At 44.9% G+C, this 144,179-nt stretch overlaps 1 protein-coding gene across 1 annotated transcript; it reads left to right on the forward strand.

The window, feature by feature from the left end:
- The first annotated feature begins 24,392 nt into the window (after positions 1 to 24,392).
- WNT4 (Wnt family member 4) lies at positions 24,393 to 102,970 on the forward strand. Its single transcript, XM_073656809.1, has 5 exons — positions 24,393 to 24,896; positions 60,416 to 60,651; positions 94,830 to 94,961; positions 100,468 to 100,610; positions 101,919 to 102,970. The coding sequence occupies exons 1-5, from the start codon at positions 24,820 to 24,822 to the stop codon at positions 102,384 to 102,386; spliced, it is 1,056 nt and encodes a 351-aa protein (XP_073512910.1). The 5' UTR covers positions 24,393 to 24,819; the 3' UTR covers positions 102,387 to 102,970.
- Positions 102,971 to 144,179: the final 41,209 nt, after the last annotated feature.

A 144,179-nucleotide genomic window follows, 5' to 3' on the forward strand; every position in this document is an offset into this window, starting at 1 on the left:
CCCCCTCCAACCCAGTGAACGACTGGTCCTCGAATTCCCTGCGGAAGATTCTGGCAGGCCTGAAGAAGAGGGGGCGTAAGGGGGGAGGTACTGTAACATACCTGGCGGCGTCCTTGCATGGTGGTCCATCTCCCACTGTGCAAGAGCGCGCACTTGATCTCCTGTCCAGAATGTCTCTCTGGCTTCCCTCCATGCTGTCTGTTTGTGTCTGTTTCTGCTGCTTAAGGGCGGCGCCCGATCACTTCCTGCTTTTTGTACCTGCTGTGGGTCACACCCCTTGTGCGTCCTCAGCCTATTGCTGTCTGTCACTTGGTATATAGCTCAGCAGCTCCCTTCTATCCCTGCCTGAGCATAGTGTTTCCTTCAGTGTGTGCTTGCACTCTGAAGGTGCCAGGTCCCGTTCTTTGTTTCCTTGTCTGCCTTTCCTGGAGGCTGTATTTCCAGGCCTGTCTGAACTGAGTCCTGTATGTCTTCTGCTTTGCGGTATCAGCTCCCGTGTCTGAACTGAGTCCTTTCTGTGTTCTCTTGTCTGTCCTGTCTGAACACGCTCCTAGCCTGTTCCTCCTGCCTTCTAGGGGCCGATTACCTAGACCCGTTCCTGTATCTTGTCTGACCTGTCTGAACACGCTCCTAGCCTGTTCCTCTCGCCTTCTAGTGGCCGATTTCCTAGACCCGTTCCTGTGTCTGGTCTGTCCTGTCTGAACACGCTCCTTGCCTGTTCGCTCCGCCTTCTAGTGGCCGATTTCCTAGACCCGCTCCTGTGTCTGGTCTGTCCTGTCTGAACACGCTCCTTGCCTGTTCGTTCCGTCTCTCTGGGGGCCGTATTCCCAGACCCGCTCCTGTATCCCTCTGCAGTGTCGGTCTCCTCCGTACACTCAGTTCCAGTCTGAACTCTCTCCTGTCCTTTACCTGTTTTGCCTCTATGTCCGTTCCCTTCCTTTTTCTGCAGAGTCTGAACTCGTACCTAACTCCTGCTTGTTGTCTCTGCAAGTACTGTGTGAGTATCTGGCTCTGTCTTTCCCTTCCTGTCTGTTCCGTGTGAACAGAGCCCTGTCCTCCCTGCTCAGCCTTGTCTGCACTCTAGCTGTGCTTGCCTGTAACCCTCTGCCTGTATTGTTCCTGAGTCCCGGTGTGTACTGGGTCCTATCCCGCCTGTGTTCCTACCTGCTAGTGCCTCCCTGTTTGCACTCTAGCTGTGCTTGCCTTTACCCCCCTGCCTGCATACCCGCCTGCCTGCATACCAGTCGTGCCTGCCTATACCCTCCAGTCTGTGTGCCAGCCTACCAGCCTGTTCCTGTATTCCCCTGTGTGGGTCAACAGCCGTGTCCGGGGTCTGTCCTGGAGTAGCACCTGGTCCCTCTGCTCGGTTCCTCCTTGGTGCACTGGCGTCGTATGCCGTCGTGCGACCCTGGTCGGATCGGGTGAATACTTAGTCACGCCCCTCCAGGCATTCACTCTCCGGCACGGTCCAGTGGAATCACTACCAATCACACGCACACGCCGCTTAGCCCGGGCGTGTGCATAACACAGCCGCAGCTGTGTCTGTGACTGCAATACACTCCAATGGATTTAATAGGTCTCTGTACACATTCTGGGGGAGATATAACGTCCCTCGTATACGATCCCGGTCACTGCCTCACTATATATATATATATATATATATATATGTGACACCCCAGGGGTCTGGTTGCCACAGTGATAGAGATATTACGTCTGAGAGCAGGTGGGGGGTCTCTTGGTCAGGAATCCTATGCATGCCACACCTCCTGCCCAGTCCTGGGAGGGGAAGAACTTCCCCTATATAAACCTGGGGCTGAGGCAGGGTTAGGGAGTTCAGAGGGAGAGTTCAGCCAGGAGGGCTGACAGGGAGCTGTGGCTCCGGCTGGGCCCAGCTCCTGGGCCATGCCAGAAGTAGAGACAGAGAAGAGAAGCAACTATGGGAAGAAACAACAGGAGCTCTGTGGGAGCAGTGTTACAAGGAGTCAGGGGCTGGCAGCTGCAGAGCTCGCCCTGACTGAGAAGATTTCTTACCGGACCCGGAGTCCGAGGCTGTGGGGACTAACTCCTACCCAGCAGCAGAATCCGTCAGGCAGGGGATTTCAGGTCCTCTGGCCAAGAAACCCGAAGGCACTGTCACACGCATGGGACCAGCACCGCCGTCGTGGAGCGGAAGCTACTAGAAGGCCCCGAGTCACCGGCCATACGGGTGAGCACCACACGGTACACTCAGGGACGTGGGCTACTTATACCCGCCTCTAGCAAGGTAGCCAGAAGAGTACAGTCAGTTTGGGAGGCCTACAACTCCGCCTGGCCAGGGGAGATCCCATCTGCTCAAGGACTGACCAGGCCCCGATCGCTAGCCAGTACTCCGGGAGGGTCTATCTTTATCACCAGTAAAGACCCTGAATTACACCGCATCGTCTCTGAGTGATTCCTGCTACCCCCATCATCCACTTCGGCTGCCCTGAGGCCATACCCCTCCCGTTGGGGGTTATACCATCCCCGCTGCACCATCCTTCCACCGGCCTCAGCGGTCTGCCCTGCAGCGGCAGCTCCAAAGCTGCATTCAACGGGTGGCGTAGTCATCCAACATCTACTGCTAATAGACTCGCCACTTAGTTTGACTCTCTGGGCACGGACCGGGTCACCGCCACGAGACTACTACCCCTATCTGATCCGGCTCCGGGTAAGCCCCCGTGCACGCGATGCCGCACGACACAGAAGGCCCAGGGGCGCATCATATATATTATATATATATATATATATATATATATATATATATATACTGCTCAAAAAAATAAAGGGAACACTCAAATAACACATCCTAGATCTGAATGAATGATATATTCTCATTGAATACTTTGTTCTTTACAAAGTTGAATGTGCTAACAACAAAATCACACAAAAATCATCAATGGAAATCAAACTTATTAACCAATGGAGGCCTGGATTTGGAGTCACCCCCAAAATTAAAGTGGAAAACACACTACAGGCTGATCCAACTTTGATGTAATGTCCTTGTGACTTGTTTTAATGAGGCTCAGTATTGTGTGTGGCCTCCACGTGCCTGTATGACCTCCCTACAATGCCTGGGCATGCTCCTGATGAGGTTGCGGATGGTCTCCTGTGGGATCTCCTTCCAGACCTGGACTAAAGCATCCGCCAACTCCTGGACAGTCTGTGGTGCAATGTGACGTTGGTGGATGGAGCGAGACATGATGTCCCAGATGTGCTCAATTGGATTCAGGTCTGGGGAAAGGGAGGGCCAGTCCATAGCTTCAATACCTTCATCTTGCAGGAACTGCTGACACACTCCAGCCACATGAGGTCTGGCATTGTCCTGCATTAGGAGGAACCCAGGGCCAACCGCACCTGCATATGGTCTCACAAGGGGTCTGAGGATCTCATCTCGGTACCTAATGGCAGTCAGGCTACCTCTGGCAAGCACATGGAGGGCTGTGCGGCCCTCCAAAGAAATGCCACCCCACACCATTACTGACCCACTGCCAAACCGGTCATGCTGAAGGATGTTGCAGGCAGCAGATCGCTATCCATGGCATCTCCAGACTCTGTCACGTCTGTCACATGTGCTCAGTGTGAACCTGCTTTCATCTGTGAAGAGCACAGGGCGCCAGTGGCGACTTTGCTAATCCTGGTGTTCTGTGGCAAATGCCAAGCGTCCTGCACGGTGTTGGGCTGTGAGCACAACCCCCATCTGTGGACGTCGGGCGCTCATACCACCCTCATGGAGTCGGTTTCTAACCGTTTGTGCAGACACATGCACATTTGTGGCCTGCTGGAGGTCATTTTGCAGGGCTCTGGCAGTGCTTCTCCTGTTCCTCCTTGAACAAAGGCAGAGGTAGCGGTCCTGCTGCTGGATTGTTGCCCTCCTACGGCCCCCTCCACGTCTCCTGGTGTACTGGCCTGTCTCCTGGTAGCGCCTCCAGCCCCTGGACACTACTCTGACAGACACAGCAAACATTCTTGCCACAGCTCGCATTGATGTGCCATCTTGGAGGAGATCCCACAGGAGACCATCCGCAACCTCATCAGGAGCATGCCTAGGTGTTGTAGGGAGGTCATACAGGCACGTGGAGGCCACACACAATACTGAGCCTCATTTTGACTTGTTTTAAGGACATTACATCAAAGTTGGATCAGCCTGTAGTGTGTTTTTCCACTTTAATTTTGGGGGTGACTCCAAATCCAGGTTCTCCATTGGTTAATAAATTTGATTTCCATTGATGATTTTTGTGTGATTTTGTTGTCAGCACATTCAACTTTGTACAGAACAAAGTATTCCATGAGAATATTTAATTCATTTAGATCTAGGATGTGTTATTTGAGTGTTCCCTTTATTTTTTTGAGCAATGTATATGACGCGCCCCCTGGGCCGTGGGAGTACTCGGCAGCCGGGCCTCTGCGTATGCCGGTGGGGGATATCACGGTGGCTGGCCCGGTCCGTGACCCAGCGCGGTCAGTAAAAAGGGGAATTTATAGGGGATTTGGAAAGTTCGTGATGCCACCTGTGGAATGCGGCAAAAGGGGTGCCGCCACTGCGGAGCAGTCCTCTGGAGCGGGTGTTACGGCAGCAGGGATGGTGTGGCTCTCCACAGGTAGAGCTAGCTCCAGGGCAGCGTGGGGTGTAATGGACGATGCTGGGGAGAGACGGCAGGATGGTCCCGGAGGAAAGGCGGACACTCACATGGGGGTAAGCTTCAGTACTTTTACTGGTGATGGTGCAGGCACGGTCCAGGGTACTCTGGGTGAAGGGTGCACTTTTGGACTCTCCCCAGTGAGCGGGTATAGGGCCTCCTGATCGGTGGCTTTTCTCGCTAAGCTTCTGGCCTGCCTGGAACTAGGCCTAGCTTGGTTACTGTCTCTCTCTCCCTTGCACCTGCTGACTTGGTGGTAGGGCCTTCTCTTTGGAGATCACTCTCCCTGGACACTGGGGCCTCCGTGACTCCTAGCCCTGGTACTGTAGTCAGCGTTTGGCAAACCTGGGACCTGTAGTTCTCCAGGGGTTCCGGTAGTCCCTACTGGGTGTAAAGAGTCCCTGTAGGCGCGGACGCGGTGTCCGGTATATATCTCGGGGTGAGCCTGGTATGCTCCTCTGCCCCCCTTGTTACTTCTTCCTTCTCTTCTCGCCTTCGGCCACACTTAAGGCCCTCACTAGACTTAACCTCGTGCTGTAGGCTTTGGCTCGCCTCTTCACTGCTCTCTGAGCATCAGCATGCTCTCAGCTCACTCTGAGCTCTGTTCCTCTCTGAACACTAAACTGAAACTAACTGAGCTGCCTGGCTCCACCCTCCCTATATATATCCCTAACGGGCTCCCTCTGCTGGTCTGAGGTGGTAGGGTGGAGGTGTGTGAATGTGTGAGGGCCTCTTGTGGAGAAGTCCATCCACGCACCCTTCTGGGTTCTGTGGCACCAGTGCGTAGCAGGGCGCCACATTCCCCCCTAGTAAAACTCAGTACTCCTGGATTGAAGCATTTTTCTCAAAACAGGTTAAACAATAACATCTTTTCTTCCCTTTATGGGAGGCACTTTGCTTGAACGTTACAGGTAACAACAATAACAAGTATAATAATTATAATAACATTAAAGTTACAGCAAGTCCCATAACCTGGTGTCCATTTCACCGATGAAGGAACATGAGGGACCCACCTGAAAACCCTCAACCTAGGCCCTGGGCGTGGCTACAGGGCATAGGTGATCCAGGTGCTGGACCACGTCTTCTGCCACGCCAAATGGGTTTTTGTTCCGTGGTCACTTAAGGGGCACTCCAGGGAGTGCAACTATGTACATGAACAGTTTTTGGGCTGCTCACAGTCCTCAGCCACCGAGTCCTTTATATATACCCTTACGGGTTGCTAAATAAACACATATATTTCAGTTTATGCAATAAACATTATGCAATACCCTACTGGGTAACTATTTATACTGCAGGTATTTTTTTTTTAACTTACTCGTTATACCTGACAGGGGTCTGGCCTTTCGTGCTACTCGATGACCTACGCAGTACAGGGATGCATGTAGTGTGGATGCTTGCGCTATTTTCCGCTCTATGTGTTGGTGGACTGCAAGACTGCCTTAACCTCTCTACGGGATTGGCAAGTACACTGGTTACTGGGCCTACTGGCTCTGCTTCTACCGGTGATCCTTCTTCCGGGGATTCTTCATGAGCAGGCTCTTCCGGGGCACTTTCAGGTCTTACTTGCAGTGGAGAGTCTTCTGGCTGTTGGTAGAACTGTAGCACAGGTATTATTACCGCTCCATCCAGTTGAGACCAATCTACCGGGAAATCTCCTAAGTCAGTATGGAGTACTTCTTTAGGCTCCTCCGGTACGGTGAGAGGCACTTCCTCCTGGGGCTTAAGCGGACTTGGGCACAACTTCAGATGGTCTCTTGATACCGTTGCAGTTGTTCTTCCTCCGCCTTTGCTAATTAGACAGGTTTTCCTATTATCAAATCTGGAATTCAACACAGTGTAAGGTTCTCTTTCCCACTGGTCGTCAAGTTTATGGCTTCTTCTCTTTCATTTCAGCACAACTTCTCCAGGTGTCAAGGGTTCGGCTGGTGCACTCTTGTTGTACTGTGCTTCCTGCTTATCTCTCACCCTACTTAGACTGTCTTCGACACAGGCCTGTACTTTCTTGTACTGCTCCTGTCGAGTCGTATCCCAGTCTTCAGTGGACATATCTGCTTCTGGCTCTACCACTCCAAGCTCCAGGTCCATGGGCAACTTTCCGGGTCTTGCTCTCATGAGGTACTCTGGAGTACAATTGGTGGAACTCACAGGTATGTGATTGTACAGATCTACCAGGTCAGGTAGTTTGTCTGGCCACTGGTTTCTTCCTTCTAGAGGTAAGGTCTTCAACAGGTCGATGACTATGTTATTCATCTTTTCACATAACCCATTGGTTTGGGGGTGGTACCTTGTAGTCCGGATCTTCTTACACCCGTACAGATGGCAAAACTCCTTGAACAGCTCGGCTTCAAAGGCAGGGTCTTGATCCGTCAGCACCTCTTCCGGGTATCCATGGGGCCTGCAGAAGTACGCTTGAAACGTCTTTGCTACAGTTTCTGCCATCAGATCCTTGACGGGGGCTACCACCAGGAACCGGGAGTAGTGATCCACCATGGTCAGGGCATACAAGTAGCCTGACCTGCTGGGTGACAGCTTGATGTGATCCAGAGCGACGATCTCCAGGGGCTGGGTTGTCTTGATGGACTGCAGGGGTGCCTTCTGGATGCTGTAGTCTTTTCTTCTGAGGCTACAGGGTCCACAATCCCGGCACCACCTCTCTATGGAACTCCGCATTCCAACACAATAAAACCGATTCTTCAGGAGGGTTTCCAGCTTCTTCCAGCCAAAGTGCCCTGCTTGATCATGGTAGGCCTCCAACACCATCTGGATGTCTGTCCTTGGCACTACGATCTGCCATACCATCTCATGGGTCTTAGGGTTGACATACCTTCCGCACAGCTTCTCTCTATAGATGAACAGCCGGCTTCTCTCATTCCATAGTTGCTTGGCTTGGGGAGGAGCGTCCTTCTCAAGGGAGGAACCTTCCTGGGTTATCAGTTCTTTGATACGGCTGATAACTGGGTCGCTGTCCTGGGTCTCCTTCCAACTGTGATGAGGTAAAGGGTTTAGCGTCTTACCACGATACCTCCGGGAGGTGCGCTGCTCGTGGACCATCCCATTTCTGTGGAAGGCAGGTAGCTCAATCTCCTCCAGGTCATTCACTTCTTCTTCAGTAGCCGACTGGTGCGGCATTCTGGATAGGGCATCGACGTTGGCGTTCTAGTGGCCTGCCCAGTACTTGATGGTGAACTGATAGTTTGACAGCCGGGCCATCCAACGCTGTTCAATGGCTCCCAACTTGGCTGTCTCTAGATGTGTCAAGGGGTTGTTGTCAGTGTAAGCCGTGAACTTACTGGAGGCCAAGTAGTGCTTGAATCGTTCAGTGATGGCCCAGACCAAGGCCAGGAACTCCAACTTGAAGGAGTTATAGTTTTCCGGATTCCTCTCGGTCGGACGAAGCTTCCTGCTAGCATAGGCAATCACCTTCTCCTTGCCATTCTGCTTCTGACTCAACACAGCTCCTAGTCCCTCATTGCTGGCATCAGTGTACAGCAGGAAAGGTTGGCTGTAGTCAGGGTAGGCCAGGATTTCTTTGCCAGTCAGGATCTCTTTCATCACTGCAAAGGACTCAGCCTGCTCTTTACCCCACTGGAAGGGGGGGGGGTTGCCTCTGTTGGACTGTCCTACCAGGAGATCTTGCAAAGGCTCTGCCTTCTTGGTGTAGTCCTTTACAAATCTCGGGTAATACCCGACCAGTCCCAAGAACTGACGTACCTCCTTGAGATCCTTCGGTTTCTTCCATTTCTGGATGGCAGTGACCTTCTCCGGGTCTGGTGCTACTCCTTCTGGATTAACGATGTGCCACAGGTACTGAACCTTCTGTTTGAGCAGGTGGCACTTGGAAGGCTTCAACTTCATCCCATACCGGGACAACGACTCAAATACCTCCGCTAGGTGCTTCAAATGGTCCTCATACGTCTTGGAGTACACTATCACGTCATCCAGGTATAGCAGCACGGTCTCGAAGTTACGGTGTCCCAAACAGCACTCTATCAATCTCTGGAACGTTCCAGGGGCGTTGCAGAGTCCGAACGGCATACTGTTGAACTCGCAGAGTCCCATCGGGGTAGTGAAGGCCGTCTTCTCCCAGTCCTCCTCAGCAACTGCTACTTGCCAGTACCCACTAGTGAGGTCAAGGGTAGAGAAGTAATTTGCGACTTTAGTGCAGCCAGGGATTCCTCGATACGGGGCAAAGGGTATGCATCTTTATGTGTTATGCGATTAATCTGTCTGTAATCTACACACTTCCTCATGCTTCCATCCTTTTTCCTGACCAGGACCAGGGGAGCTGCCCAGGTGCTACAGCTATCTCTTATTACCCCTGCCTTCCTCATGTTATGCAGCATTTCCTTCGCTTTCTGGTAGTGTGCTAGTGGTATGGGCCTGTAACGTTCTTTGATGGGTGGATGGTCACCTGTGGGTATATGGTGTTGTACCCCTTTAATCCTCCCGAAATCAAGTGGGTGTTTGCTGAATACCTGTTCGTATTCCTGAACCACCCTGTATACACCTTGTTTCTGATGGACAGGAGTGGCGTCAGTCCCAACATAAAGCTGTTGGCAAACCTGGGACCTGTAGTTCTCCAGGGGTTTCGGTAGTCCCTACTGGGTGTAAAGAGTCCCTGTAGGCGCGGACCCGGTGTCCGGTATATATCTCGGGGTGAGCCTGGTATGCTCCTCTGCCCCCCTTGCTACTTCTTCCTTCTCCTCTCACCTTCGGCCACACTTAAGGCCCTCACTAGACTTAACCTCGTGCTGTAGGCCTTGGCTCGCCTAAGTACCGCAGCCAGTGTGCTGCCTCTTCGCTGCTCTCTGAGCATCAGCACGCTCTCAGCTCACTCTGAGCTCTGTTCCTCTCTGAACACTAAACTGAAACTAACTGAGCTGCCTGGCTCCACCCTCTCTATATATATCCCTAACGGGCTCCCTCTGCTGGTCTGAGGTGGTAGGGTGGAGGTGTGTGAGTGTGTGAGGGCCTCTTGTGGAGAAGTCCATCCATGCACCCTTCTGGGTTCTGTGGCACCAGTGCGTAGCAGGGCGCCACATATATATATATATATATATATACACACGTGGTCAAAATTGTTGGTACCCCTCGTTTAATGAAAGAAAAACCCACAATGATCACAGAAATAACTCGAATCTGACAAAAGTAATAACAAATTAAAAATCTATGAAAATGATCAAATGAAAATCAGACATTGATTTTCAACCCTGCTTCCACAGAATTTTTTAAAAAAAGTGAAACTCATGAAATAGGCCTGGACAGAAATGATGGTACCCCTGAAAATAATGTGACAAAAGGGACATGTTAAATCAAGTTGTGTCCACTAATTAGCATCACAGGTGTCTACAATCTTGTAGTCAGTCAGTGGGCCTGTATATAGGGCTACAGATACTCACTGTGCTGTTTGGTGACATGGTGTGTACCACACTCAACATGGACCAGAGGAAGCAAAGGAAAGAGTTGTCTCAGGAGATTAGAAAGAAAATTATAGACAAGCATGGTAAAAGTAAAGGTTATAAGACTATCTCCAAGCAGCTTGATGTTCCTGTGATACAGTTGCACATATTATTCAGAAATTCAAGATCCATTGGACTGTAGCCAACCTCCCTGGACGTGGCCGCAGGAGGAAAATTTATGACAAATCAAAGAGACGGATGATACGAATGGTAACAAAAGAGCCCAGGATAACTTCTAAAGAGATTAAAGGTGAACTTCAAGCTCAAGGAACATCAGTGTCAGATCGCACCATCCGTCGTTGTTTGATCCAAAGTGGACTTCATGGGAGACGACCAAGGAGAACACCATTGTTGAAAAAAAATCATAAAAAAGCCAGACTGGAATTTGCCAAACTACATGTTGACAAGCCACAAAGCTTCTGGGAGAATGTCCCATGGACAGATGAGACAAGAATGGAAGTTTTTGGCAAGGCACATCAGCTCTATGTTCACAGACGGAAAAATGAAGCATATCAAAAAAAGAACACTGTCCCTACTGTGAAACATGGAGGAGGCTCTGTTATGTTCTGGGGCTGCTTTGCTGCATCTGGCACAGGGTGTCTTGAATCTGTGCAGGGTACAATGAAATCTCAAGACTATCAAGGGATTCTAGAGAGAAATGTGCTGCCCAGTGTCAGAAAGCTTCTTCTCAGTCGCAGATCATGGGTCTTGCAACAGGATAATGACCCAAAACACACAGCTAAAAACACCCAAGAGTGGCTAAGACGAAAACATTGGACTATTCTGAAGTGGCCTTCTATGAGCCCTGACCTAAATCCTATTGAGCATCTTTGGAAAGAGCTGAAACATGCCATCTGGAAAAGGCAACCTTCAAACACGAGACAACTGGAGCAGTTTGCCCATGAGGATTTGGCCAAAATACCTATCGAGAGGTGCAGAAGTCTTATTGACAGTTACAGGAATCGTTTGATTGCAGTGATAGCCTCAAAAGGTTGTTCAACAAAATATTAAGTTAAGGGTACCATCAATTCTGTCCAGGCCTATTTCATGAGTTTAATTTTCTTTTTAATTCTGTGGAAGCAGGGTTGAAAATCAATGTTTGACTTTCATTTCTTCATTTTCGTAGATTTTTAATTTGTTTTACTTTTGTCAGATTCAAGTTATTTCTGTGACCATGGTGAGTTTTTCTTTCATTAAACGAGGGGTACCAATAATTTTGACCATGTGTATATATATATATATATATATATATATATATATATATATATGTTCTTTCAGTTGGTAGGAATGTCTTGCAGTGAAAATACTTCTATGGGGTTTTCCAGCATCAATCTGAAAGGTGAAACAAGATATAACATGATAAAAAATACCAGTGAAAGTGTTTTACACAGCAGACACCTGGGCTGGGATCTTCTAAACTGGTGCTTTAAAATGAGTGTTATTCCAACACAATGTTATGGAATATAAGATTTTAGGCTCATTGACTTTACAGAGAGCCTATTTTGTTAGCATTTTTTAGCACTGTATGTTGGCATTATTTGGGAAATGAAGGACAGTGTTTTTTGGGGTGCTGCATAGTATTTTAGTTTTGTATCGCCATGTTTTAGTGTACTACAAACGAGTACCATTCACATAACTCATAATGGTCATCCATCCTGTAATCCAGCATGGTAAAAAAAATAGTCTCATCCTAAATTATTTGGAAAATAGACTGAAAGATTGCCACTAGTTTATATGGCACTGGAAGTTATAAGTCTTCAGACATCAATTTTTAGAATCTAAAACCTACTTTTCCTAGTCCTGGGGTCTGCACTGTTAAGACGCATACACATTAGATAGTAGTCGGCTGGACTCATGGCGGGATTGGCTGACTATCTAATGTATAAGGTGGCCTCCAAACTCTCCCGAAAGATGATCTTGGGAAAGAAAATGATCCATCCATTAGACCTTTAATTTCTGATACTTTGGATCATGCGGAGTTAGGCCACTGCTAGAGGAGTCTGAGCCAAGAGTCCTATGTACGTAGGATCGGGAGTGGTGGGCGTCGGGAGGGAATCATTCTAGTAATTGAAAACTCGAAGGATAGTGGTTTGAGATGTTTATATTCTAATAATCTATCACCAATATATGTGAAATTCGCCATAGAGATCTACTTGGTGTCATAAAAATCGACTATATCTGTTTTGATATTGTCCCAAAAAATTAAAAACAAGCAAAGCTCCATATTATATCTTCCAGCAGTCACGATCCCATAGATTAGTATCCAGGGAGAGCATCAAGAGGTTCTGCTTGATTAACAAAAAGTATATCATTTCTTCCATAAATTGTGTCACTATAGACCAAGGGTGGGCAATTAACTTTCCCGAGGAGTCACATGAGAGCCTGTGAATGTTGTGCAGGGCTGAACCAATAGGCTGAAAATAATTCTGCTTAATATTAACGCATTAGCGATCTTGCGATTTTACATTTTTTCATTTTGATTTTTTGTTCCTCTTCTTCCCAGAGCCATAACTTTTTATTTTTGCGTAAATAAGGCCGTGTGGGGCTTGTTTTTTACAGGACGAGTTGTACTTTTGAACTACACCATTGATTTTAAAATATAATGTACTGGAAAGTGGGAAAAAAATTCCAAGTGAGGTGAAATTGCAAAAAAAAGTGCACTTCCACAATTGTTTTTTTGAGTTTTATATTTAACATGCTCACTAAATGCTAAAACTGACCTGCCATTATGATTCTCCAGGTCATTATGAGTTCGCAGATACCAAACATGTATAGGTTCTTTTTTATTTGGGTTGAAAAAAAAATCCAAAGTATGTAAGAAAAAAATGGCACCATTTTCCAAGACCCGTAGCATCTTCATTTTTCGGGATCTGGGGTTGGATGTGGATTTATTTTTTTGCGCTCTGAGTTGACATTTTTATTGATACCATTTTGGGGTAGATACGATGCTTGCCTGTTATTGCATTTTATTAAAAGCGTAATTCTGGTGTTTTGATTTTTTTTCTCATTATGCCGTTTACCGATTGGATTTATATTTTGATAGATCGGGTGATTCTAAAAGCAAAGATACCAAATGTGTGTATTTTTTTTATTTTATTTAATTGTTTTATTTTGAATGGGGTAAAAGGGGGTGACTTGAATTTTAATATTTTTTAAAACTTTTATTTTTACTTTTTACTGGCTTCAATAGTCTCAACAGTCTTCAATAGTTGAAGCTGCGATCTTCCGATCACTTGTGCTACACATAGCAGGTCTTCAGCCCTGCTATGTGTAGCAGAAATCATCATCTCCTATGAACGCCAGCTGGGTCTTCATTGATCTACAATGACAGGCACGGGGGTCTTCTGTCATGACAACCCATCGGCTCCCTGCGATTATGTGATGCCGATGGGCGTGTCTTGTGACGCGCTTCCGCTGGGTGCGAGTTAAATGCTGCTGCCAGAGATTGACTGCGGCATTTAACATGTTAACAGCCATGAGTGGATCGCGATTCCACCTGTGGCTGTTAGAAGCACTTGACAGCTGATCAGATCAGCTGTCACGTGCCGGGAAAGTTGCGGGCTCAGCGCTGAACCCCGCATCAAACAGGGGGAGGTGACCTATGATGATCCTATACGTCATATGTCGTGAAGGGGTTAATATTAACATAATATAAATGTTATTGCTTAATACTGAACATGATTAAATATGGTGACTAGCTGCAAATGCTAATCTAATTCATATCAATTGCAGCTAATGAAAATAATATCATTTACTGATTTTTATAAAGTTTAGAAATCAAACTCCTTTTATTTATCATTTGTACCATGATCAACAGTTCCCCCCCACGCAGGATGATGTCCCCAGAGCACTTCGCACAGTATTATGTCCCCACAACCCCCACACAGTATGATGTCACCACAGCCCTCCACACATTGTGATGTCCCCACAGTCCCCCACCCCCACATAGTGTGATGCCCTCACAGCCCCCCACACAGTATGATGGTCTCACCGTTCCCACACAGTTTGATGTCCATGCAGCCCCATATACACAGGATGATGTCCCCACAGCCCCCACGCACAGTATGATGTCCCAACAGCACCCCTCAGTTTGATGTCTCCACAGCATCCCCACACACTATGATAGTCCAACAGCTCCCCACACAGTATGATATCCTCATAGCCCCCCACACACTATGATGACTTAATACCTCACCACACAGTATGATGTCCCCATAGCCCCCCAACACAATATGATGTCCACACAGTCCCCCAAACACTAAAATGTCCCACACAGCGTCATGTCCCTACAGTCCATCAAACAGTATAATGTCCCCACAGCCCCTTAAGACAGTATCATTTTCCCACATCCCCCCAAACTGTATTATCCCCCACAGCACCCTAAACAGTAGGACCACACCCACTCCATATGTGGCACCCTAGGGGTCTGGTTTCCACAGTAACAGCAATGTTATGTCTAAGAGCAGGTGGGAGGTCTCTTGGTCAGGAATCCTATGCATGCCACACCTCCTGCCCAGTCCTGGGAGGGGAAGGACTTCCCCTATATAAACCTAGGGCTGAGGCAGGGTTAGTGAGTAGAGAAGAAGTAGAGACAGAGAAGAGAAGCAGATATAGGAAAAGAACATCAGGAGCTCTGTGGGAGCAGTGCTATAAGGAGTCAGGGGCTGACAGCTGCAGAGCTCGCCCTGACTGAGAAGCTATCACCGGACCCGGAGTCCGAGGCTGTGGGGACTAATCTTTACCCAGCAGCAGAAACCGCCCGGCAGGGGATTTCAGGTCCTCTGGCCAAGGAACCCGAAGGCACGGTCACACGCGTGGGACCAGCACCGCCGTCGTGGAGCGGACGCCACTAGAAGGCCCCGAGTCACCGGCCATACGGGTGAGCACCACACGGTACACTCAGGGACGTGGGCTACTTATACTCGCCTCTAGCAAAGTAGCCAGAAGAGTACAGTCAGTTTGGGAGGCCTACAACTCCGCCTGGCCAGGGGAGATCCCATCTGCTCAAGGACTGACCAGGCCCCGATCGCTAGCCAGTACTCCGGGAGGGTCTATCTTTATCACCAGTAAAGACCCTGAATTACACCGCATCGTCTCTGAGTGATTCCTGCTACCCCATCATCCACGTCGGCTGCCCTGAGGCCATACCCCTCCCGTTGGGGGTGATACTATCACGCTGCACAATCCTACCACCGGCCTCAGCGGTCTGCCCTGCAGCGGCAGCTCCTTCGCTGCATTCAACGGGTGGCGTAGTCGTCCAACATCTACCGCTAATACAGCGCCACTTAGTCTGACTCCCTGGGCACGGACCGGGTTACCGCCACGAGACTACAACCCTCAACAGATCCGGCTCCGGGTAAGCTCCCGCGTGCGCAACGCTGCGCGACACAGGCCCAGGGGTGCGTCAACTTTTGGCATAGTCGGCAGGATCTCGTGCCCGCAACCACCGGGTACTGCGTGCCTGAAAAAGACTGTTCAAACTTACCAGTGGTGAAGATTCCCGCCATCCGGCGCCATCTTCTGTCTTCTTCCCGCCATCCGCGAAGTTTTCCCGCCATCCGGCGCCATCTTCTGCCTTCTTCCCGCCATCCGTGGAGTTTTCCCGCCGTTGGACGCCATCTTGAAGACGCCGCGCGGGAAGAAGAGGGGCGTGGACTCCGAAAGCGCGCGAGAACTGAAGCCCCGCCTCACGTCCAGACGTTGCGTAAGGTCCTGGAAGGAGCCCAGCAGACGCCGACGTCACAGGAGCGCGACGGAAGGTCCTCAACCCTGACGATCCACTGCGGAGCCGCGGCCTACGGAAGAGGATCATCGCAAGGTAGGCCACGGTCCACTAGGGGGGAGAAGGATGTCGGATACGGAGGAGAGCTTCACCGCTTCAACCCCCGCCAGCGCCACCGCTGTTGCGGTCATGCCTTTCACCATGCCCTATATCCCGGGGGCAGCCTGGCTACCCCAGTACTCAGGGGAGTCACATACCCTGCATGACTTTAGAGAAAAGCTGGATAGCCTCTTCCAGGTGTATCCCCTCACAGAGGAGCAAAAAGTGAGCATCCTGGTGGCCCAATTAACCGGGGCAGCCCAAAGGGAGGTAAAGTCCTGGCCACCTGGGAGGAGGACTGTCGCAGAGATACTAACCCGGCTGAGGGACACCTTTGATACCCGCACCTCAGCCGAGATCAAGCTTAGATTCTACGGGTGCAAACAGCGGGCACATGAGAGTATAAGGGACTATGCCCTGAACCTACAAGAGGCCCTGAGAGCCATTAAGCAGACCGACCCTGACGGCGTGGGAGACGAGGACAGGCTGTTGACTGAACAATTTATAGAGGGTTTATATTGCAATGCCCACCGAACCCAGTTGCGGGCAATGGCCTTACAGGACCCTCATCTGGGATTTGCACAGTTCAAGGACAGAGCCATCCGGGTGCTCCGAGAACCGGCACCAGGTGGCGTTGTGACCCACAGACGCCCCACTACCACTTACCACCAGGAGGCGGCACCCTTGTCGGCAGGGCCTGTGGGAGCTGATGCGCAGGCTTTGAACAATGACCCGGCTCCAGACCTGCACCATCAGGTCCAAGAGCTAGCTAAAAGCGTTGTCGCGCTAACTCGAACTGTGCAGTCTTTACAGGTTTCCACTCCAGGGAAGATCCAGCTGGCATCCGGACCGGAGGACATCCCGTGGCGTCGACCAACGAGGACCCCACCGGCCAGAGGAAGACCCAGCGACCGATATAACGAGGACGGACAACCCATCTGCCGCCGCTGCAATCAACCCGGACATATGGCAAGGTACTGTCCTTTAAACTGGCACAACCTGGGGTAGAGGGCCAAACCCCAGGAAAAAGATCATCAGGCCCATCGAACTGGCGCGACAAATATGTGGGAGGACGTCCAGTCTTGCCCGTGGTACTGGATGGCATCCCCATGAGTGCCCTACTGGACACCGGGTCACAGGTTACCACTATCCCGTACGTGCTCTTCAAGCAGTACTGGAATGACTCGGATATCACCCGCTACCCTGACGACGACTTGAGTATCATCGCCAGCAATGGTCAGCCCGTGCCACAGATTGGATTTAAAGAGGTGACCATTAAAATCGGTAGAGTCGAACTGGCAGCACAGGGACTGATCATTGTAGACACTGACAAACACGAGAGTCACCCAAAGATAACTCTAGGAACTAATGTAATTGAAAATTGTCTTGCAGAGGTGATTTTCCTTTTACAACAGGTTGCCAAGAACGCCAGCTCCGGCCAGCAGCGAGTGCTCCAGAAAGAGATCCGGGCACTGATGCGACGGCAACAGATAGAACTCTCCGGTGGTGAGATTGGTAGCGTAAGAATGTGTGACCCTTTCCCTATTGCCATGCCCCCAAAAAGTGAAATGATGATTTGGTGCCGGGCAGCTATTGGTCTGAGAGGTAGAGATTACCAGGCAATGGTAGAACCAGCTTACTCAGACAGTAGACCCACCATTTTGACAGCACGGGGGGTGGTCAATGTACGCCATGGGAGGGTGCCCGTTCGCATAATAAATATCGGGAAGAGGGAAGTGTACCTGCCCCGGTATGCCACGCTAGCCAAATTGTATACCATCAATCAAAATTCCATACAGTCCGTAGAACCCTTGCCTCCATCTTCCCCGGAGGAAGGTAACGGCTCTAAGGAAACAATGGAGGACTGGTGTCAGCAACTACATTTGGGTACTGACTCCACTCCCTCACACCAGAAACAGGGAGTCTATCGGGTGGTTCAAGAGTACGAGAGAGTGTTTAGTAAACACCCGTTAGACTTCGGGCGAGTCAAGGGGGTAGAACACCACATCCCCACGGGAGACCATCTTCCTATAAAAGAGAGGTATCGACTCGTACCCCCTGCACACTACCAACACGCCAAGGGGATGCTTAGGGACATGAAGGAGGCTGGGGTGATCAGGGATAGCTGTAGCCCCTGGGCAGCTCCACTAGTCTTAGTCAAAAAGAAAGACAACACCATGAGGATGTGTGTAGATTACCGGAAAATTAACCGTATCACACACAAGGATGCGTACCCCTTACCAAGGATAGAGGAGTCTTTGGCTGCTTTAAGATCTGCTAACTTCTTCTCTACCTTGGATCTCACTAGCGGGTACTGGCAGGTTCCTGTAGCAGAGGCGGACCGGGAGAAGACCGCATTCACCACCCCGATGGGACTTAGCGAGTTTACCTGTATGCCGTTCGGACTCTGCAACGCACCGGGAACCTTCCAACGATTAATGGAGTGCTGTCTGGGCCACAGAAACTTCGAGACGGTCCTGTTGTACCTGGACGATGTCATCGTATATTCCAAGACTTATGAGGACCACCTGAAACACCTGGCGGAAGTGTTCGAAGCTCTGGCAAGCTACGGCTTAAAGGTAAAACCCTCCAAGTGTCACCTCTTGAAACCAAAGGTGCAGTACCTGGGACACGTGGTGAGCGCTGACGGAGTGGCTCCCGACCCTGATAAGATCACCGCAATTAAGGAATGGCCAAGTCCCTCCAGTGTAAAGGAAGTGCGGCAGTTCCTCGGGTTGGTAGGCTATTACCGCAGATTCATCCCCGGTTTCACCAAAAAGGCAGCTCCTATGCAGGACCTCCTGATAGGCCAGTCCCGGAAGGCCAAGAAACAGAAGCCGCCCTTCAAATGGGAGAAGTTAGAAGAAGAGTCCTTCCGCCAGCTGAAGATGGCCCTCACGGGGGATGAAATCCTGGCGTACCCTGATTACAGCCAGCCCTTTATCCTCTACACCGACGCAAGTAACATCGGGCTAGGAGCCGTACTGTCCCAGATCCAGCAGGGGAAAGAACGAGTAATCGCTTACGCTAGCCGAAAACTGCGATCCACCGAAAGAAACCCTGAGAATTACAGCTCATTTAAGCTAGAGTTCCTGGCAGTGGTGTGGGCAGTCACCGAACGCTTTAAGCACTACCTCGCTTCTTCCCGGTTCACCGTGTACCCGGATAACAACCCGTTGACACACCTGGACACGGCAAGACTCGGTGCCCTAGAGCAGAGATGGATGGCCCGTCTGTCCAACTACGAGTTCACAATCAAATACCGGGCAGGACGCTCCAATACCAACGCGGACGCCCTGTCCAGGATGCCAAACCTACCGGACGTAGGAGAAGATCCAGAGGGACTGGAAGAAGTCGAACTCCCCGCGTTCCACCGTCATGGGACTATCCAGTATTCCCATCGGGTAAGGAGTAAGCAAGCCGCTACGTTTAACCCCTTGCCTCACTACAACTGGGAGGAAACGCAAGACAGTGACCCTGCCATCTGGCTGGTGAAGGAGATGCTGACTCGGCCAGAGGCTCGCCTTGACCCAGACGCTCCGGAGGAAGCCAAGCAACTGTGGGCTGAGAAGAGTCGACTGTTCCTTTACAAGGGGAAGTTGTGCCGCAGAATGGTTAACTCCCGGACGCATGAACTAATCTGGCAAGTAGTGGTGCCACGGAGAGACGCAGCCATGGTGATGGAAGCATACCACGACGGGGCTGGACACTTCGGATGGAAGAAGCTGGAGTTCCTGCTGCGTGGGCGGTTCCACTGGGTAGGCATGAGGGGAACCATCGAGAGGTGGTGCAGAGACTGTGGCCCGTGCAACCTAAGAAGGAAGGACCGTGCCAGCCAGAAGACTCCCCTGCAGTCCATCGTCACCCGGCAGCCGTTGGAACTGGTAGCCTTGGATCATGTAAAACTGACCCCAAGCAGAAGTGGCTACGTCTACGCGTTAACCATTGTGGATCATTACTCCCGGTTCTTGGTTGTCGTCCCCGTTAAGGACTTAACGGCTCAAACAGCAGCTAGAGCCTTCCAGCAGCACTTCTGCCGCCCACACGGGTACCCGGACCAAGTGCTGACGGACCAGGGACCTGCCTTTGAAGCGGAGGTCTTCCAGGAATTCTGCAATCTGTATGGCTGCCGGAAGATAAGGACGACACCCTATCATCCGCAAACTAATGGACTTTGTGAGAAAATGAACCAGGTGGTAATGGATCTCCTGAAAACGTTGCCCCTGGAAGAACGCAGTCTGTGGCCTTAGAAGCTGCCCGATCTGGTGGACCTATACAACCACATCCCGGTAGGTTCCACCAACTGTACCCCGGCTTACCTAATGAGGGCGAGACCTGGTAAGTTACCTGTTGACCTGGAAATGGGAGTCCTGACACCCGAGGACACTTCACCAGAGGCAGACTGGGACACAGAGAGGCAGCAGCAGTACCGGAAAGTACAGGAGAGCGTGGAGCGAAGTCTCTGTCAGGCAAGGGAAAGACAAGGGAAAACTTACAACCAGTATGCTCCCGCTGTTCCCCTGGTACCCGGAGAGCAGGTCTTGAAGAGGAAAAGACGGCTCCACAAGTTGGACGACCAGTGGGAGAAGGACCCGTACACCGTACTGCCCTCAAGGCACGAGAACCCGAAAGTCTGTACCATCAGTAAAGACGGAGGGGAGACCATAGCCATTGTATCCCAGGATCACCTGAAGAAGTGTCCTGAACAGCTACGGAACCCTGAAGAGGAACAAGAAGACCATCGACCCGTAGAGGAAAGGGAAGATATGGTTAGTACTGTGCTCGGAGACTTCCCTCGGTCCTGGACTCAAGTCAATGGTGCAGTTGTGGTACCCGTCTTCACGTTCCTCCAACCAGCATCCCAAGTGCCTACGGAGCAACAGGTAGAGCTGGAAGAGCAGCCGGTCCAGGAGGCAGAAGACTCCACACAAGCAGAACAGGAGGATCAACCCTCTGCTTATAGTGAGCCTGCCGTACCCCTAGTGAGTCAAAGAGCCGGTAGACAGCTGCCCAGTTTACCCTTGACAGCTCCTACACCCTGTAGTTCAGGGCTAGACAGTCAGCTCCGTAGGTCCACTAGGGCCACTAGAGGCCAGTTACCCGCACGTTGGAGGATTTGAAGTGTATAAACTGTTTTATTTGTGGTTACCTGTTTTTCTTGTTGCTTGTGTATAATTATGTGTTTCTAGTTATTTATAGAAGTCCTTGGTGGATTTACCGGGAATCCTTGTACATGGTTGGAGCGTAACCTAGGAATGGACTAAAGACTGTTAAGGACTCGGGGCAGGACAGACCCCTACCTGGTTACGTCTCCCTGTTTTGGTGAAATGGACACCTTGCTTTTCTTCAAAAACTGCACCCGGTTGCGGACACGCCGTGACCATCTTTATATGTTTTTCTTATTGTACTATTATTGTTTATACCTTGTTATGTTTAAAAATATGTTTAGTCCCAGAGTACTAAATTTCACTAGGGGGGAATGTGGCACCCCAGGGGTCTGGTTTCCACAGTAACAGCAATGTTATGTCTGAGAGCAGGTGGGAGGTCTCTTGGTCAGGAATCCTATGCATGCCACACCTCCTGCCCAGTCCTGGGAGGGGAAGGACTTCCCCTATATAAACCTAGGGCTGAGGCAGGGTTAGTGAGTAGAGAAGAAGTAGAGACAGAGAAGAGAAGCAGATATAGGAAAAGAACATCAGGAGCTCTGTGGGAGCAGTGCTATAAGGAGTCAGGGGCTGACAGCTGCAGAGCTCGCCCTGACTGAGAAGCTATCACCGGACCCGGAGTCCGAGGCTGTGGGGACTAATCTTTACCCAGCAGCAGAAACCGCCCGGCAGGGGATTTCAGGTCCTCTGGCCAAGGAACCCGAAGGCACGGTCACACGCGTGGGACCTACCACCGGCCTCAGCGGTCTGCCCTGCAGCGGCAGCTCCTTCGCTGCATTCAACGGGTGGCGTAGTCGTCCAACATCTACCGCTAATACAGCGCCACTTAGTCTGACTCCCTGGGCACGGACCGGGTCACCGCCACGAGACTACAACCCTCAACAGATCCGGCTCTGGGTAAGCTCCCGCGTGCGCAACGCTGCGCGACACAGGCCCAGGGGTGCGTCACATACACAGTATGACGGCTAACACATAGTATGATGCCCCCACATACTCCCCCATAAATGAATAACAATAAAAAAAATGTATCCCAGTTCCAGGAGGGGGGCTGATTACTTCAGAGGGTTATGTTATAATCTACAGGGAATGACAACTGCATTAGGGTATGAGATTGGGATCAGGGGCAGATTCAAATTGTACCATCTTTCCTCAATATAATTAGTAATCAGGTGGAAATTGCTTTCTTATTATTAACAGCTGCATGGTTCCGCAGAAACTGTGCAGCCATTAACTCATAGACCTGTCTAAAATTTGGTTGCCAGCTCCTGTTGGCGCCTCTTCTGGTAACTAGACCTCATGCGACGTTTTCACGTGTGTTACTCCATGACGTCAGAACATTGCGTGAGGCCTGGTCAGCACTGCAGGTGCAGGTAGACCAAAGAGGAGAAGACCAGAGCTAGATGGAGGGAGCAAAGGACCGGGTGGTGTGTTGCAATGCTGGGACAGGTGAGTATAATGTTTGTCTTTTAACTGATTTTTAAAAAAAGTCAAATGAATTGAATTGCAAAAAAAAAAAATAGGATTCTGGTAAATCTGAATTTTTTTTGTGTAATTCCTAGCAAATTTGTTTTTTTTTAATCGATTTGCTACCCATGACTCTCCTAAAGTCGTCAAAAGCAAATGTGTTGCCTAACTGATTCGCCCAATATATCCTGACAAACAGTGATTTGCGATGCAATTTGTGAACTATAGATCATATAAGGTGGAACAGTTGATAATAATAATTTTATTTCTATAGCGCCAAGATAATAAAGACATTACAGAATAACACATAAATCAGATACCAGGAGGAGAGAGAGCCCTGCTCGCAAGCTACAATCTATGAGGAAATAGGGGAGACACGAAAGGTGGATGGTAACAATTGCTTGTGTTGTACGGTCCAACCATCAATGTAATAAAAAGGGCGTTCCAATAACGCTGTATGAACCGGTCGCCAGCTAATATGTACAGTATTAAATGCATGGAGGGTGGGTAAACGGTTGATAGAAGATTCGGAGAAAAATGTTGAAAGGGCAAAATGGAAATAGTTAGATAAGTGAGGTGAGGCGATAGGCCTGTCTAAAGAAATGCGTTCTAGGGCTTAAAGCGAATCTGTCACCAGGTGTGACCAATATGAGATAAGACCACCACCTTTCAGGCCTCATATACAGCATTCTATAATGCTGTCTATCTGTCCCCAACCCAACCTGTAAGAAAAGAAAAAGAGCGTTTATTACACTTACCTGGGGGCGTTCCTGGCGCCTGAGCACTGCAGTACTTTGCTCTGCCCTGTACGCATGCGCAGGAGCGCAATTCCGGGGACCCTTGTGGATGACTTAGGACAGGTCATCCATACGAAGCAAGAAGGAGGACGGCATCGCAAGAAGAAGGGAGGCACCGGACCAAGACAAGCGACGGGCCTCACATCGGACAGCCCCCCCCCCCCCAAGGTGAGTATAATAAAAGCTTTTTTCTTGTCTTGCAGGTCAGGTTGGGGGCAGATATATAGCATTATAGACTGCTGTATATCAAGCCTGCAAGTTGGTGGGCTTATCTGATATCGGTCAAGCCTGGTGACAGGTTCGCTTTAAAACTGTTGAGTATTGAGAAGTGGCCTGGGTAGTGCTTTCCAGAGAAGTGGTGCAGCTCGCGAGAAACCTCGGAGATGGGAACGGGAGGTTCAGATTATTGAGGATGTTAGTCTTAGGTCATTAGGGCGCAGGTAGGGTGGTAGACTGCGACCATTGAAGAGATGTAGGATGGTGCAGAACTGTGGAGAGCTTTATGGGTGAGAGAGATAAAATTGATAAATACTAATATCACCAGAGTGCAAAAAATCTGGCACTAGCTGTAGCTTCCAAAAATTATAGTATAGAGACATATTTGCCTTCATGTTTGGAAAAGAGGCAGTTATTTTTATTATATTAAAATATTATTTATTATTACAATATTTTATATTATTATTTATTATTACAATATTTAATAATATTATTATTTATTATTACAATATTTAATATTATTATTAATATTATTATCAGTGGCTATAAATAGTGAGCAGTGATTTGTGCCTCATCATCTGGCTGCAGCTCCTGCGCCTCCAGTGCGCACCAGCCTGGAAGCGTCTGATCCAGCAGCGCACAGACCATCCTCCTCCTCCTCTCCTGCAGGCTGTCAGTGCAATGAATGAACCCAGCCTGTACAACAAGCTGAACATATCGTCCCATGTCACTCCCCAAGGAGGGTCTGAGCCTTGTAACCCCGCCTGGGTATCACCAGCCGGGACCTGCCCATTTCTCCTCCTCTCCTAGTTGCTCCATCCCGGGACTCCTGCAGCTGAGCTGACAGTCTGCGCCTGACCAAGGCAGAAGGCACTGCTACAGGAGTGTGCCATGCTGTGCTCAGTGCTGTAACAGCCGGCTGCTGTCACCATCTAGAGGTCACTGTGCTGATGCCACCTGCAGTGCCCTCCTAAGGAAGGATCACTCACTCATACCAGGACCACCATACCCAGCTGTCTGCCAGCTTCACCCATCTGGACATTAGAGCTGGCACATAACTTTCCCCTGTCCTGATCTGCTCCTGGATACATTCATTACCAAAGAGGAGACAGTGAAGGAAGTAGGCTGGGTCACTCCAGATCTTCTTGGATATTGAGCTTTGCCCACTGAGGACCTACAACAACCTGCTTTATATTTTATATTTCTACACATTTATATTGGGAACCACCTCAGCTCCTCAGGATGACCCCTGAATACTTCTTGAGGTCCTTGTTGATGATGATTTTAGCAGTTTTTTCTGCAAATGCTAGCAACTGGCTGTAAGTGATGTATTATATATTCTTCTCTTCCTTTAAGATGTTATCTATCATAAGACAACTGTATGGAGTATATAAGGTGCCACAATAGAGGTACAGGTAGCAACCTCTCACCTGCTGAGCCTATCCTCAGAGGAGATTGGGTACTATAGGTCCTGATCATTTACTAGCATGTATCACTCACTTCTGCAGAATAACTTGGCTGAAGAACTTGCAATCGAGTCACACTTTGCAGATCAATGATCAGATATAATTGGCAGCTTTGGATACAGTAGGAATAATTGAGTGGTAGAACATTACTGCACAACTGTCTTGATAGCAGAGCTTGCAATCAACCCTGCTTTGGGTTCAGAAATAATGCAATTTTTAATACATACTCAGCTGTAACCAATTTGGAGTAGAACTTGCTGAGCTGAAGAGCTAGCAATCTACTTAGAGTTCTACAACTGACATCTTTGCTATGCAATTTATTATTTTCATAGCAGCAAAGTAAATAATATCCTGATCCCTGACTATTTCTGCAGATCTTCCAGAGGAGCAGAGCTAGCAATCTGTTCATTTTGATAAAATAAATAATAAATGTAATTGGGTCGCATCAAATCAGCATGTGTGGCACATCCTAGGCTGCAGAGCTAGCAATCAAATTATTTCTTATTATGGCAATTGCATCTCAAGGTTAGAGGTTTCTGCAGATCTTCCTAGCCTGAAGAACATTCATTTAATTCGGAAATGGATACATAGTCTTGAAACAGGCATATGTTTAGTTTGTATCCATTTTACGCATTAGACTGAAGAGCTCGCAATCTCTCATGTGCAGATATCTTACTAATGCATTGTGGATGGCTTTAATGAGCTCTTAGTCAATGAGATATAAAGTAGCAGCCTGGCCTGTTTTGCACGATGTATGGCAGTAGCCTGGTCCTTGCTGGTGGCATTGCTGCCTGCTGCTTCTGCTGGCATTCTTTTAGTTGCAGGGTGCTGGTAACCTCTATTAGGTTGTCCTGAAAGTGGATCCAATGAGGATAGTTCCCCATATCCTAATTTCTTATACATATTAGATTGAGATTGCACTGAGGTTTCTTCACCCCTCTGTCCTTACACCCAGCACTACAACAGGTGCTTTATCAGAAGTGCTCAGCAGGTCCATACTAATATCATCCTACAAGGATCTCGGTGTCAAAAAGGACAATTCCTATTTTCACATAATATAAGCACTGATTGGGAAAGGATAGATACAATTGATTCTGCATAAATTTCCAATATTATTGCAGATTTCTTCCAAGTGCAATAATAAGCAACTAGTAAGTGTAGAAAGTTAATGGAGTTTGGAGAATTAGCAATGGAAAAGTGAACATATAAATGAGTTTGTGCAAATAGCAATAGGCAATAGCAGATTAGATGATAGATAGATAGATAATAGATAGATAATAGATAGAGAGATAGATAATAAATATATAGATAGATAGATTAATAGATAAATAGATAGATAATAGATAGAGAGATAGTGAGATAGATAATAGATGGATGGAGAGATAGATTAATAGATGGATAGATAATAGAATAGATAAGTTATAAGATAGATAGATAAATATGAGATAGATAATAAATAGATGAATAGATAGATAATAGAATAGATAGATAAGTTATAAGATATATAGATAGATGGATAGATAGATAGATAGATAGTAGAGGTAATATGGATTTGTCATTAGATGTAACAGCTCTGAGTTGGTCACATATACAGTAGCATAGCTAAGTTTGCCACTGGCACCACTCCTGGTCATCCTGGTTTTGCTTAGGACTGCAGGTTATCCTAATTATGCATTATGAAACCATAAGTCTGTGCGTTACTGTATTAATCTATTAAGTCTTTTGGTTGTGTTTATAGACTTTTCGGCAAGGATTCTATAGGGAGGATAATATAATTCATGTTAATTGTGGACATCAACTACTTTATTAAATAGGGAAATCTGCATCTGAATCCACATTGAAATCAGCAGAGGATTCCCATTATGTAAAATGTCTCATGGGGTGGATTTCTAGCAAAAATTGCAGTGAAAATCACTTCTTTACATGTAAATGGGGTTGTTTCTGCAGCACCTGGATGGATTTTATTTGCAAATCTTAGATGAATGGGACAATCACAGATATTTTTTGCAACACCCCCCCCCCCTCCACCTCCAATCTCATAGTGACAAGGGTTCATTTAGGAAGTAGAGATATGTGGTGCTTATTGGCATTGGTGCACATGGGGCTAAGATAATAGAACTTGCAATAAAATTAGTCTGCAGAGTAAAGAAGTGAAAGGGGTTTCCAGTAGATGTTTGTATATTAAAAATGTGACCTTGGGAATATTAAAACTAAACAGAACACATACTGAGCCATTCAGTAGTGCTGTAAATTGATGGGGTATGATGTGAGTATGTTATTATTATTATTTCTTTTTTTGGGGGGGGGGCACTTTTTTAATATAAAAAAGTTTTGTACAACTTCTTTGATTGATTTCCTTAACTTTTAAGCACCAGTATTAATGATCAGTTCTACAAGATGAGAACTGTTACAAACAGGGGGAGCTGAGATCACTCTGGTTACATCTGAGCTTTCAAGGGTTAGACTTTAATGTTTCCCAATGAGTGACAAATGACAATTTCAGCTCTGCTACATCTTTACAAAGCATAGACATATACAAAGACTTTTTGCATAGTCACTTTTGCATACTTCTACACAAGTTCTGTAAGTTTTCTTGGTGCTGTTTCAGGACATTCCTCCATAGTAGTTGCTGGAGCTGCTCCTTGGTTTTACTCTTGCAAACTGGATTTGTAACTCCATTCAGGTCTTTTTTTTTTGCAAAGTAAATGCCCAGTAATGACTGAGAGACACATTATCAGGTTAATCCAGATGGGAAAAAGTGAAATCTCTGGTTATTAAGTTGAGTATGAAGAGTGACATGGAAGTAGCTGCTGTCATCATAGATGAGGGAAACAGTGCAGGATCATTGTATGCAATAATTCAGCACTAAATTGTTGTTTGTGGCTCAAGGTAAAGGCTTCCAAATGATCTGGAGGTAAAGTAAATGACCCCTAGTGGTAACAATGGGGAGATGTCCACTATCCATTTATTTTTTTTTTTCTACAGATAAAGCATTAAAATGCCTTTTTTATCTAGCAATATAGCATATTAGTGAGAATCATGAGTTCTAGAATAACTTGTCAGTTAAACGCTTGCAAGGCATGCTTGGATTTTTACTTTCACCCAAGGTGATCTTCCTATGGGCGATTTAGAAACTTTTATTTATGTGAGATGACAATAAAGATCCCTATAGAAATTGTGCGTGAAATGTGCAAATCTGCTGCCATAGATGTAACATAATACAAAAGATATGGGAGACATTTTCTGCAGGGCTTGTTGTGTAGGTCACTTGTCTATCCTCAGGGAGCTTTGCTCAATTGCAAGTGAAGTCTGTCTGTTGTGTATTGCTGATAAAGTAATCTGATCCGAAATATACATTTCATGGAGCTAAACTTGAGATTCACCCATAATACTGGGTCACCGAAAATATTCTTGCTCCAATCTACATTTAGAATTGTTTAGAGCCTGTGGTGACCTCTGAGGTTAGCATGGATATTTTATTAAAATAAAAAAGGGTGACATAAAAATAATTCATTTTTTTTTTTTTCTAGAATAGATTTTATATATTATATATACATTATATAATTTTATTTTTAGATTATTTTTTTTTTTCAAAAATATATTCCTTCCCACTTATTTATACATTTGCATTTCTATATACCAAAAAGATTGCAAAAAATAGTACAAAACCTATATGACAACCACCTATTCAACTAGGTATCTCTTAACCTCCAGAAGGAGAAATATTAAAGGACAAAACATTTAATTACATTTTTATCTTATTTTTGCTTTGTGTGTTTTTTTTTATATACATTTTGTATTTTACATTTAATTTTATTTATATACCTTTTTCTTTAATGTTACACCCTTATATTTATAAATATATATACAAATAAATAAATATATATATATTATATACATATTATTTATATATATACATACAAATAAATATATATATAAATATATATAATATGCATGTCATTTCGGTATATATATATACAAATAAATATATATATAAATATATATAATATACATGTTATTTCTATATATATATACAAATAAATATATATATATTTTTCAAATATACATATTATATATATATACACATATATAATATATATGCATGTAAATATATGTGTATATATATATATATATATATATATATATATATATATATATATATTATAGCTTAACTTTAAGGCTATGTTCCCACAATGAGCTTTTGGTGAGTTTTTTACGCTACATATTTTTTAAAAAAATGCAAGTAACCTATTTTGCTTAATGGGTGCCGAAATGGTGCAGAAAATCTGCAACATCAAAAACTCTCCAAAAGCTCAACGTGGGAACGTAGCCTAAGGCAGTTCAGCATGTAAAAAATAAAAAATAAATAAAAAATCACTAAAATTATTAATTACTTACATCCAGTTATTCTCGCAGTTTGACCTCATTACTAATCTAGAGGTGGTCCTATAAATAATCAAGTCGCTTGCAAATCACCTTTAATTAGTGTTTCTTGGATGAAAGTTTACTCTGCATTGTTCAGTTTAGCAAGAGGTTACTTTTTATTGCAGATAAAAAAAAAAAGTTCTGGACGTCAAATTGTGGTGTCAGCTAAACAGATACTTATTAAATCCCAGTGAAAATGTTGAAAATCTCCATTATTATAAACAGCGTGATTGCAGTAATATCAATGAAGCAAATCGCCTCGGATTAACGCTGCCAAAACTGCCAGTGATTTTCATGTTAGAAGAAAGGTCAATGCTCAGCTGTATATTTTCTGGGCAAAAATAATATATACAGCAAAAAGGCATAGGATAAGATAACTGGGGCCCATGACTTATTGGATAAAAAATAGTTTATGTAGAGCGGCAGGAATTATTTAGAATATATATATTTTTTTTTTAAAGAATATATAATAATAAACTAGAATATATTGTGGCTTATTTTATCCACTATAAATATATTTTCATTTCAATTGTTTAATTTAAAATATAAAAAAAAAACATAAACAGTTGTGCAATTTTACAATTGTAGACATATGTTTAAATGTAATAATTATTTTAGCTAATTGCCACATTAATGTATGTTTTTTATTAGCTTCTTAGAAAATGATATCTTGCAGCTCATTTATGTTATTGGATGTTGTTATACTGTTGAATATAGCAAATTATTGCATAACTTGTCAATTTGGGGTTTTATCATTTCTTAGTTCTAGATATTTTTTTAGTACATTGTTATTAGTATAATTTTTTGAGATGTGTTAACATTTTATCAAGTTGAAGAAACTTGACTTTTGTATATATATATATATATATATATATATATATATATATCATTTTTTTTTTTTTACATATATATATTTATTTATTTTTTTATTTTATTGATTTTTATTCTTTTGGAAATTAGAAATAATGAACTGTCCAAAAAGTTTCAGAAAACTCCCAAAACTTCAGTTAATCTTCATACATGTTGTATGAGATCCCCTGTGAACTTCTGTGATATATTAGGCATCATGTGAATTAAAGATTTTCCTCATATCCAAAAAATCAATTCACGTTTTTTTTTAGAAAACCCCAATCACTTGCATTTACTATATCCAAATCCAAATGTGCATCAATTTAACGTATGAACCCCACTGGAGCATTTCTTAGAAATTTGGGTGGTTTCAGACTTTTGACTCGACGGGGCCCTCTAGCTCCTGCCTCTATGGTATGTGCACCCTTGAGCAAAATTTTTAAGCCTGTGCGAAGTACTTTACATTATTATCCCTGATTATTCAGTCTATTTGGAAGAAGTGTGGTTAAATAATATAAAAAACAAATCATTCAGCAATGTCTTTTTTACTATATATTGAATATGCAGATTATCTCTTCAGAGAGGAAGAGGACTTGGCTTTTAAGTCTCTTCATACTGGCATGCCAGACCTGGCATGTCACTCTAAGTCTCCTCATACTGGCATGCCAGATCTGGCATGTCACTCTAAGTCTTCTCATACTGGCATGCCAGACCTGGCATGTCACTCTAAGTCTCCTCATACTGGCATGCCAGACCTGGCATGTCACTCTAAGACTCCTCCTACTGGCATGCCAGACTTGGCATGTCACTCTAAGTCTACTCATACTGGCATGCCAGACCTAGCATGTCACTCTAACTCTCTGCATACTGGCATGCCAGACCTGGTATGTCACTCTAAGTCTCCTCATACTGGCATGCCAGACCTGGCATGTCACTCTAAGTCTTCTCATACTGGCATGCCAGACCTGGCATGCCACTCTCCGCAAGGAGAAACCTTAATCCTTAGATTACTATACCTTGCTACTATTTAGGTCTTTTTAGTTGCTGATTGGTTGCATTATGGAAAAGGCAGTGTTTGAATGATATTCATTGAGGTTGTAGTCTGGAGTTGTGATATTTGTAAGGCTGACGGAGCATGACAGGCTGCTAATCTATCACATATGTCATGAAAGCTGCTGTCGTCACAATTCCAACAGGACGGAGGTGGTGACTGTCAGCCGAGCCCTGCACAATATTTGTGGTTTCTAACTTTGGGATACTGTGCTTGGTTGTCCTTGCCCCATCTGGAGGTAGCATTATAGACAATGTGATGTATCATTTGGGCTTTAGGTGATGTTATTGGTCACTAATATGTATTATTATTATTATCGTTATTATTATTACTTTATATATTTACAGTACAGACCAAAAGTTTGGACACACCTCATTTAAAGATTTTTCTGTATTTTCATGACTATGAAAATTGTACATTCACACTGAAGGCATCAAAACTATGAATTAACACATGTGGAATTATATACTTAACAAAAAAGTGTGAAACAACTGAAAATATGTCTTATATTCTAGGTTCTTCAAAGTAGCCACCTTTTGCTTTGATGACTGCTTTGCACACTCTTGGCATTCTCTTGATGAGCTTCAAGAGGTAGTCACCGGAAATGGTCTTCCAACAATCTTGAAGGAGTTCTCAGAGATGCTTAGCACTTGTTGGCCCTTTTGCCTTCACTCTGCGGTCCAGCTGAGGCTGAGACCCTGATTCCAGCGATGTGTCACTTACTGGGCTGCTGACTGTAGTTTAGATAGAATCTCTGTTTCCTCTGCTGTAGATGTAGCAGTAGTCAGAATTCTGAGCTGTGTATAACCCCACCCACAACACTTATTGGCTTCTTGTGTACACTGTGCATAAGCTGAAAGCTGCCAATCAGTGGTGGGGCGGAGTCACACAGATTAGCTGGACTAGCTTGCATGTGACACCTATTCCTGCAGTGATAATCTCCTGGTGATAAAACACTGATTGTATTTAAACTACAACACACAGCCTAGTAAGTGACACATCCCTGGAATCAGGATGTATATTATGCTGCTCTCAGCTTAAATGAAAAAAAACTGCTGACAAAGCCCCTTTAACAACTTTTCCCCACACATTTACATACATATATACATACATGCAAACATAGGTACATGCCTGCAAACATATACTTATATACATGCACATGTACAGTGTGAATAGATTTCACACAAATTCACATACATACTATAAGCAGTCAGTAGGGATGACAGCCAGCCCCTACAATGAAGGGGGTCTCTAGGGAGCCAGATAGTGACATCCCCATGGCTCTCCCTATACGTCCCTTTGTAAAAGACCTATAGGCAAACGTATGGGGATTTTTAAATGAACTTAAATAAACTTTAACTTAAACATTTGTAATAAAATTAAATAAAGAATCCTAGATAATGCTGAATTATTTCATTTCATAGACCTCTCCACTGTCAGGACTTACAGTAGCCACCATGTATGTGAGCAATATAACCGCCATAACTTGCATGATATATGATGCACAATGCAAATAGACAGCTCCAATTAGCATTCACCAGGGATAGGAAAAATCCAGTTTTTGCTTGCAGACTTGCAATTTTTTTAACAAACCCATAGACTTACACTGCTGATTCTGATACGACCCTTGGATCAAAATCGGACAGGTTTCTGCAGACTACTCGGTCCATGAAAAATCACAGACGTGAATGGCCCCATAGACTATCACGAGTACAAGTGTTATCCGTGAAAACCATGGATAGGACTCGTACCTGAGAAACGGACGTCTGAATGGGGTCTAAGCTAGGTGTCACACAGGACAATAATGTAGAGTTCTTAAAGGGTATTCCATTCTCATAAAGTGGTGGAATATTACTGTTACTATATATGCTATCTATTTTTTGATTAATGTGACCCAGCGTCTGAGACCCCACTAATAGAACAAAAGAGCTGCAACCCCTTCAAAGTCTATCCCTACACAGTGCAGCTCCCATCCCCTCGCTGTGCAGGGTAACTACAGCTCAGCACCATAAGAGTAGATGGGCAGGGGCGTTAATACAAAAGGTGCTGGGGTTGCAACCGCACCCGGGGTCTGGAGCCTAGGGGGTCCAAAAAGTCCCTTTGGACTATATAAAAAGACCAATACTATTAAATACTTGCAGTAATTGGGGGCCACGTTGGAGCTTTCACATTAGGGCTCATTAGCTTCAAGTTACACCACTGTAGATGGGGTTGACTGCAGTTCCATGCACAACAAATGGATGGGAACTCCGCTCTGCAGGGAAAGACTGAATAGGACAGGTGTACTAAACCAACCCTGCAGCTCTCAAAATAATTGGGACCCCTATCGGTCATAAAGTGATGGCATAACCTAGCAATATACCCTTACTTTCCTAGATGAGAACACCCCTTTAATGGTATCACTATTAGGGATGAGCGGACCTGTGGAAGTTCGGGTTCTGGTACCCAACCCAATCTTTATTCCAAAGTTCGGTTCGGGTACCAAAACTGTACCCGAACTTGAACCAGAACTCGTACCCCATTGAAAACAATGGGGACCTGGACTTTTGAGTCGGAAAATTCATTCTCTCTCTCCCCAGAACTCCGAATATTGCAACAGTCATCCGAGGAACGTCCGTGTCCGGTGTTTAGCACCATACAGTAACTGTCCGGTACAAACGCCAAACTTTTAGGTTTGAGTTCGCTCATCTCTAATCGCTATCATAGCATAATATATGCAACAAGTAAAGACTACACCATATTTTACCACGAAATGACAAACACTGACACCTATGCAAAACAGAAATGGCATGTTCAAGCAACATTACAAATATAATTTGTCGGGGTTTCCTGAAGTCTCTGCTTGCTAACAGTGAATATAAACATTTTTTACATGTAGAAAAACTTGGCACACATAGGCCATGATTCATCAAAGAGTTTTCACCAGTTGTGCAAAAATATTGTGACTTTTGTCGCTTTTACACCAGTTTCTGCCACGAAATCCAAAATCAGCGTGTCGTCACAAATTGTCATGAATTAACAGGGGATGACTGGAGTAAGATTTGTGGCGATGCACATGGAGGCGCACACCACTAGTCAGATGCACTTGATTCATTAAGAGGTGAGTGTCTGTTAATGAATCAGGAACATCTTTTATAAATCCCATCCACTTGGCTAGAACTGTGTTCACACATTGCTTTTTTGCTGCGTTTTTTTCTGCAGGCAAAATCTGCTTTCTTGGCAGTGAAGAAGCTGCTTAAAAAAAAGCTGCGTTTTTCATGCAGATACAGTTTAGTGCCTGTTGTTCCTGAGTTTTCTGTACCAAAAACGCAGCAAAACCTGATACCTGCATTTTTGCTGCTTTTTTGCACTTACTCATTGCTTTCTATGGGTGAAAAAATGCTGCAAAAACTCTGAAAGAAGGGACATGCTGCAGTTTTCAAAAACGCAGCAGTTTTACAATTCACTCAGGAAAAAAAACAATGTGTGTGCATGAGATTTCTGAAATCTCATATCCTTTGCTGTTACTGTAAAACGCAGCTTTTAATTTGCATTAAAAAATGCAGCAAAAATGCAACACGTGAACATCTCCTAAGACGTTGCGTTTTTGATGCAGCCAAAATACGCAGCATCAAAAACTCATCATGGGCACATAGCCATAAAGTCCTCAACTGTGCAAAAAAAATCACAATAACTGCAACAAATACTCAAGTGGAGGAAATTTGTTTAAAAAAAATTGCGACTTTTTAAACTGCCGCAAATGATGAATTGGGCGAAAAACATTTTGAATTGGTTAACCTTGCCAACATTGATGCTCAAAAAATAAACGTAGCAAAGAGCTTAAAAAAGGAACTAAACAGGTAATAAATTAGGCTGGAAAAAACAGCAAAAAAAAATCACTCAAGAAAAAAAGCAGCAAATTCAATGAGGAATCATGCGCTATGTATAACTTTTTATTATATAGATCTGAGTGCGCATTTATTGTCCTGATTCAGGTTGATGTGTCTGTTTTTTTTTAATTAGAACTCAGAATGTAAGTGAACCCCAATCGTCACCATCTGCAGGGTGCCTTGCACCAATGACAGCATATCCCTTCCGCACGTGTGTACGTTCCAGTTATCTCCCACTGTGTATATATAGCACTTTACTCTCTATATCCATGAGAATTTGGAGCTTTTTATAGCACATCATGTCCTGCATGGCTTCAGTCAGTAAGAAGGTAAGGGCTCGCCCTTGTTTGCATTCATCAGGCCTCTTGTGCATATTTAAAGTCCCACTTCTGCAGATTATTGCTTTTATTAACACCATTGCAACGTGGGACCTGATCTGTACGTTACAATGTGCGGCCTGTCTGCTCGTTTATGGTGCATTTGACTATAATAATCACTTAACCTTCACTCTTGTGGTTAATATGTCAGCTGCAGAGCAAGCACATAGCTGGGGGTACTGTAACATTTATATATAAACCATTGTGGTTTACAGCGCTGTTGTATTACGTTAGAGCCTGGAGTAAATATCAGCAGCAGATGTCAGATTTATGGTCAGCTAAGCTTAATTGACTCTGTGTAATGAGAATACTACACACTGGGGGCCTCGGGACTAAAAACTGGTCAAGACTTCTTTATACAAACCAATTGCAGAGCAGCTGTTATATTTCTTCTTTGGATCGGGTAGTTAAAAAAAGATATCCGATTGGTTGGAATATACGATACTGTGCCAGACATAATACTAAATAGTAATGTCAGCGACACTGCATTCAGAAATGGCAGCTACATAATCATAGATGTCAATTTGGGAAAGCCCTTCATCAGGATGTCCTTCATCAGGTTTACCTGGATCCTAGCAAAAATGGCATAGGCAAAAAAAAGTTGCAAAAAAAATAATAGAAGTGTTAATAGTTTATTTTTATCAATTAACAAAATGCAAAGTAAATCTAAATCACATCAATATTTGGTGACCGCACTTTGCGTTCAAAGCGGCATCAATTCTTTTAGGTATACTTGCACAAAGTCAGGGATTTTGAAGAATTAGGGTTTGGAACATGAGTAACCAATTATACAAGACAGCTGATAATGATCATTTTCATATGTAGGTTGAAACACAGTGATTTCCAGAAACAGAAACAGCTGTGTTGGAGTCTTATACTGGGTGAGGAACAGTCAAACTTTGCTACAAAAGTGAGGTTGTTGAAGACAGTTTCAAGTCACAGGTCAAATACCATGGCTGTCTCAGCACAGCAGCAGGACACAAAGCAGTTATACTGCATCAGTAAGGTTTCTCCCAAGCAAAGATTTCAAAGCATACTGGGGTCTCAAGATTGGCTGTTAAAGATCTTTTGAAGAAACTCCAAGAAATGGGCAATGTTGAGGACCGTAGATGCAGTGGTTGGTTAAGGAAACTTAGTGCAGCAGTTGAAAGACACATCATGATTACTCCCTTGCGAAATTGAAAGATGTCCAGCAGTGCCATCAGCTCAGAACTGGAGACAACCAGGTGGACCCAGCTACATCCATCTACTGTTTGGAGAAGTCTGGTCAAAAGTGGCCTTCTTGAAAAAAATTATAGTCTATAACCATACCTTCCACATGTAAGCAAGGCCAAACAAGTGACTCAACTGTGCACAAAAACATAGGAAATGGGGGTGTAGAAAAAGGGCAGCAGGTGCTCTGGACTGATGAGTCAAAATGTGAAATATTTGACTGTAACAGAAGCAAGTTTGTTCTCTGAAGGGCTCGAGAGCGGTACAATAATGAGGGTCTGCAGGAAGAGTGAAGCACAATGGAGGGTCCTTGCAAGTTTGGGGCTGTATTTCAGTATTGGAGTTGGGAATTTGGTCAGAATTAATAGTGTCCGCAATACTGAGCAATATAGGCAGATACTTATCTATAATGCAGTAACATCAGGGAGGCGTCTGATTGGCTCCAAATGTATTCTGCAGCCGGACAACGACCGCAAAAATAAAGCCAATGTCATTAAGAACTATCTTTAGCATAAGGAAGAACAAGGAGGCCGGGAATTGATTATGTGATCACAAGATCATCCAGTCTTTCTGGAATTCCATGAATAATCAGAAGGATGTGAGCCTCATCCACAGAAGATCTGGGGTTAGTTCTCCAAAATGTTTGGAACAACCTCCCTGTTGAGACCCTTTAAAAACTGTGTGCGAGTGACAAGTGTACCTTGTAGAACTGATATATTCATAGGGTGGTCACACTATTGATTTGATTTTGTTCATTCACTTTGCATTTCGTTAATTGATAAACTATTAAAATTTCTATTTTTTTAAAAGCATTTTTACTTTGCAGCATTTTTTCCACACCTGCGTAGAACTTTTGTACCGTACGGTGTATGTGCTCCTTTACCAGACCCCCTAAATATATTTAGGTCTTCTATATTAACCCCTTAGCGCCCTTTTTCCTCCCCTTCGTTCCTAACTTCCTTATTTTTCTGTCTCCTACTACCCTGCATCTGCAGCTCTTCTTTTTATTGGCCGGCCTGGTGTGATGCCACATGTGCATCACCCCGGAACGAAAGTGTGGCACCATAGGAAAAGCCGCAGATGCCAGGAGGTAGGAGGCAGCTCTCAGGGCTCCGGTCCATCAGCCACAGATCACTGACGTGGCCGGTAAACCCGGTCCTATGTCTCTATTCGCCTGTGTACTCTCTTTAAAACCTATAGTATGTATTTATCACCTACATCACTGAAAGAAGCTGGGCCTCATTTATAAAAACTATGTTGCCCATAGCAACCAATTGGAACTCGGCTTTCATCTTTCCTGATCAGTTTAAAAATTAAAAGCTGCGCTGTGATTGGTTGCTAGGGGCAACAAAGACTGTTTTGCTTCCCAGACAGTTTTCATGATTCTCCCCTTGTGTTCCAGTCTTCCCAGTATAATAATAGGATAATGTAGCATTGTACAATGGAGTATAAGTAGCGAGCGCCTGTCACCGCTGCTCCACTCTCACTTCTTACATTGTGTATGTTATGACATTATTATCCAGGTCTCCTTTAATCTGTACAAGTGCAGATTATCCGGCGCTGTCCGTCTCTCATACTTTCCATACGTCACTACATGTTACAACCTGTGCACTAAATATCTGGGAATGGTGACTTCATATTAATGGATCTGTGTGAGGTCAATAGAATTGCACTAATATAAAAAGACAACTGCCTAAATAACAATTCCTCAGTGTCCCGTTATTATTGGCGGTGGCGGTGCCTGTTGCGCGGGGACTGTAGCTTGCAGGGTGTATGCACATCAGCAATTTACTACAGTCTGTCGTCTGAATGTATATTTTCGGCTGCTCTATTTTCGGATTTGTCCTACTATGAATGGGAGCCATTCCATAAATAACATTATATTAGGCAATCGCTACTGCACAGATTGCTCCAGACATACAGGTGCTTCTGACAAAATTAGAATATCATCCAAAAAATAATTTATTTCAGTTCTTCAATACAAAAAGTGAAACTCATATATTATATAGAGTCATTACAAACAGAGGGATCTATTTCACGTGTTTATTTCTGTTAATGTTGATGATTATGGCTTACAGCCAATGAAAACACAAAAGTCATTATCTCAGTAAATTAGAATACTTTATAACAACAGCTTGAAAAATGATTTTAAAATCCGAAATGTTGGCCTACTGAAATGTATGTTCAGTAAATGCCCTCAATACTTGGTCGGGGCTCCTTTTGCATCAATTACTGCATCAATGCGGCAATGTGGCATGGAGGCGATCAGCCTGTATCATTGCTGAGGTGTTATGGAAGCCCAGGTTGCTTTGATAGCAGCCTTCAGCTCGTCTGCATTGTTGGGTCTGGTGCCTCATCTTCCTCTTGACAATACCCTATAGATTCTCTATGGGGTTAAGGTCAGGCGAGTTTGCTGGCCAATCAAGCACAGTGATACTGTTGTGTGTAAACCAGGTATTGGTACTTTTGGCAGCGTGGACAGGTGCCAAGTCCTGCTGGAGAATGACATTTCCATCTCCAAAAATCTTGTCGGCAGAGGGAAGCATGAAGTGCTCTAAAATCTCCTGGTAGACGGCTGCGCTGACTTTGGTCTTGATAAAACACAGTGGACCTACACCAGCAGATGACATGGCTCCCCAAACCATCACTGATTGTGGAAACTTCACACTAGACCTCCAGCAGCTTGGATTGTGGCCTCTCCACTCTTCCTCCAGACTTTGGGACCTTGATTTTCAAATGAAATGCAAAATTTACTTTCATCTGAAAACAACACCTTGGGGTCCAGGTATTTTTCTCCTTGGCCCAGGTAAGACGCTTCTGGCGTTGTCTACTGGTCATGAGTGGCTTGACACAAGGAATGCGACACTTGTAGCCCATGTCCTGGATACGTCTGTGTGTGGTGGCTCTTGAAGCAATGACTCCAGCAGCAGTCCACTCCTTGTGAATCTCCCCCAAATTTTTGAATAGCCTTTTCTTAACAATCCTTTCAAGGCTGCAGTTATCCCGGTTGCTTGTTCATCTTTTCCTACCACACTTTTTCCTTCCACTCAACTTTCCACAGCACTCTGTAAACAGCCAGCTTCTTTAGCAATGACATTTTGTGGCTTACTCTCCTTGTGGAGAGTGTCAATGACTGCCTTGTGGACATCTGTCAAGTCAGCAGTCTTCCCCATGGTTGTGGAGCCTACTGAAACAGACTAAGGGACCTTTTTAAATGCGTAGGAAGCCTTTGCAGGTGTTTTTTGTTAATTATTCTAATTTACTGAGATAATGTTTTCATTGACTGTAAGCCATAATCATCAACATTAACAGAAATAAACACTTGAAATAGATCACTCTGTTTGTAATGACTATATATAATATAATATAATGAGTTTCAATTTTTGTATTGAAGAACTGAAATAAATAAAAGTTTTGATGATATTCTAATTTAGTGAGAAACACCACTATATGCTCTAGTTCCAAGCCCCCTCATAGTGCATAATGGGGCAGATAGGGCAGCACGGTGGCTCAGTGGTTAGCACTGTACTATGCATAGGGCAGCACGGTGGCTCTGTGGTCAGCACTATAATATGTATAGGGCAGCACAGTGGCTAAGTGGATAGCACTGTACTATATATAGGGCAGACAGTGGCTCAGTGGTTAGCACTGTACTATATATAGGGCACACGGTGGCTCAGAGGTCAGTACTGTGCTACGTATAGAGCAGCATGGTGGCTAAGTGGTTAGCACTGTACTATATATAGGGCAGAGGGTGGCACAGTGGTTAGCACTGTTGCTCTGCAGTGTTCGGGTTCTGGGTTCAAATCCCACCAAGGATATCTGCAAGGAGTTTGTATGTTCTCCCTGTGTTTGTGTGGGTTCCCTCCCAAAGACAAACTGATAGGGAATCTAGATTGTGTGCCCCAATGGGGACAGTGCCAATAATGTCTGTAAAGGGCTGTAGAATTAATGGCGCTATGTAAGTGAGTAAAATAAATAAATGAGTCAATATTCACTCAGGGGACAGGTTGGTTCTAATTAATAAGTTATAATAAAGGAGACATCTGTGAATTAAAGCGCCACTCCACTCCAGAGGGTTTTTTTTTTCAGCACTGGAGTGGCGCTTTAGATGTAAGTCCCCTGCCCTCGGTCATACATTCACCTTCTGGCGTCTTTCCCGTTTTTCAGCACCGCTCTGATCCTGTGGCGCCATCTTGTGAGTGCAGCTTCTGACTGCCCGGAAGTCAGAAGTTACATCACAAGTTCTCAATGCAAATCTATTAGAGCCAGAATGAGGTTCTCATGGACTTGTATTGAAAAGTGACCTCTGCGCCGCTCCATGACACACTGGAGCAGCCGGCAGGTCACTTTTCACCGGAGACTGACGGGAGCAGGAGCGGCACTAGAAAACAATGAAGGCAGTGGCAGGTGAGTTTGAGACAAGGGTTAGGGGACTTATATTTAAAGCACCATTCCAACAGTGTAATAGAAAATTCTGGAGTGGTGCTTTAAACATTTCTGAAATTAAAATAATAATAAAAAAGACAATTTACCTCTTTGTCTCCCGCCTCCGCTCATGGCTGGTCCTCGTTATTCCGGGGCATAGTCTATGAATTAGGACTTGTTCACACTACCGTATTTTCGATCCAAGTGATGTCCATTTTTTTCGCCAGTATTATTCAATGGGACAGTGTAGATGAGCGATTTTTTTCACTGACCGGGTCCAATCTTTGCTATGTATAATTTGTAGGGACCCTGAGAGCCATTGTATCCATGTCGTGGGATTTCTAATGCAAATGTTTTGGGACTAAATTTTTAAAGGAGTTCTTTAAAAGTAGAAAAACAGTAACAATGCCATACTTGTGTGCAGTTTGTATTTGGTGCTGTTGAAGATCCCCATTCACTTAGATCAAGCAGAGCTGCAATACCAGACCTAGTCCAAGGTCTTGGGTGGTGCTGTTTTGGGATTAAACAAGCTATGTTTATCTAATCCTGTACAAACCCTTTATGGTTTCACTGCTTTGGGAAGTTAATGACTTGAGACCAGACCTAATATAAAGTACATTTGGGCCCAAGAGCGAATGTCACAGTGGGCCCCAGTGCACCTCACCTATGGGCTTGACAACCAAATAGCATTTGTACCCAGGTCAGAATGTCCCCCTAAGGGCTTGGGCACACAACAGTATTTTTGGCCCGAGTGCTGTCAGTGAAAAAAAACAGACAACACTGGGACAGTGCACATGACCGATTTTTTTCAATGTCCAAAAAAAAACACAAATAAAAAAATGTCAGCATTAATTAGTTTCTTCCATGAATCAGATGAGACCATTTCAGATCTATAGGTGCGCAAAAAAATCGGATGCCGTACGGAGCCACAGTATAGCGTCCGATTTTTACTGATACATTGCAATCCTGGAACATAGGAAACTGTAAATGGTCCTGTAAATGATTAATAGCTGCTGCTGTAAAATACAGATTGCACACGGATGACAAGTGAGAAAAAAATTGTCCCATTTTTTTTAGATGAAATTTTTTTTATACGTTTGTGTGAACCTACCTATAGTGTACTAATATTTTTGGATTAATGAAGTTGGACTTAGGACTTGGTACCTATGTCTTCAGCCCTGTGTCTTCAGACCAACAGATCTTCAGACCCTATAGACTTAAAGAGATTGTCCACTACTTTTACATTGATGGCCTATCCTTAGGATAGGTCATCAATGTCTGAATTGCCGGGGTCCGACACGCGGCACCCCAGCGGATCAGCTGTTATTGGTGTCGGTCGGTCAGAAGTACTCACCGAGATGCTCCATCTACTTGTGGTGGCTACGGCAGGGTACTGCACATCCACCTTCTATTGATTGATCAGCCCCTGATGAAGGTACCCACCGAAACGCGCGTCGGGGTGAGCGCCACACTTTCTTCACGCGCTCTTGTACATAGTTGCTGCGCCTCTTTAAATAATGAAGTGCTGCAACCCCTTAATGTTCTAATCATCCCAAACGTCAGACCTGCACAAATTAGACATTATTTTCAAATCCTTTGGATAAGCCATCATTGGTAAAGTCTCGATGCAACCACTTTTAAGAAAACGTGTCATTTGCATAAATATGTATTATTTTTACCTGGTTCTCCTTAATCCAACATTGTTTATTTTTTCTTTCTGCTCCTCTCCATTCCAGAGATATGGCCAACTTTTCCCGGTATATGAATCTAGTCTTTTCAGCCAAACAGGTGTGGTCCTGAAGAAAACATCCATAGAGAACATTTGAGGACCACACCCACTTGGCAAAAAAGATTCAATTTCTATACAGGAAAAAGGAAGCCATATCTCAGGTATGGAGAGGCGCAGGAACAAAAGAAAAACAGTGCCGGATTCAGGAGAACAGCGGCATTTACACCAGGTATAAAACAAAATATCCATGTTTATGGCAAGTGACAGGTGTCCTTTAAGAACCATAATGTATCAGAGAGGCTCTACCTCTGACGTTTTACATGGCAGCATGTATCTGTAAATGGAGCGTGACGAGGAGCAGCGTCCTGTGCACGGAGGTATTTGGAAGAAATGTGTTTGCTTTATTGCATCAACTGTTAGCACACATGTCATTTCCACTAATGTGAGGATTGTGATCATACACAAAAGCAGCATTGTTATGTAGGACTGATGAAAGACGGCAGCCCAGAGAGGTCGGTATGGTATTTTATCATATTTTAGAACAATAAAGTATTCCTTTCCTGAAAAGATCTCTAGGCCCACGTAGAAGAGTTCATAGACTTGTGAGATGACGATTCTTTATGGATACAGCTGTGTCGGACCTTGTGCTATGATGACTGGGAGTTCTTTTATAAATGGTTGACTTCTTCAATCAGTAAATATGGATCATTGCCAACGACAAATGGATCGAGTCTGATGTTTCCTCTCCAAAATCTTCTTAAAGTGATGACGAAAAGCAATTCCAGTTATGGGTGGCATTAAGTAACCCATTTCTCTTGCTCCTGACGAGCATACTGACGGATTGATATGTGATGCTTGCATTCTGCCTTTGTGACTTTTGCACTTTGTGTCATGCCCAGGTCTGAAACGGAAAATGATTCGATTTGGGCGTCATTATTATTTTTCACTTTAGACCAAGTTAATTCATTATGGGTATGTTGTTTAAATACATTAACATAATTTTCCTTTAACTACCTCCCTTTCTACCTTCTTACCCAGAACTGGACATGAGGCTAAAAATGACTGCTTCCTACAAGCACCAGTTATTAATTTTTTACCTGGTTCTTAGAGGACCACTTGGCATTGAGTTAAAACCTTGTCCCAAGATCTTTAGCTTTTCTGACTGCTTCCTACTAGCACCAGTTATTCATTTTTACCTGGTTCTTGGAGGACAACTTGGCATTGAGTTAATTCCTTGTCCCAAGATCTTTAGCTTTTCTGACTGCTTCCTACAAGCACCAGTTATTATTTTTTTTACCTGGTTCTTGGAGGAGCACTTGGCATTGAGTTAATTCCTTGTCCCAATATCTTTAGCTTTTCTATTGTGTTCCACTGTCAGTTTTGGGGGAAGAGCAGGTGGCCATGTAAAATAGAAGGGAGACACATATTTTGGCCACTAGAGTTAAACACACAGAAAGATGGGGAAGTTAGTGGAGCAGAGGAGCCTATTCTGATATTGCTAAGGACAGGAGCATTACTGCAGGTAGGGCAGCTGGCGCCAATTGCAGGGGTAATAATAATATTTTAATATTAATAAAGAAGCCTACTGTCTTGACTTCAGATTCAGTTTACATGGTGCACTTGTATTGTCAATGGAAGGCAGGTCATTACTTGGATCACTCAACTCCAAATCTGGAAATACTTTGCACTGGAGTGGCACAAAAATCAGTTTTTGCCTAGGATGAAGCAACCTACAGACGTTTCCTTTGTCTTTCAACACCATATTTAATGAGACTAGAGAAAACTCTACCTCAGGAACAGCGCCACTCCTCTCCATTGGCTGTGCATGGTATTGCAGCATTTGTACCAGACACAGCCTGTGAACAGGAGAGCTGCTTTTCCTCTCAAATAAATTGCTAATCTCATAGAAGCACAAGTGTTCAGATAATGGAGACAGAAATATCTGTTTAGGGCTTTATCTTTGTATCTACGGTTGGATTTACTATCACTCAAGTTCTCAGCTATAAAATGTTGAGCAGCTCTGCTTCAGACTAATGGAAGCCAATGCATGATTGATAGCAGCGTGTCTATGTTTCCCCAGTGTCTCCATTTCCTTATTGCTGGAAAAGTGATCTCTCCGTGTTATCATGCTAAGCATTTGTAAAATTATTTGGCACCGCTCAGGTTGCAGAGGAACGCCAGGACATATCCAGCCTCTCACTGACAGTTCTTCAGCTTCAGATTTCTGCAGGGGGGAAATCGACAAGTTTACTCCAGTGAGTGTCTGCTGCTTTCTGCTGCCTGGGATCAGCCATTACTTTATATTCATGGGCAATAAATTAAAGAATTTTATACATTTATAAAAGTGAAGCTTACCTACTAATATACATGCACCTAGTTCTTCACTATTGTTTTTAATCTCTGCTTGCTGTGATTTAATTTGAAACCTTCTCTATAGCTAGAGTCAGTTGGCGTAGTATTGGTTGCCAGTGCGCCCTGGGGCAAAGCAAGTATTGCTCCCCCTAGCTATTAATAAGGGTTATTTCAACCCGAAACGCGTCAGCTTATGGATGCTAATCTTTTTCTAACTTTTAGTGTCTCTTTATCATGTTTTTATCATTCACAGTAAAAGTTATATTTTAATTTTTCTTTTCCTGGTGGTGGAGTTTTGTGCTAATGGACCTCTTTATCCATTTTGACCTGAAAGCCAGTCCGGTGTGTTTTCCATGCTCCCTGCACCACACCCTGACCAAAGGGTTTTTCATGCCAGAATTCCTATGAATCTCCTTTTATCTATGTAATTGTAGGGTGAGCTAAATATATTTCTACTGCTCCCCCAAACACTGTAATAATGACTCTTGAGTACGGCTGAGTGGATCTGTGGAAGTTCAGGTTCTGCTACCTGACCCGAACTTTAGTCCAAAGTTCGGTTTGGGTGCCAGAATTGTACCCGAGCCTGAACAAGAACCTGAACCCCATTGAAAACAATGGAGGCCCGAACTTTGGATCTGGAAAAAATCTCTCTCTCTCTCGTCTTCGGATTCCCCAGGAACGCCGAACATTAAAAAGGACTTCCGGGAGAAGTCCATGTAAGGAGATTAGCACCGGACACTAAATGTCTGGTACAAACCCCAAACTTTTAGCTCATCTCTACTCTTGAGTGCCCCCTTAAAACAAACAATGACCCCTAAATGTCACATTTTTAAAATATTGTTACTCCCCCTTAGTGCCCCTTTAAAAAGTAATATTGCCCCCTCCAAATGTAGTAATGCTACCTTTGTCTCACCTACCACAATAAAATAATGCGGCCAGGCTCTCTTCTCCCCTTCGCCCAGAGCGGGCCGGCACATGTGGTGAGGTCATTACGCCACCTGCATCGAGACCTTGACATCTTGTAGCTCTACAACAGTCTGATGCTTACAGGACGGAGTAGTGGGGCAGGGGGCCTATGATTTCCTCCTGTACCACAAGATCCAATTGCATTCGCATTTTTGCGCTGATAATGGTTAAAATGGTGCTGACTCAGAGATCCAGGGAACCTGGCCAGAAGTGTGGGACATGTGTACTTGACTGGATCTTCAGTGCCAGCTACACCACCTCTACTTTCTTTTTTTTTTTACATTTTGTGCCCATCCTATGCTGCGCCACTAGATATAGCTGAGGATTTATTACAGTGCAGCTATTCTAATAAAATTGTCTCTGAGCTAAACTCAATAGCAGGACAAATGTCTTCCTTTCTGTGTTGATTTGCACCAATGTTTCAGTGGATAGAGTGCAAATTGTCTCTTCAGAGAGGAAGTGGATAGAGTGTAGCAGACCCTCAGCTATGATAGTGCTACAATTGTAGAAAAAGACAAGGACCACACAAATTTTTTTTTTTACAGTGAACTATCCAAACAGTATGTCATAACTTTGGTTATGGGACCTGCATTGATCCCTACAACGGGGTTCTAAAACGCTGCATTGGAACGAAGCTTTGGTCATGCATGCACCACTGCTCCATTTATTCTCCCTGGTACTCTTTGACACCGCAGGCTAATTTTTAAAAATATGGCATATGAAAGATGCAAATTTTTGCACCCCCGCTTCACGTTTGCTAGTCCCATCAGGACTTGCATCCGAACCATCTCCCGCAAAATGGGATTTGGACGTATGCACTGACGGGGCCATAGACTATAATGGTGCCAGAAGAGCAAACGTGCGCTTGGTCATGCATCATTTTTCGGTGTATACACCTACTACAGGCCGACACCCAGATGCAGTCTGCTACGTCTGGGTGTCCATCTCCAGTAGGCGTACATGCAGGAAAATGATGCACGATAGAGCGTACGTTCAATCTGCCGGAACGGTTATAGTCTATGGCCCTGTCGGCACATACGTGCAAATCCTATTTTGTGGGGGAGTCTGGACGCAAGCCCTGATTTGACCAGCAAACGTGAAGACACCCTCAGTCATGTCAACATTTTACGTCTTTTATCTTTTGTGTTTTTATGCCAGTTTTGCCACTTTTCTATAAAGTGTGCAGGATTTAGCGGAAGAAGCGTTGCCACTTGAGGTCTGATATATTGACGCCAGAAAGTACAGTAAGTTATTGCAGAAATTTACTAGATTTGTGAATCTGGTGCATGGCAGCTCCAATGCACCAATGCATCTCCTATTAAATGTGGACTTCTTACTCCAAGACTGACCAAAGAAAAAGGAAAGACTGGCAAAGGAAACAACAGTCTTGATCAGTTGACCCATAAAGGGTTTTACTTTTCTTTTGGCCCATTGAGTCGACGTGGAAGGTGAGCTTTTATAGTCTGTGCACATGGCGCTGTACTGTGTGTTGGACTGACCTCTTTTGCTGTGGTTTTCTGCCTAGAAGGAGATGTGGGGCAGACCCAAGGTCGCTTAGTTTAGAGGGTGCTCCCTCCGCAGGTGCTAAGTTGCAGCAGTCTTCATGCACTACTTTACCCAATATAGTAGTAATTCACTTAAAGGGATTGTTCAGGACAATTTTATTTTTTTATTTTGGGCCTAAGAACTATCAAGCAGGTAGCTGCTAACTACTTGACTGTTCTACTCAGCACATATCTCTGTCAGCACGAAGCAGTCGCAGATCACTCCTGTCGGCTACTCTGGGGTTTCCGGTGGGGCTTCTGCTCTGCTCTGTAGATGGGGTGTGACTGCCTATGCAATGCTGATTGACAGGCAGATCCCCGCTGCCTAACTGCAAAAAGCTGGGTGTTAATAAGCAAAATATTGGTAGTCACGCCCCGTCGAAAAAGTAGCCCGGAAGAGGAAGAGCTGCTCTGTTGATGTGAAGTTCCCAAGAAAAAAAACGGTCGAATAGTGTACGAACTTCCAAATCGATATAATACTCAAAAATAACAATGGAAGCATATGCGACCTCACATAAGTATAATAAATCTTTATTGACAAAATAGTTATTCATAAAATCATTAAAAAAATTATCAAGGAAAAGTGAGAAAAATTGCCACACCACTCCAGAGAGCATAGAAAATAAATATAACAGTCCAATGAAATATACTGTCTACAGAATGGCACATATATGGGATAAAGCCCTTTAGTGGATATAAAGTGTCAAGTGCAAAGTAAACATATACAATACAATCTTAGTAAAGTTTAGAGCGCCAATTCCAAAAAGATCACATGTAGAATCATATAGAAACTGTTAGAGCAACGGTCCAATAGGATGGGAAGGCATTGGAACTGCATATATTAATCATGATGAAAATAAATCAGTAGGTAAAAACCTTTTATATGAATAAAAATGCAGAATTTAAATATACAGTCCAAATGGCAAACAAATCCACCAGTAGTGGTTGCCACAGGAAATAAATAATAATCAGTGATAAGAGACGCCCATGATTATCAACAGGATCATATAATTGGTAATAAATACACTAAATACCCAGTAAATAAAAATGTAATGCAAGAATAATAGTTCAATGCTGGTAAATACAACCTGGTACTGGTGAGGGGAGGTTACCCCAACGCGCGTTCCGTGTTTGCTTCTAGCTTCTTCTACTACCAGGTTGTGTTTACGAGCATTAAACTATTATTCAATATAAAAAATAGAAGTCCGCACCTTGTGTTTTCTACAATTGTTAACTGAGAATTATTACGTCTGTTTAAATGTTTAGTTTCTAAATGTGAACAATAACATTTCCTTTCAGTGATATTCGCTTTTGTAAATATTGTGTATTCACAGTTTATCTAGGGCAGATTGACACCACTTTTCAAACATTATTTCAGGAAAAGTAATAGCTATAACTGAGCACCAAATTAGATCATTGCTTTAGTCTGAGCTACACAGACACTCTGGTCACACAACAGCAATTGTCAGATAAGTCGCGCAACCAAAAACATTTCTGTGATTTGTTGTCAACTTGCTTTTGGGTCACTATTTTACAGCTGTAAAAAAATCACCAAATCGCAAACAAAGTTGCGTGAAAGTTATAAGTTGCACATGATTAACAAAAAACTTTATGAAAGTAAAATCATGAGCAACTTCTGATTCGCGCCCTGAAATTCAGAATGGTTGGATTTTTCTGTGATGGGTGTGTTAAGTTATTGGTAGGTTTTGGATCAGAACGTGACCTTATTGGCAATCATTAGATGAGATGTGGCAGTGATATCATGATTTACATGGCCCCCATAAATATTAACCCCTTCATTACCTTGGTTTTTCCTTTTTTGCGTTTTCGTTTTTTTGCTCCCCCTTCTTACCAGAGCCATAACTTTTTTTATTTTTCGGTCAATATGGCCATGTGAGGGCTTGTTTTTTTGCGGGACAAGTTGTACTTTTGAACGACACCATTGATTTTACCATATTGTGTAGTGGAAAATGGGAAAAAAAATTCAAAGTGCGGTGAAATTTCAAAAAAAAAGTGCAATTCCACAATTGTTTTTTGTTTTTTTACCATGTTCAGTAAATGCTAATACTAACCTGCCATTATGATCCTCCAGGTCATTACAAGTTTGTAGATATCAAACATGTATAGGTTCTTTTTTGTCTAAGTGGTGAAAAAAAAATCCAAAGTTTGCAAAACAAAAGTCTCGATTTTCCGAGACCTGAAGCGTCTCCATTTTTTGGGATCTGGAGCCAGGTGAGGGCTTACTTTTTGCACGCCGAGCTGACGTTTTTATTGATACCATTTTGGGGTAGATACGATCTTTTGATTGTCTATTATTGCATTTTATTGCAATGTTGCAGCGACCAAAAAAATGTAATTCTGGAGTTTTGATTTTTTTTTCTCATTACGTCGTTTACCGATCGGATTAATTTGTTTTATACATTGATAGATCGGGCGATTCCACCCACGGTTGTTAGGGGCAAATGGCAGCTGATCAGATCAACTGTCATGTCCCTGGAAAGATGCGGGGTCATCGCCGGAGCCCGCTCCAAAGAGGGACATGCGACCTTGGACGTACTCATATGTCCAAGGTCGTTAAGGGGTTAAAATAAATTTGGCTGAACCCACCAATATTAACAGGTTGACATGCTGTACATCCTACGGATAGGTCATCAGTATGATAGTCTCAGATGAGCCATCTAACATTTCACCCTCACGTCAGTGTCTCTGTCGGGCATTATGTCTGAAGCCTTGGAAAACAGGGTTTAGCTATATGCACTTACAGGGCCATTGACTGTAATGATGCAGACGGAGTCAGCGTGTGATCTGTCGGACGTCATTTCGGTCGTATCCACCTATTTGAGGTGGGCTCATAGACGCAATCGACCATGTTTTGGAAAGATGAGGGTTTGCAAAAGATTAGGAAAACATGGCTGCTTTCTTCAAGAAACAGCGCCACGCCTGCTAGTGGGTTGTGTCTGGTATTGCAGCTCATCTCCTTTAAAGTAACAAGGTTGAGCTGCAATATCACTAAAACTATCTGTGTGCGGTGCTGTTCCTATAAGAAAGCAACCGTGCTTTTCTAATCCTGTACAATCCTATTAATATATGAAGAATACTTTAAGGGCATGTGCACACAATGGTCTTAAGATGAAGGTGGACCCACCAAAGTTTTCCTAAGCCGCTTCAGAAAAAAAAGCGGTTGTTTTCTTGAAGCTGCTTCACTGGCAGCTTTGCCTTTGTTCTTGCAGCGGTTTCGCCGCCGGCGTCTTTTTTCGATGGTTTATAATGACCATGTGGCTTCTTTTAACATGCTACTTCTTTTATCCGCCTCACGGTTTCTGAACCCAGAAGCAGTTAAAAAAAGTAACAAAAAAACTGAACATGTCCTTTTACATTTCTTTGCATTATGTTCAGTTTTTGCGGCGCTTTGTCAGGAGGAATTTACCTGAAGAAGACGTTGCGCGCTTAGCATTAGTAGGTTTTCTTTAAAGGTACAGTATATGAATTTGGCAGGTGTTTATACTACTCAATCACTAATATGCTGATTACTGACCCCCTGCATTTGGGCTGAATTTAGTAACTGGTAACTTTATCAATAATCTTGTTTTAGCTGGCAGAGAATTTCCTGAGCCATCGCTGTTGGGTCTTGGAGAAGGTAACTTGATCAATAATATGAAGTGGTTGGAGTATCCGTATTAGGGTTTCTCCAGCAGATGGTAAACCCATTCCCTGGTGTCAGTGGCAGGAAACAGGTTGAGCCAAAGTGTTAGAGCAAGGGAATCTCAAAGATATACACAAGATAAATAAGAATTTTGGATCACCTCGGAAAGGAAGTTTCAAATATTTGAGACCTGTAAATCTTTGGGAGGGCAGGACCGAAATATGGAGCTGATATGGAGGGTCTGTAATAAGCACGGTGCTGTAGGCCTCCCGGAGGTTGGTCTGTAAGGCTGGGGAAGGAATTTCAGCAGCTTAACACATAATTTATAGCTCAGCCGTTTCCAGCAAGAAAAATGAATTATGAATCTGTATAGAATCCTACGTTGACACGGTGGGCAGGAAAGCTCCAGGCAATCCTCGTATTATGATCCCAGGGCGGTGAAATAGCAGTGAGACATTGCAGAATTGCCTGTAGGGTCTACCTGCTTATTAATCTGACACTAGGTCATATTTCATGTATTGCAGAGAGCAAAAAACACATGCATAATGGGGGTGAAATAGCTGTCGGCTGAACGTTCATTCGACCGACAGCTATCTCTCCTGACTGCACCATATAGATGAGCGCATTACTCGGCTGCTCGTTCGTGTATTTTCCACATTGAGAGAGGAGAAATCCGCTGCCAGACTCCTCCAGTACTGCCTTATCTCCTCTGAAAAGAAAAGGATCAGCCATTGAAATTTCTACTGCCTGATCTGTGGGGTTCCCATAGACCTTGGATGGTCAACTGGTCCTGTCGAAATCACCGGGTTTATCTAATGTGCATGGAGGTCTTTACTCAAATAGAGGTCCTGGTGTTTAAGAACCAAAGACCCCCTCGGCCACATAGCAAAAGACCAGTATCTGTAGTAATTTTTCTATGCAGCATGACACAGTCTTCATACGTTCTTGGGACAACTTCCCACCAAGTTGTCAACGTATCCACAAGTTAAATGTTTCCAAGGCACCGGAATAGTTGTTTTGTTTCTTTTTTACCAAAAGTGCCATATTGTAACTTTTAAACAAACTAAGGGCCTTTCTCAAGCTAATTACAGAGTGACAATGACATAAACATACAGCCAAGAGACCAGTGTTAGAAATGGTGCATTGTAGGTAAAGTGTTATGTAATTTGCATTAGGGTCCTAGAGCCTGTACTGAGCTACACATTTTCTTGCTGGTCTCAGCATTCATATCTATTTCCTAATTCTTCCTCAAAAGGGAATTTCTAAATGTATGGTAATGCTTGTAGCCCAAGACAATTGGCCAATAGTCCAGAAGTTCATGACCTGAAGTTGTAAACCAGCTACAAGTCCCCTCTGGGAAAGTCCTACTAAAGAATCCCTACTTTAAAAATCACTCTTGAGTCTCTGGTGCTGCCTCTCCTCTGTTAACTTGGCCTCTTTTAATCATCTGCAGTGGTCACATATTGTTGACAGCGCTGCAACCAATCACTGAGCTTAGTGGCTTGTGATGTCTACATTGGCTGAGACACACAGTACCTCTTTAATACCTAAAGTATAGATTTTAGAAAGTTTTCTTTGAAAGTACAGTATATGAATTTTGCAAGTTTTTTTTATAAGTCTTTGATTGACTGCAGCGCTATCAAGGCATCATCCTTACTACAAACCAAATCGGGGTAGTAGTTCGGAGGCAGCAGTGGACTCAAAGAGGATAACCAAAGCTCAGTTTGTTATTTTGCACATCACCAAACCCGTGGACTAAAAAAAAAGATGAAAGGGGACGACCCCCTAATATTATGGTTCTACGACACATGGGTCCATCATTACCTATTTGAAGAGCCAACACCAAGGCTTATTCATGTTGTGTCTTGTAACTAGGTGATATTTCGGTAGTTTCTTGACAACTCATTCAAGAAGGCAAATAAGGTGGACTATCTAGAGAAGATTATTGTCTCCTGGACAGGATGTACAATAGCGTTGTGTTCGTGTGATGGGTAGGGATCTTTTAGAGAGCTTTGGTTCTCTCCAGCCGCCATTCACAACTTGGTTTTCTGTTCTTCTGTTAATTTATTCAAGATATTATTTCACAAAGTCGCAGTAGACGAAGCGTCACGTTCCCATGATATTTAAAAACTGTCAACTAAGTTGTAAGAAATACCATTATCGCGAACAACATCAATATCGAATGACAAAGATACTTAGAACAACAATAACATCAAGAAATGTTATTATTGATAACAACAATATCAAACGATAAGAATATCACAAGACAACAATATCCCTACGTAGATTCCTGGGGCATGGTCAGTAAAGAAAGCACATCAACAAGTGTGTATAAAAAGAAAAGATTTTATATTCCGAATCAAACGAGAAGTATAAAATTGATTAAAAAAATCACGAAATAATCACCAACAACAAAATTATTATGATAATACAGAAAAAATACCTACATTTCTTAAGCTTACGGTCATTCCCATTATGTCATAATTACCAGGAAGAAACCCTTCACCTAGTGCATCCTGATTATGCCACCTTGGTGTGGCCCTCATCTCCTTGGTATGGCCTATTTTTCCTCAGAGACCCATCCATGGATGACAACCTTCCTTTAGTCTCTCAATTTCCTCTATTCCCCCCGCATGTCACACTTGGGTCCTTTATACCCCATTTTGGGAATTCAGCTGTACATCTCCCCACTTACCTTTTGAACAAAGAACTTTTGATCTTCCTGTTCTTTCCCTACAATATTCTTACAAAGGATCACTCACTGTATTTAAGTGACATAGAGACATGTTGGCCAGGTGATATCACCCATTAATGGTGGTAATACAATGGTGGTATTCTTGTGCTCAAGATACTGTAAACAATGACATGAGCATCCTGATTACCACGTCTTAAGACCCTTTTAGAAATTAATCAAAGGCCTAACTTTTAGCTACCTTATATCTGCATATCTTACAAAGTGACCTTGATTTGAGAGAGTAATGCAAAACCCCAATGTCATATACCATTCATCTTTTTCTCTTGGGTTGTTGTGTAGACTTTTAAGTGGGTAGATAGACTGAAATTGGTATAAACTATGGATGGTGTCCAATCTCCCAAACTCTCAAGCAAGTGTGTGTTATCTCTGCTTGTAGAAATACTCAGTAATAGTAATAGTGCTGCTGTTCCTGGCGGTGGCATGACATTCCGAGTGGATGGCCCTGATGGAATATTGATGAGTTGTAGCCAAAGCAGCCACTGATTGGCTGCAGTCTCCATGTTACACAGCCAGCCACTTCGCCTTTGGGAAAAGCGGCGTCAACTTTGCTGGAGGCGTCGCTGCAGGAGGTGAGTCGCCACTGTTTTTATTTTAATTTGGGTATTGAGTTGATTAAACTTGCATTGCCAGTAGTGGACAACCCCTTTAAAAACAATTAAAGCCCTACATACTACAGTGTGATCATTCCCATTGGTTTCAGACTTCAGTAGAGTACTGGACATCCCCCTCATGGAAGTCAAATGAGCTGGTATCGACCAACTAGCAAACCACCGTAAGGGATAACAAACCAACGTATAGGTATAACGAAGCCAGCACAGACTAAAAAAATGTGTCTAAAAGCATGGGCTCCTACCCAAAGTCTGAGAAATAATAATATACTGTAGTACAGGTGGAGGAATTTTGGTCAGATAATCCAGCATCAAGGGCATGTACAATTTTAAGTTGCCAAGGCAGATGAGACTGCACTTTATAAAGAAAGAGTACACCCAATAAAGAGGACAGATGGGAGATCCTCGTGGCAGAATGGCCCCACACGTATCAGCAGAAGCTCAATATTCAGAAATAGGCTATATTTTTCCATAATATCCTCAAAGTACACATAAAACACACAAAAAGCCTCCTATTCCAAGTTGCTTCAGTACTTTAAGAAGCCATCATCTAGTACTGCTCATGTGGTCTTTCTATGACTTGTTTCTTTTCCACTTGGCCTATATTACCATAAGGCTATGTGCACGCTAAGTCTTTTGGCTTAGTTTTTGTAGTGGAAAACTGAGCAGAAACTCCAAGTTTTTGAGGGGTTTTGAGTCTTTCAGGAGGATTTGGAGAGTTTCAGTTCCATTTCTACTTAGAGGGTATGTTTTTACATGGAGTTTTTGGAGTAGATACTTAGAGGAAACTCTTCTAATCCTTATTGGAAATGCAAAACCCAAAAACTTGGGGGTTCTGCTCAGTTTCTTCTAAAAAAAAAGACTAACCTGTTTCTGCTCAAAAACTTCTAATCCTCCTCGGAAATGCAAAACTTTTCAAAAACTTGGGGGTTCTGCTCAGTTTGTTCTAAAAATAATTCAGCAAAAAAGACTAAGCTGTTCCTGCTCAGAAAACTCAATGTGCACATACCCTAAAGGCTGGAATACACCTTAAACTACACTGGGATGGGATTTCACGACAGGTGGTCTTTCAACATGGACTATCTAAAATATGTTCTGAGTATATATTCAACTATACTTTAGGGGGCATAACCCAGAGTGTCTTGAACTCGTTGCATCTTTGGACAAGGGAGGTGAAGGACACATGGGACATGGACTTTACTACTCTGGGTTCTTTGGGCTCAAGACTACTCTACCAATGGCCTTTGCGTAGTTGCCAAAATCGCCCAAATGCATGAACTGTTTTCCTCTACAAATGAGCAACAGGTCTGAAATCACAATTCTGATCGTTTGGTTTGTAATAGATGTGTGAGAGTGATTAGAAAACAGCAGAAGCTGAGAGAGGACGGTATGGCAGCTGGGAGTTGGCACTCACAAGTATTTTCTGCTTATTTTGGCTGGCTCTGAAGACCTCTGGCTTTTCCAAGTACTACTTGGATACAGCAGTAATCAGGATTTCTGACAAGATAGATTCCCAGTTAGGAATGCACATCCCTATAGTATCAGCGAGATAGAGCAGAAAGTTGCAGACTTGTGAGAATGAAGGCGATCACTGTCCAAACTTCCTGCAAGATATGTCAGTAAGAAGACGATTGATCACCGAGCGGGAGACAGATGGGTCTTCAGGCGGCCAAGATTACATTTACAAGATGAGGAAGTTTTTCCTTGTCCGGCCCGATAGAACATTTGGATTGCAAGCTCTACAGGCAAAGTGCCTGCAGCTTCTCACGGCCAGTAAGGTGCTGCACAAATATGTTTGCTTTTTCTTTATTCTTTTCTCGCACATTATCCGCACTCCCTAAATGGAACAAGCAAATAGTTTTAAAAAGGCCGAATGTGCAGATGTAAATAACTTACTCATGTGTTGCCAAAAATGTTCTGCAGATCTACTACAAGAAAGAGAACACGCTGAAACGGTCTGTCATCGCGGCCCCATCGAATATGGCTGCGAGCACACGTGTCCTGAAAAGTGCCATTGGGGATTGAATACTGGGACTTAAAAGGATGTCAAGGATGCCTCTCATAGACTAGTAGCTGGTATTGCAGCTCAGGTCTATTCAACTTGGAGAGCTGCAATACCAGACACAACCAATGGACAAGAGTGGCGCTGTATTAAAGAAAAAAAAAGGCACTTTTCTACTAGAAATCCCAATCTTTTTAATTCAGGTATTTCCAGAGTAGCTATGTTAGGGGCTTCACACTTCATAAGACCTTTCGATCTAAAAGGATGCTTTCACATTGTGTTTTCTCACACATTGATTGCAGTAATGAGCAAGCATGCTCATTACTCGAGATTTACGAGCATGCTCAAGTGTTTTCCGAGTATCTTCAGCGTGCTCGGGTGTTATGTTTTAGTCACCCCATGCACATGATTTGCGACTGCTTGACAGCTTTAATACATGTGAGGAATGCCTATTTCTTAGGCATTCCTCACATGTATTAAAGCTGTCAAACAGTTGCAAATCATGAGCACGGAATGACTAAAACATAACACCCGAGCACACTGAAGATACTCGGCGAGCACCCGAGCATGCTCGCCGAAAGGGTTAACAGAACATACTCGCTCATCACTAAATGTTTGGCCTCATCGGGGCTTACATCCAGATCCCCCCGCAATATGGGATTCGGGCGTATGTGACGATGGGGCCATATACTGTAATGGTGCTGGCAGAGTGAACGTGCGCTCTGATGTGCTTCATTTTCGGGACTGTACGCCTACTGGAGGCTAACACTCAGACATGGTAAACTGCATCTGGGTGTCCATCTCCAGTAGGCATACACTCCCGCCTTTTCACTCTGTCGGCACCATTATAGTCTATGACCCTGTCGGTACATACTCCCAAATCCCGTTTTGCTGGGGGTCTGGATGTATGCCCCGACGAGACAAGCAAACATGTGACAAAACACAATGTGAAAGCATCCTAATATTTAAAAATGTTGTCTCAAGTAATAAATTTATGGCATATCCCAAGTATGTGCCATAAATGTCTAATACAGTTATATGAAAAAGTTTGGGCACCCCTATTAATCATAAGCTTAATGTTTTATAAAAATTGGTGTTTTTGCAACAGCTATTTCAGTTTGATATATGTATTAACTGTTGGACGCAGTAATGTTTCTGCCTTGAAATGAGGTTTATTGTACTAACAGAAAATGTGCAATCTGCATTCAAACAAAATTTGACAGGTGCATAAGTATGGGCACCCTTATCATTTTCTTGTTTTAAATACTCCTACCTACTTTTTACTGACTTACTAAAGCACTTTTTTTGGTTTTGTAACCTCATTGAGCTTTGAACTTCATAGCAGCCAGATGTATGCAATCATGAGAAAAGCTACTTAAAGTGGCCACTTGCAAGTTGTTCTCCTGTTTGAATCTCGTCTGAAGAGTGGCATTGTTCAGGGGAAGGATACAAAAAGATTTAACCTGTCAGTTTCCACTGTGAGGAACATAGTAAGGAAATGGAAGAACACAGGGACAGTTCTTGTTAAGGCCAGAAGTGGCAGGCCAAGATAAACATCAGAAAGGCAGAGAAGAAGAATGGTGAGATCAGTGAAGGACAATTCTCAGACCACCTCCAGAGAGCTGCAGCATCAACTTGCTGCAGATGGTGTCACTGTGCATCGGTCAACTATACAACGCACTTTGCACAAGGAGAAGCTGTATGGGAGAGTGATGCAAAAGAAGCTGTTTCTGCAAGCACGCCACAAACAGAGTCGGCTGAGGTATGCAAAAGCACATTTGGAGAAGCCAATTTCTTTTTGGAAGAAGGTCCTGTGGACTGATGAAACCAAGATTGAGTTGTTTGGTCATACAAAAAGGTATTATGCATGGCGGCAAAAAACCACAGCATTCCAAGAAAAACACTTGCTACCCACAGTAAAATTTGGTGGAGGTTCCATCATGCTTTGGGGCTGTGTGGCCAGTGCCGACACCGTGAATCTTGTTAAAGTTGAGGGACGCATAGATTCCACTCAGTATCAGCAGATTCTTGACAATAATGTTTAAGAATCAGTGATAAAGTTGAAGTTACGCAGGGGATAGATCTTTCAGCAAGACAATGATCCAAAACACCGCTCCAAATCTACTCAGGCATTCATGCAGAGGAACAATTACAATGTTCTGGAATGGCCATCCCAGTCCCCAGACCTGAATATCATTGAACATCTGTGGGATCATTTGAAGAGGGCTGTCCATGCTCGGCGACCATCAAACTTAACTGAACTGGAATTGTTTTGTAAAGAGGAATGGTCAAAAATACCTTCACCCAGGATCCAAGAAATCATTAAAAGCTACAGAAAGCAACAAGAGGCTGTTATTTTTGCAAAAGGAGGATCTACTAAATATTAATGTCACTTTTCTGGTGAGGTGCCCATACTTATGCACCTGTCAAATTTTGTTTGAATGCAGATTGCACATTTTCTGTTAGTACAATAAACCTCATTTCAAGGCAGAAACATTACTGTGCCCAACAGTTATTACATATATCAAACTGAAATAGCTGTTGCAAAAATACCAATTTTTATAAAACATTAAGCTTAAGATTAATAGGGGTGCCCAAACTTTTTCATATAACTGTATATTAAGAATAGGGGTTCCTTGATCCCCATTTAATCTGGTTTCCAAAAGAGGTGACACAAGAGGTGACTGTGCATGCGCGACTCTTTCTATTCCCTGATATAGGAGTTCTGAATACAGCTGAGCGGAATACAAATTCGGGACTTCCATAGTAGAGAATGGAGAGAGCCACCTCTCCTGTCACTACAGTCATAAACCAGTTGGAATGAGGGATAGGTGGATCTCCAGATTGGGGCATGTCCCATAGGTAGGATGTCCATCAATTAGACATTTATGCTATATCCCATGGATATGCCATAAATGCCCGTCATTGGACAACCCCATTATTATTTCCTTTGTTGGCACTGCAGGAAAATGGGACACTTGCTGCCAGATTACAGCTGATCATTGGGAATATCAGTAGGAAGAGAAGCGGCAATCAGTTTATAATCAGTAAATGTTTACCAATTGGCAGTCGTTAGTGCAGCCGGTCAGTCTGTGTAAACTGACCCAGACACAGGTTGACATTGCCAATGAGGTGGAGGTGTATGCCTTACTATTGATGGTCATCCCTTCCTGGATTTGAAGGAACTGACCACGTGGTACATATACCCTTGTGAGGCAATGTTCTTGGCAAGTCCAACTCTGACCATAGGAGAGCAATGGCAAGTCAGAATGCATTTTTAAAACTTTCCTTAATATGTTCCTGCCAAACACTGGATAGCGAAATGGGATATCCATAAAGGACAAAATGGCATTTTGTGATAATATTTTTTTTGCATTTCTATTCTATAGGGTAAGTCCAACGGTCACTACTTTATTTTTCAAGTTTCCAGGTCTTACAACCTTCAAAAAAACTGTCCACACCAGATGACTTTTCTAAGCTTTAGACGTAACGTTCTTCTAAGTTCCACTTTCTACACGTTGCTCTACAAGAATTAAGTTGTCTTCCTCTGTATATCCTACAGGTATCTTGCAAAACTGTCCTCGGTAGGCAGTATTTCAGAGGAGGAAACTTGTGAGAAGCTCAAGGGATTAATTCAACGCCAGGTGCAAATGTGCAAGAGAAATCTGGAAGTCATGGACTCCGTGAGGCGAGGGGCTCAGCTGGCAATTGAAGAATGCCAGTATCAGTTCAGGAATCGACGCTGGAACTGCTCAACACTCGACACATTGCCTGTTTTTGGAAAAGTGGTGACACAGGGTAAGAAACGTAGATTTCGAAGTCATGTAAGCCTTATAGTGCTGTTTACATTCTTAGTAGAGCTCACGTAAAGTCATTCTCCACTTAAAGGGGTTGATGACTTTTAAAGAACATTACTTAGTAGTCATTAGCCAACCTTAAAAATTCCCTCCGATAAATTCAGAAACATCACTCAGGCAGTGGATTACATTGCTGAAGGACACAGTCCATGAAGAGATTTTTACTAAAGAGGCCTGGATCGCTTGTAGTAATGTCCAGGAAGGAGCAAAAACCTGTTTGCTACCGTTAGGGGGGGCCATCAATGCTCTGTGCCATGTGGGTGTAAATGAGAGAATGCCATCACAATGTTGAGAAATAATTTTGGTATATGTCTGATGCAGGACACAAGTGTAACGTGAACATGTTTCATGTGATATAGCGTTGACGTGTTCCTGCAATTGCAGTATTAAGTGCACATGCTGCACCTACAGGTCTGTACAATAGGACTCCATAGAAGGTTACATTGTGACAAAGGACTTCATCTTGGTGCCACATCAATTTGGCTTTATCAACAGGTCTTTTTTCACATTTAAAGGGAACCTGTCAACAGAAAAAAATGCTATTAACCTGCAGATATGAGGTTAATCTGCAGGGTAATAGCGTTACTAACCACCGGCGCCCGCACTTAGCCGAACACTGTGGGGAAAAAATGAACTGTTAGTTTTTCACTCACTGCTTGCTAGAAGAAGCTTGAGAAACCTCCGTCTTTTTTTTGCATATGAGAAAAATGGATGTCGCACTGGCAGAGACAGACAGAAAAGGGTCCCTTTGCAAGAATAGTTCATGGGCCCTTTAAAGTCCTATTGTTCTGTCTATGGAAGAGAATATGGGCCCCCTTATTTCTTGGGCTGCACAGGTTGCTCCAATGATATGTCTGCCCCATGGATGGTAAAAATGAACACATATACAAAAACCTGATGATAACGAGATTCAGCACACTAATGAAAAACAGTCTGTTTTTGCATTAGAGAAAAAAAATTGATGTGTGAATTTAACCTAAAGGATGTACAGTATAAACCCACCGTTCAACAAAATATGGAATCAGGGGGGATTTTTAGTGGCGGTTACACCCCTTCGGTCTATTTAAATAGGGCATACTTGCTCTAATTGAAAACTTCTAGCTGGTGACATATACCTTACTAATTGCAGAGGGTTTGCAGTTGCCCACATGGTGGAGTGCACCTCTACTTGTTTTCTTTTACGTAATACAATCAGGAGGCTAATAATGGTATTAAATGCTAAAATAGAAATGAAAAGAAAAATAAACATAAGCCCGGTCTCAGCACAACATGCACTTTCATATAAGCAGTGTGTTGACATGTGTGTCCCTTTAAACTTGGCAATATTCCCGGCATTCCAAACATAAAAGCTACTGCAGTAGAACGGATGGTGAGGACAGGGAATAGGCGCAGTACAAAACACAGCTGGCTGTACTATATGAAGTTTACAGTTGCAATTAAAATGATTCAACCCTCATTGCAAATTCGATTTATTAGCAAAATTCACAAACTTTCTGCTGTTTTCAATAATCCAATGAAACAAGAACAGCTTAAAAAGCTCAACACAATGAATATAACAAGTGATTTCTCCAAATTCATCACAATAAGCCTCTCTTACTCACTACAGCAGTCTTTCATGACAAGCGTCTTCTTTACTACTTAGTAGAGTCCCTCTGGCTGTTATGACCTGCTACGAACATGATGCATAGCCAGATACCGGCTAATGGCAGCCTTAAGAATCTTAGCCAATTTCTCATGGGCAATGGTCTCTAGGTCACTAATATTCTTGGATTTGCGTGCTGCAACCAACTTTTTCAAATTCCACCAAAGATTTTCTATGGGGTTCATATCAGGAGACTGTGACATTCTCTTCAGAATCTTCCAGGACTTCTTCTGAAACTAAGCCTGTGAGGAAAGCTTTGGATCATTATTCTGTTGGAAGGTCCAATGACTGCAAGGCTTGAGCTTCCTCACACCACTCATGACGTTTCCTGCTAGGATTTTCTTGTACTTGATTAAATCCATCTTGTCCTCCACACACTGCAGGTTTTCAGTGCCAGATGAAGGAAAGCAATCACAGAGCATCACTGCACCACCAACATGCTTCACTGTAGGCATCTTTGAGCCACCACCATGCTTCACTGTAAGCCTCACCGAGCTACCGCAATGCTTCACTATAGGCATCATTGAGCTCCCTCCATGCAACACTGTAGACATTAGCAAGCCACCGTCATGCGTCACTGTAGGCATCACCAAGCCCTCATCATGCGTCACTATAGGCATCACCAACACCCCTGGCCATGCATCACTGTTGGCAATAGCAAGCCACTGCCATGTAAAAGCTGTAAGCATCACCAAGCCCTCACCATGCTTCAATGTAGGCAGATTATTCTTTTCATATGCTTTATTCTTCCTCCTCAAGACATACCGCTGATCCACAAACCAAAAAAGTTCCAGTTTTGTTTCATCCCTCCATAGAACAGAATCCCAATTTTAGTGGCTTATTTATTTATCTACATATATGGCTTCTAGTCTTTGGAGTTCAGGCAAAAAGACATTGTGTTTAGTAGGCACCTTTCTGTGTAAACTGAAGCTTCAGCGTCTGCTGCCACCACATCTTGCAGTAGGTCTTGTGTAGTCACTCGAGTGTTGTTGACCACCTGCTCTTCAGGAATCTGATGGCAGTCGATGACAGCTTCCTTTTTCTGCCACATCCAGGTAGTGCAGCCAGTGTAGCTACACTGAAAACTCTTCTTCCAGCAGTATCTCTAGGAACATTCAATGCCTTTGTATCTTTTTCTATCCTTTTCCATGTTTGAGCAAAGTCATTATCTCTTCTCTAAAGTTTTTGGAGCACTGTCTTGATTTTGCCATATTTCTAACAAGCAATCGGTAAACAACCCCCCAGCCAGTCCAGGTATTGGATGTGTTTTATCTCAAACACATGTGATGTGCCTAATAAAGCTCTTATATCATGTACTTGATACAAATATTTGCTCTTATAATGGAATGGAATCTATTCAGTGGGTGAATAATTCTAAGAGTGCAGTAGTCAGAAAAAGTGGCATTTTGTGCTGAATTTGGAGAAACCACTTGTTATGTTAGTTGTGTTGAGCAATTTAAATTGTTCTCATTTGATTGTTTCATTGCAAAGTTGTAAACTTTGCTTATAAACAATATTCAATGGGGGTTTAATAATTCTGATTGCATCTGAATACACACATATATATATATATATATATATATATATACAGTTGTGCTCAAAAGTTTACATACCCCGACAGAATTTTTCTTGGCCTAGTTTCAGAGAATATGATTGATAACAAAAAACTTTTTCTCCACTCATGGTTATTGGTTGGGTGAAGCCATTTTTTGTCAAACTACTGTGTTTTCTCTTTTTAAATCTTAATGACGACCAAAAACATCCAAATGACCCTGATCAAAAGTTCACATACCCCAGTTCTTAATACCGTGTATTGCCCCCTCTAACATCAATGACAGTTTGAAGTCTTTTGTGGTAGTTGTGGATGAGGTTCTTTATTTTCTCAGATGGTAAAGCTGCCCATTCTTCTTGGCAAAAAGCCTCCAGTTCCTGTAAATTCCTGGGCTGTCTAGCATGAACTGCGCGCTTGAGATCTCCCCAGAGTGGCTCAATGATATTGAGGTCAGGAGACTGAGATGGCCACTCCAGAACCTTCACTTTGTTTTGCTGTAGCCAATGACAGGTTGACTTGGCCTTGTGTTTTGGATCATTGTCATGTTGGAACGTCCAAGTACGTCCCATGTGCAGCTTCCGGGCTGATGAGTTCAAATTTGCCTCCAGTATTTGCTGATAACGTGCTGCATTCATCTTTCCTTCAACTTTTACCAAGTTTCCTGGGCCTTTGTAGTTCACACATCCCCCAAAACATCAGCGATCCACCTCCGTGCTTTACTGTAGGAATGGTGTTCCTTTCATCATTGGCCTTGTTGACCTCTCTCCAACTGTAACGTCTATGGTTGTGGTCAAAAAGTTCAATTTTGGTCTCATCCCTCCAAATTATCTTCTTCCAGAAGTTTTGAGGCTTGTCTCTGTGCTGTTTGACATATTGTAGGTGAGAAACTTTGTGGCATTTGTGCAGTAACGGCTTTCTTCTGGCGACTCGACCATGCAGCCCATTTTTCTAAAAGTGCATTCTTATTGTGCATCTTGAAACAGCCACACTGCTAGTTTTCAGAGAGTCCTGAATTTCAACTGATGTTATTTGTGGGTTTTTCTTTGCATCCCAAACTATTTTCCTAGAAGTTGTGGCCGAAATCTTTGTTGGTCTACCTGAGGCTGTGTGCCCACGATGCGTTTTTTAAGTGTTTCCGCAGCGGCAAAAACGCTGCAGAAACGCTTAAAAATTGCATGGTAGAAGGCCTGCCATGTTCCCCAATGATAATGCGCATGTGCTGTGCACATGCTGCGGAAGTTTCTGCTGCGGGTTATCATTGCGGAAAAAAATGCAGCACTACCAATTATTTTGCGGAAGCGCTGCGTTTTCGCCGCCATTGACTTGCATTGGAATGCATGGAATCCGCATCACTGGATCTGTACATGCGGATTCCACACGTTTCAATGTGCGGATGGTACCCGGGTCTGGAGGAGAGGAGACTCTCCTCCGGACCCGGGTACCATAGAACCTGTGAAAAAAAGAATAAAATAAAAAATAAATATGATACTTAACTTCTAATGGCCGCCGGTCTCCTTGTCTTCGCTTGCCGGCAGATTGCGGTGGACTGAAGGACCTGCGCTGACGTCATAGTCATGTGACGGCAGGTCCTTCAGTGTACCGCGATCTGCCGGCAGCCAGGACGGAGCGAAGAAAGACTCCGGGGCCATCGGAAGGTAAGTATAGATTTATTTTTTTATTTTTTACCATTCTTTCAGTCACACTATATAAATCCATGCCGTTTGCATGGATTTATATAGTGTGACCAAGTTCACAAGCACTTTCCAAGTGATGCTAAAATCGCTTGGAAAGCGCTTGTCAACCCGCATGCGGAAATGCATGTGAAGAACGCTTCACATCCGCTTGTCCCTGGCAGGAAAAACGCATGTACAATCCGCATGTACAATCCGCATGTACAATCCGCATGTACAATCCACATGTACAATCCGCATGTACAATCCGCATGTACAATCCGCATGTACAATCCGCATGTACAATCCACATGTACAATCCACATGTACAATCCGCATGTACAATCCGCATGTACAATCCGCATGCTTTTTTTCTGCCAGGGTAGATGCAGAAACGCTCAGGAAAAAATCCGGAGCATTTCTGCATCGTGGGCACATAGCCTAACAGTGGTTTAGTTTTTACAGAGCCCCTGATTTTCCATTGTTAATCACAGTTTGAACGCTGCTGACTGGCATTATCAATTCCTTGGATATCTTTTTGTATCACTTTCCTGTGTTATACAGTTCAACTACCTTTTCCCATAGATCCGTTGCTTTCCCCATGACTCGCAATCCAGAAATGTCAGTGGCTGGATGAAAGATGAGACAGTGTGTCTGGATCCCAGAAACTCACTCAACTTTCATGTACACACACTGATTACAAGCAAACAGCTCACAGGTGAAGATGTTACCTTTAGTAGCCATTCAAACCCATTTGTGTCAAATTCTGTGCATGTTATCAGGCCACAATCACCAGGGTATGTGAACTTTTGATCATTTGGATGTTTTTGGTTGCCTTTAAGATTTAAAAAGAGAAAACACAGTAGTTTGACAATAAATGGCTTCACCCAACCAATAACCATGAGTGGAGAAAAAGTTTTTTGTTATCATGCATATTCCCTGAAACAAGGCCAAGAAAGCAAAAATTTTGCCAGGGTATGTAAACTTTTGAGCACAACTGCATATTATATAATACTTCCCATTACCTATAAACAGCAGAGTGTTACATTGCACTGGTTCACACCAGGTCTGTAGATTTGCCCTTAATACAAGTGCACTCTTTACTTTGTTAATGGAACCTTGAGAGTTCATCGCCAAAAGGTACGATTCCAGATTATCATTCTGTACCATGATCGGTCTGAGATTCCTTGGACTTCACAAAGAGCAGGTCCACATATCATTGCAAGGCAATCTTATTTGCTATCATTGTACACTCAGAAGATCTAATAATTTATTTGTCAATAATCTCAGAAGAAACAGAGCATAGTGACAAGTGACTGGCTCTGTCAGCTCAAAATGGGGTTGTCTTGTGCTGGATCTTCGAGGCTCATTATTGTATCAGAGCCTGTGCCCAATGTCGTGTACTCACTTACTGACCAGTCTGACCATGCCTGGGTAACAATAGGAATAACTATTGATTTTTCCCAGACACCGAAATTAATAAATAACAGGACAGATAAAAAAAAAACACCTCTAGCGCTTGTATTAATGAGAACCTGTTAATTCCAAAAATAAATATATTTTTTTACTTTATGTAAACGCCGCTGTTCTCCTGAATCCGGTGATGTTTTTCTTTTGTTCCTGCTCCTCTCCGTTCCTGAGATATGGCCCTGTCTTCCCTGAATATAAATCTAGTCTTTTTTTTGCCAAATGGGTGTGAGCCTCAAGAAGGCAGCCAAAGACAGGATTTGAAGACCACGCCCACTTGGCTAAAAAATATTAGATTTATATACGGGGAAAAGAGGGCCATATCTCTGGAACGGAGAGGCGCAGGAACAAAAGAAAAACATCGTCGGATTCAGGAGAACAGCGGCATTTACATCAAGTAAGGAAAATACATATTTGTGGAAGTGATAGGTTCTTATTAATAAGAGCGCTAGATATTTTTTTTAATCGGCCTAGCTTGTTATTAATTTCGGTGTCTGGGAAAGATCAAGAGACGAGCAGGAACAAAAGAATAACAATGCCGGATTACGAAAAACAACCAAATTCATACCATTCTTTGATTGTAGGTTGGTATTTTCTATCATGTCTTTTCCGGTGAGAAAATTTTTGAAGTGTAAATTTTTTTTTTTATGTTAACATAATAACTGTATATGTTATACATGGAAACACTTAGATGAAAGAGAAGTTATCTATTTTTATAAATCTGGGATTATTTGTCAGTTTTCTCCTTGAAGTACACTTGTTTATAATGAAACCTAATCCTCACATCATTATTCTATAACTGTGATGCACAACATATGGGGAAAGGCCCTGAGAATGGCCCTACGTTCTCTTTTCTACAAACCTAACCATTGAGAACAAGTGCATATAATCAAGCAGACATCTCCATAGACAAACATTGGCAGCAGCTTGATTTCTGCTCTGGAGCTCATTGACATTAAATGCGGCACTGTTACTGGATGCCACGTTTGCCATTAACCAGTTTGTGAAATTTTTTTATCTTTTAGGTCTTCTACAGTCTGCTCACATTGTGAAGTAGAAGCATCTAGTAGTGTAACAGCCTAGCTAGATAGTGAGGCAAACTCAGCGAGGATTCCTAGTGCTATAACATATCATTTTAAAACCCAATTTTTGTACTGATTTTTTTTTTTTACAAAAATGAAAGTTCAGTCTCTATAACAAAGCACCAAATCCCTGCATAGAGTTATAAAAATAATATCCTTCATCCACCAGTAGAGGGAGCATACTTAATGCAGTTTTATTATTGGGTTTAATATATATATGTATACAGTTATCTCCTTAGCTCCCTCTAGTGGTGGATGCATGCAGCCAGAATTATATATATTATTTAGCGCTATGGCTACACAATTCTATAAAGAATATATAAAAAAATGAAATTACCGTAGAATGATCAACCTAAAATTAACATGGTGCTTCTTTTGCACTGATTGATTTCCTTTCCTAATTCTATTTTTAAAATTTTTAAAGGGAACCTGTCAGTCCATTCTTGCTGCCCAAACCCCGGACAGCATGAATCACAGTCCGGCTGCACCATAGCTGGGTATGGATTTCCCTTAAAGGGTTTGTTTGGTCCAAAGCGATAAGTTTGCAGTCACTCTGTGTGACTGCAGACTTATGATTCCTTCCAGTCCACACACTGTGCGCTGCAGGGATTCGCTGGTTTCTGAGCCAGGACCGGAGGGTATGTATGTGTTATACACACTCCCGGCCAGTGGGCAAGGCTTCACTTCATACAATTGTATAGAGCGAGGCCTCAGGTTGGCCACGCCCACTGGATGGCCACATCACTAGACGGGGTGCGGCCTTGCTCAATACAAGTGTATGGAGCAAGGCTACACCTACTGGTCAGAAGTATGTATAACTCCTACATACCCTCCGGTCCCTGCTCAGAAACCGGTGAATCCCCGCAGTGTGTGCGCTGGGAGGATTCATAAGTCTACATTCACACAGCTTAGACAAATCTTTAAACTATGTTGTCTCTGAGACGCCGGAGCATTTCAGAGAAAAACATACCTGGCTGCTAGAGTTAGGCGGAACAATTCGCGGGACTGGTCAGCAGTTGCTGGATGGAAGACTCACAGATCTATTACCTTCCAAAATTCCCGGCATGATTTTTCATTATCGGGACTTTATGGCACAAATGACAGCTAATCAACAGCCACACCAGGGATCCCATAAGGCAACAGATTTGTGAGCCTTACATCCAGGATCCAGAGACTACTGACCAGGCCGATGGGCCGGAGTCCTGTGAATCCATCTGCCCAACTCTAGCATCCAGGTTCGAAGAGTTCCCATTCATGGGTCACCGGGCATTGATCTGGCTGATGGACAGGAGTCCTATGAATCATTCTCTCCAACTCTACTTAATGGTGCAGCCAGGCTCTGATTGGTGCTGCCCGTGGTTTGAGCAGCATGAATCGACTGAATCGACCCTTTTCTCAGTGTTGTTGGTGACTTCATATGCTACATCCTACCAAAAGCCCACAAAAATCTTGCCCGCCCGGAACGTAGGGAATGGGTGTGCTGCGAAGTCACACAACTGTCCGACTTACTAAGTACAGTTAACCAAACGGAAAACAAAACATCCAGAAATTCTCTTTCCGTCATAAGTGATGCTTTCCTCCACTGAGATACAATTATCATCCCACTCCGATTTAAATGCTCTCAAAGGAACCACATATTGATTTTAATGTCTTACAGCTGAACTAGCAAAACGTTCAGCTCCACATAAATACATTCAGTAAGTCTGAACATAACAGCGTCCCTACTTCCATGATCCAAGGGGCAGATTTTCTCAAACTATCGTAAAATTAAACTTAAGGCCACGATTTATCATTAGCGTTTTATAAAGTCACTTTTTTTGTCTTGTCTTTACATTTTTGCGGGTGTTTATTGCACCGAATTCATTAAAGTGAAGCAAATCTTTGATGAATTTGGAGTAAATGAAAAAATATATATTTTGCTTTATTCGTGTTTTTTGGGGGTAAAACGTTGGACGACTTTTTCAATAAACTTTAAAATGTTGCATGTAAGACTTAAACATTTAGATACATTTTGTGTAGAACAATAGTGTTAAAAAATTTCCCTACATTTCAAAAAGTCTCAAACTATGATTTAGCCGAAAATAGTTGGGTAATGAAAACCACTGCCACAAAAAAAAAAGTGGCAAGGGCTGGAAAAAACTAACATACAAATAGCTCACAGTCACCCATAATAAATTATATATAAAAACATGTAAAACCTAAACTTGTGCAAAAAGAATCATGAAGCCAAAGATCAATGTTTAGTGCAGTGGCTCATGCTGGATGTTAAAATATTGCCTAACCTCACTTTACACAACCTCCTGTCTTACTTAAAGGGGTTGTCCAGGCTTGGGGTACAAGTTTGCTGTCACTCTGTGTGACTGCAGACTTGTGAATCCTCACACTGTGCATTATGCACACTGTTAGGATTGTCCGATTTGCATGCATGTGGTCACACGTCGACTAGTCGTGCGTGGCCTCCCTCTATACAAGTAAATTGAGCGAGGTTGGAAATGTCTAGTTGGAATGTGGCTGGAAGTATGCAAATTGTGAACTTGCAGTCACATGACCACTCGCTCCATGTGCCAGCACCAGAGAATCCTGACAGCGTGCACTCTGCACACTGTGAGGTTTCACAATTATATAAACTTGAGCCCCAAGCCTGGACAACCTCTCTAAGACCAATTTCTTCTTGCATTAAATTTTTGGCAGAATTTGACACATCTTAAACCATGCCCTTTCTCTGCCAAGCCATGCCCCTTGCAGGGTGAACCTAAAGAAGTATCTAAAACAGTCAAAGAATGTGGTGCATGGTATGTGGACAATAACTATGGCTTAATTTAAGCCAGAATTCTAGTGCATTTTCAGCTGAGCTCTAAAAGAATTACGGAGGGAATTTATTAAAGGGAATCTGTGACCAGGTTTTGCTATGTAATCTGACAGCAGCATGATGTAGGGGCAGAGACCTTGATTCCAGCGATGTGTCACTTATTGGGCTGTTTTGGTATTTCAATAAAATCTGTGTTTTATCAGCAGGAGATTATCACTACAGGACTAGCTGCCTCCTACCTCCTAGTTCTGCCATGCCTCCACCATTGATTAGCATCTTTCTGTTAAAATACAATGTATATAGAAAGCTGCAGTCTTGTGGGCGGGGTTATATGGGGCTCAGCATTCTGAGCTCTGCTAAATCTGCAGCAGAGAAAACTGTGATTCTATCACAACTGCTGCACCCAGTAAACTAAGTGACACATCGCCGGAATCAGGGTCTTTGCCCCTACATCATGCTGCTCTCAAATCACATAGCAAAAATCTTCTGACAGATTCCCTTTAAGGTTGGCTTTAGAGGGAATAATAAATCCCCCCCTAAGGCCACGTTCACACGTTCAGTATTTGGTCAGTATTTTACATCAGAAAATACAGAAGTGGTGATGTGTTTCTATTATACTTTTCCTCTGATTGTTCCACTCCTGGTTTTGGCTTACAAATACTGATGTGAAATACTGACCAAATACTGAACGTGTGAACGTGGCCTAAGACTCCAGCTCTGAATGGCACCAAGCTGCAGTAACAGGCACCGCCACAACTGTATGTGTGGCGCTATGCTCGGTAAACACTGAAGCAAGTGTTGTGGCCCCTAATGTGGCACATGAACGGGTGCCAGAAGTAGGATCCCCAGCAATCAGCTATCCTAAGAAAAGGCCATTAATAGTACAGTCGTTGAAACCCCTTAAGGGTCAATCTTCATCTCCAAATATGTCCTTTTTCCCCACTCCCAAACATTTGTATCTCGTTATAGAAACATATGCGCTGTTATGAATATTAGAAAAATTTCTGACCGCTGTTTCTGTAACAAATGGGATTTTAAGTAAAGAATCTTTTTCCAATTTATCAAACACATCCTTACATTCTGAGAAAGAAAATGGGCGCCAGACTCAATAAGGAAAGGTAAAAATGTCAGCTATTTACAAGTTAGAAGTGTATTGGCCAAGGGTCAATAATGTAAATATTCAAGGTTTTTTAGCGATACGCGGACCCCAGAGAATCCAGGCAGAATACCAATAGTTTTTTTTCTTCTTCTCATCCACATTGAAATGATCAAGTGTTTTATTTTCAGACACGCAAAAGCTGGTTTGTGTTACACAACTGATAGTTAAAACGTTATATCCTGATCATCATCATCACTGTGAATATAAGGTAGTGGATACAGTCCTCCCTACAAATCAGGATAACACCTATTGCAGGTTCTTCAGTCTGCCATGTTGTAACTAGTCCAACTAGCGGATTTTGCATTTAGAACTGTAGGAAAGTTGTGTGACGATATTTGGCTTTTATGGCAAGTCCTGGTTTGCTGCAATGTTATCAGTATTATTAAAATGTCTCAGTCCTGGTTTAGTTCACATATAAAACTAGTATAGGTCTTAAAGAGAATCCGTCAGCAGCTTTTTGCTATGAAATCTGAGAGCAGCATAATGTAGGGACAGAGACCCTGATTCCAGTGATGTGTCACTTACTGGGCTGTGTGTTGTTGTTTTAATAAAATCAGTGTTTTATCAGCAGGAGATTATCACTACAGGACTAGATGTCTCATGCAACCTTGTCCTGCTGTTCTGTGCAATCCCGCCCTCACCACTGATTGGCAGCTGTCAGTATATAGTGCACACAGAAAGCTGCCAATCAGTGTTGTGGGCGGGGTTATACAGGGCTCAGCAGGTAGAGAACTGCTAGATCTGCAGCGGAGATAACAGGGATTTTTATCACAGATGCAGCACCCAATAAACTAAGTGATACATTACTGGAATCAGGGTCTCTGTCCCTACATAATGCTGATGTCAGATTACATAGCAAAAAAAACTGCTGACAGATTTCCTTTAAAGTTCATGTTGTTTCATAATAAAAAATGGGTACATTTGCAAAATGGTTGTCAAAAACAAGCAACTTTGCAATGTACCTCTTCTGAAAAAATCCTCTCTGTTCTCAAGAATAAAGAGATTTTTAATTCTACTGTTTAGTTTATAATTGACTGATCGTTGCATATGTGACGCCTCTTACTCGTAAAGCCCATGTTTTACCCTGGGTGATGGGGGACTCGGTGTCGGGTCCTATGATGGAGAGATGGGGTGCAGCCGTGGCCCGGACCCGACCCGTGCTCAGGGCCGTCACAGTTAAAAGAGATGGTGTGGGCTCATCTGGGTTGAGTGGCTGGTTAACGACTACGCCACCCGTGGTGCCTGGTGAAGGGCCACCAGCGCCGCCGCAGTCCGCTGAGGCCTGGTGTTAGGGCGGCCATGGTTGTTACTACTCCCCACAGACGGAGCAGGGCCTCAGGGCAGAGGGACAGGATGGAGGGGGTAGTAGTAGAGGAGAACGGATGCCGCGTCGCGCGGTGTGACTCAGGAATAACAGTCCGGAGGCCATAGGGGTGAACTTCCAAGGCTTTACTCACATAGATGGCAAAGGAAGGGGACTCCCTGCTCCCCGCGGAGTCCTGCGCTCACCAGGGACAGGGGTCCGACAACCTCCAAGTAAGTCCAGCATTCAGTCGGGACCCCACACCAGAGTGTTCCTAAACTACAGACCGAGTGCTTTCCTGTCCGTGTGTGTGCAAATAGGCCGGGTCTCCCTCTGAGCTCCTCTCAGAACAAGAGCACGGGGGCAGCTCCGCTCCGTCCGATACCCGATGGGATCCTCTGGGCCTACCGGGCTTTCCTGACCAGGACGTGGAGTAGCAAGGTCGGGTGTCGGGGGCCGGTACCCCTCTTGAAGCCGGAGTCCCTCTGAATATATCAGCATGGCGAGGACAGGTGGCGTACACCGCTCCGTCTGCATCCTGCCTGGGATCCATTTGCTGTGGAGCCACACTCTTAAGCTCCAGGCCTTCTTGATCCTGGTCATTGGCCGGGTTGAGACATTCCCCGTCTACAACCTGCCTCTCGCCCCAAGGCCGGGGTGCGAGGGCTGTGTCTCCCGACCCTGCAGGCCCACACAGGATCTGCGCTCCGGGAGGGAGGTCACAGTAACACACAGTTTTTAACAGCACAAAGACCAAGAACCAAGATGGCTTTTTATTAAATATGAAATCTAAAGTGTAACTAACTTGTGAGTCCTCCACCCTCACCCACTAACTGGTTCCCCTAACTCTTGGTTCCCCAGTCTCCCGGTAACCAGGAGGGCAGCACCTAGTGCATACTAGCCCCCTCTGGTGGAGAAGTGTGGTGTTGGATGCAAAGGTTGGGTCCTGACCATCACACTGTCTTTACCTCAGAGGAGGAACACTACACTCCATTAGAGAAGTGCAGCATCCCTGTGGCGGTCGAACCCTCAGGGGCGCCACACATAGGTTACCAGTTATCCCTACAGTCCTGGACGGTCTGCTAAGCAAGGAGCTCCATGCTATAGAGCTTGTGAGCGCTGCTCTGAAGCTGGCCAGATCACAGGATGCGGCCAGCTTCAGTGCCCCCTGTGCTCCTCCAATGCTGCAGAGGCAAATCTGCAACCATGCCACCGGCCCGGACTGTCGATCTTCAGGAGCACACCACCCCCCGACCAGCAGGAAGCCGTGAAGACAGATCATATGAATAAAAACTTTCAATGGTTATTCAGTATCTGGAAGTAAATATAAATATTAGTATTCAGTATCAGCAAGCAGAGATAATGAAAATAGTGAGGAATTTAAATATGAATTGAAGTCAAAGACATACTGATAGGGAATTTAGATTGTGAGCCCCAATGGGGACAGCCATGATAATGTATGTAAAGCGCTGCAGAATATGTTGGCTCTATATAAAAATAAAGATTATTATTTTATTATTATTAAGTGGAATGGAATAGGTCAAACTTGTGGAACTTTGTATGAGTTTTAGATGTCCATACAGCAGATATGGCATCTCAACACTGGTCAAAGGAAAAAAGGCTATAAAGTGGTACAACTCTAGGAGGACCTGTCCTCATCTCCCCTACTTTATTCAATACCTGTATTCACCATAAAATAATAGTCCTGTAGCATATTTTCTCCTCTGTTATGTCTCCTGGGAATGAATGAATGATTGACATCTTAGTGGTCCCATTCCACTGGTTGGTAAAGGTATTGGACATTCTGATTGTCACTGTCATGTTGGCACTGTTGTTGCCACTGGTATAGGGGCAATGTTGGACTAGGTGGCAAGGGCCCACTTTTAACATTAATTCTCATTTTATTTTTATTTTTGGGTAAGCCTGACTATAATGCATCTTTGTCTTTTTGTGCATTACATTGCACTATTTGTGTGCATTACATTGCACCAAATTTCTATAGATTTAACTTTAGAATTGCATTGTGATTAAGTTTGAGGATATATATACAGTATGTTCATATACATACCTGTTATCATCACTCCTTAGTAGTATTCTACCATCCAGTGGCTACCCCTTGTATTGTTTTCTTATCTTCATTATTTTGTGTCTCTCATCTGCCTCCCCTACTTTCATTGTTTCTTGATCTTAAGTATTAACTTTTAATTTTTATTTTTATTACATAGTTGTGTACCTCAATGAGATTTTTATTGATTACCGTATATACATTTGTTTGACTTCTGATTATTATGGAGTAATATATATACTTATATGATATTTTACATTAAAAAATGATCTGACCCTAATACACAAATTTACTTATGCTTCTTTATAATATTAAACTGGTTGGGTTGTATAATGAATAATTAGATTATGGCTTTCTATAAGAATATTGAATCATGTTCAGTAGCACAGCTCATTAGCCACTCCTTCATAGGGGCCCACCAGGGGATTTACCTGTCCTCCTGTGGGTCAGTCCGAGACTGTATAGGGGTACTTTTCAAAGTACTTAGAAAATACTTGTTCTACTTTTGGTAAATGAATAATGACAAGGTGTAATTCCTCATGTGTTGTTGTTCATCTGAGGTTGTATTTACCTAATTTTAAGACTAGATGTTTTTAATAAAGCCTTGGTACCTGTATACATTTCTTAGTTTTTCAGTTATTCTCATGCTGTTATGATGCTGGGAGCTGAGACAGTTTTATAATGGACACTATTTCAATACTTTTGCCTTTTGTCCAATTTGATTAGTTCATATATTCAATATAAAGTATTACCATTAGGCTGCTATAAGAAGAGCTGCATGTAGGTGGTGTGCTGCAGAGTGAGTGCGCTCACTGTCAGCAGCACACCAGCCCCAGAACAGATGTACCACTTTAACACTGCTATTTTGCAGATGAGACTTGAAACCTCAGGCCAGCATAGTTGTAGGACATTAAATATCCTCTGGTAAAAGTGTCCTGCGCTGTGTTTCCGTTCGGCTTTGCTGACTCACCCGTACTCCACTGTTGACTGTTTTTTCAGTGGTTGTGTGAACTACTAGTGGAATAAAGAAGTAATTTATGGTGAAATGGCTATTTCCTCTTGGTCTCAGCACTGTACGTCATTGTTTGACACATTGCAGAGGGCAATCCATAAAATTAAAATATCATCAAGGTCTCTGGAAGGATTAATCCACATTTGTGTTGTGCTAACATTTTGAAACCATTGAAAGCAGTCATTGACTTCCTCTGCGAAGCGCGGCGGTGTGTTTTATGCTGGATGTGCACTGGTTTTAATTAGCTCGGTGCAAATTGTGAAAGCTGGTGGGAAAAATAATGATTCCAAAATGTATAGATAACCAAATGTGTATGTGTAGCACCCTGAGGATTCGGCTGCTACAGGGGTATTGCACCTCAACCCAGAGGTGTGATATTCCACTCCCGGGTAAGGATGGAGTGTGGACCTGAGCTCGGTAGGCTGCATGCACTACACACATCCCATTTCCGAGGAGCAGGCCGACGGTACTCCCACTTAGAAATGTGCAGGTACGACCGAGTCTGTTCCTGGCTGGAGTGGGAGGGGGGTGGTACATCCCAGTAGTGTAGGGGCAGATAGGGGGAGCAGCCTGGGTAAAGTTAGGAGCTCATTGGGTGCTGGTCACCTGAGCTCACACATAGAGGGAGTATATAAGGTGGGCACCATCTAAGATCAGGGTCAGTCAGTCGGTGAGAAGTCAGTGAGACATCAGACTTTGCAGAGCAGTGGAAGAGAGCAGAGGAGCAGAGCAGCCCCAGAGCAAGAGTGAGAGAGGAGAAAGAAAGACCCAGAGGGGGAGAAAGAAGGAACTCTGAGAACCCACATACAAACACAGGGTGAAGAGTTGGCAACAGGGTACCGGATCCCAAACTGGTGGGGGCTACAGCATACCTCAGCCAGAGACCGGAGGCCGTGGGCAGCATCTGCCACGGCCACCCACCATATCCACCCGGAAGGCAGACCACGCGTAGGGTCAGGGAACCCAGAGTCAAGGGTTACCAACAGAAGGCCCGAGGGAGCCGGACATAGGTGGATCCCTGGTGGGGAAGGCCAGAGACGAGGACAGGTCAGAACGGGAGCTCAGAACCACGCTCCAGAACTACTTGGGGGTTGGCCGAGTCCAGGACCTGGTGGACGCAGCGCGGCTTGGGTGGTCACTCAAGGCCGGAGTGACCGGAACATCTGCAGTAAGTAAAGAACCCTGAACTGCACAACCCGACTCTGTCTCTGATTACCATCATCCCTGCACTTCCACAACCACCATCCTCTGCACCTGACCCCCTGAGGCTATACCCCTCCCGTTGGGGGTTATACTACCGAAGCTGCACAAACACCATCAGCCTCAGCGGACCCTGCTGCAGCGGCGGCCGTAGTGACCGCAATTCAACGGGTGGCGTAGTCGACATAAAGAACATCCAGTAACATCATAGGACTGCCACACACTGAGCTTGACACCCTGGGCACGGACCGGGTCACCGCCACTCGGAGACTACAACCCCCATCTGATCCGGCTCCGGGTATTCCCCTAAAGAATATGGCCCAGGGGGCGCGTCAACTTTGGCGTAGTCGGCAGGATAACGTGCCCGCAACACCCGGGTACTGCGTGCCTGAAGAAAAGAACAAGTTTACCTCAAAAAGAAGTCTCCTGCCGGTTCCGGAGGGTCCCCGCCATCGGACTCCATCACAGGTCGATTCCCGCCGGTTGTCCGCCATTAACAGCTTTTTCCCGCCATCTGCAGAGTTTCCCGCCACTGGGAGACGATTCCCGCCATTTCCGAAGATTTCCCGCCTTGGAAGAGCGGACGCCATTATGGGCGTGCCAGAGGGTGGCAAGAGGCCACCTCCCATCGTGGGCCAGGTCGAAGAATGGCGCCAAAAGCGGAAACCGCGCCCACCAACAGAGACTGTGATGCTGGAAGTGTCTGTCAGCGTGAAAGAACTGCCCCTGGAACTGACAATCACTAAGTTGCCCCGGGACCACCCTCGAAGTGGGCGGAGACAGAAGAAGAGAACAAAGATGGGTGTCGCCTGGAGCAGTCTGGAGAGAGCGCACCCGGAGACAAGACGTCTGGAGGGAGAGCCAGGCAGCACCGACCCAGCGGTCAGGAGCCTGATGCGGGCCGCCACTCCAGGCAGCACCGACCCAGTGGTCAGGAGCCTGTTGCCGGTCGCCACTCCAGAAGGCCTGCTGGAGACAACGAGAGGAGAGCAGAGCAGCACCGACCCGTTGGTCAGGAGCCTGCTAGAAGCAACGACCCCACTAGGCTTAGTGGAGGTCCTGGCACAGCTCCCCCGAGATCGGGAGTGTGCACAGACTGCGCTGGAGGGCCTCGCACGGAGGATGGCCCGGGTGCAGCGAGAGACGTTAGCGGAGTGGAGCCGAGAGATGGCCCAGCAGACAAGAGCCCGTCAGCGGAGCACGCCACCCGAGACGAGGAGACAGACCGCCTCTGAGGATGGCGCAGGAGGACTGAAGGCCGGAGACGGCGCCGAGAAGGGAGCCGAACGAAAGGAGGTAGGTAAAGGGGACGTCTCTACCCCAAACCGGGAAACCGCGCACCTGCCCCTGCTCCCCGTCGCAGAGCCCAAAGTACCCCCTGCCGTGCCCGTAACCGCAGCGTCACCGCCACAGACTAGGCCTCAAACGGGAGCCGCGACCCCTGTGACGTCACACGCCTCGACCCCGAGCGTGACCAAGCAGGAAGTACCATCGGCCTGGTCGCAAGGCCTAGTACCCCCGGGCGCCGCAATACCAACAGCGCCCCCTACCTCCGCGGAGCCCCCGGCCTGGTCGCAGGGCCAAGTAGCCCAGGGCGCCGCCGTCCTTACGGTGCCCTTCACTTTCCAGGTGCCCCAGGCCTGGCCGCAAGGCCTGGGCAACCCGGGCGCCACCACCACCGCGCCCATAAAACCAAGAGTGCCGCATCTGGGAGAAGATCTGTTCGCCCAACATACGTGCCCGGATGGGCAGCCCTTCATATGGCCACCGGAGTTTCACCATCCTCGACTCCGGAAAGAGAGACCCCTAGACGAACCCCTGATCCCGGCTCCAAAGCCCATAAAGTGGATCTCGCCCCCGCTAGAGGAGGCACAGTTTGAGTGGGACCCCACCGGAGAAGATTTCATGGGGTTCACTCAGGAGACTCGGGCAGCCGCAGCGGAGCGTGCAGAGTGCTGCCGCCAGCAGCTCGAGGTCTTCGAGAGGGAGCGGAGAGAGAGGCGGGTCCGGGAACAACAAGCCCAAATAAAGAGCGCGGAGCAGAAGAGCCGGGCCAGGAGGAGGCCCCGTGCAGCTCATGGTCCCCCTTCCACCGGGACTGTGATCAAGTTTAATATGCAGCACGGGTGGGGCTTCATCCGAGATCACCGCACCCCAGGCGACGTCTTCGTGACAAGAAGAGACGTTGAGTCCCACCTACCGGAGGGACACAGAGGTCGTGACCTTTATATAGGGGACGAGGTCACCTTCACCCGGCACAAGTGTGCCAAAGGACCCTACGCCCTCCATGTGCATCGCCTGACGGAGGAGGAGCTGCGGTGTGAGGAGGAGCAAGAGGACCCGGACGGGTCTGAAGCTAAAGGTAACCACAAAGAAAGAGCAGGAGGACGTCGTCGTTGAGTACAGCAGCGTAGAAGCTGTATATAGTTGCCCGTCGGGGCACAGTGAACCGTTGCTGCTAATATAGTCCCCGTTGGGACCAGAGAACTGAACTGTTAACCCGTGTGTCCCTATTCCCACTGACCGAGGACTGAGAGCGGTCATCCCTATTCCCATTACCTGGCCGAGGACTGAGAGCGGCCATACCTCCCCTTGTATATAGTTGCGCTTTCTAAAGCGCCCCCTACCGGTTTTATAGGAAACTGTTGTTTTTACTAAAAGAGACAGGAATGTTTACAAGAATGTTATTTATGAAAAAGTTTTATTGCTGATATATATATGATGTTTTCTATGTTTATGTTTATAAAAAAAAATGTATGTTTTGGATGTTTTATATCTTGCAGCCCGAGGACGTGCTGTGATTTACCAGGGGGGAATGTAGCACCCTGAGGATTCGGCTGCTACAGGGGTATTGCACCTCAACCCAGAGGTGTGATATTCCACTCCCGGGTAAGGATGGAGTGTGGAACTGAGCTCAGAAAGCTGCATGCACTACACACATCCCATTTCCGAGGAACAGACCAACGGTACTCCCACTTAGAAATGTGCAGGTACGACCGAGTCTGTTCCTGGCTGGAGTGGGAGGGGGGTGGTACATCCCAGTAGTGTAGGGGCAGATAGGGGGAGCAGCCTGGGTAAAGTTAGGAGCTCATTGGGTGCTGGTCACCTGAGCTCACACATAGAGGGAGTATATAAGGTGGGCACCATCTAAGATCAGGGTCAGTCAGTCGGTGAGAAGTCAGTGAGACATCAGACTTTGCAGAGCAGTGGAAGAGAGCAGAGGAGCAGAGCAGCCCCAGAGCAAGAGTGAGAGAGGAGAAAGAAAGACCCAGAGGGGGAGAAAGAAGGAACTCTGAGAACCCACATACAAACACAGGGTGAAGAGTTGGCAACAGGGTACCGGATCCCAAACTGGTGGGGGCTACAGCATACCTCAGCCAGAGACCGGAGGCCGTGGGCAGCATCTGCCATGGCCACCCACCATATCCACCCGGAAGGCAGACCACGCGTAGGGTCAGGGAACCCAGAGTCAAGGGTTACCAACAGAAGGCCCGAGGGAGCCGGACATAGGTGGATCCCTGGTGGGGAAGGCCAGAGACGAGGACAGGTCAGAACGGGAGCTCAGAACCACGCTCCAGAACTACTTGGGGGTTGGCCGAGTCCAGGACCTGGTGGACGCAGCGCGGCTCGGGTGGTCACTCAAGGCCGGAGTGACCGGAACATCTGCAGTAAGTAAAGAACCCTGAACTGCACAACCCGACTCTGTCTCTGATTACCATCATCCCTGCACTTCCACAACCACCATCCTCTGCACCTGACCCCCTGAGGCTATACCCCTCCCGTTGGGGGTTATACTACCGAAGCTGCACAAACACCATCAGCCTCAGCGGACCCTGCTGCAGCGGCGGCCGTAGTGACCGCAATTCAACGGGTGGCGTAGTCGACATAAAGAACATCCAGTAACATCATAGGACTGCCACACACTGAGCTTGACACCCTGGGCACGGACCGGGTCACCGCCACTCGGAGACTACAACCCCCATCTGATCCGGCTCCGGGTATTCCCCTAAAGAATATGGCCCAGGGGGCGCGTCATATGTATATATATATATATATATATATATATATATGTATATGACGCGCCCCCTGGGCCAGTGCTGTTTGGGGATTACCCGGAGCCAGATCTGATGGGGGTTGTAGTCTCCGAGTGGCGGCGACCCGGTCCGTGCCCAGGGTGTCAAACTCAGTGTGTGGCAGTCTTTACAGATGTTATTAGTTGTTCTTAGTGTCGACTACGCCACCCGTTGATTTGCGGTCAAAAGGCCGCCGCTGCAGCAGGGTCCTTCTTCTCCCCCTCTGGGTCCTTCTCTTCTCCTCTCTCTCTTCTCTCTGCAGGCGCTCCTGGACCTCTCTCAGGACTGACTGACCCTCTACAGAAGACTGACCTTGATCTAAGATGGTGCCCACCTTATATACTCCCTCTATGTGTGAGCTCAGGTGACCAGCACCCAATGAGCTCCTAGCCTTACCCAGACTGCTCCCCCTATCTGCCCCTACACTACTGGGATGTTCCACCCCCCTCCCACTCCAGCCAGGGACAGACACTGTCGTACCTGCACATATACTGGTGGGAGTACCGTCGGTCTGTCCCCTGGAAATGGGATGTATGTAGTGTATGCAGCTATCTGAGCTCAGTCCCACACTCCATCCTTACCCGGGAGTGGAATACCACACCTCTGGCTTGAGGTGTAATACCCCTGTAGCAGCCGAGTCCTCAGGGTGCTACATTCCCCCCTGGTAAATCACAGCACGTCCTCGGGCTGTAAGAGAATAAAACATCCATAAACATACAATTTTTTTCATAACAACATAAACATATAAAACATTATATATATATTTCTGCAGCATAAAACTTTTTCATAATAAACATTCTTGTAAACTTTCTTGTTCCTCCGGCCACGGTGCAACTTGTGACCGGGTAAAGTGCGACAGTCTCTTGTAGAATAACACAGCTTTCCTATAAAACCAGTAGGGGGCGCCTTAAAAAGCGCAACTATATACAAGGGGAAATATGACCGCTCTCAGTCCTCGGCCAGGTATTAGGAAAGGAATGACCGCTCTCAGTCCTCGGTCAGTGGGAATAGGGACACACGGGTTTCAGTTCAATTTGCTGGTCCCAACGGGGACTATATTTTAACTAGCAGCAGTAACAGTTCTTATACCCTGACGGGTAACTATGTACAGTCTCTTTACCGTACTTTAATGACGGCGTACTCCTGCTCCTCCTTCAGACCCGTCCGGGTCCTCTTGCTCCTCTTCACACCGTAGCTCCTCCTCCGTCAGCCGGTGTACATGGAGGGCGTAGGGTCCTTTGGCACACTTGTGCCGGGTGAACGTGACCTCGTCCCCTACATATAGGTCACGACCTCTGTGTCCCTCCGGCAGATGGGACTCCACGTCTCTTCTGGTCACAAAGACGTCGCCGGGGGTGTGGTGATCCCTGATGAAGCCCCACCCGTGCTGCAATTGAAACTTAATCACAGTCCCGGTGGTACGGGGACCATGAGCTGCACGGGGGTCTCTCCTGGTCCTGCTCTTCTGCCCTGCGCTCTGTTCCTGCAGCCGCTGCTCACGGACCCGCCTCTCTCTCCGTTCTTGCTCGAAGACTGCCAACTGCTGGCGGCAGCACTCCACACGCTCCGCTGCGGCTGCCCGAGTTTCCTGAGTGAACCCCATGAGGTCTCCTCCGGTGGGGTCCCACTCGAACTGCGCTTCTTCCAGCGGGAGCGGGGTCCTCTTAACGGGCTTCGGAGCCGGAATCAGGGGCTCGCACAGGGGCCTTGCTTTTTGGAGTTCCAGTTGGTAGTACTCCGGTGGCCATATAAAGGGCTGCCCATCCGGGCACGTAAGCTGGGCAAATAGGTCTTCACCCAGGTGTGGCGCTGTGGATGTTGAGGGCGCGGTGGTGGTAGCGGCGCCCGGGTTCGCCAGGCCTTGCGACCAGGCCTGGGGTACCCTGAACGTAAAGGGCACCGTGAAGACGGCGGCGCCCGGGGTTACTTGGCCCAGCGACCAGGCCGGTGGCTCAGTGGAGGAAGAGGGCGCTGTTGGTACTGCGGCGCCCGGGGGTACTAGACCTTGCGACCAGGCCGGTGGTGTTTCCTGCTTTGCCGCGCTCAGGGTTGAGGCGCGTGACGTCACAGGGGTCGCGGCCGCGGCTTCTGCTTGAGGCCTTGTCTAGAGCGGTAGCGGTGCGGCAACGGGCACGATCAGTGGGACTTCGGGCTCTGCGACGGGGAGCGGGGGTAGGCTTACGGTGGCTGGGCTTGGGGTAGTGACGTCCCCTTTACTTGCCTCCGTCTCTTCAGCTCCCTCTGCGGCGTCGTCTCCGGCCTCCGTCCCTTCTGCATCCTCTTCAGGGGCAGGCGTGCTCCTCGTTGCAGGTGGTGTGCTCCGCTGGCGGGTTCCAGCCTGCTGGGCCATCTCTCTGCTCCATGCGGCCAGTACGTCCCGCTGCACTCGGGCCATCCTCTGAGCCAAGCCCTCCAGTGCGGTCTGTGCACGCTCCCGGTCTCGGGGGAGCTGTGCCAGGATCTCCACCAGGCCTTCTGGGGTTGTCGCTTGCAACAGGCTCCTGACCACTGGGTCGGTGCTGCCTGCCTCTCCCTCCATCTCCGGGTACGACTTCTCCGGAGTCCTCTCCAGACTTCTTGTCTCCGGGTGCGCTCTCTCCAGACTCCTCCAGGCTGCACCCATCTTCGCTCTCTTGTTCTGTCTCCGCCCACATTGAAGGTGGTCCCGGGGCAACTTTGTGATTGTCAGTTCCAGGGGCAGTTCTCTCACGCTGATGGACATCTCTAGCATCACAGTCTCCGTTGGTGGGGGCGGTTTCCGCTTTTGGCGCCATTCCTTTACCTGGCCCATGATGGGAGGTGACCTCTTGCCACCCTCTGGCACGCCCATAATGGCGTCCGCTCTTCCAAGGCGGGAAATCTTCTGGAAATGGCGGGAATCGTCTCCCAGTGGCGGGAAACTCCGTGGATGGCGGGAAAAAGCTGCAGATGGCGGGCAACCGGCGGGAAACGATCCGTGATGGCGTCCCATGAAGGGGACCCTCTGGAACCGGCGGGAGACTTCTTCTTGAGGTAAATTTGAACTTTTCTTCAGGCACGCAGTACCCGGTGGTTGCGGGCACGAAATCCTGCCGACTACGCCAAAGTTGACGCGCCCCCTGGGCCAGTGCTGTTTGGGGATTACCCGGAGCCGGATCTGATGGGGGTTGTAGTCTCCGAGTGGCGGCGACCCGGTCCGTGCCCAGGGTGTCAAACTCAGTGTGTGGCAGTCTTTACAGATGTTATTAGTTGTTCTTAGTGTCGACTACGCCACCCGTTGATTTGCGGTCAAAAGGCCGCCGCTGCAGCAGGGTCCGCTGAGGCTGGTGGTATATGTGCAGCTGTGGTAGTATAACCCCCAACGGGAGGGGTATAGCCTCAGGGGGTCAGGTGTAGAGGATGGTGGTAGTGGTGGTGCAGTGTGGATGGTAAGAAGACTCAGAGTCGGGCTGTGCAGTTCAGGGTTTTTACTTACTGCTGTTCTGTTGGTCACTCTGGCCTTGAGTGACTGCCCGAGCCGTGCTGCGTCCACCAGGTCCTGGACTCGGCCAACCCCCAAGCAATTCTGGAGCGTGGTCCTGAGCTCCCTTTCTGACTGTCCTCTCTACTGGCCGTTCCCACCAGGGGTCCACTTATGTCCGGCTCCCTCGGGTCTCCTGTTGGGTGAACCTTCTTTGGCTTCCCTGACCCTATGCTCGGTGTGCCTTCTTAGTGGACTTGGTGAGGGGCTGCTCCACATGTAATGTCGCAGCCTCCGGTTCTTAGTTGAGGGTAGTTTCTCTCCTCCACTAATTTGGGATCCGGTTCCCTTGCGTGCCAACCCTTCACCCTTCTGGTTGTATACTGGGTTCTTGGGGTTCCTTCTTCTCCCCCTCTGGGTCCTTCTCTTCTCCTCTCTCTCTTCTCTCTGCAGGCGCTCCTGGACCTCTCTCAGGACTGACTGACCCTCTACAGAAGACTGACCTTGATCTAAGATGGTGCCCACCTTATATACTCCCTCTATGTGTGAGTTCAGGTGACCAGCACCCAATGAGCTCCTAGCCTTACCCAGACTGCTCCCCCTATCTGCCCCTACACTACTGGGATGTTCCACCCCCCTCCCACTCCAGCCAGGGACAGACACTGTCGTACCTGCACATATACTGGTGGGAGTACCGTCGGTCTGTCCCCCGGAAATGGGATGTATGTAGTGTATGCAGCTATCTGAGCTCAGTCCCACACTCCATCCTTACCCGGGAGTGGAATACCACACCTCTGGCTTGAGGTGTAATACCCCTGTAGCAGCCGAGTCCTCAGGGTGCTACATATATATTATATATATATATACGGCATCAATTCTTCTCGGCACAATTGCACAAATTCAGGGATTTTGTAGGATTATTGTCTGGTGTATGAATAACCAATTATACCAGACAGTGTAATAATGATCATTTTCATATGTAGTTTGAAACACAGTCATTTAACTGAAACAGAAACCGTTGTGTAGGAGGCTTACAAGTGGGGGAGGAACAGACAAACTCTGTTACAAAGGTGAGGTTTCTGAAGACAATTTCATGTCACATGTTATACACCTTGGTAATAATGAGCACAGCAACAAAAAACAAGGTAGTTATACTGCATCAGCAAGGTCTCCATCCAAGCAAAAATTTCAAAGCAGACTGAGATTGTGGAAGTGATGATCCGGCCGCACAGAGCCCTGATCTGAACATCATCCAGTCTGTCTGGGATAACATGAAGAGGCAGAAGGATTTACATAAGCGACATCCACAGAAGATCTGTGGTTAGTTCTCCAAGATGTTTGGAACAATATTCCTGCAAAAGTTTTATAAAAAACTATGTGCAAGTACATACAGAAATGGATGAAGGCATAGTGTGGCCACCAAATATTGATGTGATTTAGATTTCTCTTTTGTTAAATCACTTTTCATTTTGTTAATATTTAAAAATGTACTATTAACACTCCTATTTTGAAAGCTTTATTATTTTACAGCATTTTTCCCACACCTGCCTTAAGCTTTTGCACAGTATTGTACATATCTATACCTTAAAACCGTCATGTGAAGACACTTAACAGTATCAAAAGGAGTATTCCCACCTTAGACATTCATGATATTTATGACTCATAGAATGTAGTTGAAGGAGCAACCTTTAGGACCTGCAACGATCTCAAGATCGAACGCCAGTCTTGCGCTGCTGGAAATGGAGAGGTGGTCACACACATACAAAGCCCTCTTCACTCCTATAACCCCTATGAAAGATCTGACAATAAGCAAGCACGCTTAATATTTCATTTGGTTGGTTGCATGTACCCTATTTTGGTGAACTGAAAACGCCTAATTTTTCCTAGTCGCTTTATTAACAAAAAAATTTTAAACTAAAAACGTTCCAAATATTATTTTATAATATATTGCAATACATACAATGTTTTTTGGATTCTAGAGTTTCTTGTGCTTCTTCCATTTTTTAATAATTGTGCCAACAGTTGTTGCCTTCTCACCAAACTGCTTGCCTATTGTCCTGTAGCCCATCCCAGCCTTCTGCAGGTCTATAATTTTGTCCCTGGTGTCCTTAGACCGCTCTTTGGTCTTGGCCATGATGGAAAGGTGTGAGTGTGATTGAGTGTGTGGACAGGTGTCTTTCATACAGGTAACGAGTTCAAACAGGTGCAATTAATACAGGTAATGAGTGCAGAGCAGGAGGGCTTCTTAAAGAAAAACTAAAAGGTCTGTGAAAGCCAGAATTCTTGCTGGTTGGTAAATGATCAAATACTTATTTCATGCAATAAAATGCTATTTAAATATTTAAAAATCTTACGATGTGATTTTCTGGATATTATTTTTAGATTCTGTCTCTCCCAGGTGAAGTGAAATGTACCTACGATAAAAATTACAGACCTCTCCATTCTTTGTAGGTGGTAAAACTTGCGAAATCGACAGTGTATCAAATACTTACTTTCCCCATTGTATGTATGTATGTATATATATATATATATATATACAGTTGCTTCTCACAAAATTAGAATATCATCAAAAAGTTAATTTATTTCAGTTCTTCAATACAAAAAGTGAAACTCATATATTATATAGAATCATTACAAACAGAGTGATCTATTTCACGTGGTTATTTCTGTTAATGTTGATGATTATGGCTTACAGCCAATGAAAACACAAATGTCATTATCTCAGTAAATTAGAATAATTAACAAAAAACACCTGCAAAGGTTTCCTACACATTTAAAAATGTCCCTTAGTCTGTTTCAGTAGGCTCCACAATCATGAGGAAGACTGCTGACTTGACAGATGTCTAGAAGGCAGTTATTGACACACTCCACAAGGAGGGTAAGCCACAAAAGGTCATTGCTAAAGAAGCTGGCTGTTCACAGAGTGCTGTATCCAAGCATATTAATGGAAAGTTGAGTGAGAGAAAAAAGTGTGGTAGAAAAAGGTGCACAAGCAACCGGGATAACCGCAGCCTTGTAAAGATTGTTAAGAAAAGGCCATTCAAAAATTTGGGGGAGATTCACTAGGAGTGGACTGCTGCTGGAGTCATTGCTTCAAGAGCCACCACACACAGACGTATCCAGGACATGGGCTACAAATGTCGCATTCCTTGTGTCAAGCCACTCATGGACCAATAGACAACGCCAGAAGCGTCTTACCTGGGCCAAGGAGAAAAACGCCTGGACTGTTGCTCAGTGGTCCAAGGTGGTGTTTTCAGATGAAAGTAAATTTTGCATTTCATTTGGAAATCCAGGTCCCAGAGTCTGGAGGAAGAGTGGAGAGGCCACAATCCAAGCTGCTTGAGGTCTAGTGTGAAGTTTCCACAATCAGTGATGGTTTGGGGAGCCATGGCATCTTCTGGTGTAGGTCCACTGTGTTTTATCAAGACCAAAGTTTGCGCAGCCGTCTACCAGGAAATTTTAGAGCCCTTCATGCTTCCCTCTGCCGACAAGCTTGTTGGAGATGGAAATGTCATTCTCCAGCAGGACTTGGCGCCTGTCCACACTGCCAAAAGTACCAATGCCTGGTTTACAAACAACAGTATCACTGTCCTTGATTGGCAGCAAACTCGCCTGACCTTAACCCCATAGAGAATCTATTATAGAGAATCTATGGGATATTGTCAAGAAGAAGATGAGGCACCAGACCCAACAATGCAGACGAGCTGAAGGCTGCTATCAAAGCGACCTGGGCTTCCATAACACCTCAGCAGTGCCACAGGCTGATCGCCTCCATGCCACGCCGTATTTGTATTGAAGAACTGAAATAAATTAACTTTTTGGTGATATTCTAATTTAATGAGATGCACCTTTATATAACACAGGTGGCATGAATCCGGCGTTTTAGAGAAAGCATACTTAGCAAGGCCTGTCAGGGACTATGAGTCTTAGATTACTAGTCCGAAGCAGGTCCCCGGCAGCTTCTGTCATCGCCATATCCTTGACTGGCGGGTTTCTCACTGTACATACACATAGGTCAGTCAATGGAAGCGTGGCAGGGAGAAGTCGCTGGGCACCTGCCTCGGACTAGTCATCTGAGATACATAGTCTCTGGCCAGCTTTGCTAAATATGTTTTTTCTGAAATGTCACAGTGTTTTAAAGAAAAACATACATGGCTGCATTAACACAGCCAAACACACGTGGTTTGGGCAGCATGAATCAAAAAACAGATTCCCTGTGATCTGCCTAAAAACATAATAAATCTGTAATTATATTATTCATCAATTAGAGTTAATAACTTCATTACTTGCACTGTTTCTGAGTTACAGTCTTTATTATACTCCAGAGCTGTATTCGCAAATCTACCCATTTGTACTACCCCTTAAAGACGCAAACCCATCAAAGTTTTAAACCTTTTAATATATTACAGTCATCATATTATACAGCACTGTGTACTTACAATTGCTCATTTTGCCTTTCTACCCAGATTCTTCTCTTTTCTCTGCTCTATGTAGAAACAGGAAGTCTCTTTTCCTTGCAAGAATCACCCCCCCTTCAACTCCTGACCCAGCTACTCCCTCCCCCCCCCCCCCTCACCCCCTGCCAGGGACTTTGCAGTGATGACTCATGCAGAGAAAAGAGAAAAAGAGATTTCCTGTTTCTACATTGAGCTTAGAAGGATTCACCTAGTCAGTTTTTAATCATGTGATGTCATAGACCTAATGGAGAAGAGAAGAATTAGCTGGGTAGAAAGGCAAAATGAGCAGTTGTAAGTACACAGTGCTGTATAATATGATGACTGTAATATATTAAGAGAATACAAATTTGGTGGGAGGAGTGCTTCTTTAAAGTTTTAGCTCTTCTCCACATTGTAGTCTGTAGTGTTTTATTAAGTTACTCCTATTTCTGATTGTCAGAGGTGTAATGAGAACATAACCAAGAAATCAACGTTAGGAAAACAAACTCTGAAGTTGGGAATTGCGGTCTGAAAATTACCAGTGGTCATTAAAGATATTTCCAGAATTGAATAGGGGATAACTTGGTAATCTTTAGGAGGTCCAACCACCAATGATCCCAAGCCTGGTGCAATGTGATCCAGAGCCTGGTCTTGAATGAAGGAGAGCTGCACATCCATGACCTTGACTTCATTCATTGTCTATGGGACCGCTGTAAATAGCCAAGATAAGTACTTGACTTTCTCTGACAATTTGGTTTTCATTCCTTTTGCAGTATCTATGAGAGGGGAAGCTTAGATAGCGTCATCCCACATAGTAGCAAAGGGGATAGAACAACCAGACATTGAGCCCCCTTTTCAGGACCGTAACTATAGTAGGCGCAGGGGTTCCGCTGGAGGTTAGGGGGTCCATTGAATCCCTTTGGCCAGAATGAAAAGACCAATACTATTAAAGACCTGAGAAAGTTGGGGCCCTGTTGGAGATTTTGCATTGGGGCCCCATGAGGTTGAAATTATGCCACTGTCCTTCTCTCCAAAGACTTTGTGGCATCTTCTCACCTACCTGGTGATTCCCACTGACTATATCTATATAAGCTTTAATTCTCCTGATGCTGATGCCTATAGGACCACAGATCTTTCCCATAGTTACAGCAGATGTGTTTGTATAAATAGAGCCTTTGAACAGTGCCCGTCATTGTAGGTCGGGTCTAGTACAGCTCTGCTTTCTAAGCTGGCATCACGCTCAAGTCAATTTGTGGTAGGAGACACCGGTTAGATGTAGAACTCCAGTCTATAAGTCTTTGCCTTATTGTTCGACACTGGTTGTTTTTTTGGGGTTACGTGAAAAAAAAAAAAAGGGGGGAAAGTCTTGTGGTGTGTGAGATTCCAGACTGGAAATGCCAGCGATACTGGAATATAAGTCTTCTCTTCTTAGGCAACCACAGTGCAAGACGACCCACACGAGCCTGCTGTTAACCTCAACTGACTTGGAAGGGAGTCAGTCCCCACAATAGCTCAGTCTGGGGCTTGTTTTTGGCAGGCTTATTTCTACTATGCCAGATTATTTGCAGTGTGGACCAGCTACCAGTCAGCTATCGACCACCAAAGTAGTCCCACTTATGTTGACAGGATGTATCCACAGGAGAGACGCAGAGGTGAGAGACGGGGCTAAATTCAGAGTTACCGTAAAGTTGATAAAACATTCCATCTTCCCAAGCAAACTGATGGAGGATAATATTTGCTAAGGTGGTTACTTAATGCATGGGCCCTGAATATGAGTGAATATATTGTATTAAGAGCGGCCGTCAGACACATTTACTACTCAGATCGCATATTAAAAAATATTTCACCCTAAAATAAAAAAATATGTAAGAGGTCTATTCACTTGGTTCTTTCGGAAAGCTTGAAAAAGTTCTCACCGCTCTGTACTAATGTTCAAGGCCAACCTGTCCTGTTATGATGATATGCAGAGGCTGGGGATGTATTGCTATATTATTAGGATTATTTGTCTTTAAGGAGGCCAGGAAAGCTAAATGGTGAACCCCATCGGTAATAGTGGTATCCAATAAAAGTTTTTATTTAGAAGGAAGTGCATGCTTTACAACTGTCCCGTATTTTGTGAGATTGTCCTGTATATAGATGTCGGAGAGGATGGGGTATACGCATAAATGTAAGCATTTGTAGGTGGTCTTGTGGGCCGTTCTTGGGCTAATGGGGAGCAAAGATGTCCCATCAGTGGGAATCTAAATTTTGGCTAAATGGTGATGGTTCTTGTCATGGACAGAGAAGTTAAAGCGGTTGTACAGTCTAAAGCTACAAGTCTGCAGTCACTTTATGTGACTGCAGACTTGTGAATGCTCACATTGCAAGCTTTGTGTCGGAAGTGGGGGGACGTGTGACCGCAAGTATGCGATATGCATACTCCAAGACACATCCGCCACCTATTCAAATCAATAGGGGGCGGATGTGCAGTACCGGCCGCGGCCACTATCCCGACAACAGAGCTGTGATGCGCCGCTCCGCAACTGGGCAGTTCTAGCCGACACCAGGAACAGCTGATCAATGGGGGTGCTGGATGTTGCACCCCCACCTATTCTAACGATAGGTCATCAATATTAAAGTCCCGTTTAAATATTAGATCTGGAATCTGAGTGGTTGATAGTGGTAATTCAGCACTTTTTCTTTATATCAGTTTAGATAAATATACCCTTGGTATGTTTCATGTTTAGCAATAATTGACAGCTCGCTTGAGTCTAATAATGGAAAAGTAATATTTATATATGAAATATTATATTTTTTTAATATTTATATGCAACTTTTTTTTATAACTCCAAGTTCCGGAAATTAAATGTAGAGCTGTGCAATACGCTGGGATTTCTAGCTGGTATCTGGAGGACGCAATGATAAATGAAACGGCAAACATCTAAATTTACAGTGAAAACTTTTCGATGAGCTAGACATAATAAATATTTGGAAAAGTTTCCTGCAAGCGTAAACTTGGACAGCTGCTACAATGTTTTGTGGAGAGAGAAACAATGCTTTGACTGCTACAAATCTCAGCCCTGAATCTCCGTTTTCTATGATATTTTGTATTAAGAAAAAAAAAAAGGAATTTTAAAAAAGTTAATCTTGAACCACTGGCAAGAAGACTGCATGTCTCCCGAATCCTCACCAAAACCGCAGAATTAAAAGAAAATATAAATGAAAAGATGTTAAAATATGAACCAAAAATTCAAGATCCTTCATCTTTTGTCTGGTGGAATATATCAGCATAGCCCAGAGGTCTTCTGAATAAATGTGAAAATCCATAATAAAACTATTGTGTGACAATCAATATGGCTGCCAATAAAGCTCCCATACTGGTTGTCATGTAAAGCATCAACGGGCATAGGTAACCAAGGAAAAGAGAGAGAACAAAAGACCAACTCTGGTCTACCACTTACCCCTACAAATGGGAAATGCCTCATGTCCTCCACAGTTTCAACCAGAGACATATCGATAGGGGGTGCAGTGATAGCAGGTTTTTTTTGTTCTATTTTTTCAACGGCCTTCAGCTTGGTTTCGAGCCAGAGGTATGAACGATCTGTAGGAAGATCGATCTTGTGCAGCCTAGATAGGTCCATCAGGGTCTTCTCCGCTGTTATCTTGATACGATCAGTCCATTGGGTTGCTGGTCTTCCTCTTCTCCTTGTTCCTTCCATTCTTCTGACCATGATGTCCTTCTCCAGTGATTGCCGTCTTCCTCTTCGCCTTGTTCCTTCTATTCTTTCCACCATGATGTCCTTCTCCAGTGATTGCTCTCTTTGTATGATGTGTCCAAAATAGACAAGTCGTAGCTTGGTGATCCTTGCTTCCAGTGACATGTCTGGCTTGATTTGTTTCAAAATTGGTTTGTTCTTGCCATCCACGATATTGATAACATCCTTCCATTTCGAAGGCGTTGATTCTTCTTCTGTCTTGTTTCTTTATCGTCCAGGTTCCACATCCACATGTTACTACAGAAAAGACCAAATTATATACGAGCCATGTCTTTGTCATCAGTGAACTGTTCCTCGATTTGAAGACCTCGTCCAGTGACTTCATTGTTGATTTGCCCATAGCTATTCATAGCAGTATTGTTTGGTCAAATACCGTACATAGCAGGACGTTAGTAATATAAATGGGATATGCTTGATGGGGTGTCCTGTAATAGATTTTGTTTTGGGGCTAGGGGTACCAAAATGGTAGCCAAAAGCAAAATGAAGAACAGACACAACTTTTCCCCATTCATTTGAGTACAGATTCATCCCCTGGCACCAGCTCTGAATGAAATGATCAGCTTGTGTCCCATTCAGTAATGTTTTGTGGTCGGAAATCTGTGTTTTTCATCACTGGTCTGTAGGGTAAAGGAAATGACTACCACAGATATGTGGTTGTGAACTCATGGCTCAGAAAGTGCAGCGAGAATTGTGATTATGGTAGGAATTACTAGTAAGGTTCACGTATAAGTAGATATTGGGGTCATGTGTTTAAGGTCTAAGCAGTATTTACACATAAAGGCAGAAAAAGGCGTAGTTATAGGGGTGCAGCGGTAGCTGTCATACCTGGGACCCGATGCTTGAGGGGGCTTCAAGGACTTTTGCCAAAAGAGAAAATGCCAATGTAATAAATGACACATGGTAGATGGAGGTCCTGTTACAGAATTTGCATCAGGGCTTCATATTATGCCTAAACGAGCATCCATGTTCCACTGTACGCTGTCTAAACCTGTAATCTCATTATACAATAAGGAAGCTGTCAGCATGTTTTGGTATGTAATCTGAGAGCAGCATGATGTAGGGGCTGAGACCCTGATTCCAGCGATGTGTCACTTACTAGGCTTTGTTGCTGCTTCAATAAAAATAGGGTTTTATCAGCAAGAGATTATCACTACAGGACTAGGAGTCTCGTGCCTCCTGGTCAAGTCACACCCCCATCACTGATTGGCAGCTTTCTGTCAGTATACAGTGTACACAGGAAGCAGCCAATCAGTGGTGTGGGCGGTGTTATACACAGCTCAGCATTTGAGATCTGCAGCAGAGAAAACTGTGATTCTATCAAAATGACAGCAAGCAGTCCGGCAAGTGATACATCACTGGAATCAGGGTCTCAGCCCCTATATCATGTTGCTGACAGTGTCCCTTTTAGAGATCATGTATATTGTATAATTAGACATTTGTGTTTTTCTATTGCAGGCACCAGAGAAGCTGCTTTTGTGTATGCAATATCTTCAGCAGGAGTCGCCTTCGCAGTGACCAGGGCATGTAGTAGTGGAGACCTGGAGAAATGTGGTTGCGATAGGACTGTCCATGGGGTCAGCCCTCAAGGTAAATACAGACAATATGTACTGTCATATACATTTGGACTGGATTGAATCTGCTCACAAGCACACAAATAGATAATAGAGATAATCCAGCATTAATTACCCCGAATTACCAACTGGGTAAGCAGCATATCTGCAGTCCAGACATAAATCTGACCGTCTTTTCCAAACTGTATCTATCTGTCTCCCGGTACGTCACCTGACCCCATCTGCAAACCCCACGCTGCATATGTGACCGTGTATACCAAACTCTATCTATCTGTCTCCCGGTATGTTTCCTGCATCCAATATCTGCTGTGTATCCACTGAACCCTTCTAATTTCATTCTATCTGTCCTTGGTATCTTTGATCCCATCTGCACGTTCATCACCTCAATCCTTTGATCCCAATACACACTGGTTCCTAACTGTCTGTTTCCTGAATACATTTAGCCTATGTGTCCTAATTACTCCCCCCCTCCACTCATGCTTTTGTGACCAGTCTTCCTGCGGCTCCTCCCCTCCTGCACACACCTGACCCATCTCATGTGCTGTTCAGAGCTCCATAAATCAAGCGAGACCAGTCAGGCACAGATGGGTCTGGTTTCTAAAGGGTCGCTTTTTAAGGGTATAAGAATTAAATATGCCAGATATTGGCCAGAAGTGACCAGAAGGTACGAATAACTATTTACTACTTGTACTTAGATTCCCTTTCTCATTCACAATTAACATTCATTATGCTTACATACACCCTTACTCTTTTTGCCCCAATAATCCTCACTGTCCTTCACTATCCCCAAACCCCAGCACCCTCTAACCAAATCATCATCTCTCCTTCCCTCTTACCTCCCCACCTGACCTCATCTACAGATCTGCTCCTCAACCTCAGATCTATCCTACCAAAACATAACACAAGCCGGACACTCTCCTCCCACCTCCTCTCCCTCTCTCTGCTTCTCCTCACAGCTGGTGACATATCTCCCAATCCTGGACCCCCACAGCCTTCACCTTCTACCAATTCCCCCACCTATCGCTTCAAAACCAACTGCAAACTACCACAACCTCTCCTACGTAAAACCAGTGCCCCTTACGCCCACTCCCCTGCTCCCTTTCTCTGGAGCACTCTGGAATGCCCGCTCTGTCTGCAACGAGCTCCATTTTGTCCATGACCTCTTTACCTCTCTCAATCTCTCCTTCCTGGGCATCACAGAGACATGGCTGACACCCTCCGACACTGCCTCTCCTGCTACGCTGTGTTACGGTGGCTTCAACACTTTTAACTCACTCCTCCGCCCTCCACTGCCCCCTCCAACCTCCATCATCTCTGCTGAGGAGTTTGCCACACACTTCAAAAACAAGATTAACCAAACATGGCAAGTCTTTACTGTCAGACCACCACAACCCCTTTATTTTCCACACCATTGCCCTTCCCCCTTAACCTCCCTTCCCAATATCATGGAAAGAGACCTTACTCGTCTCCTCTCCAAATCACACCTCACCACTTGTGCACTCAACCCCATCCCATCCCTCCTCCTCCCCAACCTCAACCCCACACTCATCCCATCCCTAATCCATCTCTTCAAGCTATCACATTAATTCTGGTACCTTCCCCGCTGCCTTCAAACATGCCACAATCACGCCCATCCTCAAAAAGCCATCCCTCGACCCAACCACCTTATCCAGCTACCGCCCCATATCGCTGCTCCCATTTGCCTCCAAACTCCTTGAGCAACATGTTTACGCTGAACTTTTCTCTCATCTCTCATCTAACTCTCTCTTCGACAACTGAGAATCCGGCTTCCGCCCCCACCATTCCACCGAAACTGCCCTTACCAAAATCACCAATGACTTACTTACAGCCAAAGCTAACAGACATTTCTCTGTACTCCTTCTTCTTGACCTGTCCTCTGCTTTCGATATAGTTGACCACTGCCTCCTACTACAGATCCTCTCTTCCTTTGGCTTCAAAGACCTTGCCCTATCTTGGATCTCCTCATACCTTTCTAACTGCACATTTAGCGTCTCCCACTCCCACACTACCTTCTCACCCCGCCCCTCTCTGTTGGAGTCCCTCGAGTCTCTGTCCTAGGACCCCTACTCTTCTCAATCTATACCTTTGGCCTGGGACAGCTCATAAAATCCCAAGGCTTCCAGTACCATCTGTATGCTGATGACACCCAGATCTACCTCTCTGGCCCAGATGTCCAGAATCCCAGCATGTCTAGCAGCCATATCCTCCTTCTTCTCCTCCCCCTTCCTCAAGCTCAATGTGGAAAAAACTAAACTCATCATCTTTCCCCCATCTCGCATATCTTTCCCACCTGATCGTTCTATCACAATAAATGACATCACTCTTTCCCCTGTACTGACAATCCGCTGCCTCGAAGTAACCCTTAACTCTGCCCTGTCCTTCAAACCCCACATCCAAGCTCTCGCCACCTCCTGTCGCCTCCAGCTCAAAAATATTTCCAGAATCCGTCCTTTCCTCAACCCTCAATCTACTAAACTGCTTGTACATGCCCTCATAATCTCCCACCTCGACTACTGCAACATCCTTCTCTGTGGCCTACCTGCTAACACTCTCGCATCCCTCCATTATATCCTTAACTCTGCTGTGCGACTGGTCCATCTCGCGCCTCGTTACTACTCTGCTATCCCCCTTTGCAAATCCCTTCGCTGGCTCCCAATTGCCCAGCATATCCAGTTCAAACTACTAACACTGACCTACAAAACCATCCATAACCTTTCTCCACCGTACGTCTCTAAACTAATCTCCCGATACATTCCCTTATGTAATCTCCGGTCCTCCCAAGACCTCCTTCTCTCCTCCTTCTCTCCTCCACACTTATTCGTTCCTCGCCCAATCGTCTCCAAGTTTTCTCCCGAATATCCCCTATCTTATGGAATTCTGTGCCCCAATACGTCCGATTGTCCGCCACACTCGGATCCTTCAGATGGAACCTGAAAACCCATCTCTTCAAACAAGCTTACAGCCTGCCATGACCTTGCTTGCTGCCAGCTCAACAACACCGGAGCTATCGCAACCTCCCCCACCTACTGTCTCCTTCCCCACCATCCTGTAGAATGTAAGCCCCCAAGGGCAGGGTCCTCTTCCCTCTGTACCAGTCTATCATTGTTAGTTTGTTTACTGTAAGTGATGTCTGTATTTGGTATGTAACCCCTTCTTATGTACAGCACCATGGGATCAATGGCGCTATATAAATAAATAATAATAATAAAAGTACTCTTAGGCTATGTTTCTTTTAAGTGCATCTGTATCAAAATCCTCCTAAAAAAAGACCCTTCAAAAATGCCTTATTAATTTCTATGGGAAATCTACTGTACTTTACTGTTCATTTTAGGATTTTTTTTTGAGCATTTTGTTTTCGGAAGAGGTTTTGAAAAACTCTCGGTATAAAAAAATAAATGCACGTCACTTTATTTGAAGCAGGTCTTGATGGATCATATTGAATAAAAATCTGTAAAAATAAAAAACACTGGGGAAAAACCTCAACTAAAACTTTTCAAAACCACTCCTGGAAGGGAAAAACTCCTAAAAAAACTACCCAAAAAAGAAGAGTTTCTAGTTGAAAACTCATCAATTTGTAAGGTCTCAAAAAAACTAGTATGAAGTAGCCTTTGAATTTACTGGCACAAATTTAAAATAAAATTAAAAAGTAATGTTAGCGGTCCCATTAGCAGTTGGTTGCGCATATCCAGTACTATCTTCTATACATATGGGTGCTGCAATCGATCCATTCTGGACATTGTAATGACCCCAAGCTCCTAAGCTCCACCTAAGTGATCCTTAGACTATAGAAATTTACAATTGTTCTTTACTTAAATATTTTGACATACTAACTTGCCAAAAATTTGGAATTTAGCACCTGATTCTCAGGTCCTGTTCTGTATATGGGTGCCTGTTTCTTCAATTTCACACCTAGCTGCTCCTGTGAATGTTATTACACAGCTTCCTGACCTAAGGGTAAATTAGTTAATATATTATAGAAAAATAAATGACCCAGATAATTATCATATTAACTGATGTGGTGATTCCAGAATTAGAGCAGTGGTTCTGCTTATGAGAACAAACAAGTTGTATAAAACCAAAGTCCATTGAAGTTTTTGGGTCCCTCAGGCACCAGGGTCCAGGTGCAAGTCCTACCTCTACACCTACACGTCTACACTCTATAGCTATACCCCTAACATTTTCTTCCCACATTACAAAAAATACCTCAGGGGGCATTGACCAAATTGGGTCCAAAATTATACTTTATACCATAAAGATGGTGTACAGAAAGACTTCTGAATTTTGGGTTTCTCCAACCATTGATCATACACTTAAGATAATGTTAAAGGGAATCAACCCTCCTAAGCCTTCTATATGGACATGAAGAGCATAGAAAGTTGAATAAAATGATGGGTTAATATCCTTAATATCTGTGATCCGATGTTTTATTCCAGAGAAATCCACATTCTTCTCAATATGTAAATGAGCTGTTTAGATCTAGGGGCCGGACATAGATCTCCCCGAGAATCTGCCTCCAGAGCTTATTATAAAAGAAAGGGGTGTTACCAGTGTGAGATGAGTAATGACTGACAGTCTGCTCTCCTGTCTTACACCTGAAACGACCACTTTCATTTACAATAAGCTCTGGAGGCAGATTCTCGGGGAGATCTATGTCCGGCCCCTAGATCTAAACAGCTCATTTACATATTGAGAAGAACGTGGATTTCTCTGGTATAAGACATCGGATCGCAGATATCAAGGAGTCATTTTATTCAGCTTTCTATCATCTACATCCCCATATAGACGGTTTAGAACGGGTGATCATACTGACAGATTCCTTTTAAGGCTATATTCACACATCATGGTTTTCTCAGCGTTTTATTATGCGTTTTTTATGCGTTTTGCAGTACCAGCAAAATCTATGAGATTCCAGAATTCTTAGTTCACACATCATAGGATTTTTTTTGTTCAGGATTTTGTGCCTTGCATGTTTTTTTGGAAAATAGAGCATGTCACTTCTTTCAGCATTTTTTCACCCATAGGAAGTAATGGGTGGTGAAAAAAACGCTGAAAAAAACGCACCAAAAACGCAGGTAACTTTTTTTCAGCATTTTTGATGCCAAAATAGAAGTTTTTTTTTTTCTTTTACTGAACTTTATGTACATGCATAAACAGAAGGACAGTGAAAAAAACACTGAATAAACACTTAAAAAATGCACCAAAGCTGGAAGAAAAATGCTGAACATACCTCCCTTGAGAGATCAGGTTTTGCTGTAGAAAATTCCAAAAAAACATGATGTGTGAACATAGCCTAAGAGAAATCCAAAATGCTATACTATTTAGAGTTTAGTCTGCTAATAAGACAAAAAGTGGAGTTTGTCATATTTATATGTACATAGTATTTTTGCAAAAGAAAATTTTTGTGTAAAATGTTTCAGGCTCATTCTTTGCATGTAAATGTCGGCACTTCTCCAGACAGAGAAAATATTTTCAGCAAATGTTCTTTTTTTTATGTCTTACAGGGTTCCAATGGTCTGGCTGTTCGGATAATATTGCTTACGGAGTGGCCTTCTCACAGTCATTTGTAGACGTAAGAGAAAGAAGCAAAGGCGCATCGTCCAGTAGAGCGCTAATGAACCTTCACAATAACGAAGCAGGACGTAAGGTAACTGGTTCTTTCACCCAGTTTTTGCCTAAGCAGCGCTGGGACTATTAGTCACCGACTATTTGGAGGTTTTTTTGGAATCAATGAGCTTTTTCTTTTGTAAAAAATATCGAAACAGTAACTTTTAAAAATAATTTAGCGTATCTAAATATGGAGATGTTCCAGCTCAGAAGCCACCACTGATTCTTTCTCTTGACATGTCTAAAAAAAAGATAACATCATAAGAGACCATTATAAGACATCTTATGCAGTTTAACTCCACTTTTTCCAACTAAGGAAATTTATGTATGATAGCCAAGGCCTCAATCTCCGCAACCCCCCTACTTGTGCTAGCACACTTCATGTTCTACCGCTGCTCCATTAAAGTGTAGGTGTCCCAGTGGTGCCGGCATGTCCCAGCAATGATGTAGGTGAAAAATATTCTTAGAGAGAAAACTTCTTTAAGTGTAGGCTAGAGATTTTGTGTCCATTTTTTTTCAATATTCCATAATGTAAAGTTCAGATAAATGTTTCTAATACTCCTTACTAGAGATGAGACGAGATTTGATTTTGCCAAATCCGCTGACCTTTACAAGAAAATTTGATTTGCAGCAAATTTATTCTCAGCGAATTGAATGTCTCTTATTAAGTTCTGGGGTTTGAAAAGACCCCACGAACATAATAATTGTAAGATGTAGATTGAAAAAAAAACAACCAATACTCATCTCACCGCTTACCTCCACTGTTCGCTATCACCTCTACAGTCCTCAGCACATCTTCTTACCACCACTATGCTCATCTTCCTGCTATGCCAGGACTTCCGGCCACGGCACAGGGTAATCTGAGGCATAGTCTTGGCTGGAATTACTAGCCTAGAATGTGCTCTGTAAGGTAGTGGTGGCCATCCTGACCTCACGACATTGCCGCTGCGCTTTTATGACATGCTTGGTCATAAACATCCCGGACCAGGTTATGACAGAGAGTCCCAGAGTTTCAGTCCGTAGTGGCAGTAAGAAGCAACGAGGACCGTACGGGGGAGAGCATGCAGAGGTGGTAGCCAAGACGTGAGCGGTAAGGTGAGAATAATTTTTTTAATCTTTTGCCGGCCCTCTTCGGTTCAGAAAAATGGCGGCCAACCAGCTGCCATTTCCTGAATTTACATGGAGCAAATTACACAAAATTCACATTCTGGAGAATACAGATTTTTGTAAAATTCAAATCAACGTGAATAAATTTGCCCAACTCTGCTTCTCGTTCATATATGAATTTCTGTTGTGCATATTTGCCCATATTTGATGTCAATTGAACTTTTGGCATATTTTTTTGTAGGCCATCCTTAACAACATGCGGGTTGAATGCAAGTGTCATGGCGTCTCCGGATCATGTGAAGTGAAGACCTGTTGGAAAGCCATGCCTCCATTTCGCAAAGTTGGGAATGTTCTGAAGGAAAAATTTGATGGAGCTACCGAAGTGGAACAGAAAAAAATTGGAACAACTAAAGTTTTGGTCCCCAAAAATTCTCAATTTAAACCACACACAGACGAGGACCTGGTATATTTAGATTCTAGTCCAGATTTCTGTGACCACGACATAAAAAATGGTGTTTTAGGAACTACTGGCCGGCAATGTAACAAGACTTCCAAGGCTATTGATGGTTGTGAGCTTATGTGTTGCGGTCGGGGGTTCCACACGGAAGAAGTTGAAATTACAGAAAGGTGTAGTTGTAAATTCCACTGGTGCTGCTTCGTCAAATGTAAACAGTGCCACAAAGTGGTCGAGATGCACACGTGTCGGTGATCAGACTGGAATCAGTAGCCTATTTTACCAGAATGGACAATTCTCTTCTGTACACACCACCGATGTCATTCCTTCCACCATGACAGGTGAAGCTCCAAAAACTGCAAAAAAAAAATGATAAGGAGGGACAATGGATTTTTTTTTAAAGAATATTTAAAGTCCCCAGATATCATTGATGTATATTTGTATCCTCGTTCTTATTTATTGCCGACAAACATTGAGATTTTAAGTCAGTGCTTCCCATCTACATGTGGTGAAATGACTTTGTGTTGCTGCTTCCAGAAGGATGGAGAGACCTAAAAAAAAAACAAAAAAAACGTGATCTACAAAATCTGCTGAAGGAACGGAACTCCAACAAAAATATAAAATAAAAAAAAAAGAATTTTTAAAAAAGTTGAGAGAAACTTATATAGGATGACCACTATCCACCTTGTTATTCCAGAGACATTTAACTAACTTCCACCAAATGACCAAAACAACGACTGAAAAAAAAAAAAGTTTCATTATATTTTTGAAATGGAAACAAAAAATGTTAGCATAGGTATTTTATATCTATATCGATGTATATAAATATATATATATATTCATGTTTTTTGTATTACAAATATTTCTGTAAAAGAAAGATTATTAAGCCAAGTATGAGGTCATTACACAGGATTTTCACATATCTCATTCCTTGAAGATGCTTAATTTTAAGTAGAATTTTTATTTTTTTCCCTTTTCTCAGCTTTTCCTGCTGAATTGTTGAGTTATTCGGTAAGGTGGCAAAACAACTTCCTTGGAACTGACTTAAAGGGAATCTGTCATTGGGATAAACCCTCCCAAGCCGTATATATGGGCATGTAGGTCATAGAAAGCTGAATAAAATGATACCTTGATATCTGCAATCTGAAGTTTTATTCCAGAGAAATTCACATTTTTCTTAATATGTAAATGAGCTTTTAAGATCTATGGGCCGGACATAGATCTCCCAAACAGCTCATTTACATATTAAGAAAAATGTGGATTTCTATGGGATAAGACATCGGATCGCAGATATCAGGGTATCGTTTTATTCAGCTTTCTATTACCTAAATGTTCATATAGACAACTTAGGGTTGATCATACTGATAGATTCCCATTAAAGAACAACACTAGTCATAAGTGACCCACCTAAGGTATATTGTCCTGTCCTTAGGGGACATTATTTAATTAATTAGTGCTGACGTAGATGAGATATTTAACTTGAATGGACTTGAAAAGTAACAACCACTTTTTGAACCAGAAATTTGGTTAAAGCAGTCGCCACTTCCGTTGCCTTCACTCATCTTGGCCGCTCATATAAAGTGCATTATTCAGCACAGGGCATCAATGAGCGCAGAAAAGGAAATTTGGTCCATTTGAAGACCTAGTGGAGATAAAATTTAGAATTTCAAAAATATATTTAGCAAAATCTATCCTTTACGTGACTTTACACTTTAGGGTACTAGCGCTATTTAGATTGATATCGATTATGACTGGAGTTGCTCTTTAAAATTTTGGAACAAAATAGAAAAATGTTTTAGAAACTTAGAAACTGTTTCTGTTTTTTTTTTTTTTTAATTTTTTTATATTTAACTTTTTATTAGTTAATCCACAGGGTCCAAAATTAATGAAAAATAGTGCAGTTGTATGTCAATTGTACAGTATATGTTACCAGATGTGAGACTATACTTATCTTACAATGTATAACTAAAGCAAATCAAACCACCAGAAATATAAACTGTGGCGCATTCATAACAATTAAATTCCCATTTATTGAATATTGTCAAATACAGCCCGCAATCTAACTAGAAAGACCTATAAAGCCTCCCAGAATCACTCACTTTAGAGTTAGGTATGTATAAGTCCAGTGTCCTTTAAGGTCTATTTACGTGGTCAATACTGCAAACTAAACAGGTCACTTGCGTGGTAGGCATTCATATTCTCATAACATTTAATGGATTAAAACATTGTGCACGTTTGTGAGAGATTATGATAGTAGTTTAAGGCGCAACAGACCGTCCCATAAACATGTACATGAAGTAGAAAGCGGTTGTCCTAACGGTATTGTCATATCAGAGACCACCAATTTCAAAATACAGCCCCCTGGGAAGATCACTTACCATAATTTTCTTCTGTTCCACTTTTTGCACCCCTGGCCATATTACATGTTGGCCATTCAAAAACTGGATGCCATTGTAATAGTAGGATGGCTGAAGTTGCCCAGAATGGAAGTGGCCTTCTGTTCTGACTTAAAGTCTCCAGACTCCATACACATTAGACTAATGTCAGCTGAACCCACCGATATCGACGGGTTTGGCCAACTGTCTCAATATGTATGGGGCGCTGGCTGACTGATCATCGGTAGAGATGATGATTGGACATGTCCAACTTCAGACTGCCGATCACATTGTCCTCCCAACGATGAGCCACCACCCCACATGTCAGTCAACAGCTTCCTCATAGAGGGCACAGGAGCGCTCGGCCAAACAATCGTCCTGTGTATGGGAGAATTGGCTGAAATGGCTGTCAGCCAAGGGATTGGCCAAAGCATCTTTTGTCCAAAAGCCATCTAAGGTGTATGGCAAGCTTTATAGTGGAGGGTCCACAGCAGGGGAACCACATCTACAGTCATGGCCAAAAGTATGGAGAATGAGAGAAATAGTAATTTTTCCAAAGTTTACTGCTTCATTTTTTGTAATGGCAATTTGCATATACTCCTGAATGTCAAAGAGTGATCAGCTTAACAGCAATTACTGTAGTTGCAAAGTCAATATTTGCCCAGAAAATGAACTTTAACTCCCAAAACACATTTCAATATCATTGCAGTCCTGCCTTAAAAGGAGCAGCTAACATCGTTTTAGTGATTGATCCATTAACACAGGTGTGGGTGTTGATGAGGACAGGGCTGGCGATCAATCAGTCATGATTAAGTAAGAATGACATCACTGGACACTTTAAAAGGAGGCTGGTTCTTGGTATCATTGTTTCTCTTCAGTTAACCATGGTTATCTCTAAAGAAACACGTGCAGCCATCATTGCACTGCACAAAAATGGCCTAACAGGGAAGAGTATCGCAGCTACAAAGATTGCACCTCAGTCAACAATCTATCGCATCATCAAGAACTTCAAGGAGAGAGCTTCCATTATTGTCAAAAAGGCTCCAGGGCGCCCAAGAAAGACCAGCAAGCGCCAGGACCATATCTTAAAACTGTTTCAGCTGTGGGATCGGACTACCAGCAGTGCCGAGCTTCCTCAGGAATGGCAGCAGGCTGGTGTGAGTGCTTCTGCATGCACTGTGAGGCGGAGACTCTTTGAGCAAGGGCTGGTTTCAAGGAGGGCAGCAAAGAAGCCACTTCTCTCCAGAAAAAACATCAGGGACCGACTGATATTCTGCAAAAGGTACAGGGAGTGGACTGCTGAGGACTGGGGCAAAGTCATTTTCTCTGATGAATCCCCTTTTCGATTGTTTGGGACATCTGGAAAACTGCTTATTCGGAGAAGAAGAGGTGAGCACTACCACCAGTCTTGTCTCATGCCAACTGTAAAGCATCCTGAAACCATTCATGTGTGGGGTTGCTTCTCAGCCAAGGGAATCGGCTCACTCACAGTCTTGCCTAAAAACACAGCCATGAATAAAGAATGGTACCAGAATGTCCTCCAAGAGCAACTTCTCCCAACCGTCCAAGAGCAGTTTGGCGCCCAACAATGCCTTTTCCAGCATGATGGAGCACCTTGCCATAAAGCAAAGGTGCTAACTAAATGGCTCATGGAACAAAACATAGAGATTTTGGGTCCATGGCCTGGAAACTCCCCAGATCTTAATCCCATTGAGAACTTGTGGTCAATCATCAAGAGACGGGTGGACAGACAAAAACCAACGAATTCTGGCAAAATGCAAGCATTGATTATGCAAGAATGGACTGCTATCAGTCAGGATTTGGTCCAAAAGTTGATTGAGATCATGCCAGGGAGAATTACAGAGGTCTTGAAGAAGAAGGGGCAACACTGCAAATATTGACTTGCTGCATTAACTCATTCTAACTGTCAATATAACCTATTGGTACTCATAATATGATTGCAATTATATTTCTGTATGTGATATAAACATCAGACAAACACTAATAAAAACCAGAGGCCAGCAGATCATGTGAAAATATAATTTTGGTGTCATTCTCAAAACTTTTGGCCATGACTCTATGATGCCCAAATGCCCCTTTGTAAGATATGAGCACTTTTGAACATTTTTTGACATTGAGAGATGCCTGGTGTGGGGTTGTGAGCTAATGTTTTAATTGGTTAGGTTTGTTATCTCAGATCCACAGTGATAACTAGAACAAAAGGTCAATGACAACATAGTCCTTTGGTCTTTTTGGAGCTCTCCATACGTCCAATGAAACAGACAGCACCTGCATTGAAATGAATCTGACTAAATTGCCCTAAGTGAAGAAACCCAAGAAAGATGAAGAGGTGCAATGAGACAGGTTGGGTTTTGGCATCTCAATGATCTGTCGATAGATGACCAATAGTTTACGAAGTCTTTAAAACTCTGCAACTTCTTGCCCATTTTAATATAGCTGTGATCACTTCATTCTCTGCCCTTCTTGATGTGAAAAATATCATCTCTGCTACACATAATAGTCATGCACACAGCCAGGGTTACACATCAACCGGGAGATACCTTGCTGCAGTTTTGATAAAATCACTGTTTTATCTGCTGCAGATCCAGCTGTTATTTGAATACCGAGCACTGTATAACCCCGCCCACACCATTGATTGGCAGCTTTCTGCGTACACTGTGCATAGGCAGAATGCTGCCAATCAGTGGTGGGGGCAGGGTTATACAGAACTCATGAATATGGAGGACTACATGGCATCAGGTTTACTAGTCCTTCAGTGATAATCTCCTGCATATAAAACACTGTATGAGAGGCTTGCGACTGGGGTCTAATGAATAACTTGTTTTGCACTGAGGAGGGGCAACACCCCAAAACATGTGTCTGCAAATAGAGTTTCTGGTTTGGCTTTTATCCTAAGTCATGTGGCAAGGCTTGTTAAAGGGTCAATATTGACTTTTAGGATTACTACTTCCAATAGGTGGCGCTAGAGTTCAAGTCCTCTTCCTCTCTGAAAAAGCAATTTGCATATTTAATTTCCAGAGCAGCATTGCATGGCCTATAAGTCTCCTTACACTGGCGTGTCACTCTCCACAAGGAAAGACGTTACCCATAAAAATTTGACAAATTGAGCAAACATTATCAAAATGGCACATGAGAAAGTAAAAATTTGATGCAACTTGCTTGACATGTTAGACTATATACTCTTCTGTATGCCAACTCTTGGCTGGCAAATTTAACGCCAATACTTTACAGCATAAAATGGGTTGCAGCTGCTAATATATTTGGCCCATTTCCTGAATCTTAGTTATACCTCTTCTTCTGGATACTTTTCACATTTTTTCTGTGAAGGTGCAAAAAGCATTTACAACATATTAAAAAAAATTGGAACATGCCATGTACTCCACTTTTTGGCGCAGTTTCTGTAATTCCCCTGTAGTGCCATATCACAGGCAATTAAACATTAGTAAAATACATGGACATGATGGGTTCTCCAGAGGGAAAAATACTATTTGTAACAGGTCTGTGCTATGGCTCATAGATGAGGATCCTGAAGAAGGACTCAGAATTCAGAATTTCTTAAGAGGATATTGAAAGATGGGTCTTTCTAAACCAGATATACCCTTATAAAATAGTAGAATATGTGCTAAAGAGTAAAAAAAAAAAGTTTTAAATGTTACGAGGGATGTGTCAAACGTATCAAAAATAACCAGGAAACATGGCTGATTACAAAAAATGTATGTTGGAAAAAACTTACAATCTTGTTATTGCATGATTTACCTGATATAGTATACATAGGTAGATGTTTCACAGTTGCTGATTATAGATCCAGCAATGGTACATTTCGGGGTCCTATCATTTTTGGACTTAGTATTGGATTATCATATAAAAATAATTTTTTTCAAGCGATTCCAATTATTAGATGTTCCCTATATCAACTTCATACATGACCCAAGTCTTGGAAGAAAGGTAAATGAGGAGTTAGTTCAAGCACCAAAGGACCTCATGGACCTTTCTTCCATTTCTGAGCTGGATACCAGCCTGATGTGTGTCTACACTCCTTGCCCCACACCCTGACCAAACAAAGTCTATAAGGGTTCCTATGTGAATTCAAGTGGTTTTCAGACTTAATTGTCCTCCCTTGAAGGTTAGCTGATTACCATTTTTTCTCCATGACCCCAGTCTTGCCCATTCATCAATTCAGGATCTGGTTAACGCACCAAAAATTCTCATTAATTTTGGGGTATTTGCCAACTTTTTTTTGGGCGCCAAATGGGATTCGATGACTAATTCCAGATATGGAAAAAAATGTAACAAATTTGAGACAAACTCATCATGCCACAACATTGGTGAATGATCTTGGCCCAGGCAATGTTCCACAGGTTGAAGTAATTACATATATCTTGTTGGAAGGGCTTTATTGTGCCGTTATAGCTCTGTTACTGTAATAATTTACAACCCCAGCAGTATATATTTATGATTCATGATATTTTTTTTTTTACATCCGGAATAACGCAGCCAGAAATGATGGACTTTGGACTATTTAATGACATGCTCCACTATCCAATATGAGGATTAAGTAAGCTTTGCTTCTGGAGTACAAGTAACATGATACGCTAGTATCTCCGGCATGTTTAAGGAATCACTGGGTTACATTTGATTTATGTAACACAATTTGTTCTGGTTTCATTCTCCCTGTACAAAACATACAACATTTATACTGTCGTCTTATTAGAAAAAGGCCCCATTTGCTCATTAACAGAAAATGGTTTATTTTTTTACTATGTATTTTGGCATTTTAGTGCAGTTTTATTTGACTACAGAGATTAAAAATTCTGTTGAATGTTCAAATACATAAATTGTACGCCTCCAATTGATTCCAGGATTTATGGAGGGGGAAGAGGGGTACAGTATGGGTTGAAAATAGCTGATATTGGTGTTCAATGATATCATGAGAAATAACTAAGTCAGTAGATGCCATGACTTTAGAAGAGATCCAGCGTTTGCGGCAACATTTTCTGGAAAAAGTGTGAAAAATAGATCCCACTAATTCCACCTATAGTTGTTGGTTGTCACTCAAAATGAAAACCTAACGATCAAATATATACCAGCTATCTGTGGTCCAAACATAAGCACCTAATAAACAGAACTTTTATCAAGAAATAATGGTGCAGGACAATAGTATTCCTAAAAATATTAAAAGTTTTATTATAAGTATGCATAAAAAACACAATATATAAGGGTAAAAGACACAGTTGGGGCACCAACAAAAATAGGTGGCTACCTCAGCTCACAAATGAGATATGAAGCAGGGTAACAATACAGTATATACATGCATAAGTCAATGCGTAGTACTAGAAATACCAAAATGGTTGTACAAAAAGGAAAAAATAACATGACTATTTTTAAATTGAATTAATGCGGCTCTGGGAGAAGCTTGTATGCGAAACGCGCGTTGGGTGTTGGTGGCTGCCTGGACTTCCATTCTTTCTGGATAAAATTTCTCATGCTCTTTCTGCCTTTCAACCTTACATTTTTTTATGAAAGCCTTTGTTCTGCACAATTTTTACGTAATTAAAAATCCATCTTTCATTTTTCCATCTTCTCCACAACCGAGAAAAGTGGATCACACTCTGATCAAACTCTGACAGTTTGATCAGCATGTGATTAGAATAATCAGCTCAATTCTCGAAGATGACAGAAGATGACAGAAAATATGCTGGTGTGACCCTAGCCTTAAAGAAGCACCTCCATCAAAGTTTTTATCCTCTTGATATATATTGCAATCATATTATATAGCACTGTGTACTTACAATTGCTCATTTTGCCTTTCTACCCAGCTATTCTTCTCTTTCTCTGCGCTATGTAAAAACAGGAAGTCTCTTGTCCCTGCATTTATGATTCCTCTCTTCAACTCATGACTCAGCTGCTCTGCTCTTCCAACTCTCCCTTTTGCAGTGACTCATGACTCATAGAGGTAAAATTGACCTCCTCTTTCTACATAGAGCTTAGAAGGATTCAGCTAGTCAGTTTTTAATCATGTGATGCCATAGACCTAATGGAAAAGAGAAGAATTAGCTGGGTAGAAAGGCAAAATGAGTAATTGTAAGTACACAGCGCTATATAATATGATGATTGTAATATATTCAGAGGATAAAAATTTTGATGGGAAAAGGAGGAGGGCTTCTTTAATCTTATTTTGGCAGAGGAGCTTTAGCCAGAGACTTATTTGCTTCTAATGTATTGTGCTGCTATCCGACTTTAATTACAAGGCTAATTGGTATAAATAATTAATTCTCAAAACAAGAAGAAATTAAAAATGTATCTTTATGATTATTGAGTTATCTTGAAGGATTAGTGCCAATGTATAAGGAGATAAATGGATCTGAGTCATTCTGAAATATTTTCCGGATGAAATGTAAAAACATCATTATTACTTGCAGCAAGAAAATGTCATGATAAATGTTACATTTTTGCCTGTGGTGGTAGATTCCACAGCAGTGGGTTATACTTTTCACTTTAATTCATGTAAGCGTCATTATTTACTGACATGTAGTTATTTTGTCCTCCTTTTTAATAAGTTGATTCATCCTTGTGGCTTTTTTGATGCAAAAGGCAAATATACCAAATACCCCTGAGATGATCACAGGGTGTCCTGCTGCTAGGTCCACTGACAAATAGAAATAATCTTTATGATGTGAAGCGTTTCATTTTCCTGCAGTGCCTCCACAGGGGAAATAAAGCATTGCACAGTTACCTTTTATATCAATGAACTGAAAATTTAAGACCTCGACTTAGGTACTTCAGAGATTTAGAAACTCAACCGAAAAAATGAACTGGAGTATTACTTGGTATGCATGCGAAATAGGAGCATGTTCACACTGGCCATTTAACAGACAAAACCTAAGATATAAAACAAAATGAATATATACCCTGCTATAAGTAATTAAAAGCAATAGTGCATATAAATAACATACAGTACTTAGTAAACACCAAAGTAAAAGCCGTCCCACCAGCACCAAGGTGTACCCAAATTCGGGATGGTCCTAACCTTTAGTATTAAAACCTTACCATGTGTCAAAGTGACATCAGTGTGAATAAGGGCCGAGCAGGACCGGGTCCTGAACATGAGTACCCCGCAAAATGGGAAGCAATATAAATGTATTATCCAGTTCAACGAAAGGGAGGCCACACCCACAAAGTGAAGAAACCTGAAACTTAACCGAAAAAAGCTGGATAATACACTTATATAGCTTCCCATTTTGCGGGCTACTCATGTTTAGGAACCGGTCCTGCTCGGCCCTTATTCACACTGACATCACTTTGCCACATGGTAAGGTTTTAATACTAGAGGTTAGGACCATCCCGAATTTGGGTACACTTGTCACTGGTGTGTCAGATGTGACAGACAGTCGCCCTGCAGTTGGTTGCAGAAGATCTCTTCGTTTGGCATTACAGACATCTTCTTAGATCTGTCTCACTCTAGGACCCAGCGGCTACCTCCCTCCGGCTAATTGACACCCAGGCCTGGGTGTTTAAATACTTCCTGTTTACTATAGGGAGGTGCTGGTGATATTCACATAACCCCTTGTGAAGGCTTGGAGCTTTTGCAGTCTGTTTACTTCCTCTTTGGTGCTAAGAGGCCTTGTGTGTAATCTCTCTGAAGTCAGCTCAAGCTAAGTTGCTTCCCCCGTGTCTGTCTCCCCTTGCTGTCTTTAGTTGTTAGTGGAGACTGACTAGAGCTCATCCCACCTTCCCTAGCCAGGGCCTAGCTCTAGGGAGATACAGGGTTTTAGGTTCCTGATTGGCGATTGGTGAGAAACCAATATAGGGACAGTATGGAAGACAGAGCGATATTAGATCAGCCTAGGAGGTCTCCGCCCCCTCTTTCCTTAGTGTCTGGGCTCCTTTCCCCTCATCCCTTTGTGTTGCATTTTGTCTTTCCTACACTGTGTGTGACAACATCTTGGTGCTGGTGGGATGGCTTTTATGCTTTTTTGATCATAAACTGTGTTAACTAAGTACCCTATGTTATTTATATGCACTATTGCTTTTACTTACTTATAGCAGGGTATATGTTCATTTTGTTTCTGTCCCTTTTTTTATTCCCTTTGGAAACAAGGTTTATAAACTGAAAAAATTCTTATCGAGAAATAATCATGCGGATAAGATTTCAAATAATATTTCAAACAGGAAGTAGATCAGTGAAAAATCAGTGACCTGTCAATCAGAGACTGGAGGCAGGTGGGGAAGCCAGGGCAGGAGAAGAACCAGTGTACATTCCTGCCCTCGTGCACCAAAATCTCATTACAAGAAAACTTCAAATGTTGATTAAAGCAGAACGCAAAAGCGGATTTGTTCACCAAAGGTATCAAATTAATCTGCATAACAGCACCATTACAGCCATGTATTTACTTTACATTGCAAAATTGTGCTGACAGGTTCCTTAAGTCAAGCAACACAATGCCTTTGAGCACCAAATTACTTCTAGCTTGTTTTTATTGAGCTTTTGCAGACCCTAGACTTAAACTATGTCAGCAGGTTTTTGCCATGTAATCTGAAAGCAGCATAATGTAGGGGCAGAGAGCCTGATTCCATTGATGTATCACTTACTGGGCTGCTTGGTGCAGTTTTAATAGAATCCCTGTTTTCTCTGTTGTAAATGTAGCAGTGGTCAATATTTTAAGCTCTATGCAACTATGTTCAAACCACTAATTGGCAGCTTCCTGTGTCCTCTGTGCAAGCTGTCAATCAATGGTGGGGGCAGGGTTACACAGATTAGCCTGACTGGCAAGCACATAAGATTTAGACCTGCAGTGATAATCTCCTGCTGATAAAACACTGATTGTATTGAAAGTACAACACACAGCCTCGTAAGTGACACATTCCTGGAATAAGAATTTCTTGATCTTTGTAATGCTGATCACAGATTAAATAGAAAAAAAATGTTGACAGAATCCCTTTAACCCCTTCCCGACATGCGCCGTACATGTACTGCTCTGCGGTAGCGGTGTTCCCACAAAGAGCAGTATATGTACAGCGCAGTGATCGGGGGGCTCACGCTGAGCACCGCCGCGATCACATGTGGGTGTCAGCTCCTGACACCCCGCAGCACCGCCCACGATTGGTGCTAGCACCGATCGTGGGCGTTTAACCCCTCTGATGCCGCTGTCAATAGTGACAGCGATATCACGGGGCATCGCAGAGGGAGTGGGCTTCCATCAACACAATGCGATTGCGTTATGTTGATAGTCTCCATGGTGACCCCCGGTCCCAAGATGGCCGCGGGGTCCTTCAGGGTCCTGAAGGAAAGTGTCCACTCAGCGCCTGCTCAGAGAGCAGGAGCTGAGACGCCTCCTTCCTGCCTGTCAGACACTGCTCTGATGCTCTGCAGTGCAGATGCATTGCAGAGCATCAGATCAGCAATCTGACAGTTTGAAAATGATGTCCCACCCTGGGACAATGTAAAAAAAATGTAAAAAACAGTTAATAAAAATTATAAAAATATTTTTTTAAAAATCACAAAATAAAGAAAAAATATTAATCCAATAAATATATTTATCTGTGTAAAATAAATAAATAAAAAATAAAAGTACACATATTTGGTATCGCCGCATCCGTAACAACCCAACCTATAAAACTGTTCTACTAGTTAACCCATTCAGTGAACACTGTAAAAAAAAAATGAAAAACAAGGCAAAAAACGGTGCTTTATCATCATACCGCTGAACAAAAAGTTAAGTAAAACGCGATCAAAAAGACGCCTTTAAATAAATATGGTATCACTGAAAATATCATCTTGTTCCCCAAAAAGCAAGCCGCAATACAGCTCCGTCAGCGGAAAAATAAAAAAGTTACTGCTCTCAGAATAAAGCGATGCCAAAATAATTATTTTTTTCTATAAAATAGCTTTTATTGTGTAAAAGAGGCAAAGCATTAAAAAAATATATAAATGTGGTACCGCTGTAAACATACTGACTAGAAGAATAAAGCTGCTTTAGTGTGTGACAGCTGCCAAACATAAAAACTCGGTATAAATCTGGTATCGCTGAAATCACACTGACCCGAAGAATAAAGTCATCTAATAATCACTTATACCGCACAAGGAACACCGTAAAAAATAAATAAAACCAATTCTTCACCTGCTGTTGATTGGTTCTTTCTGCCTCCCAAAGATTGCAGTATGGCTCAGCTCACGTTTAACCTGCGCTCTGCGCTGAGCGCTTACATCGGGGTTTCCGTGTAAATTTGTGAAATACGTGATTCAGAAGCAACCCCCTATAGTGAGGCAGATGGAAACACTGTGGACGCCGTCTGGCCTATGATCTAGCAGTGTCCATCTTTTTATTAGGCGTATATAAAAGTGACTTCAGCCACAGTTCTGTGCACTTCTGAAAAGAAGGACACCGCTGAACAGAGGCCAAATGGAGTCCAGAGTAAGTGTGCTGCCTCATTATAGTGAATGGAACCCTTGGGGATTTCATCTGAATCACATCACACGGAGATTTCGATGGAAACTCCAATATAAGTGCTCAGCGTAGAGTGCAAGATAAACGTGATCCAAAATGTTATGTAAAATGTTCCCAATAAAAGCTTCAACTCCATTCACAAAAAAAGCAAGTCCCCACTCAGGTCCGTCATCTGTTAACAAAAATATAGGAGTTTCCACATTACTGGTAGCACTAAGGCTCTGGAAGGCTTCTCGCCTCCAAAAGAAATCCAGCGAATTCTGCACTCCCGAATCCAAATGTCCAACTCCCTTCTGAGCTCCAGTGTGTGTCTAAACAGCAGTTAGCGTCCACATGTTTGGCATTCCTGTAGAGATGAGAGCCTGCCTAATTTACGCGTGCATGTCTCCAGAAGAACTAGCTGGACACAACGTACTGGTCACTACAACGTACTGGTCACTACAACGTACTGGTCGCTACAGCGTACTGGTCACTACAACGGCAGTTTGCAATCTTCACTTAGCAAGATCCACTGCTGCTTGTTTCTGTCAAACACCCATGGAGTCAAAATCGTCACTACACCTGTAGATAAATTCACAAAAGGATATATTTCCCAAATTGGGTCACTTGAAGGGGATTCTGCTCTTCTAGCACTTAGGGACTCTGAATATGGAGTCTGCAAATTATCCTAGGAAAACCTGCGCTCCAGGAGGCAAAAAGCGCTCTGTCCCTCTCGAGTCTCGCAGTACTATACAGCCACATATGGGGTATTTCTACATTCAGCAAAAATTGTGGGACAAATTTTGTTGCCATTTTTACCCATTTCCCTGTATGAAAATGTAAAATCTGGAGCTAAAACAAAATTTTCGTGGTAAAAATCAAATTATTTTTTCTTTACTGCCCAATAGTATAAAATTCTGTGACACACCTGTGATGTCAATATGATCACTCCACCCCTAGATGAATTAATTGAAAGGTGTAGTTTGTAAAATGGGGTCACTTATGGGGGTTCGGCTTATCTGGCACCTCAGGGGCTCTACCAATGTGACATGGCACCCTCAAACCAGTCCAGCAAAATCTGAACTCCAATATGGCACTTCTTCCCTTCTGAGCGTTGCACTAAGCCTCAAAAGTAGTTTTCGACCACATATGGGGTATCTGCATACTTAAGAAAAATTGCACAACAAATTTTGGGGTCCATTTTTTCCTGATACCCTTGTGAAAATGCAAAATTTTGTGCTAAAAAATGTTTTTTTTTTAAATTTTCACGTCTCGGTGTTATAAACTTCACATCTAGATAAGTTCTCTGCGGGGTCTAGTTTCCAAAATGGTGTCACTTGTGGTGGGTTTCCACTGTTTAGGCACATCAGGGGCTCTCCAAACGCGACATGGCATCTACTAATTATTCCAGAAAATTTTACATTCAAAAAGTAAAATGGCACTCCTTTAGTTCCAAGCCCTTCTGTGCCCCCAAACAGTAGTCTTCCTCCACATATTGGGTATCTGCGTATTTAGGAGAAATTGCAAAACAAATTGTATGGTGCAATTTTTTTCTGTTACTCTAGTGAAAAGGCTAAATTTGGGGCTAAAAAAACATTTTGTGGAAAAATGTGATTTCTTTTATTTTCACGGCTCAACGTTATAAACTTCTGTGAAGCACCTGGTGGTTCTAGTTTCCAAAATGGTGTCACTTGTGAGGGGTTTCCACTGTTTAGGCACATCAGGGGTAGTGATGAGCGAGCATGCTCGCTACTGCTCGGTGCACGCCCGAGCATCTCACAGCTCGAGATGCTCGGCGCTCACCGAGTATTTCCGGGGTTGCTCTGCGAGAGCTGGGGTCTCCTCCCTGCATGTTTGGCGCTTTTTACTGAGCCAATGAACATGCAGGGATTGTCTGTAACATACTGTAATGCCGCAGCCATGTTGGTTGTGGCATTACAGTGATTGGCTGGCCGCACAGCGTCATCAGGTCTATATCAGACCTGGTGCTGCCATGCTCGTCACAGTCTACTCTGGAATCAGTGTAGGGAGAGCTGCTGCCGAGCTAGGGAGAGATTTGTTTGTTTTTAGTTAGTGTAGGTATACCAGACTATATTAGAGACACATATCCATCTCAACTAACAGTCCTTCTGAGGACTAATCCAGAGATATCAGTGCTAGGCAGGCAAGCAGGGTATATAGCAGACTGCAGTGCACATAGCAAGAGGGTCCATTCCAGTTTTGTCTGCTGCTGCTGTTAGATATTTGTAGAAATAGCCCCAGGTATCAGGGGCCAGGAATAATTTTTTTTTATCTTAATCCTGATTATTTACTTAAAAAGCAATCCAGAGAACACAGTTTTTCTGCGCCATTTGCTTCTTGACACTGCAGAATACAGCCAGATCCTTTCCATATTACAGCGCTAAAAATCCAGCTATTTAAAACTGTGGTTTGTCCATCACACGGATCACATATAATTGCGCTGAAAATATTGCCATTTCTGGCCTCCATTTAAATTTTGTTGCAGTGTGTCAGTGAAGCTATTGACACCAGTTTGCCGTTAAAAATAGTTACCTACAGGCCAGCTATTTAAAACTGTGGTTTGTCCATCACACAGATCATATATAATTGTGCTGAAAAAATTGCCATTTCTGGCCTCCATTTAAATTTTGTTGCAGTGTGTCAGTGAACTGATTGACACGAGGTCGGTGCTGTTAAAAATAGTTACCTACAGGCCGGCTGTTTAAAACTGTGGTTTGTCCGTCACACGGATCACATATAAGTTCGCTCCAAATTCAGGCATTTGTTGTGAGCGTGGAAGATATTGTCCTCTATTTAAAATGGGCAAGACACTTGGCAAGGGACGGGGAACTGGACGTGATGGTGCATGCGGAGACCGTGGGCAAGCTGAAATTGTGCCACAACAAACACCCACATCTTCTCGCTCGACCGTCCTGTCCCAATCTAGTCACTTAGCCACCACCACCACCATTCTGTCTTCCACACAGTCAAGTCTCAGTAAGTCTGGATGGCATATTTCTCACCCTGATCCTCCTTCCTCCAACCATGCCGAGTGCCGAGAGACAACTGATCCCACACTTGGACTCTCCGAAGAGCTGTTCACTTTTCCATTTTTAGATTCGGGCCTCTCGCTTGGTCCACTTGAAGTGGGGCAAGAGGAGATCGCATGTAGCAATGCCCAAATATTTGAGCAGCCACAGTCATACGAAGGCGATAGTGGGAAAGTGTCACAAGACGTGGACGATGATGAGACACAATTGCCAGAAAGTCAGGAGGAGGACCAGGGTGCAGCAGTGTAAGACGAGGTGGTGGATGATATAGTAACTGACCCAACCTGGCAGGAGGACATGCAGAGCGAGGATAACAGCACACAGGGGGAGGAAGTCAGAGCACCCCAACAGGCAGGAAGAAGCAGTGTGGTGGCCGCATACAGAAGACGGGCAACCGTTCCCCGTAACACCAACACGATGGACGTTGCCACTACAACTGTTAGGTCTTCCCGAGTCTGGTTGTTTTTTAAAAACACTGCTGATACCCCAAAAAGGCCATTTGCACCACCTGCCAGGCCAGCATCAGCAGGGGTAGCAAAACTGCCAGCCTGACCACAACCAGCATGATCAGGCACATGGCAGCAAAGCACCTGACTTTGGGGGCCGAACCCCAGGGTCCAGGAACAGTGTTTGCGGGTGACACCACTGATTCTTCCGCTGTTGTGCATGCAAGCCAATTCCCTGTCCATAGTGCATACGAAGATGCCTCCTGCCCTGCACCTGTTGTTGCACACTCTCAACAAGCACCATTAGCATCCACGTCCTTGTCCCAGCGCAGCGTTCAGTTGTCCATACCCCAGTCCTTGGAACGCAAGTGCAAATACGCAGCCAACATCCCACAGGCCACACTACTAAATTCCCACATTTCGCGACTGCTTGCACTCGAAATGTTGCCTTTTAGGTGCGTGGAGACGGAAGATTTCCGCAACCTGATGGCGGCAACCGTCCCTCGGTACTCGGTCTCCAGCCGCCACTATTTCTCTCAGTGTGCCGTCCCCACATTACACAAGCACTTGTCCCACAACATTAGCCGTGCCCTCAACAATGCAGTTACAGGGAAAGTCCACCTAACCACGGACACGTGGACAAGTGCTTGTGGGCAGGGACGGTACATCTCGCTGACGGCACACTGGGTTAACATAGTGGAAGCCGGGACCCAGTTGGACCTTGGGACGGAACACATCCTCCCGACGACGAGGATTGCGGGCCCTAGATCCCTAGATCAATCAGGGGTGCACCCATAGTCTACAGCTCCGGCACCCCATCCTCCTCCTCTTCAGCCTCCATCTCCGAAATGACCACATCAGTTACAAGCTGGAAGCACTGCAGCACTGCTTTGGCCAAGCGGCAACAGGCTGTGCTGAAGCTAATATGCTTAGGTGACAAATTGCACAATGCTGAAGAGTTGTGGATAGCTCTGAAAGAGCAGGCAGATCTATGGCTGACACCGCTGAACCTACAGCCAGGCATGGTCATGTGTGACAATGGCCGGAACCTGGTGGCGGCTCTGAGGCGAGGCGAGCTCACACACGTACCATGCCTGGCCCATGTGCTTAACCTCGTAGTTCAGCGGTTTCTCAAAAGCTGCCTGAAGCTGCCGGATCTGCTTGTCAAAGTACGCCACCTGTGTGCCCATTTTAGAAAGTCAGCTACAGAAGGCCCTTGTTGCAGAACTATTAAAAAAATTCCCATCTGAAAACGCTGGCGGCAGAAGTTACAGTTCATTGGACAACCAAGGAGTACAGCCGAGAGAGACACAACTCCACTTTTAAGGGCTCACAATAAAACGTTCAAAAACGAAACTGAAACTGCTTTCCTGTGAAATATGTTAAGGAAGTTCCTTTCCAGGGTAAAGACTTGTGTATAAGGTAAAATAAATAACCCCCCAAAAAAATACTCCTCCACACCTTGGGCTATGTTCACAAGTAGCATTTTTTATGCGTTTTTGCACTTTTGTATTGCTTTCAACCGTGACACATGAATTCACTGGGAAATGTCATTTTAACATTTTACAACCTTATCTGGCCATGTGCTGTGTGACACATGCATACAGTGCTGAAAAGACATGGGAACAGCATGGGGAAGACCCCTGGAAGCATCTCTGACACCCAGGTCACTGCCTAAAAGTGTGCCCATCAGAAGTGATCCTTGCCGCATCAGAAGATGCAGACTTGTAACTATCCCCATGCAAGTCCTTGTCCCAGGGCAGTGTTCAATTGTACCTCCCCCATTCCTTGCAATGCAAGCGCAAATATGCAGCCAACCACCCACCCACCAATCCGCAGGCTGCAATACTATACTGCTAGCTTGCACTTGAAATGGGGCCTTTTAGTTTGGAGGAGGCTGAAGCTGGCCACTACCTCATGGCAGCTTCGGCAGCGAGGTATCCATACTCAGTCCCCAGCTGCCCGGCGGCCGGGTGTCCACGCTCGGTCCCCAGCCGCAAGGGGGCGACCAGGTGTCCATACTCGGTCCCCAGCCGCCCTGATTTCTCCTGTCACCTTCCCACACACTTTTCTTAGCCTGGCCTGCTTTAGGGCAGCATTGGATGAGCCCACCAGAGAACCAGACTCCTCCGGTGGACCCTGGCTTCTCCATCAGGGAAGTTGAGAGTGCCAAGGTGAGGAACATGATGATGATGATAGAAGTTAGCATCTGCTTTGTTTTCTTGGAATGCAAATGTGGCACCCCAGGGGTCTGGTCTCCACAATAATAGCAATATTATGTCTGAGAGCAGGTGGGAGGTCTCTTGGTCAGGGATCTTATGCATGCCACACCTCCTGCCCAGTCCTGGGAGGGGAAGAACTTCCCCTATATAAACCTGGGGCTGAGGCAGGGTTAAGTGAGAGAGAGAACAAGAGTAGAGAAGAGAAGCAGCATAGGAAGAAACAACAGGAGCTCTGTGGGAGCAGTGCTACAAGGAGTCAGGGGCTGGCAGCTGCAGAGCTCGCCCTGACTGAGAAGTTATCACCGGACCCGGAGTCCGAGGCTGTGGGGACTAATCCTTACCCAGCAGCAGAAACCGACCGGCAGGGGATTGCTAGTCCTCTGGCCCAGAAACCCGAAGGCACGATCACACGCGTGGGACCAGCACCGCCATCGTGGAGCGGAAGCCATTAGAAGGCCCCGAGTCACCGGCCATACGGGTGAGCACCACACGGTACACTCAGGGACGTGGGCTACTTTTACCCGCCTCTAGCAAGGTAGCCAGAAGAGTACAGTTAGCTGGGAAGGCCTACAACTCCGCCTGGCCAGGGGAGATCCCATCTGCTCAAGGACTGACCAGGCCCCGATCGCTAGCAAGTACTCCGGGAGGGTCTATCTTTGTCACCAGTAAAGACCCTGAACTACACGCATCGTCTCTGAGTGGTTCCTGCTACCCCCATCATCCACGTCGGCTGCCCTGAGGCCATACCCCTCCCGTTGGGGGTTATACCATCCCCGCTGCACCATCCTTCCACCGGCCTCAGCGGTCTGCCCTGCAGCGGCAGCTCCAAAGCTGCATTCAACGGGTGGCGTAGTCATCCAACATCTACTGCTAATAGACTCGCCACTTAGTTTGACTCCCTGGGCACGGACCGGGTCACCGCCACGAGACTACTACCCCCATCTGATCCGGCTCCGGGTAAGCCCCCGTGCACGCGATGCCGCACGACACAGAAGGCCCAGGGGCGCGTCAACTTTTGGCGTAGTCGGCAGGATTTCGTGCCCGCAACCACCGGGTACTGCGTGCCTGAAAAAGACTGTTCAAACTTACCAGTGGTGAAGATTCCCGCCATCCGGCGCCATCTTCAGCCTTCTTCCCGCCATCGGTGAAGGTTCCCGCCATCCGGCGCCATTTTCAGCCTTCTTCCCGCCTTCCGTGGAGTTTTCCTGCCGTTGGACGCCATCTTGAAGACGCCGCGCGGGAAGAAGAGGGGCGTGGACTCCAAAAGCGCGCGAGAACTGAAGCCCCGCCTCACGTCCAGACGTCGCGTAAGGTCCTGGAAGGAGCCCAGCAGACGCTGACGTCACAGGAGCGCGACGGAAGGTCCTCAACCCTGACGATCCACTGCGGAGCCGCGGCCTACGGAAGAGGATCATCGCAAGGTAGGCCACGGTCCACTAGGGGGGAGAAAGATGTCGGATACGGAGGAGAGCTTCACTGCCTCAACCCCCGCCAGCGCCACCGCTGCTGCAGTCATACCTTTCACCATGCCCTATATCCCGGGAGCAGCCTGGCTACCCCAGTACTCAGGGGAGTCACATACCCTGAATGACTTTAAAGAAAAGCTGGATAGCCTCTTCCAGGTGTACCCCCTCACAGAGGAGCAAAAAGTGAGCATCCTGGTGGCCCAACTAACCGGGGCAGCCCAAAGGGAGGTAAAGTCCTGGCCACCTGGGAGGAAGACTGTCGCGGGGATACTAACCCGGCTGAGGGACACCTTTGATACCTGCACCTCAGCCGAGATTAAGCTTAGATTCTATGGGTGCAAGCAGCGAGCACATGAGAGTATAAGGGACTATGCACTAAACCTACAAGAGGCCCTGAGAGCCATTAAGCAGACCGACCCTGACGGCGTGGGAAACGAGGACAGGCTGTTGACCGAACAATTTATAGAGGGACTATATTGCAATGCCCACCGAACCCAGTTGCGGGCAATGGCCTTACAGGATCCTCATCTGGACTTTGCACAGTTCAAGGACAGAGCCATCCGGGTGCTCCGAGAACCGGCACCGGGTGGCGTTGTGACCCACAGGCGCCCAGCTATCACTTACCACCAGGAGGCGGCGCCCTTGTCGGCAGGGCCTGTGGGGGCTGATGCGCAGGCTTTGAACAATGACCCGGCTTCAGACCTGCACCATCAGGTCCAAGAGCTAGCTAAAAGCGTTGCTGCGCTAACCCGAACTGTGCAGTCTTTACAGGTTTCCACTCCAGGGAAGATCCAGCTGGCATCCGGACCGGAGGACATCCCGTGGCGTCGACCAAGGAGGACCCCACCGGCCAGAGGAAGACCCAGCGACCGATACAACGAGGACGGACAACCCATCTGCCGCCGCTGCAATCAACCCGGACATATGGCAAGGTACTGTCCTTTAAACTGGCACAACCTGGGGTAGAGGGCCAACCCCCAGGAAAAAGATCACCAGGCCCATCGAGCTGGCGCGACAAATATGTGGGAGGACGTTCAGTCTTGCCTGTGGTACTGGATGGCATTCCTATGAGTGCCCTACTGGACACCGGGTCACAGGTCACCACCATCCCGTACGTGCTCTTCAAGCAGTACTGGAATGACTCGGATATAACCCGCTACCCTGACGACGACTTGAGTATCATTGCCAGCAATGGTCAACCCGTGCCACAGATCGGATTCAAAGAGGTGACCATTAAAATCGGTAGAGTCGAACTGGCAGCACAGGGACTGATCATTGTGGACATTGACAAGCGCGAGAGTCACCCAAAGATAACTCTAGGAACTAATGTGATTGAAAATTGTCTTGCAGAGGTGATTTTCATTTTACAGCAGGTTGCCAAGAACGCCAGCTCCGGCCAGCAGCGAGTGCTCCAGAAAGAGATCCGGGCACTGATGCGACGGCAACAGGTGGAACTCTCCGGCGGTGAGATTGGTAGCGTAAGAATGTGTGACCCTTTCCCTATTGCCATGCCCCCGAAAAGTGAAATGATGATTTGGTGTCGGGCAGCTATTGGTCTGAGAGGTAGAGATTACCAGGCCATGGTAGAGCCAGTCTACTCAGACAGTAGGCCCACCATTTTGACAGCCCGGGGGGTAGTGGATGTACGCCATGGGAGGGTACCCGTTCGCATAATAAATATCGGGGAAAGGGAAGTATACCTGCCCCGGTATGCTACGCTAGCCAAATTATATACTATCAACCAAAATTCTATACAGTCTGTGGAACCCTTGCCTCCATCTCACCCGGAGGAAGGTAACGGCTCTACGAAAATAATGGAGGATTGGTGTCAGCAACTACATTTGGGTACTGACTCCACTCCCTCCCACCAGAAACAGGGAGTCTACCGGGTGGTTCAAGAGTACGAGAGAGTGTTTAGTAAACACCCGTTAAACTTCGGGCGAGTCAAGGGGGTAGAACACCACATCCCCACGGGAGACCATCCTCCCATAAAAGAGAGGTATCGACCCGTACCCCCTGCACACTACCAACACGCCAAGGGGATGCTTAGAGACATGAAGGAGGCTGGGGTAATCAGGGATAGCTGTAGCCCCTGGGCAGCTCCACTAGTCTTAGTCAAAAAGAAAGACAACACCATGAGAATGTGTGTAGATTACCGGAAAATTAACCGTATCACACACAAAGATGCGTACCCCTTACCAAGAATAGAGGAGTCTTTGGCTGCTTTAAAATCTGCTAACTTCTTCTCCACCTTGGATCTCACTAGCGGGTACTGGCAGGTTCCTGTAGCAGAGGCGGACCGGGAGAAGACCGCATTCACCACCCCGATGGGACTTAGCGAGTTTACCTGCATGCCGTTTGGACTCTGCAACGCACCAGGAACCTTCCAGCGACTGATGGAGTGCTGTCTGGGACACCGGAACTTTGAGACGGTCCTGCTATACCTGGACGATGTCATCGTCTACTCCAAGACCTACGAGGATCACCTGAAACACCTGGCGGAAGTGTTCGAAGCTCTGGCAAGTTATGGCCTAAAGGTGAAACCCTCCAAGTGTCACCTCCTGAAGCCAAAGGTGCAGTACCTGGGACACGTGGTGAGTGCTGACGGAGTGGCTCCCGACCCTGATAAGATCACCGCAATTAAGGAATGGCCAAGCCCCTCCAGCGTAAAGGAAGTGAGGCAGTTCCTCGGGTTGGTAGGCTACTACCGAAGGTTCATACCCGGTTTCACCAAGAAGGCAGCTCCTATGCAGGACCTCCTGATAGGCCAGTCCAGGAAGGCCAAGAACCAGAAGCCGCCCTTCAGATGGGAGAAGCTGGAAGAAGAGTCCTTCCGCCAGCTGAAGATGGCCCTCACGGGGGATGAAATCCTGGCATACCCTGATTATAGCCAGCCCTTTATCCTCTACACCGACGCCAGTAACATCGGGCTAGGAGCCATACTGTCCCAGATTCAGCAGGGGAAAGAACGGGTAATTGCTTACGCCAGCCGAAAACTGCGACCCACCGAAAGAAACCCTGAAAATTACAGCTCATTTAAGCTAGAGTTCCTGGCAGTGGTGTGGGCAGTCACCGAACGCTTTAAGCACTACCTCGCTTCTTCCCGGTTCACCGTGTACACGGATAACAACCCGTTGACACACCTGGACACAGCAAGACTCGGTGCCCTAGAGCAGAGATGGATGGCCCGTTTGTCCAACTATGAGTTTACAATCAAATACCGGGCAGGACGCTCCAATACCAACGCGGACGCCCTGTCCAGGATGCCAAATCTACCGGACGTAGGGGAAGACTCAGAGGGACTGGAAGAAGTTGAACTCCCCGCATTCCACCGTCATGGGACTATCCAGTATTCCCACCGTGTAAGGAGTAAATCCGCTACGTTCAACCCTTTGCCTCATTACAACTGGGCGGAGACGCAAGACAGTGACCCTGCCGTCCGACTGGTAAAGGAGATGCTGACTCGGCCAGATGCACGCCTTGACCCAGACGCTCCGGAGGAAGCCAAGCAACTGTGGGCTGAGAAGAGTCGACTGTTCCTTTATAAGGGGAAGTTGTGCCGCAGAATGGTTAACTCCCGGACGCATGAATTAATCTGGCAAGTAGTGGTGCCAAGAAGAGACGCAGCTATGGTGATGGAGGCATACCACGACGGAGCTGGGCACTTCGGATGGAAGAAGCTGGAGTTCCTGCTGCGCGGGCGGTTCCATTGGGTGGGCATGAGAGGAACCATCGAGAGGTGGTGCAGAGACTGTGGCCCGTGCAACCTAAGAAGGAAGGACCGTGCCAGCCAGAAGACTCCCCTGCAGTCCATCGTCACCCGGCAGCCGTTGGAACTGGTAGCCTTGGATCATGTAAAACTGACCCCAAGCAGAAGTGGCTACGTCTACGCACTAACCATCGTGGATCACTACTCCCGGTTCTTGGTTGTCGTCCCCGTCAAGGACTTAACAGCTCGAACAGCAGCTAGAGCCTTCCAGCAGCATTTCTGCCATCCACACGGGTACCCGGACCAAGTGTTGACGGATCAGGGACCTGCCTTTGAAGCGGAGGTCTTCCAAGAATTCTGCACTCTGTATGGCTGCCGGAAGATAAGGACGACACCCTATCATCCGCAAACTAATGGACTTTGTGAGAAAATGAACCAGGTGGTGATAGATCTTCTAAAAACATTGCCCCTGGAAGAACGCAGTCTGTGACCCGAGAGGTTGCCCGACCTAGTGGACCTATACAACCACATCCCGGTAGGTTCCACTAACTGTACCCCGGCTTACCTGATGAGGGCAAGACCTGGTAAGCTACCTGTTGACCTGGAGATGGGAGTCCTGACACCCGAGGACACTTCACCAGAAGCAGACTGGGACACAGAGAGGCAGCAGCAGTACCGGAAAGTACAGGAGAGCGTGGAGCGTAGTCTCTGTCAAGCTAGGGAAAGACAAGAGAAAGCTTACAACCAGTATGCTCCCGCTGTTCCCCTGGTGCCCGGAGAGCAGGTCTTGAAGAGGAAAAGACGGCTCCATAAGTTGGACGACCAGTGGGAGAAGGACCCGTACACCGTACTGCCCTCAAGCCACGACAACCCGAAGGTCTGTACCATCAGCAAAGACGGAGGGGAAACCACAACCATTGTATCCCGGGATCACCTGAAGAAGTGTCCCGAACAGCTACGGAACCCTGAAGAGGAACAAGAAGACCCTCGACCCGTAGAGGAAGGGAAAGATATGGTTAGTACTGTGCTCGGAGACTTCCCTCGGTCCTGGACTCAAGTCAATGGTGCAGTTGTGGTACCCGTCCTCACGTTCCTCCAACCAGAATCCCAAGTACTTACAGAGCAACCGGTAGAGCTGGAAGAACAGCCGGTCCAGGAGGCAGAAGACTCCACACAAGCAGACCAGGAGGATCAACCCTCTGCTTATAGTGAGCCTGCCATACCCCTAGTGAGCCAAAGGGTCCGTAGACGGCTGCCCAGTTTACCCTTGACAGCTCCTATACCCTGTAGCTCAGGACCAGTCAACCAGCTTCGTAGGTCCACTAGGGTCACTAGAGGCCAGCTGCCCGTACGGTGGAGGATCTAAGTGTTTAAATTATTTTATTAATGTTTATCTGTTATTGTTGCTTGTGTATAATTTTGTGTTTCTAGTTATTTACAGGAGTCTTTGGTGGATTTACCGGGAATCCTTTGTGTATAGTTGGAGCGTAACCCAGGACGGACTAAAGACTGTTAAGGACTCGGGGCAGGACAGACCCCTACCTGGTTACGTCTCCCTGTTTTGGTGAAATGGACACCTTTGTTTTCTTCAAAAACTGCACCCGGTTGCGGACACACCGTGACCATCTTTATGTGTTTCCTTATTGTATTTTATTGTTGTTGTTATACCCTGTTATGTTTTTGTAAAATATGTTTAGTCCCGGAGTACTAAATTTCACTAGGGGGGAATGTGGCACCCCAGGGGTCTGGTCTCCACAATAATAGCAATATTATGTCTGAGAGCAGGTGGGAGGTCTCTTGGTCAGGGATCTTATGCATGCCACACCTCCTGCCCAGTCCTGGGAGGGGAAGAACTTCCCCTATATAAACCTGGGGCTGAGGCAGGGTTAAGTGAGAGAGAGAACAAGAGTAGAGAAGAGAAGCAGCATAGGAAGAAACAACAGGAGCTCTGTGGGAGCAGTGCTACAAGGAGTCAGGGGCTGGCAGCTGCAGAGCTCGCCCTGACTGAGAAGTTATCACCGGACCCGGAGTCCGAGGCTGTGGGGACTAATCCTTACCCAGCAGCAGAAACCGACCGGCAGGGGATTGCAGGTCCTCTGGCCCAGAAACCCGAAGGCACGGTCACACGCGTGGGACCAGCACCGCCATCGTGGAGCGGAAGCCATTAGAAGGCCCCGAGTCACCGGCCATACGGGTGAGCACCACACGGTACACTCAGGGACGTGGGCTACTTTTACCCGCCTCTAGCAAGGTAGCCAGAAGAGTACAGTTAGCTGGGAAGGCCTACAACTCCGCCTGGCCAGGGGAGATCCCATCTGCTCAAGGACTGACCAGGCCCCGATCGCTAGCAAGTACTCCGGGAGGGTCTATCTTTGTCACCAGTAAAGACCCTGAACTACACGCATCGTCTCTGAGTGGTTCCTGCTACCCCCATCATCCACGTCGGCTGCCCTGAGGCCATACCCCTCCCGTTGGGGGTTATACCATCCCCGCTGCACCATCCTTCCACCGGCCTCAGCGGTCTGCCCTGCAGCGGCAGCTCCAAAGCTGCATTCAACGGGTGGCGTAGTCATCCAACATCTACTGCTAATAGACTCGCCACTTAGTTTGACTCCCTGGGCACGGACCGGGTCACCGCCACGAGACTACTACCCCCATCTGATCCGGCTCCGGGTAAGCCCCCGTGCACGCGATGCCGCACGACACAGAAGGCCCAGGGGCGCGTCACAAGCACATGTATGTAGTAGCGGCTAGGCCTGAGGTGATCAGCGTTTTGGCGCATATCCTACCTCCTCCGAGGATTGCTGGATGTTTTCCTGCTACTATCCCAGTTCTATGACTCCCGTTAAAACAAAGCTTCAGGTGATAAATGATGGATGAGGTGGTGGCAAAGGAGAAAGAGCAGGAGGAACAGGGACCATTCACATCAATATCAGGCCAGTCAACCACATATGTCTTGTAGGATATGTTTCTGTAACAAAAGGAGCGGTTCGGCTACACAGTTATAGGGCATACAGTGAGTGCAATGCCTACCAAAAATTTCGAGGCACTCCAATGCCCCTTGGAAATGACATGGAGGTCAGAGGGCCTTTATTAAACCGTTTTTTCCATTTATAGCAACTGGGTCTCCTGTACACTGTTGGCCTAAGCAGTGAATGGAAGGCTTTCCAAAAATTATGAGGAACTGCAATGCCCCTTGAAACCGACGTGGATTACAGCGTACTAAAAACCTTCTACCCATTATTGGGGAGTGGGTCTCCCTTAGTTTTCGCCTTTGCATTGAAAAGCAAAAGCTGACTAAAATTAGGAGGAAATGCAATGCCCGTTGGAAGAGTCGTGGAGGTTAGAGGTAATTAAAAACAACATTTCAATGCCCCTTGGAAGAGCTGTGGAGTTCAGAGTGGTTTAAGAAGACGCTTTTAATGCCCCTTTGAAGAGACGTGGAGGTCACAGTAGCTTAACAAGACGGTTTTAATGCCCCTCGGAAGAGACGTGGAGGTCCCAGTAGCTTAACAAGACGGTTTTAATGCCCCTTGGAAAAGTGGTGGAGGTCGCAGTAGCTTAACAAGACGGTTTTAATGCCCCTTTGAAAAGTGGTGGAGGTCGCAGTAACTTAACAAGACGGTTTTAATGCCCCTCGGAAGAGATGTGGAGGTCCCAGTAGCTTAACAAGACAGTTTTAATGCCCCTCGGAAGAGATGTGGAGGTCCCAGTAGCTTAACAAGACAGTTTTAATGCCCCTTGGAAAAGTGGTGGAGGTCGCAGTAGCTTAACAAGACGGTTTTAATGCCCCTTGGAAAAGTGGTGGAGGTCACAGTAGCTTAACAAGACGGTTTTAATGCCCCTTGGAAGAGTGGTGGAGGTCGCAGTAGCTTAACAAGACGGTTTTAATGCCCCTTACAAGAGCCATACAGTACAGCATCTTAAAAATATTATTCCCATTATTGGGGAGTTGGTCTCCCACAGTCTTTGCTTATGCCTTCCAAGCAAAAGCTGACAAAAATAAGGACAGAGGAACTTTCAATAATGGCAACACGGACCACGGTCACCCTGGTGGTATAGTGGTGGTGGAAGCTGAGGATAAGGAGAAGAACATAAAACAGCCGAAATGAGGAAGCGTATACCCATGTGTGGGTGTGAAGCGGTACATGTGAATACACCTCCCGAAATAACACAGTGGATTTGACTTTATGTTACTCTGCTGTCATTTGGTGGTGATGAGAAGTCTGGCCCAATCCAGCCCTTGTTCATTTTGATAAGGGTCAGCTTGTCAGCATTGTCAGTTGACAGCCGAGTGCGCTTATCAGTTATAATTCCCCCAGCGGCACTAAAAAAGCGCTCCGATAACACGCTAGCGGCAGGGCAGGCCAGGACCTCCAAGGCATACTGAGCGAGTTCATTCCAAGTGTCCAATTTGGATACCCAATAATTAAAAGGCACAGAGGAATCACGGAGGACGCTGGTATGGTCGGCAAGGTACTCCCTCACCATCTTTTGAAACTTTCCACTCCTTGTGAGAGTACTCCGCGCCTCAGGGTCTGTCCGAAGGGAGGGTCTGAGGAAGCTGTCCCAGAACGTTGACAGTGTTCCCCTGCCTCTGCTGGATTGGAGTTGCATCTCTCTCGCCTGTACGCCTTGGTTGGGCAACGAACTGTGACCTCTGCCGCTAGCGTGTTCAGATGGGAATTTTTTTAACAGTTCTGCAGCAAGGGCCTTCTGGTACTGCCCCATTTTTGTAGACCTCTCCACCTCAGGAATAAGAGAGTGAAAGTTCTCCTTGTAGCGGGGGTCTAAAAGTGTCACCACGCTGGTATGGTCGGCAAGGTACTCCCTCACCATCTTTTGAAACTTTCCACTCCTTGTGAGAGTACTCCGCGCCTCAGGGTCTGTCCGAAGGGAGGGTCTGAGGAAGCTGTCCCAGAACGTTGACAGTGTTCCCCTGCCTCTGCTGGATTGGAGTTGCATCTCTCTCGCCTGTACGCCTTGGTTGGGCAACGAACTGTGACCTCTGCCGCTAGCGTGTTCAGATGGGAATTTTTTTAACAGTTCTGCAGCAAGGGCCTTCTGGTACTGCCCCATTTTTGTAGACCTCTCCACCTCAGGAATAAGAGAGTGAAAGTTCTCCTTGTAGCGGGGGTCTAAAAGTGTCACCGACCAGTAATGACTGTCACCCAACATTTTGACAATGCGAGGGTCACGGTTAAGGCAGCGTAACATAAAGTCAGCCATGCGTGCCAGACTGGTAACGAGCAAGACTTCCGTGTCCTCACCAAGATGACGACTGACCATGCTCTCCTCCTCCTCCCCCCTGTCCTCAGGCCACCCACGCTGAACCGACGGTATGACAGTTGTACAGGTACTACCGTCTACAGCGCATGATACAAGCTCCTGTTCTTCCTCCTCCTCCTCCTCCTCTTCCTTATTGTCCCCCAATGCACGGTGGGATGAGATGAGGCTGGGCTGTGTGTAATCGACCGCTACGGCTTCTTGATCCATCTCATCATACTCTGGCTGCAATGCCTCCTCTTTAATTCTCTGCAGAGAGCATTGCAAAAGACAGACAAGTGGAATGCTGACGCTAATGATGGCGTCATCGCCACTCACCATCTTGGTGGACTCCTCAAAGTTTGTCAAGATGGTACATATGTCAGACATCCAGGTCCACTCCTGAGGTCTTATGTGTGGAGTCTGACCTGAATATCGACGGCCTTGTTGCAGCTGGTACTCCACAACTGCTCTCTTCTGCTCACAAATCCTTTGCAACATGTGGAGGGTAGAGTTCCAACGTGTGGGGACATCACACACCAGTCGGTATGACGGAAGCTGCAAATGCTGCTGCAACACAGCAAGGGCGGCGGAAGCTGTAGCCGACTTCCGAAAATGAGCTGACAGGCGGCGTACTTTGACAAGCAGATCTGGCAACTCGGGGTACGATTTAAGAAACCTCTGAACCACGAGGTTAAGCACATGAGCCAGGCATGGTGCATGTGTGATCTCGCCTCGTCTCAGAGCCGCCACCAGGTTGCGGCCATTGTCACACACGACCATGCCTGGATGTAGGTTCAGCGGTCTCAGCCACAGATCTGCCTGCTCTTTCACAGCTGTCCACAACTCGCAAGCAGTGTGAGGTTTCTCACCTAAGCTTATGAGTTTCAGCACAACCTGTTGCCGCTTGGCGGAGGTAGTACTGCAGTGCTTCCAGCTTGTAACTGATGTGGTGATATCTGAGATGGAGGCTGAACATGAGGAGGAGGAGGAGGAGGATGCGCAGGAGCTGTACACTGTGGGGGCAACGCTGACTGACATAGGGCCCGCAATCCTCGGTGTGGGGAGGATGTGTTCCGTCCCAAGGTCCGACTGGGTCCCGGCTTCCACTATGTTTACCCAGTGTGCCGTCAGGGAGATGTACCGTCCCTGGCCACAAGCACTTGTCCACGTGTCCGTTGTCAGGTGGACTCTCCCAGTAACTGCGTTGTTGAGGGCACGGCAGATGTTTTGGGACACGTGCTTGTGTAGTGCGGGGATGGCACACCGGGCAAAATAGTGTCGGCTGGGGACCGAGTACCGAGGGACGGCCACCGCCATAAGGTTGCGGAAGGATTCCGTCTCCACCAGCCTAAAAGGCAGCATTTCCAACGCAAGCAGTCATGAAATGTGCGAATTTAGGACTGTGGCCTGTGGGGCGTTAGCTGCGAATTTCCACTTTCGTTCATAGGTCTGGGATATGGACAATTGAACGCTGCGGTGGGACGTGGACGTTGATGCTGTTTCTTGAGAAACTGCCATAACAAGTGAAGACTGAGAGGAGGGGGCATCTTTGCATGCAGTATGGACAGGGGATTGCCTTGCACACACAACAGGGGGTTCTATTGCACGCACAACAGCGGAAGAAGCAATGGTGACACCCGCTGACACTGGTCGTGGACTCTGGGGTTCGCCCCACAAAGTCGGGTGCTTTGCTGCCATGTGCCTGATCATGCTGGTGGTGGTCAGGCTAGTAGTTTTGTCACCCCTGCTGATGCTGGCATGGCAGGTGGTACAAATGGCCTTTTTGGGGTTATCAGCAGAGTCTTTAAAAAAATTCCAGACTCTGGAAGACCTACAGGTTGTACTGGCAATGTCCCTCGTGTTGGTGTTACGGGTAACTGTTGCCTGCCTTCTGTGTGCGGCCACCACACTGCTTCTTCCTGCCTGTTGGGGTACTCTGCCTCCCTCACCCTTTGTGCTGCTGGCCTCGCTCTGCATGTCCTCCTACCACGTTGGGTCAGTTACTAGATCATCCACCACCTCCTCCTCTTCCACTTGCGCACCACGATCCTCCTCCTCACTTCCTGGCAATTGTGTCTCGTCATCGTCCACCTCTTGTGACAAATTGCCAGCGTCGACTTCCTGTGGCCGTGGCTGTTCAAATATTTGGGCATCGCTACATGGGATCTCCTCTTCCACCACTTCAAGCGGAGCAGGCGAGGGGCACAAATATTGAAATGGACCAGTGAACAGCTCTTCAGAGTGTCCAAGTGTGGGATCAGTTGTTGTCTGACGACACTCGGCATGGTGGGAGGAAGGAGCATCAGGCTGAGGAGGAGTATGCTGTCGAGACTCACGGCTACTAAGATTTGACCGTGTGGAAGACAGACCGGAGGTGGTGGTGCCCAGGTAACTGGAAGTATTATCTGCTATCCAATTAATAACCTGTTCACACTAATCAGTTCGCAATACTGGTGTTGTTCTGTGCTTCCCTAGTAATTCGGTCAAGAAGTGGGAGCGAGAAGATGTGGCTGTTGGTTGTGGCACATTTTCACCTTGGCCACGGCCCCGTCCTCTGCACGAACCATCACCAGAACGTCCAGTTCCACGTCCCTTGCCACGCGCCTTGCCCATTGTAAAGGAAGTAAAATAGCTTACACTTGCACTATCAATGGAAAAAGGGTAATAAAAAGTAGATTAGAACCGTGGAAGAGGAAAACCACAGTTCTATTTCTCTGGCCTACACCTGACTCTTTTAAACAATCTGAACAATCAGGGAGAAACTATTGCTGTTTTTCTTTACGGAAAAAATAACAAAAGCTGGATAATAGAGATTTTTTACCGTGGAACGGCAAAACCACAGTTATAATTTATTGGTGTATACCAGACTTTTTTAAATATATATATTTGCGGCTGAACAGTGAGCGACACACTCAAACTGTTTTTTTGTAGATATAAATGGCCCAAAAGTGGATAATACAGAGGTTTGAACCGTGGAACTGCAAAACCACACTTCTGTTTCTCTGGCCTACTCCAGACTATTTTCAACAGATATATTTGTGTCTGAAAAATCAGGGAGACACTATTAGTTTTTTTTTTACGGCAAAAAATGCCAAAAGCAGGATAATAGAGATTTTTTACCGTGGAACAGCAAAACCACAGTTATAATTTACTGGTGTATACCAGACTTTTTTAAATATATATATTTGCGGCTGAACAGTGAGCGACACACTCAAACTGTTTTTTTTTAGATACAAATGGCCCAAAAGTGGATAATACAGAGGTTTGAACCGTGGAACTGCAAAACCACACTTCTGTTTCTCTGGCCTACACCAGACTATTTTCAACAGATATATTTGTGTCTGAACTGTCACAGACACACTTCTTTTTTTTTTTTTTTTTTTTGGGGGGGGGGGGGCACCAAAAGGTTAATAAGACGGGTATTTGTACAGTGTGAAGGAGGAAAAAAAAAAGAGGATTTAGATGAAAAGAAAAGGATTTTTCCTGGCCCCCGAGACCTGCAGCTAAGTCCAGCAATTTCAGCAACAGGAGCACACAGGACAGTAATGCAACGTTTGCTGGTATAACCACTGCGTCTCCTATACAGCCTGCCTGCCTGCCTGTCTGATATCTGGGATGGATATTAGTCCTGAGAAGGACTGTTTGTTTGTTCTGGCAGCCTTTACAGACCCTACACTTAATATTTCGCAGTATATATCTCTCCCTAAATTAGCAGCGCTGTCCCTACACTGTCTGATCCAAGCCATCTGTGTCCAAGATGGCGGCGCCCGGTTTTAAATACTCGAGGTGACGCTGTGCGGCCAGCCAATTAATGTAATGCCCACAACCAACATGGCTGCGGCATTACAGTGACTGGCTGGCAATCTCTGCATGTTCATTGGCTCTGTAAAGAGCGCCAAACATACAGGGCGGAGACCCGAGCTCCCGCCCGAGTAACCCGGAAATGCTCGGTGCTCGCCGAACATCCCAAGTAGCGTGATGCTCGGGCGAGTACCGAGCAGTGTCGAGCATGCTCGCTCAACACTATTAATAAACTATTGGAATGTGGTTTTGAGCACCTTGAGGGGTTTAGTTTTTAGAATGGTGTCACTTTTGGGTATTTTCTGTCATATAGATTCCTCAATGTCACTTCAAATGTGGTGTGGTCCCTAAAAAAAATGGTTTTGTAAATTTTGTTGGAAAAATGAGAAATCGCTGGTCAACTTTTAACCCTTATAACTTCCTAACAATAAAAAATTATGTTTCCAAAATTGTGCTGATGTAAAGTAGACATGTGGGAAATGTTATTTATGAACTACTTTGTGTGACATGACTCTCTGATTTAAGGGCATAAAGATTAAAATTTTGAAAATTGCAAAATTTCCAAAATTTTTGCCAAATTTCCGATTATTTCACAAATAAACATAAGTCATGTCAAAGAAATTTTACAACTATCATGAAGTACAATATGTAATGATAAAACAGTCTCAGAATCACCGGGATCCATTGAAGCATTCCAAAGTTATTACCTCATAAAGTGACACTGATCAGAATTTAAAAAATTGGCCTGGTCAGGAAGGTTAAAACCGGCTTTGGGGTGAAAGGGTTAAGCAATTGGATGATTACCAATTAGAGGTGTGAAACACTAATTAGCAGAAAATCAATGTTAACATTGTGTCCACTCTATCTAGGTATTTGGCAATCATACAATGATACTTTCATCCACTCAAACAAAAATCATTTCTTTCTATTTATATTTTAGAATAAGGAGACGTTTTATTAAACTAAAAAAAATACAAAGATAAAATAAGTTTAAAAAGTAAAATGTATTCTAATAATCCTTGAAATATATCATCTTAACAGTAAAATTATGATTGAGTTATAATAAGTTTCAAACCCATCGTAAGTGGAACATTACAGATTTTGGAGATTCCATAAAAACGCCATAAAAATATATGGGAAAAGTGTGTAATACTTTTGAAATATAGAAAGTTCTGTAAATTATTTTTAAACAAATAGAATATTTTCCTCTGTGTTAACACCTGGCTTTTTGAGATAACAAGACTTGGACATCTGTGCGCTGATATCAAGAGATTCTCATGCCTTCTGTGGAAGAGGAGTTACTCACAGCTGACAGTTCATTAACTCTGCTTATATTTGATAAATGTCTCACCTTGGTATTTATGGTTCATTCTGTGGGCGAGATGTAGTACCAGGTATGTAACGTTTTACAATGATACTGAATAATATATGATCTTGTATCCCGAGTTGTTCATGTCGTCCCATGTCAGGTTATTAAACTATTGTTTTCAAGCATTAAAACAGATTCTGTAGGAAATGTTCTTATCTATTATATTTATTTATGTCTATCAAACTCTCAATGAACTAAAGTGCAAAGAGATCACAACCATTACTCCAACTGTCTTCTTTATGCAGGTTTTTCGTACGATTACGATGGGTATAGATTTAGTATACATTCACACTATTAGAAACAATGTCCGCTAACTGGAATGATCTACAAGTCTGTCTTTATATCTCACTCACATTCTCTATCTATATTTCTTACTTGGACTTATTATCTATCTATCCATCTATCTCACATTCTCCATCTTCTAGCTCTCTTAAATTTATCTATGTATCTATCATTATTAGTGTTGAGAGAGCATGCTCGACACTGCTCGGTACTCGCCCGAGCATCACGCTACTCGGGATGTTCGGCGAGCACCAAGCATTTTCGGGTTACTCGGGCGGGAGCTCGGGTCTCCGCCTTGCATGTTTGGCGCTCTTTGCAGAGCCAATGAACATGCAGGGATTGCCAGCCAGTCACTGTAATGCCGCAGCCATGTTGGTTGTGGGCATTACAGTGATTGGTTGGCCGCACAGCGTCACCTCGAGTATTTAAAACCGGGCGCCGCCATCTTGGACACAGTCGCTCCGGATCAGACAGTGTAGGGAGAGTGCTGCTGAGCTAGGGAGATATTTATATTGCGAAATAGGTAGTGTAGGGTCTCTAAAGCCTGCAAAATCAAACAAACAGTCCTTCTGAGGACTAATATCCATCCCAGATAGACAAGGACTTGCACGGGGATAGTTGCAAGTCTGCATCTTCTGATGCGGCAAGGATCACTTATGATGGGCACACTTTTAGGCAGTGACCTGGGTGTCAGAGATGCTTCTAGGCGTCTTCCCCATGCTGTTCCCATGTCTTTTCAGCACTGTATGCATGTGTCACACAGCACATGGCCAGATAAGGTTGTAAAATGTTAAAATGACATTTCCCGGTGAATGCATTTGTCACGGTTGAAAGCAATACAAAAGTGCAAAAACGCATAAAAAATGCTACTTGAGAACATAGCCCAAGCTGTGGAGGAGTATTTTTGTTTTTGGTTATTTATTTTACCTTATACACAAGTCTTTACCCTGGAAAGGATGTTCCTTAACATATTTCACAGGAAAACAGTTTCAGTTTAGTTTTTGAACATTTTATTGTGAGCCCGTAAAAGTGGCTTAATACCTGTGACCACGTTGTTGACAGCAGTGACCTGGGGGTCAGAAATGCTTCCTAGGGCGATCCCCATGCTGTCATCATGTCATTTGAGCACTGTCACTATCGTTTTGGGCACTTTTTAGGCTTTCTACAGACTGCCGGGGGTGCCGCCGCAAAAATGCTCGGGTCTCCCATAGACTAACATTGGGCTCGATGCTCGGGCGAGCTCGGCCCGAGCTTCGAGCACCCGAGCATTTTAGTGCTCGCTCAACACTAATCATTATATATCTATATATTTCACATTCTCCATCTTCTATCTCTCCTAAATCTTTATACTGTATCTATCTGTCTATCTTATATCCATCAATTAATTTATCTTCTATCATTATTTAAATTTATATATTATCTACAGTGGGGAAAATAAGTATTTGATACACTGCTGATTTTGCAAGTTTTCCCACCTACAAAGAATGGAGAGGTCTGTAAGGAATGGGAGAAGGTCATGTGGTCAGATGAGACCAAAATAGAACTCTTTGGTAACAACTCCAATCGTTGTGTTCGGAGGAAGAAAAAGGATGAGTATAACCCCAAGAACACCGTCCCAACTGTGAAGCATGGTGGGGGAAATATTATACTTTAGTGGTGCTTTTTTGCAAAGGGGACAGGATGACTTCACCATATTGAAGGGATGATGGATGAGGTCATGTATTGCGAGATTTTGGAAAACAAACTCCTTTCATCAGTAAGATTATTGAAGATGGGTTGTGGCTGGGTCTTCCAGCATGACAATGTCCCGAAACACACAGCCAGGGCAACTAAGAAGTGGGTCCGTAAGAAGCATTTCAAGGTCCTGGAGTGGCCTAGCCAGTCTCCAGACCTGAACCCAATAGAAAATCTTTGGAGGGAGCTGAAACTCAATGTTGCCCAGCGACAGCCCCGAAACCTGAAAGATCTGGAGAAGATCTGTATGGGGGAGTGGGCCAAAATCCCTGCTGCAATGTGTGCAAACTACAAGAACTACTGGAAACGTCTGACCTCTGTAATTGCAAACAAAGGTTTCTGTACCAAATAATAAGTTTTGTTTTTCTATTGTATCAAATACTTATTTCATGCAATAAAATGCAAACTAATTATGTAAAATCATACAATGTGATTGTCTGATTTTTATTTTTAGATTCTGTCTCTCACAGGTGAAGTGTACCTACGATAAAAATTACTGACCTCTCCATTCTTTGTAGATGAGAAAACTTGCAAAATCGGCAGTGTATCAAATACTTACTTTCCCCATGGTATGTATGTATGTATATATATATATACAGTTGCTTCTCACAAAATTAGAATATCATCAAAAAGTTAATTTATTTCAGTTCAGTTCATGTATGTATCTGACGCGCCCCCTAGGCCTGTGCTGTGCAGGGGATACCCGGAGCCGGATCGCTGGTGGGATGCTGGGGGTTGTAGTCTCCGTGTGGCGGCGACCCGGTCCGTGCCCAGGGCGGCCAATTCAGTGGCAGTTTTAGTAATGTGACAAATGTCCGACTACGCCACCCGTGGATTGCGGTCAGTGGGGACCGCCGCTGCTCTGCAGACCGCTGAGGCTGATGTTGTATGCGCAGCCAAGTATGGGATAACTCCCCACGGGAGAAGTATTGCCTCAGGGCAGCTAGTGTAGATGATGGGAGTGATGGTGCGCGAGTGTCCCAGCACCAGTAGTGCTGGTGCGGTGAAGAAGCACAGAGACGTGGGGTTGCAGTTTCCAATGCTTTACTCACAGTAGTTATTCGTGTCAATCCTGCAGGCGATGACTGCACAAGCCGTGCTGCGTCCACCAGGCAAGGGGCTCGACCAACTCCCAGGCAATTCCAAAGCGTGGCACAGGGCTCCCTTCTCTTCCCTTCTCTGGCCGTCCTCACCAGTGACCCACCTTTGTCCAGCTCCCTCGGGCCTTCTCTTGGCGAAACCTATCTCCGGTTTCCCTAACCCTATGTGGTATGCTTTCCTGGTGGATGTAGTGAGGGGTCGCACCAAGATGTGGTCACAACCTCCGGTCTTTGGCTGAGGAATCTGTTGCCTCCACCAATTTGGGTTCCGGTACCCTGCTCTGCCAACCCTTCACCCGCAATCTCCTGGGCCTTTGGGGTTCCTTCTGCCTTCGTGTCTCTGGGCCTCTCTTAATGTTCAGTTCCTTGTTTCCTTTCTGTTCCTTTCTGTTTCCGTTCTCTCTCTCTGGCTCTGGCCTTCACCCTAGGCCTGCCTCGTGGAGCTGGGCCCAGACTGAGCCACAGCTCCCTGTCAGCCCTCTCTGGCTGAACTCCTTCTCTCACTCCTCTCCTCTGACTGTCTGTCTTCTTCTACTCTCTGAACTAAGATGGTGCCGACCTTATATACCTCCTTCTAACACCCGAGCCCAGGTGACTAGCAACCAATGGGCTCCTACCTATGCCCAGAGACCCACCCCTATCTGCTCCTACACCACTGGGTTTTTCTTCCCCCTCCCCACTCCAGCCAGGGACAGATGCTGTCGTGCCTGCACCTCTGTCTAGTGGGAGCACCGTTGAGCTGTCCCTCGGAAATGGGGTGTGTGTGGTGCATGCAGCTTACTGAGTCCTGGTCCACACTCCATCCTTACCCGGGAGTGGAATATCACACCTCTGGTTTGAGGTGCAATACCCCTGTAGCAGCCGAGCCCTCGGGGTGCTACATATCTATCTATCTATTTTTCATCTATCTATCTCCTGCATTTAAGGAGCCATCTTGCTTTCTAGTTCCTATCTCTCTCCCTTTTATCTATACATTCTATCTGCAGAAATATAAATGAAATGACACGCTTTTAGTTCCCCAGTAACACAACCAAATGATGACAAGAAGAGTGAAGACGGTGGAGCGGAGGACCCAGACAAGTTACTCCAGCACATGACGTGAACCCTCTGGGTGTCAGTCACACAGCGCCGGCCGAGAACATCATCTGGATCCAGGACGTCCTGAGAGCGCAGAGCAGCAATATCACAGCTTTCATCCAGACCTCCAGGATATGTTCTGTACATACCTTTACCTGTATGAACAGCGCACATCAGATTCATCATGCTGACAGAGTATTAGGCTTTCTTGAGTGTTTTTCAACACTTGAATTCACCCTGTCTTATAGAATTTGTTTATTCTGTCTCCTGATCAGGAAAAATGCCCTAACTCCGGCTTTTCTCCCCGACGTTCCAATTACATAGAGTCCTCTGGATTTTTCTGCTACATACCTGTGTCATATAAGTGTCATTTGGTAATATGTTTTCCATAGCTGAATATGAGTACAACACTGGTTGCTAAGTAATAATTGCAAGATTGTGAAGACGTGATATTTGTCTCGCAAGGTGATAAGGTGAAGAGCAAAGATGGCAAATGATATTGATGCCTGATTTAGCATGCACAATTATGTCGAAATACATGGAAGTCTTACAAAAGCGAGACAGCAATCTAAGCGTATGCAACCGGTCCACAGAACGAAAGTGGCATAAGGACCCAATACTTCTTTGGAGAAAGTTGGTTCAACTTGCCGATCTTAAGTGGAACTGGCCGATCTTAGTGGAACTGGCCGATCTTAGTGGAACCGGCTGATATTAGTGGAACCGGGCTATCTTAGTGGAACCGGACTATCTTAATGGAACTGATTGATCTTAGGGGAACCTGCCTATCTTGGTGGAACCAGACGATATTAGTGTAACCGGAGGACCTTAGTGGAACCTGATGATCTGAGTAGAGCTGTCCAATCTTAGTGGAATCGGACTATCTTAGTGGAACCAGACGATCTTAGTGGAACTGGACTATCTTAGTTGAACCAAGCGATCTTAGGGGAACCTGCTGATCTTAGTGGAACCAGACGATCTTAGTGGAACCGGATGATCTTAGTGGAACCGGACTATCTTAGTGGAACCGGGTGATCTTAGGGGGACCTGCTGATCTTAGTGGAACCAGACGATCTTAGTGGAACCGCACGACCTTAGTGGAACCTGACGATCTGAGTGGAACTGTCCGATCTTAGTGGAACCGGACAATCTTAGTGGAACCGGACTATCTTAGTGGAACCGGACTATCTTAGTGGAACTGGGCGATCTTAGGGGAACCTGCTGATCTTAGTAGAACCAGACGATCTTAGTGGAACCTGACGATCTGAGTGGAACTGTCCAATCTTAGTGGAACCGGCCGATATTAGTAGAACCAACCCATCTTAGTGTAACCTGCCCATCTTAGTGGAACCGGCTGGCCGTCTGATGCATATGGGAGACCTCCTGACTCCCTCGACATGCAATGTAGGAGTAGAGAAGGATCTGATAGTTGGAATTAGACGGTTGATCCTTTTGGTTTTAGAGGAAGTGTCTGGTGATGGCTTTCTTCTCTCTCCCCACTGGAACCACATATTCTCTTGGCAGAGCTTAGTTCTTGTGTGTGTCAGGCAGTTGCAAGAGATACTGTAGCTATATGCCAAACCAACGCTTGGTTGGCAGCTATTGCATGGGAGTGGCCATTTTTAGAATAAAAGAAAAGGGTAAAGATAAAATGTATTCTTTTTTTTTTGCTCATAGAACACAGCTTGTGTCTAACTGAAGGCAGTTTGCAAGAAACAGACTCCTAAGGGCCTGTGCACACGTTGCAGATTTGTCGCTTTTATTTCTGCACAGATTTGTCATAAAACCTGAAGGCTTTCCCGATGCCAGCAAAGTGAGTGAGAATCCTGAAGTCTCATGCACAGATTGCTTATTTTTTCCTTGCAGATTTAAATCTACATCATGTCAGTTCTTTCAGCGTTTTTTTGCTGCAGATTTCACTCATATTAATGAGTGGGGAAAATTATGTACCAAAAAAATGCATGTAAAAAATGCATCAAAATCACGGCAATAACGTGCGTATTGTACACTGATTTTTTTTCCTGCCAAGAGATGTAGAATTGATGGAGAAATTTCTGCATCAAATACTTGTACGTGTGCACATACCTTAAGGATATTTTCCATGAAGGCACATTCGCAATGGGTGATAATCTGTCACATTCTAATGGTAACGATCCAACGTTCACGATAATTGTGCAATGTGAATGTCTTGAGCGACTGAATAATGTGTCTAAAAACGCTTGTTTATTTTTCAAGAAATCGTTAAGCGAGCAAAAAAATTCTCGCTCCTCTTTCCAAAATTGTGTAATGTAAATGGAGATTGTTAATTGTTGATTTGAAAGGAGGAGTGGAAATTCAAGTCTTACATAGGTATAGCTTCCTGATCGCTTTGTGCCTGCCTGGTCCACGGTTCAGGTCGGTGGTCTCTGACCGTCGACAGGAGCTGCATGAATTTCCTTACCCTCCTGGATCCCAAACTCGGCTTATGATTAGTGGGACTGGTCAGACGTCACCTGCGTAACGCAGACGGCACAGATGACTTCACGCCAAGTCAACGAATCAAAGCAGCGCCTGAGAAACCAGAAGCTCAGGAAGTTCCCAGCTCCTTTAAGCAATGTCAATGTGTGGTGGTCACTTATTCCAGCCAGTTTATACTTAGTTGAGGTATCTACAGCATTGAGTACACTTAGTGACTGTTTCTGAGAATACCCTCTTATTTGTGATGACGGCCGGCCTGTCTTTCATTGCTTTCAGGAGCTGACAGTAATGTCTGTCTATACAGGGATGTGAGAGCTGCACATTTCATGAAATGATTTGCTGAACTTATTGTAACAACATATTAATTTTTCACATGAAGCTCCATCCATCATCAGCTGTGTACCGTCGTGTGGCCGTGCTGCTAACTGTTAATTACAGGCGCTGGTGACTTAGATAATTAATGACATGCTAGCAGAATCATGCACATCATTGCAAGTTTCTCTAAACAACTGGAGGGATAAAACCAACCGAGCGACAAATTGGTGACGGTGATGAAGCTGCGGAGATTGGAGGAAGAACGCGAGGAATTCAGAAAGGAAAGTCAGGAGCATGTCCAGGCGAGGATAGTGACAATATAAACACGAAATTCTACCTATCATCATTGTCTGTTATGAAAGCCTATAGTTAAAATACTGCACATACAATACTGTTACTGAGAGAAATAAGAAATTCTATCTATAATCAATCTATCCCACATCTACCTATGTTATATCTATCTAAACAATAAAGAATAGCAGCACTCCTTTTCAAAAAACTCAAAAGTTGTATTTATTCCCAAGCCAGATAAAGCCCAATCTTGTTTCAGCTCTGGTAATGAGCCTTTATCGAGTGCAAGCTGGGATACTCAAACCAAGAGTCATCAGGGGTCAGAGGCCTCTGTCACTGCTGCAGCATCTGACCTCTCCCTGAAATGAAGCATCATCGGTGACCTTCATGTCAGGGGCTAGGCTAGTCCCTGCACGATGTGCACTGTACAATGCACAATGACAGTGCTCTCTTTTGACGGCTCAGATCAGCAGTAATGAGCCTGCAACAGAGTGCACTGTCAGTGCATGTTGTCAGAATTCCAGGCATGCAGAGACCTGCGCCACCCCTAAATGTCACTGACACAAGTCACAGTGCGCACAATGTGAAGATTCACAAGTCTGCAGTCACATAGTTTGACTGCAGACTTGTAGTTTCAGACAGGA

The sequence above is a fragment of the Phyllobates terribilis genome, unplaced genomic scaffold, assembly GCF_046119375.1.
Source record: "Phyllobates terribilis strain yellow unplaced genomic scaffold, ASM4611937v1 Scaffold_12__6_contigs__length_324123572, whole genome shotgun sequence".
NCBI classification, from domain to species: Eukaryota; Metazoa; Chordata; class Amphibia; order Anura; family Dendrobatidae; genus Phyllobates; species Phyllobates terribilis.

Excerpts from the sequence above, each read along its gene's own strand:
- WNT4 (XM_073656809.1), top strand. The coding sequence starts at position 24,820 with ATGACCCCTGAATACTTCTTGAGGTCCTTGTTGATGATGATTTTAGCA. Across the intron at positions 94,962-100,467 it reads CCATGGGGTCAGCCCTCAAG|GGTTCCAATGGTCTGGCTGT; the intron begins GTAAATACAGAC and ends TATGTCTTACAG. Across the intron at positions 100,611-101,918 it reads ATAACGAAGCAGGACGTAAG|GCCATCCTTAACAACATGCG; the intron begins GTAACTGGTTCT and ends ATTTTTTTGTAG.